The following is a 144,179-nucleotide window of genomic DNA, read 5'->3' as shown; positions in this document are numbered from 1 at the left end:
CCGCTCTCTGTCTTATGCATGGGCAATAAACCTCCCCCCATCTGCGCTGCTCTTCCCTGAGAATCACACTCTGTGCCCGCCCGACACCTCCCTTTCGCCCTATTCACTACCGCACCCTCTGACACTCCTCTTCCTCTGTGTCCGATTGTCCAGGCTATCAGCTAGCCCTGCAGATGTAGTTTATGGCCTCAGCTGTAAAGAATCACCCCTCTTCAAAGGAGTTATAGTAGATCAAGGCCCACACCCGATGAGATCCGTCACACCACACGTGTTCCTACTATCTGAAAACTATCCTGTATTGTGATTGGGGAGGGGATCGAGCCTGAAGCGGAAGATTCCAGGAATGACTCTTTGTACATCAAAGTTTTTACAATTATGTCTCACATAAAAAATATATAGCACTCCAACAAAGTAGTAGGAATATAAAACTTTAATAACATATAAATATATACAACAAAACAAAAACAGTAAAAACATTTAAACAACGAAGAGACCGTGGCAATTTCTTTTGAATTATCCAATAGATTTATTGAAATTGACAGCACCAATAATGAAATATTCTTGTCAGTAGCGGTCTGTTGTGCGAATAGTTCCAAGGCAGCAGAACGCGCTGAAATCTAGATGGCACTAAAGTGATGTCTAGCAAGTTGCCGCCCAGCACATAACGGCGTGGGGCGCCGCGGGGGTGAGTGAGTCCAGTAGGCACCACAGCTATTCTTACCGGCATTGCAGAATTACTGCTGGGGACAATGCCTGTGCTGTAGCAGGGTCACAGCAGAAACAAAAAGGATTCTGTTGAAGATGTTGTTGGTTTTCAATTTGAAAACAGTTCTGGTGTCAACTGCTATGCTAATGTAGTGGTTAATGTTTTGTTTTCTCTAGAAAATGTAAAAGAGGGTGAGGCAGTCCAAAGTTCCGTTAAAAGGGCAAAGGAAAGGATCGGTGGTTTGAACTATCAGTCAAAAAGGGGAGGGGGTGCAACAATTTTTCCTACCGGGTCACACTGTGCTTTTACCAGAAGTGAGGTCTGCAGGATTCTAGTAATTCAAAGTGAGGCTGGCGCCGACGTCCCGCGAATACAGTTTCGTCACTCCACGGGTGATCATGGCAGTCATTCCCCATCGGGGGTCGGAGACTCCCGCGGCTCCTCTAGAATCTTCAAGGTCGTGGAGGACTACGGTGGTGGAGTCAACCAGTGACCGGGCCATTTCTTTATGCTGGGCCCGCTCTTGCCAGGTCGACCGCCATTTTGAGAGTTCGGTAGCTACTGGCGATCGCGGGGTCAAATGAGCGGACGGGCTCCACCCTGCCGGGCGAGACGTTGCAGCATGGCCACAGTGGAAGAACTCTTTTCCGGGCGCCTGGAGCGCTGAGGGTGCAGCTGGGAAGCCTCCACTGGGGAGGCGGGAGAGGCCTGTTCGCACCGTCTCTCCCTCCCAGTGCACCCCACGGCGTCTCGCTTGATATTTGTTATGGCCGGACCAGGCGATGAGGACGAGGGGGGGGGGGGGTCGGAGGCATGTGCAAGACATCCCCCCCCAGGGTTGTTGCAGCAATTATACAAGAAAGAAGAAGTGTCCCGTCCGTCTTCGGGCCGGGCTTCCGGTAGATGTCGGCCGGACGCCCCTGGCTCTGGCCCCATGAACGGGTTTCTTGGTTTATCGGCTGCAGCCGGATCCCGTCGGCCTCGGTCCCCCGACCGTTGGTGGCCGGACCGGAAGAGCATGTGGCGGGACTACCTGTAACTCTCAAGGGCCACCGCGGCCGGACTGGGAGAGAGAGGGGAGGGTCGAGGAGACATTCCCCCCCCCCTGCAACTGTTCAGCGTTGTAAAGGCAATCCCCTGGCCGGGTCCCGCTGGTCTCGGCCTCTCCTCCGGCTACACCCTACGTTAGGATCTTCTGGCCGAGGCGTGGCAGCAGGACCTGCCTTATATGGGCTGCTCCCGGCTGGGCGTAGCCGGAACCCTGCTCCACCTTGGAAGTTTCCAGAGTGGGGGCGGATGTTCTACTGACTTGCATTTTCCCTAGTCTATCGATTTTTTTGGCGTGGCAGGCGGTGGGACAGCGAGGGGTGATTTGGTTTCTCTTACTGTTTTTCTGGTCTCTCACCAATGGCATATTTTAACGTTTTCTTGTTTCTAGGACATTAACAGGTTTTATCATTACGTTATGTTATCGTTTCTTTGTTCGTTGTTTAATAAAAGTTCATGTTCATCAGTGGCCTACTGATTTTCGTTTTCCTATTCTTTTCTTTCCAGGTTGTTTCATGCTAAAGTTTCTGTTAACAGGATACAGTGATCACTTCGTTATTATTGCATATGTCCTTTTCACTAGGGGTGCTCTCTGGTCGGGCCAGATGACGTATGTCTAGTAAATGGTCCGGGTGAAACAGGTGCATCAATCAGTGGGGAGTAGATAGGCATGACAGATTACAACGGGGGAGAAAGGTCCGCATTACGTACCCTTTCACTACTTGCAAAGATTTTCCTACGTTTATTTGCAAACAGGGAATACCTCCAAAAAGAACTAATTCCCAAACAGTCAATGTTCGGACAATCAATCAATCAATGAGGAATGAAATAGGTACGACGTGTTAAAGGCTTGCGTTACCTACCCTTCACTATCTGCAAAGGGAGAGAGAATATTCCTATTCTTCCTCGTTTGCAGGCAGAGAAGATCCTTAAGAGAACCAACTTCGAACAATTCAATGCTCGATTCAAACAATCAACAAGGGGTACTGTGAACACAAATGAACGCCGCTTATGTACATACGCATTGCTATTTTCAACAGGTTGTTCCTAATGTTTCTATTTTAGCGAGGTCAAAAAGAGATCCCATTAGTGGCCTACTGATTTTGCTCGATTCCTTTTGTTTTTTTACACGGTTTTTCGCTATCTGCAAAGACTAAACAGAGTATTGCGACTCTGTGCTTGTTTGTAAATAGAGAATGAACCAAAGAGAACAATCAATCAAATGGAGAGAGAAGCAGGCACGACGGATTACAAAGGGGGCAAAGGGCTGCGTTAACTACCCTTCACTATCTGCAAAGAGAGAGTACTCCTAATAGAAATGAGGGGTGGGGGGCAGCATTCAAAGCAGATCAGTGTGCATAAACACGAAAATGTTTTTACTTACCACGTACTTGACATTCGACAGCTTATGATATTTGCTATTAAAAAACCATTGAAATTCACTGAAAAAACCATAGGTTATAGACCATATATAGTTAGGAATTAGCATTTACAAAACCTTGAAAATTCACTGAATAAACCATAGGTTATAGACCATATATAGTTAGGAATTAGCATTTACAAAACCTTGAAAATTCACTGAAAAAACCATAGGTTAGAGACCATATATAGTTAGCTGGACATTTTATTGACATAAAACCAATTAAATTCCATATATAGTTAGTTGCACTAACTATATATCGCGCACCCGCAATCCACTGCTGATGATGTCACATATTACATCATTCATGACATGGTCAGTGACATCACTGATGACATCACTGATGACATCTCAAATGACATCACTGATGACATCACTGATGACATCTCATTTGACATCAATGACCACATCACTGATGATATCATTCATGTGACAATACAATGCATCTCCTCACATTTTAATATAACCTCTGTTTCACCCAGTGTTAAAAAGAGTATAATTTTTGAAACCATTGACACACCAATACTAGTTACTACATACGCACTCACTGATTGCTACGTCTACACACACCTTCACTCATTCACCCATACAATCATTCATACATACAATCACTCATCTTTACAACACTATCATATGCACTCATACACCTATACAGACACTCACAGTCTGCCACTCATCCATGGAGTTACTTACACACCTAGTCAGTCCTGTAAAGAATCAATGAGACTTCCATTTTCTTGTCTATACAGTTAAACATAGAGCACCTTACATTTTCAAACATGTACTAACACATACTTAGTTTCTTATACAATCATTGATACAAGTACAGATTGATCTGCACAGAGTCACACACCTCCCAGCTAGCCACACACACACTCAGTCTCCCATACAAATACTTGGGCAATCAATCAATAACCCATATAGTTACTCATATAGCTACTGATCAACACATGCAGCAGTTTACAGAACAACAGACATAATGATGCACAAATTAAGACAGTTTAGTCACTAACCCATGCACTCAGTGAGACACATTTAATCACTCACTCATACATTCAGTCATGCACCTACTAAATCCTTCGTCCAGACACTTATACATCCACTAATTCTTCAATATGTAAGACATATTTTAACTTTACAGACTTATACAGTCACTGGATGTAGTCATCAGTGATGTCATTTGAGATGTCATCAGTGATGTCATCAGTGATGTCATTTGAGATGTCATCAGTGATGTCATCAGTGATGTCACTGACCATGTCATGAATGATGTAATATGTGACATCATCAGCAGTGGATTGCGGGTGCGCGATATATAGTTAGTGCTACTAACTATATATGGAATTTCATTGGTTTTATGTCAATAAAATGTCCAGCTAACTATATATGGTCTCTAACCTATGGTTTTTTCAGTGAATATATATATATATATATTTCCAACAAAGCCTCCGAGCAAGGGAACATCACACCCTGCAGGGCGGCCTCTGAACACCGGGCACGGAGCAGCCCGGTCAAATTCCATCTGAGCAAGCACAACAAGAGGCCCAATACCGGGTAAGAGGCATTTATTGACAGGCTCAGCAACGCAATATTTCTCATTTTCTCTTACGCGTTTCGGCGTCAGCCTTGGTCACAGGGGGGAGAGAATCATTTGCAAAGTGCAGTTTGGCGTGCTTTTAAAACTCCTGAAAACACGTGAGAAGCATCACAATACAATACACATGTGGCTACTTACCAAGCCATGCAGCCACTTATACACAAAGTGAAACACTAATACATATATTTAAATATTTAAACATTCCTCACTAATATATGTATTCACTAAGATACACTTAATAAACCAGTTAACCAATCAATTTTTTTTTTAAAACATCCATGTAAACATTTATTTAAACATTTATTCTTCCATCAACTTTTACATATACATATATAACACATATTTATTTTTCAGAAAGACAGACATTCACTGGATGGTGTCATCAGTGATGTCATGAGTGATGTCACTGACCATGTCATGAGTGATGTAATATGTGACATCATCAGCAGTGCATTGCACGCGCAAGTTATAGTGAGTCCAACTAACTATAACGTGGGAATTTCAATGGTTTTATGCGAGTAAAATTTCCAGCTAACTATAACTGGTGTAAAACCTATGGTTTTTTCAGTGAATTTAATAGGTTTTTTAAATGCTAATTCCTAACTATAACTGGTGTGAAACCTATGGTTTTTTCAGTGAATTTGAATGGTTTTCTAATAGCAAATCTTAATAGGTATAGAAAGTGAAACATTTTAAAACAAATTTTATATTGTATAAATATGTTAAAAAAAAATGCATTTTTTTATTTGTAACCCGGGGGCGCGTACCGGGCAGCGTCCCGTTAGCGCTATTCTCGCGAACGAAAACAACATCGTGACGTTTCGCGTAACCGCGTGATGCGTCATATGACGCACAGCGTAATCGCAACCGAAAGCACGCGATCGCATACAATCGCGAAACGTCCTGACGCGCTTACGCTACACACCCATAGCGTAAGCGCGCCGGGTCATGTGACCTGAAAATAACACTTTCTATTGGTGCAGAACAGTTTTGGTTTCCAAATGAGTATAGCCTGGGTCTTGTGACCAGCCTGGGTCTTGTGACCTGAAAATAACACTTTCTAATGGTGCAGAACAGTTTTGGTTTCCAAATGAGTAAAGCCTGGGTCTTGTGACCTGAAAATAACACTTCTGATTGGTTCAGCACAGTTTTTTTTTCCAAATGATAAAGAACCCCACCTTTCTTCCTCACTCTGACTTTGTCTTTTGACTGAGGAAGACCTGTTTCATCTACAGAGACAATTCTTTTGTACTTGAAATGGCTACTGTAGCAGCAGCTGGAGCATCTGCACCACCACCATCACCACAACCACCAAGAGGACCACCACAACAATACATTCCTGGTGGAGAAGAGGAGGAGGAGGAAGAGGAAGAGGAGGAGGGGAGCAGATGGCTGCCGGAAGAAATTACCCCATACAAGCCAAAAGAACACATTGTATGGGAGTTTTTTTCTCTTCCAGAGGGCAAGAAAAAAGTTAATGCGGCCAAGGTAACGTGTCGAATCTGTGGTGCAGAACTCTCAAGGGGCAATCCAGATAAAAAATATTCATTTGGGAATCATACCATGATTCGGCATATGACCCGGAAGCATCCTGCTAACTATTCTCGTGCAGAGATCAGGGAACTGGCCAGTCACCTCCCCCAGTGTTCAAGGACCAGCTCAAAAAGAAAGCAACCCAGTCAATCGGACCCAGAAACAACGTAGACGATGCTTTGCATTCAGCAACAATTTGGTACTTTTAGAATCACTTGTACTGAATGTGGCAAGCTCATCGCCTACGGTGAAAAGAGCGTAAAGCAGATCGTCCTTGCTGGTCAGAATCACATTTGCCCCAAACAAAAGAAGTAATTTTTTTCGTTTTTTGTTTTTTGCTCCAGTTGAGCCATTTTCAATTCCCTTTCTCTTTGTTTCTTCCCATAAAAAATACAAAAAAATATAAAACTGTTTTGAAAAGCCAAAAAAGTACAAAATGTTCAAAAAACATTAAAAAAATATAAAACAACAAAAAGACTAAAAAAAAAAGTTATTTTCAGAACTACCTTTCATTTATAAAATTAAACCTATATTTTTAAAGGATCTCTGTCAATTTTTTGTCCTTAGGGTACGCGTACCGGGGCGCGCCCTGCAAAAAAATAGAAAAAAAAAATTTAATGAAGCAGTTAGCATGAGGGAAGGACACAAAGAGAGTTATGTTAAGAGAAAAAGAGCTACAAGATGACCACAGAGGGATTGTTTATTACATAGTAAAAAATAGAGAAGGTGTAATTGGATGAAAGTGAGAAAAGTAAAATGACTAAAGGAGCGAAAGAAAGGAAGAGAGAGGAAGACCACTAAAGTAGAGATAGTGTGAGACTGTGATTGGCTGTTAAAAGAAAAAGAAAGGACAGTAAAAAGTGGAGAATGAAGGGTAGTGGCGGAACCACGATAAATGAAGAACGATGAGGGAAAGTGAGAAAAGACCAGGTAGTATAAGTAAAGAGGGGTGCCTTGAAGTCTGGCCTATCACGCGTTGCTGCCTGGATGAACGACCATCTGCTCAAGCTCAACAGTGATAAGACCGAGGTTGTTATTTTGGGCAAGAATAAAGATCTGTGGGGCCCTCGACATTGGCCCTGTGATATGGGTCCTCTGCCGAATCCAGCCTCCGTAGCCCGCAACCTCGGTTTTCTTATTGACGATAAGCTCTCAATGAGACAGCAGGTAACAAAGGTCGCTGCAATCTGTTTTTCCACCTTAAGATGGTTGCAGAAGATCCTATGGATGTTACCTTGCTCTACTCGGAAGACGGTCGTCCAGGCTCTTGTGATCTCCCGCATCGACTATGGGAATGTGCTTTATCTTGGGGCCGATAAGGCCACAATAAACAAACTCCAGGTGGTGCAAAATTCGTCAGCTCGCTTATTGTGCAATGTACCCCGGAGATCTTCCGCAGCTAAGGCTCTGCGTGACCTTCACTGGCTTAAGGTCCCGAACCGCGTACAATTTAAAACATTATGTCTTCTTTTTAAAATTCGGCAGGGTTCTGCTCCTAAATACCTGCAGAACCTAGTTCAAGTCTATGAGCCTGGTCGTACTTTAAGATCTTCCACCAGTGGCAATTTCTTGGTCCCTAGAATTAAATTGGCCAAAATGGGTGGCCGCTCGTTTTCTTATCTTGGTCCAAAGATGTGGAAGGCTCTTCCGCCGGCTTTGAAGGCCGAGACTGATCTCCTCTCATTTCGGAAAAAATTGAAGACTTTTTTGTTTAATTGACCCTTCTGCACTGTCTGTTTTCTTTGGGCTTTTGCTTGCTTTCCTTCTCTTGTCTGTCCCTGGCGCCGGGAAACCTATTAAGGGTAGCTGTGCGCAATACAAGTTTAGATAAATAAATAAATAATAAGAGGGAGAAAAATTGAATTAGGATAACACATGGGGAGTGACAAAGAGAGAGGACAAAGAGAGTAAAGGAAACAGTACCTGAATGGGCTTGAGTAAAACAGCAAAAAAAGATAAGTAATGCAGTGTGTGTGACTTATAGGGAGTCAGTGGGTGTAGGTCGCGGTGTGGGTGTGTAAGGTGTGTCTGTGGTTGTGGCTGTGTGGGGTGTTTCGGTGTGGGTGGAGGTGAGGGTGTGTGAAATATGTGTGAGGAGTGTATGAGTGTGGGGTGTATATGTGTACGATGTATGTGTGTGTATGGAATGTGTGTGTGTGTTTGAGGAGTGTGTGTGGGACGATTTTTTATGTGTATGAGGTGTGTGTGTGGGGTGTATGTTACAGGTGTGTGTATGTATTGGGAGGGGGATGAGGTGTATGTGTAGGAGTAAGGTAAATAATTAAGAAAAAGAGAATGAGTGAAGAAGCAAAGGAAGGGAACAGAGGGTAAGTGAAGTAAAGAATAGAGATCAAAAGAAGTTGTATATGAGAGGGTAAATAGGGAAAGAGGAGTAAACATGTAGAATATGAATAAGTTAGCGAAGCAGAGTAAAGACACAGGAGTGAGGTAGATTGAGAAAATCTTAGTGACCTTAAAGCAAAGGGTGATGACAAACTACATTTTTTTAGTCATCCTTACCATATAATAAATGTAACTTTAATTAATTTGTTTTACTACAGTTTGTATCTGTGAAAAAGAGAAGAAAAATAAGTTATAATTAGTAAAATATGTATTTTAAATTAAAAGATACAAATGAAGAGGTTAAAAATCATAACGCTCTATTTACAAATAAAGTTAGAGTGAAGGACACAGAAAGGGAAATAAACTAAGGTAGAAGGACAAAAAGAGAGAAAAAGAAATAGAATGAGAGCAAATTACTAAGAGTAAGGCATATAGATTTACTGACACAGAGGAAGAGAAGAACAGAGAAATGAACTGAAGGGAAGAATGATACTAAAACAATGTGAGTTAGCAAAACTAAATCAGGAAACAGTAGTAAGTAAAAAGATAATGACTGAGACAGAAAACAGTCTAATTAAGGATGCATTTAGAAGAATGAGGATTAGAAGATAACTGAGAGTAAGTGAAGAACAGTCATAGAGTGAAAGGATGAAGGGAGAGAGGATAATATACAACGATTGAGGGAAATGGACTGAGGAAGTTAGTAGGCAGACACACTAAGAGAAAAACTGAGTGAGGTGGAGTACAATGAGTGAGAAAAGGAAATGAGTAAGGGAGCAAAAAAAGGAAAGAGAGGAGAAGACGACTAAAACAGTGGTACTGAGAGAAAATAATTTGGTGATGAAAGTAAAGAGAAGGACATTGAAAGAAAGAAAATCAGGGATAGTAATAGAATCCGAGTAAAAGAAATGGGAGGAAGAACGATGAGAGAAGAGCAGTGAAGTTGTTCTAAAAGAAATGATAGAAGGTAGATAAACACAAGTGAACATAAGACAAGGAGAGTGAGGCACTGAGGACATAGAAGTAGTGAATGAAAAATAGAGAGAAGAGGTCAAAAGTAAGGATTAAACAAAGATAAGCGAGGAAGAGTGGGTGATTTATAGTGATAGAGTGCGACAATACTGCTGAGTGAGTAAAGAGGAATTACTAAAAGAGCAAAGGAGTAAAATACGGAAAAGTGAAGTAAAGCAGAGAGACTGAAAGCTGAAAAGTTATGCAAGGGAGAGAGGGGATGCACACAGTTGAAATGAGAATGAGGGGTTGTCAAAGAAGTGGAATAAAGGAACGGGGGTGACAGACAGTGAGAGAAAGACATTATAAGTGAGTAAAAAGAGCTGAAAGAGGATGGAAAAAGAAAAGTGAGTGTCAGACAATGGGAATACAATTTAATTTACACAATCCAATGTATACAATAACTTGTACAACATGTTACATAGTTTATTTTTTGCTGTTCTCAGAATATATTGAATTTCACTTAAAACAGTGAGTTCAAATTACTCATCATATGACAGCGGGAAAAAAAAACACAATCTAAAAGATTGTGTTTTTTAAAAAAACTTAGATACTGACAAATGACAAATGTACACTAATCTTTGATTTACTTACTTTTCCTTGAGGCCAAATAGTATATCATGGAGGTCCTTTTCTCGTTGCAAAGTACTTTGCTGTTCAGTAAAAAATCAATTTCATCGACTTTCTAGAAGAAAAGCTCCAAGAACATCTGAAATATTTTCAATATTTTCATATACTCCTTTTTTTCAGTCATGACTCTTTACTCATTCCTGCACCTTTCCATTTGGCCAAATAGTGTCAGATGTATGAGTATATATCAGTACTCCTCCCGTCTCCATAGGCCAATTACCTTTACCTCAATTTTGGCTGTAAAAACACTAGGTATGAATTTATAAAGCCAAAAGGCAAACATTGTTTGAAAGTCAAATGAGTGTCGTTACATTGGGTCCAACCTTTAGAAGTTTTTAACTAGCATGTGTAATGCCCTGATGTTGTAGAAGGACCGTCATGAAAAATAATAGCTACAGTTGCAAAGGTTCTTCCTGATATCGATAACTGAGAAGCCACAACATTTTTAATAGAAGTTGTCAAATTAGTTCCATCAGGTCTACATCGTTGGAACATTAAAATAACATAGTGACCATAATTTTGTAGAAATAATGTGGACAGCATTGCTGACTTACATTGGGTACACACCATATTGTGATCCGCTGCTTTAACTAGATTATTAAAAGGCACTGATTTTCAGTCTGGCAAAGTCAAATATATAAATCTATTCTAGTAGTACTTGATGAAGCACAGTTATCACAGTCATGTTGCCATTGATAAGAAAAGTTAAAAAGATGTTTTATATCTACTCCTTCATCTTGCAATACATCAAACATATACATTAAAATTCCTGACAATCCTGCTGAATATTCTGTGAAAATTGATTTTGACCTGAACATATGTCTAGAAGATTTCTAATTTCTGAAACACTTTCTATTTTTGCTCTATCACTACTACATTTCTCTAACACAGAATTCAATAAACAGCACAATGTTTGTTCCCGATTTTCGACAATCTGTTTTTGTAAATTTTGAAGAAAAAAAAACATTAACTACTACATTAGCATAGCAGTTGACACCAGAACTGTTTTCAAACTGAAATCCAACAACATCCTCAACAGAATCCTTTTTCCTTCTCCTTACAATTACAGTTTCATCTACTTTTTGTCTTTTTGCTACTACCTCACTGCAATTACTCTCATTTCTTCTTTTTCGGCCTACCACACGTTTTTCAATCAGAGGATATTGAGGCAAATGTGGAGCATTCTTTCTTCTTAACCTATTGTATTCTTTAACACAATCTAGATCAGCACAAATCTTTGTTTCATCACACTCAATCAAGTACAATCCTGATAACGTTCTGACTCGTGATAAAGCCACATATGCCATACCCTCTTTAAACACAGAACTTCCAATGTTCACCAAAGCACTATCTACACTTAAACCTTGAGATTTATGAATTGTCACCGCATATGCCAAACAAATAGGAAACTGTTTTCGGCGAACATATAAGTCTTTCACGAGCAAAAATCTAGCTGAGCAACGACAAATTTGTTCTATTTCATCAATGCCATCAAATTTAATTTTTAAAATTTCAATTCCATCTCTATTTTTGTAATTCACAAAACCAACAACATGACCCATTGCTCCATTTACCAGACCTCTTTCAACATTTAAATTCCTTCTCAAAATGACACGACAATTCAAACACACATTCAGAGTCTTTTCAAAACCAGCAGTTTTAGAGATACTCTTCTCTAATGAATCCAATTTTGATTTCAAATTTTCAGACAAAACAATTGTTGCTCCCATATGCTCTATTTTATCTGTAGCTTCCAGTTTCACTATCTCTTCATTTTCTAAATTTAACATTTTGTTGCTGAACATGGAACATTCTTTCAGAGTTGGCATCAAACATATGGCAGATTTCCTCTCGTTAATTTTCTTAAAAATATTCTCTGGAAGAATGTTTTCATTTGGGTACACATTTGAAATTGACCGTCCATGTAAAGCTTCTTTCCCTTGCTGACTTACTTTTCCAATCCTTACATCTTCTAAAATATTTTTATAATCTTCATCCTTTGCCTGCTGCATATTTTGAAGCAGTTCTGCATATTTGAAGTTTAACCATATATTAATGTTTCCAATGCTTCCTAAGCACTTCCTGGTATCTTCATGTATGAGCATTTTGAACACAGGTTGTCCTTTCACTGGAGTCAACTGCAGAAGATCTCCAAAAACAATAATATGTTTTCCTCCAAATAAGACATCATAGTCTGTTCTAAGAATTTCTTGCATTCTCAAATGCACAAAAGCAAGCATTATATTTGACACCATGCTTACTTCATCAATGATAAGAAGTTTCATTTTCTTCAGGACTCTCGAAACTTCAGGACACGCATCTCCAGATAGCTTGTGATACTCCAATTTGTTATCATGCTCCACTGGCAGCATCAGTAAACGATGTAAAGTAATCCCTTTAATGTTATGTGCTGCCAGCCCAGTTGGAGCGGTAACAACACAAGACAGCGGTGATTCAGTCCTTTTCTGCAAATAAGTTGCAATTGCTTTAATCAGAAAACTTTTTCCAGTTCCCGCTTCTCCACTCACGTACAGTTGGACAGGCTTAAATGATGTACATGAGCACTCTTTTTTCTCATGACTGAATCCATGTTCAATCTGTTTTGTGACTTCGTCATATATCTGTTTCTGCTCAAAGTTTAGTTGTTTTACCAAATCTTCTAAGTTAACTTCATCATCTTGAGCTTGTTCAATAGCTCTTTCCACCTCATCCATGGCAGGGCAACTTCATTTTGGATAATTGGTCCTCCAAGTGGATCCTGACTCAATGAAGCAGAACTCCGACTGTCTTGGGAACTGTCTCTAGCAATCTCTGCAGTAATTGTGGCTTCTTGCTCTATTTCTTCGTTCAACATTTGCAGATAATTTGGAAAAACAGGACATTCTATGGTATCCTTGGTTGCATTAAAAGAATCTTCGTAACAGAGAAAATCTCCAAGTAGTTCCTCTTCTGTACGCCATGGCTTAAAGAGTTGCAAAAGAGCCAAATAGTAAAATTCCCTTTTCTCTGGATTTTCGCAACTCAATTTTCGATGATTAATCAAATGGCATTTTTTCTGTCTCACTAGACATCCTTCACACCCAATGATAGCATATATTCCATTGTTAATATCTTCTCTGATGGTTCTCTTATAAATATAGTTTTGCAGAACTTCATACAAACAAACGTTCTCAAGATGACTACTTCTATTTGGATAGTATGTATCCAACATGTTGGTCTTCAAAATATCTGTACTTTCTTGTTCTTTCTCCGCCAAATACTCTATTTCTTGTACAGATGTCAAAACTCTATTTCGTGTTGCAGCAAGACCTAGACTCACCCAAATGATGGTTCTAGATTTGGCATAGAGACTTGCTGATGACAATCGATCAGAACATTCATATGCTCCAATTTCTCGATGCGACAACATCTTCAGACTGTAACTGTATAATTTCTTGCTTAGACTCTTTTCATGTGAAATGTCCTCCCACATTTCCTTCAGTTCTGTCTTTTCTCTTTTTTGTGATGTAAGACGTCACATATCGAGCCACAGCAATAGAGTTGTCAGCAACAAATTGAATATCCATGTTAGCATTCCACATGGACAAAATCACTGGGTTGTAGTCGTTGATGTACTTGGACTCTTCGTTCCTTTTTAAATTGTATGTATTTTTTGGTGATTTCCTCATAACACTATATCACAGAGAAGACATCAAATTATTTACTCTTCCATTAGAAATCACTGGTCGTGGAAAGGCGAAACGACATTTTGTGTAGAACTTGTCTTTGTTTCAGAATTTTCGACGACAGTACTTTCCACAACGATGGGATTGAAAGCGTAAAACTTGTTGCCTTAAACTATTTTCTTCGGTAGTTTTCAGAACAGCACATGTTGAATACTCTCCAATGAAGCTCATCACTGTTTCATCCGAATCTGTTCCAAATTTGGGTGCATCTTTAATCCACAACAACATATGTATATGAGGAGCACCTCTCGCTTGATACTCCTTTCTCCAAAAGAAATCCAAAACCTCTCCAAGGGGAGGATTTTTTTTGTTGGTAATAAAAGACATCATAGCTTCAAATCTATGATTGAAATATCTGCATACATTCACTGGATCCAAAGAACACAGTTCTCCAGGTGTTTTGAATTCTATATTTTGTATATTTGCATTTGCCTCTCGTAGAAATTGGAGTAAGTCATCCCATGCATACTCGGCACAGCTAAGAGTGAGGAACCATGTAGGAGTTCCTAAGCTTCTTAGCATACATTTCAATTCCCCATGACGACGGTACCAATACTCGTTTGTACCACGCTGACATGCATGAGATTGATTAGATGAGATTCCAAAATATTATCTTGCAGATTCACTTTCTCCATAAAGTCCCTCGCCGAAACATTTTGCAGATGTGCTCCACTTTTCAGTATATGGTTTACTGCATAAGAAAGCCCAGATAAGTCACTTTCATACAGTAGATGAAACAAATAGGGAATGCATTGACAAAACCTTGGATCTTCAGCATATAATCTTACAGTTCGATATTCAGATGCAGGAATTTGAAGTGGTCGATCGTCATATCGTCCACCTCGACCTGTTGGAAATAGCTGTGGAAAACAACGAGCTTCCAAACTTTCTTCCCATACACTAACGGGACTTCCTTTTGCTGCTTTCATTTGAAACAATGCAATTGCATTCCCCATTACTTCTTTGGAATACAAAGGATGAACAGTATAATGTTCATATATTTCTTCACTTCTAGAGACATCAACTTTTTCAATTTGGCCACCTGAACAATCACTGTCTTCATCTGCAGCTGTTTCCTCTGCTGCAACATAAACATGTTTGTAATACTCATTGTTTTTGACTAAATACAACGTTGCCTTTTTGACTTTCCTAACATCCACTAAATCTTGCCAGATTTTTTTACTCTTTGTCGGAACCCCATTAACTAGAATAACTAAAGTTTCCTCTTCTACTTTTTCTATACCAATTGTATCAATATTTTTTTTGAAATCTAGAGGCAAATAAACAACTCTTCCCTTTAATCCTCTCTGCAAATCTGTAGGAGGCAATTTCCCTATCTTAGGCTCCATACGAACAATTGCCTGAAAAGGGTGGACACATTGAATCAAAATAGACTCATATGTATTTAAATCCATCAATTCAGGGGGAATGTCTACCAACTCCAGATTATTATGAACAGCTCTAGCAGGCATTCTGTTTTGATTTAATTTATCATAACAATATTTACAAATACGCTGATCAGAACTCAAATCAAAACAATTCTCCACCCACAAATAAGTTGCAAATTCTTTCCACTCATAATTATTCACCTTTTCACTTTTTACGTATAAATCAACTAATCTAGTTTGATGCTTATAATGACTTTGTCGACAACACACACAAGTAAAATTTGCCCTTTCACTTGATTTCACCTTAAACCTGGTAATTTCCTGCTCAAACTTTTCTGTACTTGAAATCTGTACATTGTCTTCCACATTACCTTGAATTGCTGTGTCAATTTCTACACTATCCTCTTTTTTATCAAAATAACAAATCTCAATTTCTTCACAAATCTTCTTCACATCTAATTCAGTTCCATGCAAAAGAGCACTGTTTAATTTTTTAAGCTTAAGTGCTGGACTTTTTGCATAATACAACATTCTCACTAATTTCCTCATTTTGGTATGATGCACTGCTAACATCCTAAAATGATGAAAAACACTCTGACAGACTTTTCTAGAAAGACAAGCCAGTGAATGGCCTTGCAAACCTGTCTTTTCTCTCACTCTGCAAGGATCTAAGTCTTGCAACAACTTCATTTTCTGCTTTAGACTTTTCTTACTATATGTACGTAAGAAATTACAAAACAAATCAATTGATTCCTGTCGCACACTACAAATACGACTACACTTCCAAGTGTACACTGGACCCTTAGTACGTCTCCCTAAAACTCCATCAGATAACACCTCTTCTGGTTCTCTAGGCACAAGTTTCGCTTTTTCAATCGGACAACCGTCTTTCACTTCATACGCTCGACCACTTGTGTCAACTGCATGCACTAAATCATTCTCCTGGAAGTAACTCTCCTCATTAAAAAATGGCTCACAACTTGAACTGTGCATCCATTCTCCAGAAAAAACTTTACAAAAATTAGTCCGATTAATTACTCTTTTCCATCTACTGTTTGATTTGAAAACATCTATTGTCTTGTTAAGTGTCCTAATTCTATTGATTATTAAAATAAATAATTTTTTCTTAACTTCAAAAGCCTGATCAACAATCTTCTCTACACTTTTCTTTTTCTTATAAAAAGCAGCTCTCTGTTTACCTTTCCTAATGTTTTTTAACAAATTTAAAACCACTCTATTGCGAAACATTCGTCTACGAATGTCTCTAAACTGATTCTGCCTTCTATTCCTATACATATTATTCTCTCCTGCTCCAGTTTTAAGATTCTTTGAAGTTCTCTCCTTCCTTTTCAATTTTACTCTCTCATTTTCTTTTTCTACATGCTGTCCATCATTTTTTGGGGATGTGCATATGTTACGTAAAAAAGACTTAGTTGTCTTACCAGGAGCTTGGTTCCTGTTTTTTGAAGTATTTAATGTGGAAGAGTGCTGTAATTCCGTTGCTGTTTTTGATTTTTCCCGGTTACGTTGTTTTCTTGTCCTTTCCCTTGTGGGCATCTTTGCTTACTCTTGAAATAACAATTTCAATCTGTGTTAAAGAAAAAAGTAGCACATTTTAGACCACTATTACCAAACAACAAAGCAATGACAAAAAGCAAACGATCTATTCAGGGTTACAGATCAGGTGAGGATTCTCCAGGGGTGCACAAAACGTGAGGCCTGTATTGAAGATTATAGTGGAAGACAGCTCTGTCCACAAGTACAAAGAAGATGAGACCTGTGTATAAGTCCACTGCACTCTTATACACACGCTTCACCACCTATGCTTCCCAAGAAAGGCCTCTCTCCCAATACAGTCTTGATCATAAACCTCACCTCCTCTGTCCCTCTGGACATGTCTCACCTCATCTGCACAATCTACTTCCTAATCTCAGGTAACACAGATGACATAATTGATCCTCATTTATAAAGCCATGCGTCAGTTTTGCGCTACTGAAGCGTCACTTTTTGTGACGCATTGGCGTCATAAAACATGTGCCTTGTTGCACCATATTTAAAAAGTGACGCATGTAGGTAGATGCGCCATTTTTAAAACCTTTTGCACCACATTATACCTCTGTCAAGTGTAATGTACAGAGAGGGGTCATTTCTAAAAAAAAGCCTCGTAATAATGACGCAGTAAAATCTATGAGATTTCACTGCGTTACTTTTAGGACACTGTTACATCAACATCTTGCACCTGCCTCACAACAGGGATAAGACTGAGGCAAAAGCTTTCACATGGAGCTTCACAATTTTACAAAATGCAATTCCTCTATGCAAACAAACTTAATATGCTTCCTACACTGAGTTAACACAGGTAACATCATTGTAAAGAGTCAAATTGACACCTGTGTCTATGAGTGCAGACAGGGATAGGCATCATGGAGCCTAGTCCACTGCACTCTTAGATACAAGCCTCACATCCTACGCTCCCCAGGAAAGCCCAAACATGTACCTTTTTGCACCATATTTAAAAAGTGACGCATGTAGTTAGATGCGTCACTTTTTAAACCTCTGCGCCACAATATACTCAAAGATGTAAAAACCATTCATTTTCCCCAAAATAGCACAGATCCTATGTACAAACATCTGCCTCACAGCAAGGATAAGACTAAGGCAAAAGCGTTCACAATTTTTCAAAATACAATTCCTCTATGCAAACAAACTCAATATCCTTCCTACACTGTGTTAACACAGGTAACATCATTGTAAAGAGTCAAATTGACACCTGTGTCTAAGAGTGCAGTCGGGGATAGGCTTCATGAAGCCTAGTCCACTGCACTCTTAGACACAAGCATCACCACCTACGCTCCCCAGGAAAGCCCAAACATGTACCTTTTTGCACCATATTTAAAAAGTGACACATGTAGTTAGATGCGTCACTTTTTAAACCTCTGCGCCACATTATACTCAAAAATGTAAAAACCAGGTATAATACTGAGGCAAAAACTTTCACATAGAGCTTCACAATTTTACAAAATACAATTCCTCTATGCAACAAAACTCAATATGCTTCCTACACTAAGTTAACACAGGTAACATCATTGTAAAGAGTCAAATTGACACCTGTGTCTATGAGTGCAGACAAGGATAGGCTTCATGGAGCCTAGTCCACTGCACTCTTAGATACAAGCCTCACATCCTACGCTCCCCAGGAAAGCCCAAACATGTACCTTTTTGCCACATATTTAAAAAGTGACGCATGTAGTTAGATGCGTCACTTTTTAAACCTCTGCGCCACAATATACTCAAAGATGTAAAAACCATTCATTTTCCCCAAAATAGCACAGATCCTATGTACAAGCATCTGCCTCACAGCAGGGATAAGACTGAGGCAAACGCTTTCACATGGAGCTTCACAATTTTACAAAATACAATTCCTCTATGCAAACAAACTCAATATGCTTCCTACACTCAGTTAACACAGGTAACATCATTGTAAAGAGTCAAATTGACACCTGTGTCTAAGAGTGCAGTCGGGGATAGGATTCATGAAGCCTGGTCCACTGCACTCTTAGACACAAGCCTCACCACCTACGCTCCCCAGGAAAGCCCAAACATGTACCTTTTTGCACCATATTTAAAAAGTGACACATGTAGTTAGATGCGTCACTTTTTAAACCCCTGCGCCACATTATACTCAAAAATGTAAAAACCATTCATTTTCCCCAAAATAGCACAGATCCTATGTACAAACATCTGCCTCACAGCAGGGATAAGACTAAGGCAAAAGCTTTCACATAGAGCTTCACAATTTTACAAAATGCAATTCCTCTATTGCAAACAAACTCAATATGCTTCCTACACTGAGTTAACACAGGTAACATCATTGTAAAGAGTCAAATTGAAACCTGTGTCTAAAAATGCAGACAGGGATAGGCTTCATGTAGTCTAGTCCACTGCACTCTTAGATACAAGCTTCACCACCTACGCTCCCCAGGAAAGCCCAAACATGTACCTTTTTGCACCATATTTAAAAATTGACGCATGTAGTTAGATGCGTCTCTTTTTAAACCTCTGCACCACAATATACTCAAAAATTTAAAAACCATTCATTTTCCCCAAAATAGCACAGATCCTATGTACAAACATCTGCCTCACAGCAGGGATAAGACTAAGGGAAAATGCTTTCACATGGAGCTTCACAATTTTCCAAAATACAATTCCTCTATGCAAACAAACTCAATATGCTTCCTACACTGAGTTAACACAGGTAACATCATTGTAAAGAGTGAAATTGACACCTGTGTCTAAAAGTGCAGTCGGGGATAGGCTTCATGAAGCCTAGTCCACTGCACTCTTAGACACAAGCCTCACCACCTACGCTCCCCAGGAAAGCCCAAACATGTACCTTTTTGCACCATATTTAAAAAGTGACATATGTATTTAGATGCGTCACTTTTTAAACCTCTGCGCCACATTATACTAAAAAATGTAAAAACCAGGGATAAGACTGAGGCAAAATCTTTCACATAGAGCTTCACAATTTTACAAAATACAATTCCTCAATGCAAACAAACTCAATATGCTTCCTACACTCAGTTAACACAGGTTACCAAATGTGAAGATTAAATGGATTGGCCAGAGAGGATTGAAATGTCACCAATAGATACCATTGGTGAAAACCTTTTTGCATTTGCCACACCCTGACCTTTTAATTGTGCACTGTGGAGGAAATGACTTGGGCACTTTGACTGGGGTAGGTCTGGAAATGCTTTTTTAAAGGACACCTTTGACCAATTGATGGCATTTTTTCCTCAAACTGCCTTGGTATATTCCAATATATATGCCAAAGGAAGAAATGGAAGTGGTCCAATCAATGTTGTCCACAATTTGAGAAAGCACGGAAACATGTGAATAAATCTGTTTCTGCTTACATGAGAGACTATGGAATGGGTTCAATATACAATAATAACTTGCGTTACAACATGCAAGATATCTACAGAGCAGATGGTGTGCACTTTTCAGATGAGGGGAATAGAATATTCCTCCTGAATTTAAGACTGTGCATTGGTACCTACTTGTAGGTACCTAAATCAGCCACAGAACCCAAAAGCCCTTTTCAGGGCTACCCTATCTCTGATCACTCCAAATGATTATCTTTTTCTAACTTTTTTTCACTATTTTTCACCAAAGTACGCTCCCCGGTACGCTTCCCGGTGCGCGTACCGGGCGCTCCCCCCGCGAAAATTTGAAAATAATGTTTTTTGTTTTTTGGTCTATATGGGCCTCCTAACACCCCCTCAGAAAACCTAGGGGGTCAGAGAGTGCCTACCGTGCCCCCTTATACCCATTCCCAATGTTGTTTGTCCTCCATTTTCTGTCTCAAATCTACCGAAACACAAAATGGAGGACTCCCGTAGCTCTGCCGGTACGCGTACCGGGGCGCGCCCCGGGAAGCGCTCCCAAAAATGTTAAAAGTTAATTTACATAAAAACCACTGGAGACACTTTCACCAAATATAGAATAGGTCATACTACATACCAGTCCCGACCATTTTCCCAAATTTGTTGGAATTCCATTGAGCCATTTGAGCTGTAGCACTGTCTAAATATCCTGAGGTAAATTACATGACTAAAACACATATGAAAGTGTTAGAATTTGCAACCAATGAAAATGTTACTTTCATTTTGTATTTTTATGTGCTGACATTTCATTGGTTATGAACATGAATATATATGAAAAATGAGAGTTAAACACGGCCATTTTGAGTACTACTACCTGAGGTACATTTATAAAGGATTTCCTCTGAAAACATCAACTCCTTTCTGAAAGGTAATTTGTTAATTTTTAAGGGGAACTATGTTCTGCACTTTAAGTTAAATTGTAAAAACGTTTTATGATAGTTTTTTACTGTCCCTCTGTTATAGTTATGGATTGATTTAGGCTTCTCTAGTATATTTATGAATTTACTTAAGCTTCTTCACAAGCACTTTTTTATATTGCTACTTCCTGCCTGATACCATACACTGCCCAAAGATAACTTGACTGTTAAAAACTCAAAAGTACCTCTCTGAACTTAAACCCACCAGTGCCCTATCTCTACTGATATACTTATTTTTTATGCAATTTACAGCAACATAATGGAAGGAGATCAAAATAAATGTAATATTGCATTCGAACTTGATCTTCAGGACAACCCAGAGGAAGAGAATAACGATTCAGATTTTTTGGATCAGTCTCTTGATGAAGAGTTTCTCAAATATGTGGAAGAAATGGAATTATGTAATCCAAATGAGGACATTCCCGACGACATAATGTTGGAAGTCTTATTAAATTTTGAAAAATCAGAGCAATAAATTTATATTTAATAAATAAAAATTGTTCCAGACATTATTCTTTTATATATGTAATCAATGAAATAGTACCAAAATGAATATAATATAATGTGAGACTTATAGTATACTGTACAATTTTTTTTGTGATACATAGTAAGTTTGCTCATAGTTACTTCCTTTCTCCCACTATATTATCTCCAAAGCGTATTTGACATCTGTTTTTCATCTCCTGCCTCCTTTCTCTCACAGTCTGTCTCTAATGCACGATATCACCGCCAATTTTCTATACATTTAGAAGAGATTAAATGTAATACTGGAAAACATCATAAGGGAGCAGGATAGACTACCTCTGATCCCCTAGACCTTCTCAGGGTGTGCTTAAAGGATCTGTTTCTACTTTCCTGACAGACTATGCTATGGATTCCATATACCACAATAACTTCTGTAACAACATACAAATTATCTACAAAGGAGACGGTGTACATTGAATTTAAAACTCTACATTGGTACCTACATGTTGGTACTTAAATCCCCACACAACACAACAACCCTATTCAGAGCTACCCTACCTCTAAGCACTTTAAATTATCATTTTACTGTTTCACTGAGTTTTCCCCATGTGTGGGGGGGAGGTGTGTGTGGGGGATGGTGGGGTGTGTCTGTGAGGTGTGTGTGTGTATGTGTCTGGGGGGGTGAGGTGTATAGGTGTATGTAGGTGTATGGGGTATGTGGGTGTTGGTGGGGGTGTGGGTGTGTAAGGTGTGTGTGTGGGTGTGGGTGTGTGGGGTGTTTGAGTGTAGGTGGAGGTGTGGGTGTGTGAGGTGTGTGTGGGAGGTGTGTGGGTATGGGGGGTATGTGTGTAGGATATGTGTGTATGTGTGTATGTGTGGGATGTGTGGGTGTGTCTGTGAGGTGTGTGTGTGTGTGTGGGGGGGAGGTGTGTGGGTGGGATGTGTGGGGTGTGTCTGTGAGGTATCTGTGTGTGCGTGTGTGTGTTGGGGGGGTGAGGTGTGTGTGTGAGTGTAGGTGTGTGGGATGTGTGGGTGTGGGTGTGGATGTGTAAGGTGTCGGTGTTGGGGTGTGGGGTGTTTGGGTGTGGGTGGAGGTGTGCGTGTGTGAGGTGTGTGTGGGGAGTGTGTGGGTGTGGGGGTGTGGGGTTGTATGCATTGTGGGTGTGTGTGGGACGTACTTGTAGGTACCTAAATCAGCCACAGAACCCAAAAGCTTCTTTCAGAGCTACCCTACCTCTAATCACTCAAAATTATTATTTTACACTACTATTTTCACTATTTTTCACCAAAGTACGCTCCCTGGTACGCACCCCGGTGCGCGTACCGGGCGCTCACCCCGCGAAAATCAAAAAAAAAGTAACTTTTTTTTTTACCCGAGGGACCCTTTATGGCCCCTTTTGGTCATTTCCCCCTTTGTTTTTCGCCACCTCTTGTGTCACGATCCTACTGAGACACAAGATGGCGGCCGCTGCGGACTGTTTCGAATGTTTACAGACACCCGAGAGCCAATCAGCTTTCCGTGCGCAAGTCGCGTGGCGCACCCGGAGTGCTCCCCGGTGCGCGTACCGGGGCGCGCTTACAGATATATACATTTTTTTGAACCTAAATTACTAAAAAACCTCTGGGTCACATATCTTGTGACCTAGCAAAGGCACATCAGGCTACCAGTCCCTACAATTTTGCCAAGCTTGGTAAAAATCCATTCAGCCATTCGAGCTAAAAGTGCGACAGACCGCCCTATGGAAATTAACATGGGGAAAACACGTTTTGGGACCCCCCTTTTATCTCGGCCCCCGCTTGACGAATCCCCCCAACCTTTCAGGGAAGGACCGGAGCGTCGCGAGACAAAGTTTCTGAAAAATTCAGGCCGTTCCTCAACCGGCGCCAAAGTTATTCCAAATAGAATGTTGCGATTTCCCTATGGAAATCAATCCTAACTATAACTACCTACTGGCGACTGCCAGTAGGTAATATATATATATATATATATATATATATATATATATATATATATATATATATTCACTGAAAGAAACATAGGTTTCACACACGTTATAGTTAGGAATTAGCATTTGAAAAACCTTTCAAATTCATTACTCATACTGATACTCAAAAAACTAACTAATAACCGATATAGACACTCATGTAGCTACTCACCAGCCCATGCAGCCACTTATAGACAAAGTGAGACACTGATACAGATATATACATATCTAAACATTACTCGCTAATACATGTATTGACTAAGATACACTTAATAAGTCAGTTACGCAAACATTTTTACAAAAAAATCCATTCAGATGCTTATTTACCCATTTATTCTTCCATCGACCTTTAGATATACATATATAAATAATTTCTTTTTCATAAAGACACACATTCACTGGATGATGTCATCAGTGATGTAATCAGTGATGTCATTTGAGATGTCATCAGTGATGTCATGAGTTATTTCACTGACCATGTCATGAGTGATGTAATATGTGACTTCATCAGCAGTGCATTGCGGGCGCGCGAGTTATAGTTAGCTGAACTAACTATAACGGGGGAATTTGAAAGGTTTTTATGAGTGAAATGTCCAGCTAACTATAACGTGTGTGAAACCTATCAGTGAATTTTAAAGGTTTTGTAAATGATAATTGTTAAATGTAATAATTATTATATGTCTTTCTTTTTATACTAATGTTCTACATTTTTATTATAAATTATTATTTTTTTTAATTTATATTTCATATGTTAATGTGAAAAAATAACAAAACGAAATGCAATTTTTTTTTTATAATTATTTTTTTTTCAATAGATTAAAATTAAATTCTATATAATTTCTTTTTCATTGTTTTTTTCTGATAATCGTACCGTACGCGCACGGTGATCGCACCATACTTTGTACGGCAATTCGTACTCTGCGCGTACCCACGCATGCATTACGAATACGCTTTGACGTTACGCGTCGCATCAACGCTTCCGTGTGACGTCATGTACGGCAACCCGTACGCGCACGCCGCGAAAGTTTCTAATTGTACAAAAACATATATGTATTTAATATACATATTAAGGGAAGACATTATCTGGGGTAATCATAAAAATTGTTTTTTTAAACTTTTAATAACCGTATATTACTTTAAAAAGCAATTACGGAAATCGCGGCAGTATGTCGTACGTACTCGCAGCGTAAGAGCTCCGTAAGCACACCGTGAGCGTACGCTAAGCAATGTGACTTTAAAAGAAGTGATTCCATTGGTTCATAACACTTCCTATTCCAACTGTTGAAAAACCCCTCCCATTTTGATCATTCTACTTGGACTTTCTCAGGAGCAGCATCTATTCTGGGGAGCTGTAGTCCTTTAGAACCAAACTCTGCAATGGCTGGTCTTCCTCTGACTCCATCAGAACATTCCTCTGAGGAAGAATTTGTTGATGAACCCCCTCAGAAAAAGAGGAAAGAAGCTTTCATTTGGAAGTTTTGTACTTATCCTGAGGGAGAGAAGAAGGTGAACGCACCGAAAGTAAAATGCAAGATCAGTGACGTTACTCTTTCCAGGGGTGACCCCTCTAAAAAGTGCTCTTTCAGTACAGCCGGCATGGATCGCCATGTGAAACAATTGCATCTAAACAACTATGCAAGGATGGCAACACAAAGCTTGCAGGAGAATCCTCAACCTGCAGTTGCTAGCACCTACACTGCACCACCACCTCCTCCGAGCAGTCCTATATATGTGCCACAGTTTGCGGAACTCACATTTCATTGTAAATATTGCAAATAATTTCTTTGTTACAGTGAGCAGTCTGTTGACCTCATTGTGAAGAGGCAAGAAGAGCACCGTTGTCCAAGACATACATTAAAGAAAAAATGTGTTCCTGTTACACAGTTTTTTTCCAGTTCCATTTTTTTTGTTTAAAAAAACAAACAAAAAAACCAAAAAAAAATAGAAAACTAAAAAGAAAAAAAAAAAGTTCTTTTCAGAACTACCTTCACTGGTTAAAGAAAGAACTATATTTCTATGTTAGTGTGTAAAAGTTTGTCAGAATGAATGTGTAGTTCATAAATGAATGAATTAATACATTAGTAGTGTATGGTGAATGTGAAAGTGCAGAACTATAAGGAAGTGTCACAGCATAAATCTATAAGGTGTTTACCTATAGTATACTGTAGTACCTCCGAAGCACTTGAATGTAACATATGCACATAAATATGTTACAAGTCTATGCTTCAATTCGCACTGCTGGTGAAACTTCCTGGATTCTTTTGTATGTGACGCAGCGGTGGTGCAAAAGATGTGCCATTGTGTGTGGTATTTACAATGTGACGCATTTGGAAGGTGCATCACATTGTAAAGCCCTGCGCCAGAAGGAGGCTTTCCTGAGGGGGGGGGTGTTCTGGCGCAGGAATGCCTCCTAAAAGTGACTAAGTGAAATCTATAAGATTTCATTCAGTCACTTTTGGGCTTATGCTGCTTCAAAACCCTGCACCTGCTTGAAGCAGGTGTAAGGATTGACACAGCATTATGAGCATAGGGCCCCAAGAGCATTGCTGGAGCTGCATTGCGCTTCCAATGCAAGTCAAGCAATGCGCCATCTTCACAGCACAGATACATCACATATCTGTGTCGCTTTTGCCCCATAGTGCACCACATTGTAAATATGGTGCATCCATGGTGGTGATGTCACAGTGCACAATAACTGGCATATCTCAGGGGATGTACCACTTATTGTACACCTACTGATTACTGTTTTAATGTAGTGACTACCTTACTACACACTGATCAATGAGTCACTACAAAACTATACCAAGAGTGACAGAGTGTTTGGTGAAAATGTAAGGATAGAGACTGGGGAATTCAACATATAAAAGGCAAATTTGCAGGTGCATAGAACAGTGTATGCAAAGTCTATAGGGGTTTGAAGCACTCCATGCCTTAAGGCCCATTTTGCACCATGATTACTTGGCTACTGACTGAATGATTACAATTCTGCAAGGAGAGTGTCTGGCTGAATGTATAGCAGCTTTACTTTTAGAACAATGTATAGATAAGCACATACTGCTGTATGATTCACTACAATACTGAAACAGTAGTGTGAGACTGTTTGCCGAAAGTGTAACAATACAGACTGGGGAATTGAAGGTATAAAAGGCAAGTTTGCCGGAGTATAGAACAGTGGATGCATAGTCTATAGGGATTTGAAGCAGGCCATGCCCTAAGGCCTACTTTGGTGTATGACTACTTGGGAACCGACTGAATGCTTACACTTCTACAAGGAGATTGTCTAGCTGAATATATAGCACCTTCACTTTTAGAACAGTGCATACATACTGCTGTATGACTCACTACAATACTAAAATAGCAGAAGCAGAATGTTTGCAGGAAGTGTCAGGATACAAACTGTTCAATTCAAAGTTTAAAAGCCAAGTTTCCAGATGTTTAGAAAAGTGCATTTATTATCTATAGTTTTTTGAAGCAGTTGATGCCCTTAGGCCTACTGCTGCATGACTACTTGGATAGTGTCAGAATGATTACACTTCTCCAAGGAGAGTGTAGAGTTGAATGTATAACAGCTACACTTTTTGTACAGTGTATAGACAAGAATATATTGCTATATGGCTCAGTACAATACTGAAACAGTAGTGGCAAAGTGTTTGGACAGAGTATAAGGATATAGACTGGGTAATTAAAATTATAAAAGACACGTTTTCAGGTGCATAGAAGAGTACATGCATAGTAAACCGGAGTTTGAAGCAGTCCATATACTATATACCATATACTACTTTAAGAACAGTGTACAGATAAGTACAGCAATGTCAGAGTGTTTACTGTAATTATAATGATATAGAGTGGGGAATTGAAGTTATAAAAGACAAGTGTGCAGGTGCATAGAAGACTGCATGCATAGTCTATAGGGGTTTAAAGCACTCCATGGCCTAAGGCCTAGTTTGCTCTATAATTACTTGGGTACTGACTGTATAATTACACTTCTGCAAAGAGACTGCATGACTGAATTTATAACAGCTTCATTTTTAGCACAGTGCATACATAAGGACATTCTGATGAATACCTCAGTACAATACTGAATCAGCAATGACAGAGTGTTTGCTGGAAGTATAAGGATAGAGAAGGGGGGATTGAATGTATAAAACACAAGTTTGCTGGTACATAGAACAGTGCGTGAATAGTCAAAAGGGGTTTGAAACAGTCCATGCCCTAAGGCCCACTTTACCTCATCAGTACTTGGGTACTGGCTGAATGATTAGAATTCTGCAAGGAAACTGTCTGGTTGAATGTATAGCCGCTTCACTTGTAGAATAGTTTATAGATAAGTACATAGTGCTGTATGGCTCAATTTAATACTGAAACAGTAGTGTGATAGTGTGTGCTGGAAGTGTAAGTATACAAACTGGGAAATTGAAGGTATGAAAGACAAGATTACCAGTGCATAAAAGACTGCATGTAAAGTCTATAGGAGTTTGAAGCAGTCTATGACCTAAGCCCTATTTTAATGCATGAGTACTTAGATGCTGAATGGAAGATTACTGTTCTGCAAAGATAATTCCTCACTCAATTTATAACAGCTTCAGTTTTACCACAGTACATACATAATTAAATACTGCTGAATGGCTCACTACAATATTGAAACAGTAGAGTGAGAGTGAGTGCTGAAAGTCTAATGATACAGACTGGGGTATTCAATGTATAAAGGACTAGTTTGCAGGTACATAGAAGACTGCATGCATAGTCTATACAGGTTTAAAGCAGTCCATGGCCTTAGGCCTACTTTGCTCGTTGATTACTTTGGTACTGACTGGATAATTACAGTTCTGCAAAGAGAGTGCCTGACTGAATTTAAAATAGGTTCATTTTTAACACAGTGCATAGATAAGGACTTTCTGCTGAATAGCTCAGTACAATACGGAATCCACAATCACAGAGACTTTGCTGGAAGTGAAAGGATATAGACTGGGAAATAAAAAATATAAAAGACAAGTTTTCTGGTGCATAGAAGAGTGCATACATAATATATAGGGGTTTGAAGCAGTCCATGCCCTAAGGCCCACTTTGCACCATGAGTACTTGGATACTAGCTGAATGATTACAATTCTGCAAGAAGAGTCTCTCAAACCATTTTTATTTTTTAATCATTAATTTATTCTTGTAACGTTTCATAATTTAATAGAGGTTCTAAAATAATTTCATCAGGTATTTTATTTTCTTGATTATCAATTTCAAATGTCCTCTAATGCTTGCACAAAATCAGCATCCAATGTTTCATCTAAAAAATCACAGCTGATATCTGCAGCACTAATATTTTCATCTGCATTCTCGCTACCCATGAAAGGTATATTTAGCTCTTCTATGAGAGTGTTACTAATTTCGAAACTGTCTTCCATATTGTTCTGTACTTCTTCCATAGTGATGTTTTTATGCTGTAGATCCTTGTAGAAAAGCATAAACCCTTCACTTTATCATTTTTCCTAATACATAATACAAAACTAGCTTTATCAACTATTTTGTCCTTTAAAAAATATTATGCAAATACCATTTTCAAATACTTTATAAGATTATATCAATACAATTACTTATATGAAATTTTAGTTATAACATTTTCTTATCACTATAGGAAAAAACTAAGGCTATTATAATAAAATGCAGTACTAAAAAAAGTACAATATATCTATTCACCTTACCAGTTCCAAAGAAGTAGATGTGTTGTAGTAAAATGCAAAGAATACAGGTACACTCAGTATATATATTTTTAAATTTCTTCAAATGTGTTTAAAAGATACAAACCATCTTTACACACTTATGTACTCCTTCCACGTTCTGTTACTTCAGCTCTGTAGAAGTAAATATCCCATGGATCATTTTTAACAGTTACTTATACTTACCTTCAAAATAATAGATTAAAAAATATATATATTATAAAATTAGCATCTGTAGAAGACAAAATAATACAGTTACAATATATCTTTTACAACACAAAATAATTTGTTAAGCATTTTATTTGCCTTTTTTGCTGTTCTCAGAATATATTGAATTTCACTAGAAACAGTGAGTTAAATAGTACTCATCACATAACAGCGGGCAAAAAAAAGACAATCAAGAAGATTATCTTAAAAAAACATTCAACATTCTCAATAACAATCTAAACAATAGAAATAAAAAACAGAGGTTAAATGTTTTTTTTCTGAGACCAATTTCTTATATAACTATGAGGTATGTCAAACAATCTTAAAATAAAGAAGAACAATCATTAATTGTCATACACTGTTACTTACAAATATATGCTGACAAAATATACAACAAAAAGTCCTTAATGGTTTCACATACTTTTCCCCATAGCCAAATAGGTATGTGTGAAATTCTTAGTTTAAAAGTTGTTCAATAGTAACCCTGAGCCTGCCAGCCTTCTGATCCAAAACCACTGACATCATTTGCACCCGCCCCCAGTGCTCATCCTTCAGCCCGACGCTATTCAACATCTCCATGGCCACCCTCACACAAGTGGCCCGCCATCACAACCTCAACATCATCTCCTATGCTGATGACACCCAGCTCATCCTCTTCCTCACCAAGGAGCCACATACCACAAAAACATCACCAACTGCATAAGGAGCAGCTCTCTAAACCTGAACTCGTACAACATGGATGTACTCATCCTCAGACCCACCCCCTCAGCTTCGGATGAATCCTGCTGGCCAACTACACTGTGAACAGTAGCAACACCTGCCGACCATGTACACAACCTACGATTCATCCTCAACTCCTTCCTCTGCATGTGTAAGCAAGTCTATAGCATCTCCTCATACTGCTATAACACCCTCCACATGCTCCACAACATTTACAAGTGGATCCTAACCAAAAGAAGAAGAACAGTAACACAGGCCCTCATCAGCAGCAGACTACACTGTGGCAACACACTCTACACAGGAATTCCAGCCAAATACCTACAACGACTACAACAAATCCAAAACACCTCCACCTGACTGATCTTCAATGTCCCCTGCCGCAGCCACATCACCCAGGACCTGATTCACCTACACTGCTTCAACATCAACAAGAGGATCACCTTCTAGCTCCTCTCCCTCACTTACAAAATACTATACAACACCAGACTAATCTACCTTAACAGCAGTAATCATGAAATGCCAAATTTTGTTCTTAAAATTTTGGCTTTAAAAATATTAGGTAAGAATTTGGTAACTCTTTAGGCAAACGTTGCTTAAAAACTAATTGACTATCATTACAATGTATCCAACTTTACAGACATTTTAAATAAACAGTGTAATGTCCAGATTTTGTAGAAGGTGCATCATGAAAAATAATTGCATCAGCTACAAAAGTTCTTCCTGAAATTGATAGTTGAGTAGCTACATCATTTTTAATTAAAGTTTCCAATTTTCTTCCATCAGCTCTACAACATTGCAGCATTAATATTACATACTGTCCATACCTTTGTATAAATAATGTTGATGACATTTCTGATTTACATTGGCTACACTCCATGTTTTGACTTGCTCCTATAACTAGGTTGTTAAAAGACACTGACTCACAGTCTGGTAAAGTCAAATATATGAATCTTTCAGTGTCTATGGTAGTGCTACATGTAAACAAACAATTTTCACAATCATGTTGCCATTTATAAGAAAGGCCAAAAAGATATTCAATATATATACCTTCATCTTCCAATAAACAAACCATAACCTTTAAAAATTCTTTACAATCTTGCTGAATATTCTGCGTAAATTGAGTAGAACCAGAACAAATGTCCAAAACATTTTGAATATCAAAAACACTTTGTATTTTACTTTTATCACTACTACATTTCTCATAAACAGAATACAACAATGAACAGAATCGTTCGTCCCGATTTTCAACAATTTGCTGTTGCAAACTTTCAAGAAAAAAAACAACATTAACAACTACATTAGCATAGCAGTTGACACCACAACTATTTTCAAACCGATAACCAACATTCTCTTCAACACTGTCCTTTTTCTTTTTGCTTGCAGGCGCAACTTCATCTTGTATTTTTTCTTTCTCTACAGTTTCACTACAGATATTCTCAAATCTTCTTTTTCTACCTACCACATGCTTGTCAAATACTAGATATTGACTTAAATTGGGTGCATATTCTCTTCTTAACCTATTATACTCTTTCACACAATTTGCATCTGCACTAACCTTTGTCTCCTCAAAATCAATCAAGTACAATCCAGATAAAGTTCTCACTCGAGACAAAGCAACATATGCCATACCCTCTTTAAACACGGTACTTCCAATATTCACTAAATCACTATCTACACTTAAACCTTGAGATTTATGAATGGTCACCACATTTGCCAAACAAATAGGAAACTGTTTTCTGCGTACATACAAATCTTTTACAAGCAAAAACCGAGCTGAACAACGTCGTAAAATTACCCTACAGTTTACACATGCATACAAATTCTTTTCTAAACCAGCAGTTTTACTTATCGATTTCTCTAAAGAATCCAATTTCCTCTTCAACTTTTCAGTCAAAATAATAGTGATTCCTTCATGTTCTATTTTATCAATATCTTCCAATTTCATAATTTCTTCATTTTCCAACTTTAACATTTCTTCATTGAATATAGAACATTCACACAATGTTGGCATTAAGCAGATTACAGATTTGTTTTCTGCAATTCTCATATATATTTTCTCAGGAACAATATTTTCATTTGGAAACAAATTGGGAAGTAATCGTCTCGTTAAAGCTTGTTTGCCATGTTCTATCACTTTTCCAATTCTTATACCTTGAAGAATATTTCCATAATCTGCATGATTTGCCTGATGCATATTTGTAATAAGTTCCTTATATGACCAAATGTTAACATTTCCAATACTTCCCAAAGACTTTCTGGTATATTCATGTGCCAGTGTTTTAAACATTTGTTGTCCTTTTACAGGAGTAAGTTGTAGTAGATCTCCAAAAACTATGACGTGTTTTTCTCCAAATAATACGTCATACTCTGTTTTAAGAATTTGCTGTATTCTTAAATGCACAAAGGCAAGCATTAAGTTTAATACCATGCTTACCTCATCAATAATGAAAAGCTTCATTTTCTTCAAGACTCTTGAAACTTCACAACAAGCTTCTCCAGATAGCTTGTGGTATTCCAATTTGTTTTCATGCTCTACTGGTAGCATTAATAAACAATGTAAAGTAATTCTTTTAATATTGTGTGCCGCCAACCCAGTTGGAGCAGTGACAACACAAGACACATGTGACTCAGTTGTTTTGTGTAGATCAGTTGAAATTACTTTAATTAAAAAACTTTTTCCTGTTCCAGCTTGTCCACTCACGTACATTCAGATAGGTTGAAACGATGAGCATGAGCACTCTTTCTTTTCATGAAGTAATCCATGGTTAATCTGTTCTCTCACTTGCTTATATATTTCTTTCTGCTCAACATTTAGTTGTTCTTCCAAGTTTCCTAAGTTTGTTACATCTTCTTGAGCTTGATCCATTGCTCTTTCCACCTCTTCCATAGCAGTTGCTGCTTAATTTTGAATAATTGGTTCTCCTAATGGATCCTTACTTAACGGAGCAGAAGTTTGACTGTCTTGAGAACTGTCTCTAGCAATCTCAGCTGCAAATGTAGCTTCTTGCTCAATTTCGTCATTCAACATTTTCACATAATTAGCAAAAACAGGACATTTTATAGTATCTTTACTTGAGTTGAAGGACTCTTCATAGCTCTCAAAATCTCCAGGTAATTGCAATTCTGAACGCCATGGCTTGAAAAGTTGCAAAAGAGCTAAATAGTAAAATTCCCTTTTGTCAGGTGTTTTGCAACTCAGTTTACGGTGATTAATCTAATGTCCTTTTCTTTGTTTCACCAAACATCCTTCAGAACCAATCACACCATATATACCATTATTGATGTTTGCTGTAATATTCCGTTTAAAAATATAGTTTTGCAGTACTTCATAGAGACAAATGTTCTCAAGATGATGACTTCTATTTGGATAATATGTGTCCAACATATTTATTTCACAATATCTGTACTTTCTGACTCTTTTTCAGCTGAATATTCAAATTCTTGTACAGATTTAAGTACTCGGCTTTGTGTTTCAGCAAGACCTAGACTCACCCAAATGATTCTTCTAGATTTGGAGTATAGACTTGAGGATGATAAGCGATCCGAGCATTCATGTGCTCCAATTTCTCGATGAGATAACATTTTCAAACTGTAAGTATATAATTTCTTACTTAGACTCTTTCTTGTGGGAAATCTCTTCCCACATTTCCTTCAATTCCATCCTTTCTGATTTTGTTATGTACGATGTTACATATCGAGCAACAGCAATGGAATTGTCCGCAACATATTGAATATCCATATTAGCATTCCACATGGACAAAATGACTGGGTTATAGTCATTTATGTATTTTGAATCTTCATTTCTTCTTAAGTTGTAGGTATTTTTGGGAGACTTTCTTGTGATAGTATGCCGCAAAGATGACATAAAACTGTTCACTCTTCCTTTCGATATTACAGGACGTGGAAATCTAAAACGGCATTTGGTGTCGAATTTGTCCTTAGATTTGTACTTTCGACAACAGTATTTCCCACAACGATGGCCTTGGAATCGTAAGACTTGTTGTCTTAAGTCCTTATCTTGTGTACTTTTGGGTATATCACATGTAGCATATTCTTCAATAAAAGACAACACAGTATCATCTGAATCTGTTCCAAATGTGGCAGCATCTTTGATCCATATTAGCATATGTATGTTAGGAGCACCTCTTGCTTGATTCTCCTTTCCCCCAAAAAAGTCCAGAACCTCTCCAAGAGGAGGATTTTATTTATTGGTGATAAAAGACATTATCTATGATTGAAATACCTGCATACATTAACTGGATCCAAAAAGCACCATTCTACAGGTGTCTTGTATTCAAGATTTAGTATATTTGGATTTGCCTCTCGAAGAAATTGAAGTAAATCATCCCAAGCATATTCAGCACAGCTTAGAGTAAGGAACTATGTAGGAGTTCCTAAGTTCCTTAGCATACATTTAAGTTCTCCATGACAATGGTACCAGTATTCATTAGTACCACGCTGACATGAGATTAATTAGATGAGATTCCAAAATATTATCATTCAGGTGTACTTTATCCATAAATTCCTTTGCCGAAACTTTTTGAAGATGTACACCTGTTTTCAATATATGGTTTACTGCATAAGAAAGTCCAGACAAATCACTCTCAAACAAAAGATGAAACATATATGGAATACATTGTCGAAATCTTGGATCTTCTGCATACAATCTTAATGTCCGGTATTCAGATACAGGAATCTGCACAGGTCGGTCATCATATCGTCCTCCTTTTCCTGTGGGAAACAAATGAGGGAAACAACAAGCTTCCAAGCTTTTTTCCCATACACTAATGGGACTTCGCTTTGCTTCTTTCATTTGGAATAACTCAATAGTATTCCCGATCACTTCTTTAGAATGAAGTGGATGAACACTGTGATGTTTGTAGATTTCTTCAGTTCTGGACACATCCACTTTTTCAGTTTGTCCAGATGGCAAGTCACTGTCTTCTTCTACTGATACTTCTTTATCTCTCACAAACACATTTTTATAATATTGATTATTTTTTATCAGATACAACGTTGCCTTTTTCACTTTCCTAACATCCACTAATTCCTGCCAGATTTTCTTACTCTTAGTAGGAACGCCATTAACAAGAATAACTAAAGGTTCATCTTCTACATTTTCTACACCAATTGTTTCAAAATTTTTCTTTAAATCTAGTGGCAAATATACAGCTCCTCCCTTTAATCCTCTCTGTAAATCTGAAGGAGGCAATTTCCCTGTCTTAGGCTCCATACAAACAATAGCCTAAACAGGATTCACACATTGAATAAGAATAGACTCATAAATACAACAGTTCAGAAGGAATATTTACCAACTCAACAGTATTATGCGCAGCTCTAGCAGGAATTTTATTCTTGTCTAATTTGTTATAACAATATTTACAAATACGTTGATCAGAACCCAAATCAAAACAATTCTCTACCAACAAATAAGTTGCAAATTCCATCCACTCAATATTATTTTCCTTTTCACATTTTAAATACAGATCAACAGTCCTGGTCTGATTTTTATAATAAGTACGTCGACAACAAATACAAGAATAATTTGGTGTTTCACCTGAAATCACCTTGAACTTTGCAATTTCTTGCTCAAATGTTTCTGTCCTACAATGTTGTACATTCTCTTCTACATTTCCTTCTACTAACGTATCAATTTCTGCACTGTCTTCTTCAGGACCAAAGTAACTAACCTGAATTTCATCACAAACGTTCATTACATCTGATACAGATCCACGCAAAAGAGCACTGTTCAACTTTTTTAACATTAGTGCTGGACTTTTTGCATAATACAATCTTCTGACTAATTTCCTCATTTTAGTATGATGTACTGCTAACATCCTGAAATGATGAAAAACACTACGACATACTTTTTCAGAAAGACAAGCCAGAGAATGACCTTGCAAACCAGTTTTTTCTCCCACCCTGCAAGGGTCTAGTCCTTGCAATATCTTAATCTTTTATTTAACACTTTTCTTTTTCATAGTTACGTAAGATAGATTCCTGCCGTACACTACAAATACTACTGCAATTCCAAGTGTACACTGGAGCTTTAGGACATCTCCCTAAAACTTCATCAGCTAACAACTCTTCTGCATTTCTAGGAACAATTTTCTCTTTCTCAATAGGACAACCATTTCTAACCTCATAAGCACGACCACTGGTGTCAACTGCATGCAACAAATCATTATTCTGAAGATAACTATCTTCATTGAAAAAAGGCTCAGAACTTGAACTATGTTTCCATTCACCCAAAAAAACTTGAGAAAAATTACTCCTCTCCACTTACTTTTAGCCTTCATTAAATGGATTGGCTTATCCAGAGATCGAATTCTATTGATTACTAAAACAAACAGGTTTTTTTTCAATTCAAAAGCTTTCTCGACTACATTTTCAATACATTTCCTCTTCTTATAAAATGCAGTTTTTTTACGATTCTTTACTAACTTAGACAAATTTGACAGAACTTTATTATAGAACATCTTCTTACTTATTTCCTTATATTGGTTTTTCCTCATTTTACTATACACATTTTTTTCAGAAGATGATTTTCCATGGTTCTTCTCTTTTGTCTTAGTTGCAGATACACTAATACTATTTTTTACTTTGCGTACACTACTCTTAGTGCTTAACAATCTATGCAGAAAAGTCTTAGTTTTCTTATCAGGACTTTTTTTCTTTTTTTAACACATTGTTCTTCAGGTAAATCTTGTAGATGATTTCTCTTTAAATAAACCGCTTTCTTTCGTTCTTTCCTCTTTTCAGTTTTTGAAGACATGATGATTTTTTTTCTGTGTTGATCAAAAGAATCTATTATAAAAAATATATATCACTTTAGAAAAATAAATATATGAAATACATTATTATATTACTTATGAGAAGAGAGGGGAGATTATGACCACACACATGGGAGTATGAAAATAGAAGGAGTTACAACAAGAGAATGAGGACTATGAGACAACGGAAAATATAAATAGACAGACACTGCAGTATAAGGGGATAAAGAGAGTGGGAAAGACTAGAAAGTATGAAGAGATAAGCAGGAGTATGAGGAGACAGGGGCATTATAAGAAGATTACCAGAAGAAAGCAGGGATAATGTGAAGAAAAGTGGAGCATAAGAAGAAAAGGGATGCACAAGAACAGAGGATACACTATGAGGAGAAAGGAAAGAGTATAAACAGATGGTAGATTATGAAGAGTGAAAAAAATATGACGAAAGAGGGAAGATTATGACTAGAGAAACACATATTAAGAGAGAGGTCAGTATGAAAAGACAGGGCGTATGAGGAAAGTGCTGCATAGTATACACAGGGAGTCAAGGAGGAGTAAAAGAAGAGAACAGGCAATATGAACAGAAACAGAAAGTATAAAGAAAGACAAGACAACATTAAAATAGAAAAAGAATATGAAGAGAGACAGGAGAAGACAAACACAAATAGGAGAAGTATAGGACAAAAGGGAATATAAGAGAAAGGGAATAGTATGAGGAGACAAGCAGAAGCAAGAAAAAAGAGAGGAGAAAATGAAAACAGGGGGGCTATAAGGAAGGGGGGGAATGATGAGAGGAATACGACAATAAGAAAAGAGGAATATTAGGACATAGTAGGGAGTATAAGAAAAGAGAGGAGAAGTGTGAGCAGTGGGAGGAGAGTATGAGAGGAGAAAGAAAAATAAGAGAAAAGAATAGGAAGTATGTGCAAAGAAGAGCGATAATAATAAGAAAGGGAGAATATAAGGAGAGAAGAGTATGTATGAGAAAAGAAGAAGAAATATAAAGAGAGAGAGAGAACAAAATGTTGAGAAAAGAGAATTATAAGAGAAGACTGAGTGTATAAGGAGAGAGAGTACCATGAGGAGACAGTAAAAACTATAACAACAGGGGTGAATATAAAAACAGGAGAGATTATGAAGAGTAGGGGAACTATGCAAAAAGAAAGGCAAGTATGAAAAGAAAAAAGAAGTATAAGGAGAGAGAATATAAGAAAAAGGAGGTAGTATAATCAGAAAGGAAGGAGTAAGAGGATAGAAGAGGGAGTATGACAAAAGAGTGTAGAAAATATTAAAAAAGAGGCAAATATAATTCCTTAATCAACACAGAGATACAGTGTGATATTAGACAAATAAATATGACAACATGCATTTTACCAAAACACATTTACAACTGTAAAAAGTTCAAGTGACTATACAAATTCCAGGTAAATAACTACTACATTTCAGTGTACAACCCTGACTCATTTTGCAAATACATTTCCAATTTTCTGTATTATTTTTTGCCAACATTACACCTAAATATGTGACACAATAGAAAAACAAAGAGGCGCAAGGGGCTTGTAAATCTGCCCAAGAGTCTATGCAACAGTGTATGTATACTGACTACAAAATTTTAGATTTAAAACACTAGTCTAATTCCAAGCAAGCAACACTATTAACTACTCTACAACTAAAAAAGTGACTGCACACATTCTACATTTTTTAGTACTGCACTTTATTGCACAAAGGTGACTCACTAAACACATTAACTTACCAAATGATTTTATCACAATAGTTATCCAATTGCAGACAAACTCAAAAAATGATTCTACAAACTTTACAAGGATAAACACATTACTCTTACTAAAAATAAAATGCACCACATACATTCCCTTACAAGTTATCAACTCACCTCTCAAACTGATTGGTAGATTAAGAAGAATGCCACTCACACAGCAGATAGTCTTAAACTCAAGTTACACATATATACACGTTAATAACAAATCAAATTCCTTCTCACAATAATTCAAAACCAAAAATGCATTTCTATTGGTTCAACATTTCAAACCTTTACAACAGACATACATTTCCACCCTACCCCCAACACATCATGCAAAAGTCAACTGTCAAAAGAGGTCAAAAGTTCAGCACTCTACAAGCACTACTCCTCAACAAGATTAGACTATGCATAAGTACTTACTTATAAGTACCAATAAAGAGAAAAGGTCTCATTAGAACCAACCAACACATAAACACATAAACGTGATAGGTATCTGAAAAATATATTTTTTAATTGATTTTTTTCTTCATTAGGTACGCTTACGGGACGACGTACATACTTTGCACGGTACGTCATACGTACATGCATGGTATGCGCATGGTAAATCTATTGTAAAACAAATAGCCTCTATTACTAATTTTTTATAATCCCTGGGGACCCCATTGAAATTGCCCCCGGGGGCTAATTAGGAATAAAGCGGACTTTGTTTTGTCCTTTTTCACCATACGCGTACCCAACGATTTGAAAAATAATAATTTGGGGGCCTTAGGGGTCCTTGGATGAGTGCATGAGTAGTGCCTGATTGAATGGTTGAGTGCAAGAGTAGTGCCTGAGTGATTGTATCAGTGCATGGGCAATACCTGGGTTATTGCATGAGTGCAGGGGAACTGCCTGGGCAATTGCATGAGTGCAGGGATTCTACCTGGGTGATTACATGAGTGCATGGGTAGTGCTTGAGTGAATGGATGAGTGCAAGGGTAGTGGATGGGTGATTAGATAAGTGCATGGGTAGTGCCTGAGTAATTAGATGAGTGCATGGGTACTGCCTGGGTGACTGAATGAGTACAAGAGTAGCGCCTGGGTCAGTTGATGAGTGCATGTGTACTGCCTGAGTGAATAGATGATCGTATGCATATTGTCTACCTGAATGGATAAGTTCAAAAGTAGTGACTGGGTGATTGGATGTGTGCATGAGTAGTGTCTCAGTGAATGGATGAGTGCATGGGGAGTGCCTGATTGAAAGGATGAGTACAAGGATAATATCTGGGGCATTGGATGAGTGAATGGGTAGTGCCTGAGAGAATGGATGAGTGCTTTGGTAGTGCCTGAATGAATAGTTGAGTGCAATAATAGTGCCTGAGTGATTGCATGGGTGCATGGGTAGTACCTGGGTGTTTGCATGAGTGCAATGGTACTGCCTGGGTGGTTGGTAGATGTATGGGTAGTGCCTGAGTGAATGTATGAGTGCACAGGTAATGCCTGAGTCATTGGATGAGTGCCTGGCTAGTGCCTGAGAGAATGGATGAGGGCATTGTTAGCACCTGAGTGAATGCATAAGTACGTGGGTTATGCCTGGGTGATTGCATGAGTGCAGGAGTAGTGCCTGGGTGATTGTATGAGTGCAGGGGTAGTGCCTGCGTGAAAGGATGAATGCAAGGGAAATGCCTGGGTCATTGGATAAGTGCATGGGGGGTGCCTGGGTGATTGCATGAGTGCGGGGGTAGCAGTTGGGTGATTGTATGAGTGCATGGGAAGTACCTGAGTGAAAGTATGCGTGCAAGGCTAATGCCTGGGTCATGGATGAATGCCTGGGTAGTGCTTGAGGGAATGGATGAGTGCATCAGTAGTGCCTGAGTGAATGGATTAGTGCAACTGTAGTGCTTGGGTCATTGGATGAGTGCATGGGTAGTGCCTGAATGAATGGATGAGTCCATGGGTAATGCCTGTGTGAATGGATGAGTGCATGGGTAGTGCCTGAATGAATGGTTGAATGCAAGAGTAGTACCTGAGTGATTGCATGAGTGTAAGGGTACTGCCTGGGTAGTGGGATGAGTGCAAGGGTAGTGCCTAGGTGAGTGGATGAGTGCATGGGTAGTGCCTGGTGACTGAATGAGTACAAAAGGAGCACCTGGGTCATTGGATGAGTATATGGGTACGGCCTCAATGAATGGATGACCGTATACAAAGTGCCTGGCTGAATGGATGAGTGTAAAGGTAGTGACTGGGAGGTTGGATTTGGGCATGGGTTGTGCCTCAGTGATTGCATGAGTGCATGGGTAGTGCCTGGGTGATTGCATGACTCTAGGGGTGCTGCCAGGATGATTGGAATATTGCATGGGTAATACCTGAGTAAATTCATGAGTGCAAGGGTAATGCCTGGGTGCTTAGATCAGTGCATGGGTAGCGTGTGAGTGAAAGGATGAGTGCAAGGGTAATGCCTGGGTCATTGGATGAGTGTATAGAGCATTAGAATGGATGCGGAGAGATACCCCTTCGGGGGTCGATTCTAGCCCTATATAAGCATATAAATAAAATAAATAAATAAATGGATGTTTGTATGGGTAGTACCCGAGTGAATGGTTGAGTGCAAGAATATTACCTGAGTGATTGCGTAATTGGATGGTAGTGCCTGGGTGATTGCATGAGGGCAGTGGTAGTACCTGCGTGATTGGATGAATGCATGGGTAGTGGCCGAGTAAAAGGATGAGTGTAAGGATAGTGCCTGGGTCATTGGATCAGAGCCTGGTTAGGGCTTAAGAGAATGGATGAGTGCAACGGTAGTGCCTGAGTGAGTGGTTGAGTGCAAGAATAGTGCCTGTGTGCTTGCATAAGTACATTGGTAGTGCCTGGGTCATTTCATGAGTGAATGGGACGTACCTGAGTTAAAGTATGAGTGCAAGACTAATGCCTGGGTCAGTGGATAGATGCTTGGGTAGTGCTTGAGGGAATGGATGAGTGCATGGGTAGTGCCTGATTAAATGGATTAGATCACCTGTAGTGTCAGGGTCATTGGATGAGTGCATGGGTAGTTCCTGAAAGAATGGACAAGTCAATGGGTACTGCCTGAGTGAATGGATGAGTGCAAAGTTATTGAATGGGTGACTGCATGAGTGCATGGGTAGTGCCTAAGTGAATGGATCAGTGCAACTGTGGTGCATGGTCATTGGATGAGTAAATGAGTAGTACCTGAGAGAATGGATGAGTGCATGGGTTTTGCCTAAGTGAATGGTTGAGGGTAAGAGAAGTGCCTGAGTGATTGCATGAGTGCATGGTTAGTGCCTGGGTGATTGCATGTGTGCAGGGGTACCACATTGGTGATTGCCTGAGTGGAAGGAAGAGTGCAAGTATAAGGTCTGGGTCATTGGATGAGTGCAAGGGAGGTGCCTGATTGAGTAGTTGAGTGCAAGAGTAGTACCTGAGTGATTGCTGGGTGCTTGGGTAGAGCCTGGGTGATTGGATAAGTGCATGGTTACTGCCTGGATAATTGGATGAGTGCATGGGTTTCGCTTGTGTGAAAGGATGAATGCAAGGGTAATGCTTGGGTTATCCTATTAGTAGAAGAGTTGTGCTAGAGAGAATGGATGACAGCATGGGTAGTGTCTACATGAAAGGATGAGTGCCTGGCTGATTACATGAGTAACATGATGATAGGTTTCAAATAGTGTAAAGGATCAACATTATTTACATTAGAAACAAATATCATATAAGTAAAAGTTAAACGTTTTATTCACATTATCATGCATATTATATTATATATTCTTACCTTTCAAGTAATTTAGATATATAACTCAGTAGAAGTATTTTAGAGCAGTATTGTTCTAAAAAGCATTCAAACTCTTTTCAAATTTCAACGGTAGCTACTATGAAGAAAAAAAAGACAAACTGTCATTTAATGATAATATATTAAAGAAATTATAATATTATATTTTTAAGAACACAAAATAAAATTAATATTGCATTAGATTTTCAGTTTCCCTTTTTTGCTCTTCTCAGATTCCACTTAACTTCACCATACATAGTGAGTTCAATGTAGTATCAGCATTAAACAGCGGGGAAAAACAATCAACTTGATTGTAGGAAAAAAATCAGTGTAGAGCATCATTTTCAATATGTGTAGCTATGTGTTTTTCTAGCTACACTTTGGGGCATATTCTCAAGAACGTGAGACAACCATTGCAAAAGTAACCTAGCGCAACTCCCAACATCGCATTCTATACCGTGTTAATGAAGCATTCTCAACAAGGTGGCACTATGCGATATTCCCCAGATAACATGTCAACTGACAGTGGTAAGATCCATGCCATGCCGCAAAAATGCGAAACGTGAACGCAAAAGAAGCTGCAATGAGGCAAACTGCGATACAAAAGTCTGAGAAAACCAGCTACAGGCCTGCAAGTCACAAGCATCAGGCTGGAAAAATCACCATAAAAGTAGAAAATATCCTCACAAACAAATGCCAAACGACAGCGAAGCACAATGGATGTTGCCGGAGCAAGTACGGAAGAGAACCAGAACCCCACAAGCACCCCGGAGGACCTGCCTGGGACCTCGGGGTCAGGGAAGGCCAAGGAGAAGAAGAGCAGGAAGTAGCGCTTCAGTCCGCCGAAAAGCAGGACTGATAACGGAGACAGTGAACACCATCAACAACTGTTCATCACCTCCACTGTGTCATTGGCAACAAAAAATGGACTATAGCAGTCCATCGTGGACAAGGTGAATGTAATTGGAGTGCTGAAGAGGACAATGGAAGAGGTCAAGGGGCTCTGGAATGACGTCAAGCGCAAAACCAAGCTGAAACTCACCAACAACCGGAAGGCAGCAATGCAGACTCGAGGTGGGAGTCCTGCGCCACAAGAGGAGCTGGACGACATGGATGAAATGGTGTCCACAGTCATCAGTGGGGAGACGGTGACTGGAGTCAGGAGACAGGACACTGCTCAACATGACCGGACACAACAGCACCAGGGTGTGTAACAACAAGGGATTGGGGGGGCATGGGAGATGGGCACAATGGCACACATGCACAATTGAGCTGAGCACATCTGCTGACTAACCCTGGGCGTAGTTCGTGAAGTAGAGCTACGCATAGCTACGTGTAGTGCACTTCGTACTACGTGAGCAACGCATAGCACTACGTGAACTAAGTAGTATCCTGTTCGCACTGTGCAAGATGCCGTTTTCAATGATTGCACAGTGCGGCCAAGCATCAGGTACTGTGCAATCATTGAAAAAGGCATCTTGCACAGTGCGCACTGTAGTTTTCTGCCTCTCGAGTAGATTTTTACTCGAGCGGCGCCTTTCTCAAAGCGGACTGGTAGTTTCTCATCGCGAGAGGTCGCGAGCATATGCGACCACTCGCAATGAGAAACTTGACCTCCCCACGTTGAGAATCTCCCCGGGAGGTGTATTTTCCCCGCTCGCAATCATCAACTTGATGTTGCTGATTGCGAACGAGGAAAAAGTCTTGCCGGGATGTAATTTTGCTTGCTTGCGGTCGGCAACTTGACGCTGAGGACCACGAGCAAAGAAAAAAGGACCGCTGCACTACTCTAAGCTACGCGTGTTTGCACTGTGCTACGTGCAATAGGTGTAGTGCGAAGTAGCAGAAACTTTGCAAACTACGCGTAGCGTAGTGCTTTGCCCAGGGTTAAACATGACCCAGACCCCACTCCCACCAAGAGACCTATGTACCCAAGTATGCAACATCTCAGCACTGTATAAGCACAGAAGTCAAAGTCACATCCAAGAATAGGGATAAGAGGCAGCAAAACAGAGCAGCGGGCACACACCACCAAAATGCAGCACACACATGACATGCAGAGCACATCAATACTGACAACACAGAACACAACTGGTGCCAAGTGGGTGTAGACACTGGCCAATCACAAGCGGCATTGCAGGGAAATGTGAGATTATAATTTACAAGTACAAAGAAACACAGGTCTGTTGACGAAATGTCCACTGTCCCCCATCAAATAGGCAGCTCCTCCCAAACAGCCACGATGTACACAGTCATGCTATCTGTATGTAAACATGTATAATGTGACAACAAACATGTAAACACATTGCTAAACTGCATCTCCCCTTCACATTGCAGAGTGACAATCAACACTTTCTGCAGAGCAGCCCGAACCTCTCATCTCTGATGACGAAGAGGACCACCACAGCTTCGATACCGACGCCCTCCAGGAGTTCATTGACAGTGTCCGCAGCCCACCTCCAGGAGCAGGGCAGCCCAGCTGCAACGAGGAGACCCCACCCCCTGCACAGACCAGGCAGCAGGCAGCACCCACCATCACGGCTGCCTCCCAGGTCCCCCACCAAGAACACATGGCCTTCCAACGCCGTGTGTTGGGATGCCAGGAGCAGCTGGCCGAACAGGTGTGGGTGGGCTTTGACCACATAGCAGACAAACTAGATGCCATACGTGGGTGTCTAAGTCCCATCAGGGACCACTCACAGTCCCTAATGGATACCCACAGTCCACTCCATGCTCTCCAACAAACCATGGCTGACATTGCCAGAGTCCTGACTCAGAGACAAGAATGACTGACTAGTCATAGTGGCTCATGCGAGCTCGCCCGGGAGGTGGGAAACATGCGGAGGCTGCTACATCCACATCCACATCTCCACCCCCTGAAGTGTCAGTGCCACACAGTGTGGCACACATTCCAATTCCGGCCCCTGAGGTGTCACTGCCACACAGTGCTGTGGAAAGGCCAGCACAACCCACACGTGAAGCACATGGAACAGCAGAGGATGAAGAGGTGGATGAAAGCACCATCCTGGTAAGAAGGACGCAGTAGCATCCATCTCCGCCATATGGCTGGTTTCAGCTTGGTGCTATCCTCTGCATCATCACCTTCCACTGTCCCTTGATACACTCTGTGACACTCACCTTGGACCTCGCAATGGACTGCCATATTCTGTTTGATCGCCAATGACACAGCAAACAGACTGCGGACTGAACTCTTCCTCTTCCTTTGGACTTGTCATTCCCTGAAGGACTCTGGCTGGCCCTCCACGGGCCAACAATCCACGGGCGATCATTGTAAAGTGGGGTTTGCATGGCCCTGTACTGCTCCAGATGCAACACCCCACTTAATGGTGCATTAAAAATTCCGAATCACACAGATGTGTCGTGTCTATGGTCTTGCAAGTGTGGTAGTATGAATGCAGGGTCAGTGAATTCCTCCTTCGTCCATGTGGCTCATGTCATTGGACTTGGGTCACAGGGTGGCACATTGCTGAATATTGTGCAGTGACCCACACATTTGTTACTTCCTTGTCCAGCCCCGTACGGAACAAGGCCCAGAGCCCCAGGGTCATTGTTTAAACCCTTACGCTGGACTGGCATACGACAGGCCAGCCCACCAAGCTTACGCTCAGGGGAGGACAACAACGCTACATGTGCCAGGACTTCCCTGTAGTGATCTGCTGCTCACAGGTCTAGTTAGTTGTCAGCATGCCACAGCCACTCCCTCATGGCTGGGTTACAACCACACCACACCCATCCAGCACACACCGCACAGCACATGTGACCCTGGCAATAAAAAGGGCAAGGTTCACATGCTCAACGCCATTTCCAACCTCTCTTGGGGTGTATCCGTGTGGTGTGCATATAGACATGGGTGCCCTGGTGACTGCAACATCGCATTCCGCAGGCCCAGAGGTGACATGATGGCATCGGCACCATGATACCCAATCATAGAGGGTCCATGACTAGCGGGGCACAGACTTGGTGGCACTGGATACACTGTGACAGCGAGCGTGCAGTCTGCGAGCTGGACTGCAGTGTAGGCCTGAGCCAGTGGACAGGGGGGGCCTATCGCGACATGGCGTTGCCTCTTGGGTCGCAGAGTTAGTGGCACCTCAAGGGCTGGGCGGGTTTGTAGCCTGCAATCATGCCCTGTGCACTGATATGTCCTCTGTCATGGCAAAATCAAGACCCAGCATCAAAATTGCTGGTGGCCTGCGGAGTGGAGCTGCATGATGTAGAGGGGGCATGTCTGTGGGCCCGGGGTTTGTGGCTTGCAGCAGCACATGGTGGGCCATCTTTTCTACACGCTGGTGGTGGAAGATGAGCAGTGAGGCCTGGGTGCGCAGGGGCGGGTATGCACCACAGGGCAGTGGGAGGGGCTGGGGTGCAGCTGCCTGGTGGCGCAGGGGTAGGCATGCACCGCAGGTTGGCGGGAGGGGCTAGGGTGCAACTGCCTGGCTGCACAGTGGTGGGCATGCACCACGGGGTGGCGGGAGTGGCTGGGGTGCACCTGCCTGGGTGGCAGGGGTGGACAGGCAATGATTTTGTGTGCAATTGTATGTACTTTGCCATTCAGGTATCTGGACTCTGTTTCAGATGACAGATCTGTCTCAAATGTGGGACCTGGTGAACTGTACTACATACCGGAACGTGGTTGGAGACACACCGGTCGCAGCAGGTGAGCAGTGTGGCCTGGGTGCACAGTGTCGGTACTCTCTCTCCCTGTCCCTCTCTTCTTTTCCCTATCTCTCTCTCCCCCACTCTGTTCGTCTATTTCTCTCTCTCCCACTCTGTCTGCCCATCTCTCTCTCCCCCTCTCTGTCCACTTATCTCTCTCTCTCCCCCACTCTCTCCCTCTATCTCTCTCTCCCCCACTCTGTCGTCTATCTCTCGCTCCCCCTCTCTGTTCATCTATCTCTTTCTCCCCCTCTGTGTCCACCTATCTCTCTCTCTCTCCCCCACTCTCTAGATCTATCTCTCTCTCCCCCACTCTGTCGTCTATCTCTCGCTCCCCCTCTCTGTTCATCTACCTCTCTCTCCCCCTATTTGTCCATCTATCTCTCTATCTCTCTCTCCCTCTCTTTCAGTCTCTCTCCTTCACTCTCTCTCTCTGTCCCTTGATGTGTGCAGGGCACACTTTCTCATCATGATTTTTGTCTTGCAGGCAGTGACCTATGGATTGTCCCGAGGGGTGCCGCCATGTGTTTTCATTTCTGTTTTGTGTTTGTTTTAATACATTTTCATTTGATGCTTCGAAGGGGAATGTGTGATGCTCATTTTTGTGTTGACAGATTCATGTAACCAGATGTGATTGTGCGACATCATGCGTATTATTTGGTTCATGATTCCGTGTAGTTGATGTGGCATGTCTTTGTCTGGGGGGGAGGGCCCGGGAAGGGGGGTCCTGGGGCTGGTGGCGGTGGGTGTTCTGGCCCTCTTGGGTGTCCAGGCTGCATGGTCAGTGGCTCAATGGCATCTGTTGTTCTTCAAGTGTGGCTCTGGCCTGGGCTCCCTTTGGTGGTGCTGGCTGTCGTCCGACTTTACACCAGGTCAGAGCAGGTGTTAGTTTCCTGCTGTTAACATGCCTTATCTCATGTCTTGTGATCTTATCGCCGATCTGGCTGGTCGTTGAGAATGTTGGGGAGTGCTGTTGTTGCGGCTTTTTTCTCGGGAACGTCTACTCTACATCTCATTACCGATAGTTGCAGGGGTCATCTGTGGTGATGTTTTTTGAGGCTTCTATCGCAGGTAAACTGGTGCTATGGGCTGTTAGCACCAGCTTGTGAATGAGGTGATACATTTATAGCGACTATGGCTGCCGTAAAGTGCAGTTAACTCGGCAATAGCTCCTTGAGAATATGCCCCTTTGTTAATTACTTCCTTCATCTACATTAACTCTAATATTTATCTCAAATACATTTGCCAAATTGCAGACTCTCATTTACCTCTGGGACAATAAAGATAGCAAATATAGAAACTATTTGCTTTTAAACACAATTTTCCAATTGTACTATCATATCTTCCCAATAGGCAGAATAATGTGTTAAAAACGTTGGCATTGAAAATATCAAGTATGGATTTGGTAATTCGTAAGGCAATCTAGGTTTGAATTCCAAGTGGGCATCATTACAATGTGTTCATCCTTTCTTACACTTTAAATACATATTAGAGTGGTGAGATGTTGCAGTAGGTCTATCATGGAAAATAATAGCCACTGCTATAAAAGTTCTTCCTGAAACAGCTATTTGACTTGCATCAAAACAATGTTGCTTTCCAATTATCTTTCATTTGCTCTGTAACATTGTAGCATTAAAATCTGATATTTTCCAAATCTTTCTATATGTAAAGTAGACAACATCTCTGATCTACAATTCGAACATATCACGTCCTGATTGGCTGTTTTTATCAATTTGGTAAAAGGTACTGATTTGCAGTCTGGTATCGTCAAGTATATGAATTCGTCTGTTTGTATTTCAGTGGTAGAAGTAAATGAACACTCTTCCCATTTACGATCCTATCTGTAACTTAGTCCAAATAAGTTTTTAATCTTTATTCCTTCATGTTCTTATACTCCAAGTGTAAGCATTAAAAATGATTGTGCATCTTGTTGTATACTGAGAGTAAATGTCAAAGAACCAGTACATATATCCAATAGATGCCCATTTCCAGAAGCAGTATCGATTTTACTTCTGACAGTTACTAACTGTTAAATACATGATGTGGTAAAGAACAAAATCTTTTTTCTTTATTTCTCATGATTTCATGATGAAGATCTTATAGAAAAAACACATCATTCAGAATCACATTAGCATAACATTTGATACATGAACTATTTTGCAACTGATATCCTTTGATGTTATTAACAGTTTCCATTTTCTTTTTCTTTACGCCTTGAAGTTTCTCTTCACCTGTTTTCTTTTTTTGAACCTCAATTGTATCTTTGACATACTTCCATTTTGGACACACTACACTTTTCTCATGTATGGGATATTCACCTAAATCAGGAGTATAAAGTCTTCTTAAACAATTGTGCTCTCTTACACAATTTGCGTCAGCACTAACCTTTTTCTCATCAAAATCTATCAAAGAAAAACGAGACAATGTTCTTGCTCAAGACAATGCAAAGTATACCATTCCCACTTTGAACACTTTACTTCCAATATTTTCAAAACCAGTGTCTATACTTAAACCTTGAGATTTATGAATCGTTACTGCATTTGCTAAAGAGAGAGGAAACTGTTGTCTGCAAACATACACATCTTTTATAAGCAAATAATAAAATGTACAACACAATGCCCAATATGTCTTGCCTCTTTGATCTGATCAAATTTTATATTATAAAATGCTATTCCATCTGTATTCTGAAATGCTACAAAATCAACATCTTTTTCCTGTTGTTCCATTTACCAATCCTTCTTCTACATTCAAATTAAGTCATAAAATTACCCGACAGTTTACATATAGATGTAACCACTTTTCTAATCCTGCAATTTTAGGGACAGACTTGTCTAAAGTATGCAATTTAGCCTGTACTTTCTCTGTATGGATAATAGTCACTTCCTGGGGTTCAGTTATATCAATAGCTTTAATTTCCACTAATTGTTGTTTTTCCAGTTTCAAAAGTTGTTGATTAAACGTAGAACACTCTTGCAATGTTGGCATTAGGCAAATTATAGACTGCTTTTCTCCACTTATATTGTACATTACTTGAGCTGCTATATTTCCACTTGTAAACAAGTTCCTTAGTAGCCAACTTTCTAAAGCTTGTTTGCCATGTTTCGTCAAAATACCAATTCTTATGTCTTGAAGAATATTTGCGTAATCTTCATCACTTACTTGCTGCATATTCTTAACAAGTTATTTATATTCAAAATGTGACCAAATATTCACATTTCCAATACTGCCAAAGATTTCCTAGTGTCTTCATGGACAAGTGTTATAAAAGCAGGATGTCCTTTTACAGGAGTAAGTTGTAGTAGATCTCCGAATACAATTAAATGTTTTTCACCAAGCAGAACATCATAATCTGTTGCATTCTTAACAGCACAAAGGCAAGCATTACGTTTGAGACCATGCTCACCTTGAGAACTTTCTCTAGCTATTTCAGCTTCTATATTACTTTCTTCTTCAATCTCATCATTTAACATTTGTAGATATGTGGGGACAATTGTGAACTGAATACTATCTATACTTACATTAAAAGAATCTTCATAGCAGTCGAAATCACCAAGAAATTCTGTTTCACTATGTCAAGGCTTGAACAGTTGCAGAAGTGCTAAATAGAAATATTCCCTCTCATCTGGACTTTCACAACTGAGATATCTGTGGTTATTAAGATTTCCTTTGGCATGTTTTACCAAATATCCGTCACATCCAAATATTGCATATTTTTCTTCTTTTATATTTACTGTAAATTTTCTTTTGAAGCTGTAATGTTGAGGTATTTCTTACAGACATAGATTTTGAGATATGGACTACATTTGGGATAGTCCATATCTCAAATATATCCAACATATTAGTTTTAATATCTGTACTTTCTGGTTCATTCTGTGCTAAGTATTTAATTTCTTATAGAGATTGCAATACTCTATTTCATGTGGTAGCAAGACCTAGACTTACCCAAATGATTCCTCTTGACTTTGAATATAAACTGGCTGAGCTCAAGCGATCCGAATATTCCTAGGATCCAATCTCTCGATGGGAAAGCATTTTCAAGCTGAAGCTGTCCAATTTCTTGCTAAGGCTTTTTTCTTGTGAAATTTTTTCCCATATTTCTTTCACCTCTGTCTTTTCAGATTTAGTTATACAGGATGTAACACAGCGAGCAACAGCAATTAAATCATCTGCAACATACTGGATATCAATGTTTGCATTCCACATTTTCTAAATAACTTCATTGTAGTAAATAATGTAATTTGAAGCTTTGGTTCTTTTTAAGTTGTATGTATTCTTGGGAGATTTCCGAATTATTGTCTTACTGCTGACAAAAAACAATTTACTCTGCCTTTAGAAATTATAGGACATGTGAATCCAAAACAACATTTTGTATAACATTTTCCTTTACACTTGTATTTTCGTTGCCGGTATTTCCCACATCAATGACTTTGAAACCATAAAACTTGTTGTTTCAAGCTCTTTTCTCCTCTTTCTGTTGAAATGGCACATGTAACATACTGCTCAATGAAAGACAAAACAGTTTAATCAGTATCACTTCCAAATTTTGGAGCATTCTTTATCCATATTAGCATGTGTATATGAGGAGCACCTCTGGCTTAGTACTCCTTCCTCCCCAAAACATCTGTTACTTCTCCAAAAGGTAGATTATTTTAATTTCAGATAAATTACATCATAGCTTGAAAAATATGATTACATATCTGCACAAATGTACAGGATCCAAGAAACACAGTTCTCCAGCTGTCTTCAATTCAGTGTTTTTAACATTTGAATTTGCTTCTCATAGAAATTCAAGTAAATCGTCCCAAGCATTTTGAGCACAGCTACGTGTTACATACAAACCATGTAGGATTACCTAAGTTTCTTAACATGTATTTAAGTTCTCCATAACGACGATCCCAATACTCATTGGTACCACGTTGACAGGCCATCAAATTAATTAACTGAGATTCTACATTTTCATCTCTTTGTTCAACTTTGTCCATGAATTCCTTTGCAGAAACATGTGGAAAATGAACTCCTGTTTTTAATATGTAGTTCAGTGCCTAAGAAAGTGCAGACAAATCACTTTCAAATAGAAGATAAAATATGTATGGAATACACTGTCGTGACCTTGGATCTTCAGTGTACAATCTTGTTGAGCGGTATTCTGAAACTGGAATCCATTTTGTTGTTTTCTAATTTGTTGCAACAGTATTTGTAAATAACTTGATCAGTAGCCAACTCAAACCGACCTTCTACCAACAAATAGGAACCAAATTGCTGCCACTTATCATTGTTTTCCTTTTCAACATTCCTAGTGGGACTTCTATTGTGAGCACGTCGAAAGCAAATGCAAATATAGTTTGGCTTTTCAAATGAAACTGTCTTAAACTTTGTAATTTCTTTTGCAAACTCATCAATACTAATCTCTTTTACCTGTTCTTCAACACCTACACTTATCAAGCTCTCACATTTTCCACACTCCTCTTGTGAACAAAAAAAGCAAAACTGTATACCATCACAAACCTTTTGTACATCTTATAGCAAACCATGCAAAAGAGCTGTGTTCATTTAACTTAAACATAATGCAGGAGTTTTTACAATCCGCATTGCAGAGTTGGCAGGGTATGCCCAGACATGGGTCCCGTGCTCCCTAAGCCACTGTAGTCAAGCTATCCTGGCTGAAGACGGCTAATAGCCAGAAACCGGTCCTAGGATGCTTGATTATGGTCCAGGGAAGACATGGCTTGGCAGTTCGGGCTGGACTGTTCCCATGAGGCACAGGGTCCAGACTGATATGCATATGGCCATGTCTGCACTAGGGTGGCTTGGTGAGCAAAATAACGATGGATTAAACCCAGATCTGTGACTGGGGGTTAATGTTTTGCCATTGTGCAACATTACGTCCATCAGCTTGTGTGTTTTTCTGTTCACTCTATGTGGGAAGGGTATGCCATGACGTGGGTCCCGTGCTCCCTAAGCCACCCAGTCAAGCTATCCTGGCTAAAGACGGCTGATAGCCAGAAACCGGTCCTAGGATGCTTGATTTTGGTCCAGGGAAGACATGGCTTGGCAGTTCGGGCTGGACTGCTCCCATGAGGCACAGGGTCAGACTGATTTGCATATAGCCATGTCTGAACTGGGGTGGCTGAGTGAACTAAAGAATGGTGATGGATTAAACCCAGATCAGTTGACTAGGGGTGAGTGTTTGATTTGTTCAAACGCTCCGTCCATCATCCCCTTTTGTACTACTTTCTAAAAGTGTCATTTTACAACACAGAATGATTTGCGTATGGCCATGTCTGAACTGGGGTGGCTTGGTGAGCAAAATAACAATGGATTAAACCCAGATCTTTTGACTGGGTGTGAGTGCTTGATTGATTCAGATGCTCCGTCCATCACCACCCCCTTTTGTACCGCTTTTGGCCGCCATAAGTGTAGCAGGGTATGCTCAGATGTGAGTCCCTTGCTCACTTTGCCACTGGATTCAAGCAAGCCGGGCTGAAGACGGCTGGAATGCCAGAAACCGGTCCTCGGAAGCTTGTTTCCGGTCCAGGGAAGGCATGGCTTGGCAGTTCGGGCTGGACTGTTCCCATGAGGCACAGGGTCAGACTGATTTGCATATAGCCATGTCTGAACTGGGGTGGCAGAGTGGGCTAAAGAACGGTGATGGATTAAACCCAGATCTTTTGACTGGGTGTGAGTGTTTGATTGATTCAGATGCTCCGTCCATCACCACCCCCTTTTGTACAGCTTTTGGCCGCCATAAGTGTGGCAGGGTATGCTCAGACGTGAGTCCCTTGCTCACTTTGCCACTGGATTCAAGCAAGCCGGGCTGAAGACGGCTGGAATGCCAGAAACCGGTCCTCGGAAGCTTGTTTCCGGTCCAGGGAAGGCATGGCTTGGCAGTTCGGGCTGGACTGTTCCCATGAGGCACAGGGTCAGACTGATTTGCATATAGCCATGTCTGAACTGGGGTGGCAGAGTGGGCTAAAGAACGGTGATGGATTAAACCCAGATCTTTTGACTGGGTGTGAGTGTTTGATTGATTCAGATGCTCCGTCCATCACCACCCCCTTTTGTACCGCTTTTGGCCGCCATAAGTGTGGCAGGGTATGCTCAGACGTGAGTCCCTTGCTCACTTTGCCACTGGATTCAAGCAAGCCGGGCTGAAGACGGCTGGAATGCCAGAAACCGGTCCTCGGAAGCTTGTTTCCGGTCCAGGGAAGGCATGGCTTGGCAGTTCGGGCTGGACTGTTCCCATGAGGCACAGGGTCAGACTGATTTGCATATAGCCATGTCTGAACTGGGGTGGCAGAATGGGCTAAAGAACGGTGATGGATTAAACCCAGATCTTTTGACTGGGTGTGAGTGTTTGATTGATTCAGATGCTCCGTCCATCACCACCCCCTTTTGTACCCCCTTTTCTATTGAGTCAGTATTGATTGTAAGTGAATTTCCAAACACACCAGTTTATTTAAACATTCAATGCGATATGTAGTGACAGGTATATGTGAAAAGAATGCTGTCACTAAGCATCTAAGATAGTGGTGAAAATATGACACAAGGCGTTTGGTAAACATGGAACACAGTGTCACTTGGAATGCTGCTGAAAAAAGTTCCTACCAAGTTTAGTAAAGATTGGAGTGATATTGTTTGTATTTGTAGTAATTAAGCTACGTATATAAAAAAGGTGTATGATGGCCTGTCAAAATCCATACCTGAGCTGAAGTGCTTCCCTGTAAGAGATCATTGCCACTTGCTAGATAGTGTGATCAAAGCATCTTTACAATCTTCAGAGTTAATGAAGAATGCTATTGAGATTGTAATTCATTCTGGGGAAGTACAAATGCAGTTGGTCCTCATATACCCTGTGCACACGTATACACATGCACTATCAGTGCAAAAGGACATCACACCAGTTTAATAATAATATCCAATATCAATATCAGTGCAAAACAAGATCAAAGATGATAAAAAAATCCACCATACAGTTCTTTAGAAATACCAATAACAAAAATCAGACTTACAATATAGTTCCTTAAGGTCGATAGCTCCATCCGGTGCTATCACTGGGTCATGAACAACAAATTAGAATAGTTCTGGCTGACTGTGACATCACAAGCTAGCTACCGTGTCAGGAAGACCCAGAAAACAGTACCTTTAGGAAACCTGGGCGTCGGTGACTTGCGATGAGCTCCGAAGAGCCGGCGTCGGCTGGTGCCGGTTCTGAAGGTCAGTATAGGAGTTGTCGTGCCCTTGAAGTCACACACATCGCAGATCTAACTCAGTGTGGTTGAGGTCAGGAGTGCTGGTGTCGGCAGGCATTGGAGGTGTGGTGTGAAGTTCAGTGGTGCGGTGCCCTCAGGACATGGTTCAGACAGCGGCTCGGTGACGGTCGTCCAACAGCATCAGTGAGACAAGGGCAACTATGCGAAGTGGTGTGAAGCTCATTTTGGTGCTGGCATGTCACGGTACAAGCAGCAGTTTTGGAGTTGCTAAAGCTCCGTTGTCGGCTAATGAACAGGAGTCAAAACGTAGGCATCAGTAGCCCAAAGTTGTGGTGTGGGACCAGGGAGTGCATTGTGTAACTTATGAGCGGTCCCCTAAAATCACAGTGAAACCAGCAGCATCGATGTTAGAATGGAGCAGCCGCACGAGGGATACCAAGGCAGCGGTGTGAAGCAAGACAATGCAAAGTGCAATGCCCACAAGCCATGGTGTTAGCAGCAGCTTGGTGGCAGGCAGCAGTGTGACCAGGGTTGTGATGTGAAATGCGGCAGTGCCCTCTGCGGTGTCTTTAGGACACTGAGCTGGCAGTGGCATCATTGACAGCGTCTGGTTTCTTTTTCTTCTGTTGCAGCAAAGAACATACACTACCCTGTGCTGGTAGCAGATGAACTTGAAGTCTTTGATGTTCTTAAGACTTCTTGAACAGGGGGCAAGCTCTACCTCAAGCCCTCGGAGAAACTCAAACAGAGAAGTCGCAAAAAGTTCAGTACAGTCGTTTCTCTGCCCAGGACAGAAGGAACCACTGCAATCCAACACAGCAAAGCACACAGCAAAATGGTAGTTCATCCTCACAGTTTCTCCAGCTCTTCTTCTTGGCAAATTTCTTGATACAAAAAAGTTCTAAAGTCTTCCTGGGGTCAGAGCCCCAACATTTATATCACATTTTCTCTTTGTTCTCTTTGCGGTAGAGGTCTCCGAGCCCAGTCCAAACCAGTTTCGCCCTCTCTGGCTCAGCTTCACTAGAACAGGTGGAGAAAGCATTGCGCAGAGGAGACACTGCCTATTCAGGTGCTAGTGAAAGCTTCTCCCACCACTCTAAATGCGAGAAGTGCTGGGACTGCCGGCATTGAGAAAACTTGCCAGGAGGAGGACTAGTGTGTTATTTTTTTACATGAGCGCTCACTAACTTAATGTTGGGTAGCCGTTCACGAGAAAAATCTCTGCCCCACATCACTTTTGCAGTTTTTCGGAACTACTTGCTCCATGCGAGTGGGCAAAACTCAGCAAACTCTGCCAGCGGAGTAGAATTCTTTGCCCACCCCTATTTGAAGTGCAGGAGTTTGCCTACTACTGTGTCACATCATCAAACATACAATAATCTCCAATTGCATAATGACTCAGGACTCCACTCTCTGAACAATTTCACAGACTTTGTCCTAGCAGATATAAACCTACATCTGAATGATGCTGATGACACACCATGACAAACACTAGATTCTCTTCTGCAATTGAAAGGTTTTTTTCAACACTTTAAAAAGCAGACCTACAAAAAATGTTTTAGCCTTGACGCTAGCATTTCCAACCACATTGGCGTCTCCCTCCACTCCATCCTTGTCATTGATTAGTCTGACCATACCCTAATCCTCTTCGACCTCAATATCAAACAATTTAAGCTCCACAACCAAACTCACCTGCTGAAGCACTGGACTAAAAATATGCACTAAATCCCGCATTCAGAGTTAGAATCCCTAATTAGCTCCCACATTACTCCTCCAAACAAACTGACCACCACCGACAAAACTCGCCTCCCACTACAACACAAAAAGAACTAAACTTCTTAACACAATCGCCCCCTTAAAACTCAAAAAATCAAGAAGTTCCCCAGCCAGATCATGGCTCAACACAGATCTTAACAATGAGAGGCAACAACTCAGACTGGCGGAATGAAAATGGAAAAGCAACACTCTCTAGACCCTCTCTGTCCCCTTCAAACAGAAAACGTCAAATGTAAAAAACACATCTTCTGAGAAAAATCTGTCTTTTTCAGAACTCAACTGGACCAGTCCAGAAACCATCCAAAAGACCTCTTCAAAATCCTTAAAAACCAAACCTCCTCCATTCCTCACCAACTTCCCTCTTCTCCTCCCACAAAAGACCCCACCTCTAATGATGGACCCCCCACGTACCCAGCACCAATAGATGAAGTCATCTACAGCTCCACCCTCTGAGAATACCAGAACTCCATCATTAATCACCTTCATCCAAAAGACATCACAATTTGGTCCGAATCTGAATATATATCTGAAAAGGAGGTCTGCGAAATACTCTCACCCAGAAAGCCGACCTCCCACCTCTCTGACCCTCTCCCCTACTCTCTTGTTAAAAAGCTCAACTATATCTTTGCTCCATCCTGGACCAATATTGTCAACTCCTCTGTATTTAGTGGCTCCATGCTGGCCTCTCTCAAACTTGGACCTATTATCAAGAAGCCCAATGCTGACCCCAACTACCTCAATTACGGACCCAGTACCAGACTCAACCTACTTATGAAAAATTTCCAGAAATGTGTCCTCTCTCAATTAAACAATCATATAGAGAAATTCAACTTGCACAACACATTCCAATCCTGATTCAGGAAAGGCGGTAGTACCAAGACTGTTTATTGTTTATTGTTATTAGTTAATAAAAAATGTTACAATATTTTACAATTGATACAAGATAAAGGGTATTTGAAATAAAATAAATTGCCTTTCTAATTGATCTTAGTTTGTAATTAATACTGAATAATGGAACATGTTTAAAATAAAATACTTTGCTTTTAAAATTAATCAGTTTTCTAAAATGCACTAGTTGATATTACAAATATACAAGAAAATAAAACGTTCTGCATCTCAGCATGTTATTATTACGGTTCCTTCTATTGTAGCCAATCACACTCAACTAGATTGTTGTTAAGTTGTTATTAAGCATGGGCGAATTTTGCAAATTCGCGAAATTGCGTTTTTACGGATTCGCAATCCGCAAAATTCGCGAACTCTCGCAAATTTGCGTTTTTTTTGTTGGTGTTCACAAGGGTTTATGCCAGTTCGCGAGGGTTTTTTACCAGTTCGCAAACGCGAACTTACTTGTCGGGTCGCAACGGTCGCGACCATGTTGTTTCTACGTCTGGTTCATCACAGCACCCTCTGTTTCACCACTGCCACCCTATGTTTCACCACTGCCACCCTCTGTTTCACCCATGCCACCTCTGGTTCATCACTGCCACCCTCTGGTTCATCACTGTAGATTATGGTGGGAAAAGCACACCTGCCCTGCCTCAACTGAGATGAATGAATTAGGGGCTGATTAATGTGTCACCGAATTTGAACTTCCAGTCTGGCACCTGCTTCCTTATCTGTAATTGCTTTCTGTTGCAGTGTAATTTTTTTTAACAGGACCTTTGTGGCATACTTGTAGCTATTCTCTGAACCTGCTGTGAGGGTCAGAGCAGGGTCATAGAATAGTTGCAAGTAGGCAACTGAACTCTGGAGGGGCCCCTCAGGAAGCACTGCAGGGAATGGTTACTAATGATGAGCTTGAACTTTTGCACCTGCTGAGTGCTTTCAGTTTTGCAAAAAGTAATCCTTCCAGGTCAAGATCCAAATCATAGTGACCAGGACATGAACAAAGCACTGGGAGGAGCCTGCTGGACAGGAACAGGAAGTTGGAGACAGTGGGGCACTTCCTTCCTCCCCCCCCCCCCAAAATGGACTCCTTGCAAAAAAAAGTGCAGGCAAATGTCAACCTGAGGAGTTATTCTGATAAAATTCATCTTTTTCAGAAGGTTTATGCTGCCTGCTGGTGGATTTATTGTGCAGGATTGCAAATTTTGCAATTTTGCAAACGCGAGATTGTCGCTGCCCGCCGCATCTACTTGTTCGCAAGTGTTTACTCCCGCGATGCGTGATCACGGGCCTTTATGACGTACTCGCGTTGACAAACTCTCGCTGTGCAAGGTGGCAAGCCGCGATGACGTAATCCCGGTCGACAAACTCCCGTGGGATCCCGCAGCAAGATCCAAAATGGCGCAGCACACGCAAACATGAAGAAAAACAACTCTTCAAACGCTGAATGACGGTAAGTGAACTCCGCGCGCCGCAATATTGTATTTGTCACCCCAAGCAAAAAAATCTGCTTCACGAGAGTTCGCGGATTGCGAATTTGCCAAAAATCTGCGAATTCCGCGAACGGAACGGATTTTACGCCCATGCTTAGTTGTTATGTTCCATATAGGTACCCTAATATAGGCCCGGGTAATATCTTACACCTTCACCTACATTACCTCCCCTACACTACACAGTAACAAGCCTTTTAGGATTGAACATTTACCTAGTTCTAGTCCTGGGCGCAGAAGGAGGGTTTTCCCTGAACAATAGCGTTCTATAACTTCATCAATAGACTCACAAAGTATGAATGAATATTTATACGGGTTCTTGTAAACCAGGCAGGGGCTAAACCACCTGCATAATATCTACGTACAAGGTTCATCCCATACGTCATCCTCAGATATAACAATGGCTAATACAAAAAACAAAGGACAAAGGAGTCCTAGATACTTTCTGTATAAATACAGCACATCTTGCTAGTGTTAGCCAGAGGGAACAGAGACTTCCAGGCCAACACACTGACCAGAGACACTGAGTCTCCTGCATGCAGACGCTCCAGCTGATAGTGGTCTAACATATCCCTTGTGGGGTGTCCAACACGAGACCAGGACGGGGTCCCATACTCTCTCACTTCAGGTAATGGGCTTAGATTTAATCCTAGAGGGATTCTTGGCTTCATGCCTACTCAAATGCTAGGTACAATTAGGTACATCTAGACAGGCATTGTAGGAGTACGCGCTTTCGATTTTCTCATGCATGTTATATTCCTGTATGTATTCATGATTATTGCAAAATGGTAGAACTTTGCTATCCTTTTATAGTCACTGAACTGCTAATCATATATATTTACTACTGTCTAACGGTTGTTGCAGCACATCTATTTTACATCTATTTTACACTAGAAGAACAACTGTGCAATAAATTATTGTTGTAACACGCCCAACTGTTTCTTCTGTGTATCTCTCTGAGACCTAATAAGTGAGCATGAGTGACTGAGCGAAAGGTAGTACATTGTTTCCATCATTCTGAGGAATCAGGGTTCTCATGTTCTGTGGCTTCCAGAAACTATTCTCTCCCCAATAGGAGGAGATTCTAGCGGCACTGTGAGATAGCTAATGCAAACAGGTTAACATTCTCGCTGGAGTACATGGAATCAATCTGCCACCAAACCCACAGTTTATGTTATCCAAATGCACAGATTCTGTGTAGGAATATACAGGAACCACACAACATGGCACCACCAACGTTGGTTGGGTACCTATTTAACAGTAGAATCTGAGTAGTTCAGTTGTACTAATTCCCAGAGGCCCGCTACTCACAAAACGCTGAGTAGGCTAAAATATTCTATTTATTAGCTATGGTTAATCAAGCTGAAGGACACAGTGTTCCTAAAAGTGTGTAATAAAACGTTATCTTAGTTCCCTTGAACAAACTTATTCTTTACAAAAATGACGGAAACAAGAGATAACCCAGTAGTGGATCTGCACCTTTCATCTGGAGACGATACAAACGCAATTTAAATTGCACCTAAATTCAGACACACAAACTCCTTGAAGCTATTAGATAATGATTTACAAGCTAGGGATGCCTTAGTAGCCTTGGTAGCTTTTGTGATTGAGGAACACAAATCAAACAAAACAGAGGTATTTTATTTGTGGGTTACATTCCCAGCAGCAGATCCAAGAACACAGACATTTGACTTATGCACAGAGGTAGTTTCACCATTGGAATTGGCCCGTTTGAGGACATAGAGATTCCACTCACATACCAGGAAACACTTATAGTGTTTAAATGCGCCCTACCCCAAAGAAGAGGAATAGGAAGATTAGGCCCACTCGAAGGAGATTGGGCAAAATGGCCAACATTAGCAGCCTACACACCACATCGTGACATTGAAACAATGCCACATGGAGACTTACTCATACAACACAAAGATGTAATTAAAATTTACAGAAACCTGAGGCAGTTCGTAATGACAGTCCAACCAGCAACAGTTGCAACAAATGGAACTCAACCTCAGGGTACAGCAACTAAAATCATACCACAAAAATGACATGCAGTAATGGGCAAAATGCCCATGAAACGCGAACAAATGCCATTCTGGGTAGCTCGGAAAATAACACAGTCAGAGGCAGTATTCCCTAATACCACCCTATTTGAAAAACACAGAATGCTAACAATCTGCTGGCCCATGGGGATAACACCACAAATAGAGGATTGTACCACTTGGGTTACAGTCTTTGCAGCCATTTATACCAGGACTCGGAGTATTCCTTCATTAGCGGTGATATCGGATGTCTTAAGACAAATACAGAGCAAGTACGGAGTAGAGCCTACTCTGAACTTAGGAATGAAGTTATTAGGTAATTATGACCAGGTATAAGCCATAATACTAGCTAATATTAAAGGAGAAGCAGCTTCAATGGCAACCCGCCAACGCCTAAAGGAGTTCAGTCCTTTGCCCAATATAATTGAAACTGCGTATGCGGAATTAGGAAGAGACAGTTTGGGTGGGAAAACATTAAACCTTAACTGAGGGGCAGTCCTGAAAAGGACACTTCTAAGCAGATACCTGCTTCTTCTAAAAAGAAGTGGGATAATAAAACACAACAAAACTTTAAAGAAAACAGATCTCAATCCTGAGGTAGATCTCCTCCACAGGAGCACTCTGAAAAGAGGTACAACCTTAGGAATAGGGATGATATTAGGAAACCTGACAGGTATCGGGATACTGATACATGTTCCTCTTTTTCCTTTCAGGGTTCATCAAAAAACTCAGAGAGAGAAGGACGGTCGGAACACAAAGAAGAGAGTACAAAGTCCAGAGACATGCAGCACGCTCAAGACTATACTTCCAAACATGAAGAAAAGCCAAAAATCAAAACCTCAGTTTGAAAAGAAGAAAGTTGCAGGCCTGAAGATCAAACGTGTCCAGAATTCTGAGGACCCAACTTCTGAATGGGGAATGGGCTCAGGCCATGCTAGACAGTGTGGCAAAGTAACAATAGCTCCCTAGAACCTGATGGAATTTCAGATGACGGCGCAGTTGAATGATTTGATTATATCAGGGTGGAAACACCAGATAAAAGGGTGAGCATCCCATAAAGGTTACATGAAATAACACTCCAAATGGAGGGGGAGAAGCCCAGGAAAGTTAAAGGTCTCTTTTGGGAGAACCTGTCATCTGGTTATGACATTCTATTAGCTGAACAAGATTGGCCGCCAGAATTCTTTATGGATTATTATATTTTCGCCCTAGGGGAGAAAATATAATTTTTTTCCAGCATTCACCAACCTCGTTTCCATTCATAATAAACACACATATGCACAGGAGTGGGCAGTTACCCTTGCTATAGCATTATACAAAAATATTGCCGGATGGGATGAGGATAAAACCCACCACGTGATCCCGTTAAAAGTCCCACCAAATGCACAGAGGAAATGTCCAATAAAGCAAGAAGCTAAAAAACAGGCCAGGGAGATCTTAGATCAACTTGAGTATCAAGGGGTCATTGAAACATGCACTTCACCGATGAACAATCCTTTGTTTCCCGTATCAAAAGTAGACAACTCATATAGTCTAAATTACAGAGATTTAAACACATTAACACATTTGCTGTCCAAAATGCACTCAGTGGCGCATTAATGAATAACATTGTACAGAAAAAATACAAAACTACACTTGATATCTCAAATGGATTTTTCTGCCAAAATGTAGTGCCTGAAAGCAGGTATTTGACTGCATTCTCAGCGATGGGGTCCCAGCAACAATTTTGTCGTCTCCATCAGGGGTATAAGAACACATTTGCGAGTATTTTCAGCAAGAGTAACTGAGTTACTCCAAACTTTTGATTTGGAAGCGATTTCCTATGTTGATTATATTTATCTGACGGACGATGGTTTAGAAAGGCACTTGACCGGGGTGAACACCATAAATATGGGATTCAACTCTGAGGGCTACAAATTTTATTTAAAAAAAATCAAAAATCGCCCACCCCAATGTCCTGTGTTTTGGATATGAGCAAAGGGAAAAGTACGGCAGCTAACTTTTTAGAAAAGAGTGCGCTCTCCAACTTCCAAAATCATAATAGAAAAAATCTACAATCAATACTGGGATTCCTTCATTTCAGCAGAATTTACATTTTGGATTACGCAGAAAGAGTAAAACCTTTATACAACTTAATGAAACCTGACTTTTCAGTTAGACAATCGGCAGAGGAACACACAAACATCCAACATTCTCACTACAAGAAGGCATGATAGCTTCAAAACACTTACAGATGCGAGTAAACATACGCAAATTAGTGGTCTGTGTAATAGCGGGTCAATGCGGGTACACTTACTTGACCTTCAATGAAGGCGAAAACAGTACCAATCACTTACAAATCACACCTGTACACAAACGCAGAAATGCATTTCACTTCAACGGAGAAAATACTGACAGCAGTTCAGACCGCTGTAGCGAGTGAAAGAGCACCGGTTCAGGGAAAATGCATAATTGTCGTAACACTGGTACCAGCTTTAGAAGCTGTTACAAAGATTAGCATTACAAATGCAAAAACCTTACATCCAAAGATGGATACAATGGGGCTAATTCTCTTACTGTAACAGATGTTGAATACAGATTTGATCCTAGTCTCAAAACACAAGCATTCATGCAATATGAACAAGAATACCCTCTACCGAATGAAATCTTGCCTATAGACCAGTATGAATATATCATTTACACTGATGGATCTGCTCAACCAGCCAAAGGGAGTAGATGACAATACAGTGCAGCATGTGCTATCGTTAAAGGTTGCATGCGAGATGGAAAGGTCCATCCAAGTTACACCAAAACGCAATCCTTACGAGACAGCAATGCACAGTTGGTAGAGCTAAAAGCATTGATACTAGCACTGGTGAATACGGATCATGAATTCCCCACACTGATAGTGTGTGATTATTTTTACTGTGTGCAATCATACAATGAATATTTACATCATTGGGACCAAAATGGGTGCAAAGACGCAAAAGGTGGCACAATTAAGCATAAAATGTTCTGGGAGCAGGTAGTTGAGTTGAAAAACAAACTACCACTGGCTCACGTGATTCATACACTGAGTCATCAATGTGATGGCATTCACATTGAAGGGAATTAATTAGCTGATTAAGCTGTGAAGGGGGCTGTACTCACAGCTTTTGTAGTTGCAATCACTCATCAAAAATTAGGATAGACTGTGATATTATGGTTGCTGTCATTGCTTCATGCAAAGGCAGCTCAGCAGTACCAAAGACAACATTCCATATGCTTAGATTCCTAGAGTGGGGTTTAGAGTATTATCAAATATGGATCGTAGACAGGGTTCGATTGTTGCAGCACATGAGGGTTTGGGCTCTGCGCACACAGGTGTTACAGTAACTATTTAGTTATTGAAACAGAGCTATTGGTGGCCAGGTCTAACAAAGCAAACTAAACACTATGTCTTAAATGTGACATCTACCAGCAGATGAAAGGCTTCACCATAACATGCCCGGCACGGACGCCATTATTAAAATCAGACAATTCTCTAGCTTCTGTGTATCTGGTCAGTGCGGCCCCTTACAATCCGATGGGGCTTACAAGTATATCTTGGTGGCAGTGAATTCATGCTCAAGTTTCGTATGGGTTTGGCCTCAGTGTTTGGCTGACGCTCAAACTGTTATCAAAGTTTTGCAAGTACCAAACAACATGAAAAGGGGAGTCCCCAATTATAAAAAGGACAAGAAAGTTCCAAATATAAGTCAAATCACCCACAGAACAGCTGAATATTTTTCAAATTGTTATTTTTATTTTTATTCACATAAAGATATATCACATTGAATAAGTAAATCACAATCCAAAATTCATTTAGTCATCTTATATATAAAATTTCATTTTGTCTGGTTAACATACATAAAGAAACAGAACATCAGCCAAGGGACACAAAAAACACTAAAAAATCGCCCACAATTCACTCATTCATTCAATCAATTAATGACAGTTTCGAAAAATTGGGCAATTTCCTTGTAAATGAACCTTTCTTCGAAGGCACCCATAAAGGCATTCGCCACATTCGGAGCGCAAGCTGCACCCATACTGATGCCCAGCACTTGCTGGTAGATAACTTTATTGAACTCAAAGTAGTTTTCTTTGAACACAATGGCTAGGCATTCTAAAATAAATTGTTTCTCAGTTGGGCAGTCTGAACCATCAAGCATCTTCTTAACAGACTCTAGTGCGCCTTCCTGAGGGATATTTGTATATAATGCCTCAATATCCATTGAGACAAGTATATCCGTGTGAATGTTGAAATCCAGGCCCTCAATCTTGGTGATAAGGTGTCCTGTATCTCGAACATAGGCAGGGAGGCGACAAATGACAGGTGAGAGGCAGGTGTCCACAAATTTGGACAAGGGTTCCGTTAGTGATCCAATAGTGGACACAATTGGTCTGTATGGAGGAGCCGTGAGACTTTTGTGCATTTTAGGCAGTCCATATAGAACCGTAATTTTGAAAAAAGTTTTATTGAAGAAATCGAATTCTTGGTCACAAATGGATCCTCGATGTAGGGCACTACGAGTGACATTAAAAATCTCAGTCATAATTCTTCTCGAGGGGTATGACACAACTTTCCGGTAATGTTCAGGACAGTTAAGCATAGAAAGAATTTGTTCCTTATAGTCTGAACTATCAAGATCTGCAATCCCGCCCCCCCTATCACTTGGTTTCACAGTGAGTGTATGGTCAGCAGACAACTTTTTAAGTGCTTGATATTCATCATAACTCAAGTTGTAGGCTGGTTTCGGGACAAATTTCATCATGCTTTGAATTTTAGCACAGACACTCCGTTCGAAAATACCTACTTCCGGACCAACCTGTTCAAGGGTCGGCGTAAAGACCGAAGGGGGTCGAAAGCCAGATATATTGTTAGTCGGTGCCATTTCTAATCCAGAAAAAAAATTCCTACGCCTAATCTTACGAAAAAAAGCCTGTACATCTTTATTTAATTCGAAGGCATTAAAAGGGGTACTGGGGACAAATGAACGTCCACGGGATAAGAGCTCAATGGTTGTTTTCTCAAGGTTTTTTTCCACAGGTTGAAAATGGGAATAAGGGAGGAGTCAGATGTTTTTTTTCCCTCCAATATTGATTCCGCCTTGTCTCCAGAAAACAAGGCAGGTTCTCTGTCTGTTGGTAACCAGTCTGTTGATACCGACCCTTTTCCTGAGGTCTGAATCTGACCCGAGTGGTGCCCTGACGATTCCCTAAAAAAACAAAAAAACGATTCGACCGTTGAGGGCCGTCATATTGGGCACGTCTGCTGGGAAAGTTATCCGTGGAAACGGATCACCCCTCATTGTCTGATTCTGAGGTCTCAGAAAAGGTGAGGATTTTCCTATTGGACCAGTACTGTTGGTCCCCTTGTTGATTGGCATCTCTCGCAGAATAGTATTGAGCATTCAGGTATGGATATACCCTTTCTTCTGAAAAATATTGAATGTCTTTTTTCAATTTGTTGGTCGTTCTTCTAATAATGTAATCACTGAAGGAATCGAGCTCAAGATTAACTTCCTCTAATTTACGTTTGGCATCTTCAATCGCATCATTTTAAAGGAAGCATTCCTCGATTTCAGCAATTTCCTTCAGGAGACCTAGAGCCACCTCTCTTGCGGTCTCAATAATAAGTAACATTAGGTCCCTTGAGCATCGATTAGCGATGAGGGACCATCTCTCAAGAAAACGTTGAATCTCTATAAATAGTCCCGGAATGTTTCTAATATGGAGACCATTAGGTATAACTTCTGCCTTTAGATATTGGATCATGAATTCCGCATGTGACTCAGTCCTTCTAGCTTTCTTTTTAAGATTGAGGAGTTTGAGCCATTCATCGTTAGATCCTTTATTAAGTGAAAAGGGGCGCTCGGCGGAGGTGGAAGACCCCAATAACCGATTAAAGTTCTCTTCACTGAACCCAAAAGTTTTAATAGCATCCATATTGGAAAACAAGTATGGTGATAACAGAGCACAACAGAAGGACAGCTAGAACTACAAGTCTTTCAGTAGATAGAGTACATAAAAATATTATCACAAAATACACCACATCAACTCAGGGCGCCACAGGGCCCTACTAACATACAATTTCTGCCTTGCTCCAAGGACCAAAAACGGACAACTACATGAACCATCACGGCAAAGTGCCGGGTAACTATACAAAAAACAGAGAGGGACCCTGAAACCTAAACAGGATAAAGGGAAGGGGAACAACCCACCAGGGCAAAGTAAGTACCAAACAACATGAAAAGGGGAGTCACCAATTATAAAAAGGACAAGAAAGTTCCAAATAAAAGTCAAACCGCCCACAGAACAGCTGAATATTTTTCACATTTTTATTTTTATTTTTTATTCACATAAAGATAGATCACATTTAATAAGTAAATCACAATCCAAAATCCATTTAGTCATCTTATAGATAAAATTTCATTTTGTCTGGCTAACATACATAAAGAAACAGAACATCAGCCAAGGGACACAAAAAACACTAAAAAATCGTGCACAATTCACTCATTCATTCAATCAACCACTGACTCATTCCCCAACAGTGCAAACATTCAAACTCGAACAACACAACATTTTGTCAGGCGTGCAAGAGAAGCACCGACGCGCATTTCGGAACAAAGGCAATTGAGAATTCCTTCATCAGGGCGCATAAATAGGATTACATTATCAGCACGATCTTTAATGATCCAAAGTAGATGAAGACCCAATTTAAAATGTGTCCTAATCCTAGTCAGGGCTGGCGAAGCATATCTGTGGACGAAAAGAATAATATAACCATGATAGTACACTGATATTTTCAGAGGTAAGATACATAGGTCACAAATGTGAGCAAGGCAGTGTGCAAACACGTATTCTTAGAGACATGCACTCACACCCTTCGTGATAGGAAAAAATAGAGTAGAATATTAATCAATACCTTATAGAAAATAGAATAGTAGCAGTATCGCTGTGTCCGAAACCATCACCAAACTAAATGAAAAATCAAAAGAATCCATAAAAAAAAAGTAATCAAGAACATAAAGAGAAATAGAAGGTAGAGAAATATTTAAGGATAAAAACATACCAATGAGTACGTAAAAGGGGGGGACTCCCTATAAGACTTGAAGGAGAGTATACAAGCAAGGAGAACTGCGGGGCACCGAGGTATAAAAAGTAGGGATGCCGAACATCAGATTCCGCAACTAGAAAATAAAAAAAAATAATAAAAAATAAAAAAAAATACACAGGAGATGAAAAAAGGGAACAAATTCTCATCACAGGAGAAAACCGACTATTGAACAAGATAGAGGCAACAGATCTTTAAGGCACTCTCAAAAAATGTAGCCAACTGTGGCTCAACCTACTAACACACAAAGGACAGATGTATGAGATACTCAACCCCTTTGTAATTCAGATCAGAGGAAGGAGGAATAAGCTCACCTGATGCTGTAATAATGGGTGGGAAACATGGTATAAGTCCAACCTATCCCGCATTCCAAAAGTCGTAGGGCAAGGAGGAGAACCCAGGGCCTCAGTCAGGTAACAAAATGTCTAAATGTAAAGCACAGTACAATGAGACTGTATCAGGGCAGGCACAAAAGGTCCATGCGCGAAGATGTTAAAATACAGGAAATACGGAATAATACACGATTCCTATTACCCGTAGGGGGCCTGACTCCGAAGAGTTAATACTACCAAGTTCCCAAAAAAGGAACAAGGGATAAAAATATAACAACATGCAGGCTCGCATCTAGTGCCTTTTCCATAGTACCCCCTTTACCAATGAGTGACAGCAGAGAGGTAACAAAAGCAATCGTAAATATAAGTACCTGGCGACATCACGAGGAGCAGATGACTCGCTTGAGTACATCAAAAGGATAGAAGTATATGGCCAGAATAAAAGTGTTTTCTGGTCTGTCACGTCCTGTTAAATAAAACATATGACTTAGACAATGGGACAAGGGCATGTAGAAAGCCTGCATACCATAGAGATATATCACGTCTGCTTACCTGATAATGAGACTAGCACGTATCCAAAGTTTTGCAAGTCTTTATAGAGACATACCCAGTTGACACTTTACATTCTGAACAAACAAACCAACAATTGGAAGAGGGTCTCAGGGAATGTTTAAAGACCTAGCATGGCTATAATAACCATATTCAACAAATACTACACAAACATATCCACAGGTCTAAATCAGTTCTAACATTTCCCTCATTGATAAATCAAACCTTATCTATTTTCTAAGTGTAAAGGGGGACCTCATTAGAAGTGTGAATATCCATCAGTAACCAACAGGTGCCATTCTTAATCATCATCTGGGTCTCCTCCTGATATCTCTATAGTGACTCGTTGATGGTGAAATTCGGACCTGTTTATAGTGTCCCAAACCAACTCACGAGTCACTAGATGACCTGCAGATGTGAAATGATTATCACGTGTGATGGGAACAATTATTTGCAGTGCGAAACTAATTTACAAAAAGTGAATTAAAATTGGGCAAGGAGAGAATTTTTTTTTCATAGGTATCGCTTAGTGCTCAAGACTAAAAACAGTGCAAAAAAGGACAATTTTCAAGAAATAACTGTCATTGTTGTTATTGGGATCAACATGTTTCAGAAAATGAATACAAAATGTCCTCTGTCTTCCTCAGGACCTCTATATACTTGCTACTGCAAAGGGAACAAATAATAATGATAATCGAATTAAGTGAATAAAAATGATACAACAATGTCACCTGGGATCCTAGGTGTACAACAAATCCTCTACAAGTGGCATTATGCGATTGACAACTGTACCATTAACAAATCAAATTACTATACTCTATTGCCTTTATCTGTGAGGTAGATATTAACAGATGTTCGCAATTATCAACATCCTATAATGACTTAGTGTCCATTTATTGTAGTGCAAGCGAATCTCACCATAATGTGCATCATTAAACAGTAATGAACCATTGCTCCATGCTTACCTATTCAGCAGGAGTATTAGACTTCACCTCACCTGGCTGCGGCTCAGGGAGAGGAAGCACCGCTCTATAAAAAACAGAAACAAACAGGACTTCTGTAAACAGTGCCCTGCTTACTCTGTAATGCCCAGACTTGTTTGCTACAACATCACATCAGCTGTGCATTCAAATCGCCCAATCTCTATACTTCTTTGTTGGAGCAAACTCTTTACTGTCATCTTCTCTGTCCCCCATATTCATGCTTACAAATCTAACCCTACATACAATGTAGGTCATCATGTTTAATCTTGTCTGAATAGGTAAGCATGGAGCAATGGAAAAAGGAGAAAAGATGTGCCACAATCAACTTAATCAAACGATACTATGTGGCAGATACTAAGCAGTAGACCTCATGGACTCCACAGTAGCAGACGCTCTCCTCTAGAAGTTCAAACAGAGAGACTCATCACGTTTGAAGAGCCTCCTGTACGAATGAAGGACTATGCAACAATGTTCGAGAGACCTTTGATCTTAAAATTGCAAGGACCTCGACTGAGATACAGGCACTTATACGTACAAACTGCCTCTTTCATTTTGTAGAAAAGGTGGGTCATATCTCTAATATGTCTGATATGAGTGGTATTGTACACCTATATAAGACCATAGGGTCAGGATTTCTAAGCTCTTTTCGGACAGTCCTCGGAGTTATTCCAAATTTTATAAACTCAGTATTTGGAAGCATTTTTGGAGGTCTCCCGCTGATCTTGCTCTCAATAGCAGGAATCCTGATTGTTATTTTTCTACTATGCAATGGACGGCCCAATCACCAACGAGATGGCAAAAGCTCTCCTGGGGCGCAAATACCGTGAGCGCATGGTACAACATCTGGGCACACCTCGCCTACGGGAACTGAGAGCCTCTTGGTTCCTATCATTTAGACCAGTCTGGATGGATTGCATCTTACCTGTTCTTTGATGGCTGTTTTGCGGAGAAGAATGCGTGTTGGATCTCTGTCTGACACTTGCATCAGACACGCCTACGGACTTGAATGCCAGGCTGGTACCTGTGAGGACCCATGCTCGGCAATGTCCCCAGCGTATTCCTCTTCTGATGGCTGCATTCCTCGAGAACCCGCAGGTGCCTTTTGCAACAACTGGGTTGAGCAGCAGCTCTTCCACTAGCACTCAGGTACTGACTATAGCATCAGCTGCCTCTGCACCAACTATTGGCAGTTCTGAATATCATCAGTGCTCCATCGAGGTACTCTGCGAGGTGTTACAGGGTCTGTCCTCTGAAGAGGCAAGCAACAACGATGTTGCGTCTCCCAGCCAGGACACTTAATCTAGAATTCGCTCATCGTGTGCTGGGAAAGAATTCAGATTTTTCATTTTGGTTGCAAAACTCAACTAAATTTGGAACAATTCCTAAAATTGACACTTTTGCTGGAAAAGTATGGCCTTCTGATGCTTGTAGTGGTTCGACAAATATAAACGAACTCAACTAGGACTTTGGCTTAAGTGGCAATTCCAATACAGACTTTCAAAAAAATGTTTTATCCCCTCTTAAATTACTTTTAAAATGGTTTTAAAGACAACATTATTTACAAGGCTCACTGATAGTTTTATGCGCTGCTACCTAGTAAAGTAGTTTACTAGCATTTTATTATTGTTGACGATTCAGAAGAGGAGTAGGTGTTATGTTCCATATAGGTACCCTAATATTGGCCCGGGTAATATCATACACCTTCACCTACATTACCTCCCCTACGCTACAAAGTAATGAGCCTTTTAGGATTGAACCTTTACCTAGTTCTAGTCCTGGGCGCAGAAGCAGGGTTTTCCCTGAACAATAGCGTTCTATAACTTTACTAATAGACTCACACAGTATGAAGGAATATTTATAAGGGCTACACCACCTGCATAATATGTGCGAACTTGGTTCATCCCATACGTCATCATCATATTCAACAATGGCATATACAAGAAGCAAGGGACAAAGGAGCCCTAGATACTTTCTGTATAAATACAACACATCTTGCTAGTGTTGTCCAGAGAGAACCAGGACTTCCAGGCCGACACACTGACCTGAGACACTGAGGCTCCTGCATGCAGACACTCCAGCTGACAGTGGTCTAACACATCCCTCGTGGGGTGTCCAACTCAAGACCTGGACGAGGTCCCACACTCTCTCACCTCAGGTACTGCGGTTAGACTAAATCCTAGAGGTATTCTTGGCTTCACACCTCCTCACTTGCTAGGTTCACTTGGGTACAACTAGACAGGCATCGTAGAATTACGCGCTTTCTTTTTATCATGCATTTTATCTTCATGTATGTATTCATGATTATTGCAAGATGGTAGAATTGTACTCTCCTTTTATATTCATGCTACTTCCAATCATATATATCTGCTACTGTCCAACGGTTGTTGCAGCACATCTATTCTACACTAGAAGAACAACTGTGCAATAAATTCTGATTGTAGCACGCACAATTGTTTCTTCTGTGTAACTCTCTAAGGCCAAATAAGTGAGCACGAGTGACTGAGTGAAAGGTAGTATATTGTTTCCACGATTCTGAGGGATCAGGGTTGTCATGTTCTGAGGTTGACAGGAACTATTCTCTCCCCGATAAGAGGAGATTCTAGTGGCACTGTGAGCTAGCTAATGCAAACAGGTTAACATTCTCGGTGGGGATGCTCGGAACGAGTCTACCACCAAACCCACAGTTTACGTTATCCAAACGCGCAGATTCTGTATAGGATATATAGGAACTACACGAAAAAGTGGCAAATGCTTCAGTATGAAAATTAGATACTAGTTTTAATTTATGGAAGGTATCAGAGCCCATACTTATATGGTCGTATTGTTGTCTTTTAGTCACAATCAACTATTTGTTTAGACAAAGTTTCTCATACTGGGGTTAAACCCTCAAAATTCTGTTAGATTAATTTGTCCTGCAATTGTAAAAACTTCAAAAGTTTACAATTTAACTCAGAGTCTGTGGAGTTCAAGATCCTCATGATAGCTGTTCTGCAGGTAGGAATCCCCCTCTTGTTAAATAAGCTTCTTAGGAATATGAGGTGTGTATTATTTAGTATGGTACATATGCAAACCAAAACAAAAAATCCTCTTTAGGGGTGCCGTTTAACCTGCACGTGTTTGGGCCTTGTATCTCCATGGGGGTTTATCTGCTAAGGATGGCAGTTCTCCCAAGTGTATAGTAACTAACTTTTTCTTGAGATACGTCGGATACGTTAGAAAAAGGTATGCTGCCAGTTTCAAGATGACGTATGTTTGAATTTTCATCCAGGTATGTGATTGCCACAAAAATTAATTTTTATCCTTGACTAGCGAATGATGTTTTCCTGCTTTGTTGATTGCGTGATAGAATGTGGAATGCGTCAAATTTAGATTCCATAAGTCAGCTGTATTTGTTTATTCTAATGAAGATAGCAAGTATTTATTGTAGCTTGAGTTTGTATCATTAATCAGTGACTGCCATAAAGCAGTGATTAGAGGGCTAGACTGGTTGTTTCATATTTTTGGACAGGATTTAGTAGAGTGGTTTCTTCTTGCTATATTTTGATGGATCAATCCAAATTCCAAGCGGATTTGAGCAGGTGAAGCTTTACAAGGAAGACCAAAAACACATTTATACATTTTTATTTGTAATCTGTCCAGCATTTTAGAATCTTTACCGTGCATCACCATACTTGTGTACATTAACATGGGAAGCAATGTTTCTTTGGTTGAAAGGTGGGCCTGTCCAGTTTTTTATAAGTGCACAAAAGCATGTATTAAGGTGTTTTTTCTAACCATATACTGCTGGTGTGTCTGAAAGTTAAAGTTCTTGTCGAAGTAGAAACCAAGATATTTGCAAGTGCTGACTTCTTCTATGGTTGCGTCACCCAGTTTGATTTTCAGTGAAGCATTGGGTTTATTTCCTATTGACATGATTTTTTTTCTTGGTGATATTAATTTCCAGTTTGTTTAGTTTTGTGTAAACCACAGTTTCTTTAATGAATCTTTGAAGTACTACTTCCGAGTGTCTCAGCAACACAATATCATCGGCGTATGACAGGTGAGATTTGTTAGTGGACCTAGTCTCAGAGCGTGTGAGTTTACTTGATCCAGGTTGGTGTATAAATCAGCAGTAAAGAGATTAAACAGGTATGGTGCAGGCACGCACCCTTGCTTAAGACCCTTTGCAGATTTTCTGGATATTCTTGTACCATCTCACACCTTGATTTAAATCCATGTGTCTGTATATAACATTTCAATCGCTCTCAAGGTTTATTCTTGAATGCCTCATCGTCCTAATTTTGCCCATAAGAGGGCTCAGAATACCCGATAGAAAGATGCTTTCAGATTGATAAAGCAGAGATGCAGTTTTTTCTTTAGACGTTTTCACTTCTGCAAAATGGTTACAACTATTAACATACTAACTGTGGTTCCGTACCCTTTCCGAAAACCTGTCTGTTGGGCTGGAATCAGATTCTTGGTATTTGACAATTCGATAAACCTTCGAGTATTAGTGAAGCATAGTATTTAGCTTCTGAGTCGACAAGTACCATTATCGGTTATTCACTTGCTTTGTTTTGTCTGGGACAGTGCCCATATTTTTCATCTCCTTAAACAGCACCGTTTATGGGTTAGCCCAATATTTTGGATCCCATTTGTATATTGCTTGCGGAATACCATTTGGGCCTGGGGCACTGTCACTTCTGCCTACTTTAATCACTTTTTACACACTTGATTGAGTACAAGGTACATGACCTGGGAAGGTTAAGTACTCAAGACAAGACAATGTTTCGGTGGTATTTATTATATGTGGCACAATTACTTTGTTTGTTTTGTTAAATTGTAGTTGCTCTTCATTAGAAAAGACTTTAGTTAGATAAGCTGCCCAATCATTTCTGTGATATTTGATGAGGTTGTTACTTTAACTTCCTTGTCTATGCCATTTATTCTTTTCCAAAAGGCTTTGGTGTTTGATCCTTTAAAGTTGTGGAGTAGCTCAATCTAAAATTCTTCTGTTGTTTTTTTCTTTTTCTGCCAGACAAGTTTCTTGTATTCCTTCTTCAATTGTTTTAGTTTTTCCCATGTAGTTATTTGTATTCCAAGTTTTTTTACCTTCCTCATCTCTCTCCTCAAGTCTCTCCTTAATTGCCTGATTTTCTGTGATAATGGATGAGCAGAGTTTATGAACCTCTTGATGTTAGATTAGGAGTTTGTTTTGCCAATTAAGTCACAAATTCAATCCATGTTTTTAGTGCTATTGGGGATAACGCTATACTAGCCTCAATGATCTTTTTTGCTTTATCTGTGAGTTTTGGAATTAGGAGAGATGACCAGTTCAGCCGTTTTTCAAATGTTTCTTCGCTTCCCTAACTGACTATTGGAGGAAACTGAAGTCTTTCCAGGTTTATGTTTATAGCTATTGGCAGGATCGAGGGATCGCTGTCTGTGGCACCTTTATTTTTAAAAATACTTAGTTGTTGTAGTAATGGTAGGGAAAGAATAGTGTAGTCAATTATTGACCCAGACATTGGTCCAGTGTTCTTCCACTGATTACTCTCAAACCAAAATATTCTAGGGTGGTGACAAGTTCTTTGCCCACTTTAATTGCTTTACTCCAAGGATGGTGTACTTGATCCTTTACTGACCACATTTCATTTTCTGCTCCTAGCTGGTTGTTGTCATCTGGTGTATAAATAGGATGTGTATTAAAGTAGCCTGTTATCAATATTTCCCAGGCCGGGTTGTTGTATCTTATTTCTGCTATCTTGTATATTCGTTTTTTTAATGTTACTGATATGCCTTGGGCGTTTGGATGAGTGTAGATATTGAACAAGATTATCAACCTTGTCCAATGATCTCTGCCAAAATTAAGTTTAATTATCTGTATGGTTGAGGTAGTCGCTGACAGCTGTTCGAATTCAACCTTGAGGATGTTAAATATGTAGACCGATAACCCGCCTTTAGGCCTTCCAAATCGGCTCGTTTGTTCGGCATCCACCTCATGTAGTGTATATTCAAGCAGTTGGAATGGACCTGACAGCCTGGTTTCTTGTAGTGCTATGATGTCATATGTAGCCCAGGTTTCTAATATTGTACTATCTGTGAGTTTAGTTTTTGCACCTGCAATATTCCAGGAATATATGTTTAGCTTAGTGGCTTTCAATGCACAGGTTGTTTCAATGATTGGTCATTGGATTTTTGAATTTTTTTACGCTGATGCTAACCAGTGCCTTTGGCTTCTTTCTGTTAGTGGAACTGTCTACTTAGTATCTGTGCCCTTTGGTCCTTGGTCACTCTGCAAAATTGAGTATACATGGGTGTAAGTACTCTGCCTATTTTCCCAGTGGGACAGGGATGCAGGTAACGCTGTGGTGTGGGTTTCATTATCAATATACCCCATAATTCAAATTGCTCTTTAACACAAAATATTTGATTGATTATTTCCTCTGACTTCCATGATGTTACGGTTATCTCAGAGTTGTTGTTGTATTCATTAGGCAGAAACTTCACTGATAGTATGTCTGTCAATTTAATATAACATAATGGTCGTATTTCGGCTAACAGCCTCAAGATGTTTCCTCTACTTAGAATATCCTGCTTGCCTCTTCAGTTGTTTTAGGGTATTATTGAGATTTGCCACAGTTCGCTATCCTTAGCTGAAGAAGGTGAGGAGCATTTGTGCAATGTTTCACTTAGATAGTCCTGCATTTCCCTTTTCTTTTTTATTCTACCTGCATTATTCGTACTATTACTTCTTAATTCTTTGTCATCAATGGGAGCCGGAGCAATGCCACTTTCGCGGTGTTGCTTGTTCACTGTATTGTTTTCTGAAAAGGGGCATGTAATCAGAATCGTCCTGCCTGCCCTCGATGTTATTATGCGTTCATGTATTTTTGTGTTGTTATGATTCGGTGTAACTATTGTTGCCGTTAAAACCGCTGTTGAGTTGTTACAGACGGGTATGACCCTTTCCAAATTGTTCCATTCTGGATGGTTCCTAGATGATGTATTTGGATTATTGAGTTGTGTAAGTCGATCTCAGTCTTTTGTATTCTTTGGTGGTGTTTCTTTTTCAGAATCTTGATCTTCAGATGTTGATATCTCCCATTGTAAGTTATCTGTCAGATCACATGTGATCAATTCTTTTGGATCTACTTTTTTTGGGACATGCAGCTTATTTGGATATCATTTGTTTGCTTTCATCTTTCTGGCTTATCTTCATCTTTTTGAGGTGTCTTCGCTTATCGTCATGTTGGGTAGTGCCTGTAGTACTCTGTTCAATAGCAAAAAAGTTTTTTGCATCTTAGGGCCTTGTTTCTGGAAAAGTTGCCTTTTTTGTGTGGCATTTAAAAATATTGAGTAAAGTTGTTTGCCATATTCTTCCTTTTTCACTGAACAGTTGATATTCCTTCTACCCTTCCTGGCATGTTTTTTTGTCATTTTGTTAATGGTTGACTGTTCAAGCTATATGTGTCTGACAGCGATGTTTGAGGGCCATGTCATATTAGATTATTCTGGGGTGCCCCCTTTTGGATTCCATTTATACTGTCACAATTAATTTTTTTGACACATTTTGTTGATCTCCCAGTTACTTCTGGGTTTCTGATTCCATTATGTTTGCTATTAAATGTGCTTGTTGTGTGTCTGTTCCTCTGGAATATGTGTTTTAGAAGATTTAAGATCCTCCTGATTTCTCATTTATTTTTACCGAGATTGCAATTCTAAGCATCACTGACAATCTCCATAGATTCCTTGACGAGGGAAATACCTGTCTCCTAATCCTCATGGACCTCTCAGTGGCCTTTGATACCATCAACCACAGCATTCTTCTCAACATCCTCTCCCAACGGGCTGGCATCAGTGGTACCATCCTACAAAGGTTCTCATCATACCTGTACAAAAGATCTAACCTAATCAAACTAAACAATTCCACATTGACAGCAACAAAAGTCAATGGAGTCCCCCAAGGTTCTATCCTATCACCTACCCTCTTCCACCTCTAAATGGAACCCATCACACTGGTATTGCAAAAAGCCTGGGTTGCCTAGGATATTGATGCAGAACATACCCAAACCTATGTCAAAATTGCTTCACTTAAAGACATCCATCACCTCAACAATACTATCTCCTTGATACACACCTGGCTCAACAACAACCACCTTCAACTAAACCCCCCACAACCAAACTCCCCATCCAGCCTAAAAGAAATACCCACCCCATCCACAACTGCCTTGAGAGTTTGACTTGTCTAAACTGTAAACTACACATATCCAACTCTGTCAAATCTCTCAGGATCACTCTTGAACATGAAAAGTACATATCAACGCCCCAGCAAAAAGGGCCTTCTAAACACTAAAACAATAAAAAAATCAAACCATTCATCCCCTCTGAAGACCGCAATCCAACTGTAATCCAACCGTAATCCAATCCCTTGTCCTGTCCAAGCTAGACGACAACAACAAAGCGATCACTGGCACCCCAATGAAGTCCACAATCAACACCACAGCTAGATTGCTCTCTGGTGGGAGATGTTTCAACTACATCACTCCTACTCTCAAGAAGCTTAACTGGCTACCAATTGAAGCAAGAAGTATATTTAAAACTGCTTGCATAACACACAGCCCTCTACTCCGGAAAATCAACCTACCTCACAAACAAACTCACTAAGGTGGGCCACAAAATACATCTACCAAGCTCAAACGCTCTTCTCCTCATCCCTCCCATATTCAAGACAAACAAAACCCTCAGCAATCCTTCTCGGGGAACGACCCCAAAACTTGGGCTGACCCTTCCTAAGAAACTTTGTGACAACCAATCCTACCTTAACCCCAGGAATATTTTTTAAACTATCTCTTCTCAACAAATTCCTAAACTCACCCATTCAAATGACTGATCTACCAAATACCTTGTCCAAAAAAATATCCACTCACTCTGACCTCTATTCCCACCTCGTCTATATAGTACACCTCTACCATAAACTGTTCAAACTGTTCAAACATATACCTCCCACCTGTATCTATCTCCTATAAATGCCCTCCATTACCTCCTACTTGCCTTATAATGGATTCCTTTTCCCTCCCATTCCATGACATTTCCTATGAATAATGTATATGTAATCTCTATAAAGGCTTATATTGTATGACTCTTTCCCTCCCACTATTATTATATCTCCTATAAATAATGTATATCTAATCCTTGTATAGCCTTATTTTGTATGACTCTTTCCTTACCATTTTTGTTATACTCCTTGTCAACAATGTTTATATAAAACATGTAAAGTACTCTGTTGCCCTCGGGTGAAGTTTGCACTACATAAAACTCAAAATAAATAAATGAGTCACCTATAAATATGGTCCTTCTACCAGAGAAAGCTTTGCAAAAAGAGGCACTTGATTTTACAGGTCCATTTGAGTTATTGCCTGTTAACAAAACGTACATGATGGTTTTAACTGATTATTTTTCAAAATGGGTGTATTTTGGTTGTACCTCTGTTCCTCACACTGATGCTATAATCACATTTATAAAAATGTTGATGTAGAAGGTGCACCCAAAGAGATTGTTACAGACAATGGCACCCACTTCATATCAACGCTCATGAAGGACTTCATTGAGGGTTTTTACATTACTCATCTCAGAGCTGTGCTTTGTTCCCCTACTTCCAAAGGTTTGGTTGAATGCATGAATACGTTCTTAAAAGAGGGTTTGCAAACAGCTGTGACCATAGGTCTTGAGGTTGAAAATTTGCTCAATGAGAATGTTTGGTGATATCTTGCAACTCAACACAGTACAACAGGTATGTCTCTATTTAGTATGTATGGAAAAGATTTCAAAGGGCTTCTGTTTGACCTGACTGGGTGGGAGAGTTGAGGAAAAAAAGCACACCTGACTAGCAGAATATTGCAACCAGAGTTGAAGCAATCCAAAGTTAGGTTAAAGAACATTTTGACAAAACAGAAATCACACGTAGATCAAGAAGGCTTATCGAAAGTTTCAAAACCAGTATGTGTTGAAAGAATGTCTAAAGGCTCAGTACTTATAAAGGACAAAGGCTGGTGCAATAATAGAGATCTCTTCAAGATTACCCAGACACAGGCAGTCACAATTCAAGCTGTGAAAGGCCATGATGGCAACAATTCCTTTCTTTGAGGCACTTGGTGGCAAACATCTCAAGAGCATTAAACTGACAGTGAAAGGTCATCTCAGATTGATAATGCAAATGATTTGTTACTTACACAAAAGCAACCTGGTACATACATTGTTCCTGAACAATCTAACAATTATATTATGCCCTATAACACCAGAGCTGTAAGCAATACTACTATGCCTTCTAAATTTAAGGATTACTATATGTCTTACAAAAAAATACAGACGTAGAGTTGTAAATATTCTCTTTTTTATGCTTATTTTAGATATTTTTATTTTCTATTACGAATTATTTAGCTTTGTTTTCTCAAATACGGGAAGGTGTTGAACCATAAGACACTGCAGTAATGAATGGAGTGTGTGGCGCCTTTAAGAACTTGTTATGAGTGAGCAAAGTCCTGCTTTGTGAAGCAAGCTCACTTGTCAAAAGTAAATGCATTTCAGTTGCTATACTTACTTCTAAGTTATTGGTTTATGGCCAGCGTTGCCATCCCCCATACATTGCTCACTCTTCATTGGGAGTCTGATGCATGTGGACAGGCTGTATGTGGGCTTCTTATTTATTACCTTGTACTTCACAAAATAAACGCTGCACTTATTTCCGCCATACTAAGTGAGCTATGAGGACTACTCATGGATGGCATTTAGTATTTGAAAGTTGGGTTCTTAACTGTCAGGAAGAGATGTTGACAGGTTTGCCTGCAGATTTAAAAGCTCAAGGCTCAGGATTCAAGGTCGGCCTTGAGCCTTGTTTCTTTTGTGAGCCTAGTGGATGGTACAACATATGGTGCACTCCACTGTGACTTTTAACTGCACCATGTACTAAAGAATCACTGGGTAGCTAAAAATGGCAATTAAGTGTTAGCCAATTTGACCATGTTTTAGAGAACAGAGCACATACACTGACGATAGTGCACCTGTGTATAGATTGAACCCAGCAGCAACAGTCAAAGAAAAATGGGAGTGACCCCATAAAAAGAGTCACTTTCTCACAATGGTGACAATACTCATTACATCCCAAATGACATTTAACTTCGTAGGTGTTTTTTATAAATCATCTACAATAGAACTACAGGATATGTAAATAGACCAATTGGGAGAAACCAACTTTAGCAGACGGATTGTATGGCCAGAGCACATGTACCATAGACCTTAATAGCAGAGTAACAATACATAGAGCCATAATGCCAGCACAAAAAAACCAAATGTATTACACTATGTGCTGGGTTTGTGTCACTTTTGTATCACAAACTCAGAGCAAATTGCTGTAGTGGGTTTTACATTCTTATCCAACGTAGCGTTATTTGTTGTCTTGTGCTACTTTGCTTCAAGGGCCAGTTTCTTCTGTGGTAATGGGTGTTCCCATGCAACCAGCCATGGAGCAAGCTTTAAACTCTTACATATTTTTTCAACTTTGCCTGTGTGCTGCATTGTACAGCACACATACACAGGGTAGGACTGGGACAGAAAATAGGCACAGGCCCCAAAATAAAAGTAACCCCCATTAGTGAATCACGCAGCTAAAAAAGTGACCCACATGTGCAAATAGGGCTGGTTTAAACTTGTAAAGACCCACTATGGTGGTAGGTTCAAGGTAAGAGGGACTGAAACTATTTGTACTTGCTGCAGTGAATGTTTGCAGTAATCTCAGAGACATCAACAGAAAACAAAACTGTCGGCAGAACATACAACATAACAGGCTCACAAACAGCCAAAAATACAGCCCACGCATTGACTTGTCAGACTAGTCTGGCACTGCCTGAACGCCAGTCTGACTCTGAACATATAAAGTAGGAAAAGTATTAAAAACATATTTTTGTAGCAGACGGGTACCCTTCCAGAAGAAAACGTATGCTTCACAGAATGCACACAACTTTGCACTATGGTGCAAAGATGTGTGCCTTGGCATATAGCAGTTTATAGTGCCCCAGCACAGGGAGAGAGGAAAATAAGAACCATATCTCAGTAGATTTGGAGCTGTTTAGCTCTCTACGTTTCACGCAGTGCATCAAAGCAACTATGGTTGTTACGCTGGATGAAAAGTTAGTACCTCTGCCTCCCAGGGTCCAGAAAAAGGCAAAAAGTCTGACTTCACTATGAAGACTATTTTACTACACCAATTTACTGTGAGAATGGCATGCGACTAAACCTTTGAGTAGCAGTGTTTCACAGAGCATTATTCTGAGAGAATTGTTTCATTGCTCAATACTTCTGCGAATTATTATTTAAATTGGGTAAAAAATGCAGGGGTATTTTTTCGGTGTGATATGCCTTTGGTTGTATCAGAAGAGCGGAATGTTCCTGATGCCCGTTAATGTTCCTACCACCGCCTTTATGATGAACATTACCTACACTGTCGCTGGTTGTTGTTTCCAGTGGACCAAATTTCACTTGTGTCCAAAAACATTGTTTTGAAGTGCGTTCAAACTTAAAAATGCAAAGAAAAGGCTTCTTGATTGGATTTAAGGTTGATGGATGTTCAAAGGGAATAATGCGTTCAAGTCCTCTGGAAAGCTGTTGGCACCTTCACGGGAGCCCTATCAATGGTTTTTTAAAACATTGCATATTTTGTAAAGTAAGTATACCTTGATATCCCTAACTAAGATTTCCAGACGTTGTGCATTTACCATGATGCCTTTTTGACGGAGAATCTGTTCAGTAAAAGTAACCGTAAAATATTAGTTACAAGCATTGCACATTTTGTCCATCTATTTAGAAATATTTGCTCAAAATGCACTACGGGAAGATATTTTTTCAAATGTATCTATTGGGTCCTCCTTTCATAAACACACTTTTTTTGTCACACGGCATCAACTATTAATACATTCGCTCATTAAGTAACATTGGAATTATTTGAAATTCCAATTTTTTAAAACCCTTATCATTCCATAAAACTGAAATCAATGGCAGGTGCTTCCACTCTGAAAACTGTTCTAGTACAACCGCGTGGATTGTTTGTAATATCAAACACTAACTACTGTAAAGGAAAATCAAATAAAGGGATATGTCCATCAGAAAAAGACACCGGAGATGTCTGTTGTCGAGAAGCTAATTTGGATTGCGTGAGGTTCCAAAACAGCAGGACTCTTCACAGCCTGTGCTTAATGATGACATTGATCAAAATGTTAATTTATGTAGATTTCTCAAGACATGATGATTATAGTGATAAGGCTTCATGATTGGAATTTCAGCAGCAAATGTACGGAAATGATAAATGCATATTGCAGGCCGCAGAAATGTTTTTGGTGCTGCAGTTAATGTTTCATACAGCACAACTTCATTAAGCACAACACTGCTAATGACATCATGAATTTGTTTCATCTTATAAAATTGCATTAATTAGTAAAATGTGCTGAAGGTTGATTGTGGAGTAACATACTTTATCCTGGAATAACTAGCAAAATGGTAATTGGATTAATGCCTCTCTTTTCTTCATTAACTTGGAATGTGAAACGGCTTTCTCAACTTTATTGACTAAAGATACGTTGGTTCTAGTGGGCCTCACACTGATTCCAATATGCAGTTTTCAAGAGGAAACTCCCAGTGGGTATATGCTATTATGTTTCTGCATGCAATCATACTGAATACCACCTGTCCTGGGAAATGATTATTGAATGGTAACAGCCCTAGATTGACATTTCTCTTTTTAATGTTAGGAGTGCAATCAAGTTAGTCTTTCCCATGGTCCCCTGAATTATCCACATTAAACCATTGTATCAAACAAAGAAAGCTCAGGGAAATATTGTGCTGCCCTGTGAGCTACGTTTGCAGTAATGGCGCTCTGCAGGATACAGTGCACATGATTCATTGAGCTAGCTGTAAGCTCCTTAAAGCTCTGTTGCACTGTACCTAATTATGTGAAATGATTATCTAAACACTTGAAAACCATATAATCTGCATATAATTACAACCATTGCGTTGACTGCGCAGGGCTAAGTAGCAATAGGGGTACCATAAATAAAGTTCACACGGGAACATGTACTGTAATTGTTCCTAATTTAGACAGTGTCAGTCTCCGAGAAATAACTGCAAGGGGAGACAATTTAATATCTAGATTAAGGACATGAAAGATCTTCGCTACGTAGTATTATTGCATACCATAATAGAATTTCGATTCAAACTCCCTTGCAGCAAATGTTGTCACGCAAGCTGATGTGAGTAACACAAATGTGCATCTATGTATAATTCATTTATACAAAGGAAACTATTCTTGTTTACGAAAGTGATCCCACGAATCGAAACTAAACATAACTCATCTTATTATGGAAATGTACCTATTTAAATCGCATTGTCATCCTTTGTCTCTGTATCCTGTTAATAGTAATATATCACAAATACAAATAAAGGTAAAACTTAAATTATAGTCAAGAAAACTTTATGTTTGGTATGCAAACCAAAATTAAACTCCACAAACATTAGAAATTCAAAATCTATGGTTGTTTCTTTATTTTATGATTTCTCCACCACATACATACTAATGTCTATCATATATGTGCCAAATACACCTTGAACTACACAACAAAAACATCGTTTACGCACCCCTTTCACATTTCTATAAGTAGTACTTATAACTCACATTTACTCTTACACAATACCTTTAAATTATTATCACTTGCGCACATCCACACAGTCATGCCACCTCACTCGCCACACTACATTAACTATAACTTGCCACTGTATCATGCACTGTCTTCTGGAAAATAATACAATTTCTGATGTCATAAGTGTTTTAATTACTTCATTGATTTCACATGCTATATCATAAGTAATATGCAAAGGCATAGCTAGTGCATGGAGAAGGTGTGAGATATAGTTAATGCAGTGTGGCGAGCGAGGTGACGACTGTGTGCATGAGTGATGCTAATTGGGTGAGTGAATGGGTGTGTTAGTGGCTAGATGGATAAGTTAGTGGCTGTTTGAATGGATGTATGTGTAATTGAGTGTGTCAATGGCTGTTTTGCACAGTAAGTGTCTGTGTGAGTGGGTGTGCGACTGCTTGCATGGATGTGTGCATGGGCATCTGTATTGACCCAATTTTTGCCAACAACAGGTCATGCAGACACACCCCCCTTAGGATCCAAAAATACAACACTTTGCAATACTTACCCAAGGCAGGAATAAAACCTAATTACACAATCTTCGCTTGCCAGGAGAACAATAACAATTTCTCTGAAGACAAGTGCTGCGCAGGAGGCAATTACCCGATCCTCTCTATCACAGAATACTCGCACAGAGAAAACACAACATACATACATACAATCTCCCGCCACAAGGAAGAGACAAGTTTGTAGATTTTGGGGTGGATTTATTAGTCATATATGATACACGGTAGGCCAATCTGTGCAATTTCTAGCCAATAACCAACTAAGAATTAGGCGATTACTAAACGCAATCAGCAAAACATATGTAGAAATATATGTATATAAATGTATGGAACCTCAAAATAAAGTTCTAGTAAGCAAGAACAGTAGGAAAATTAGAGATTAGTGGAACACCTCAACAATTGTCTGTCTATCCCGCTCCACTTCGCCAACGGGGAGTCCAGTTCTTCGGCCGAGCTAGGAGAGAGTAGTGACACTAAACGCCCCACCGCCACAGCTGCACGTCTGCCCTGTGATAAACTTCCACCGAACAGACACCTCCTTTAGTACCAGTGGAAATGCAAGATGAAGCTCCTGTGAGCCTCGCCCCCTTTTCCCATCAGAGGCCGTACCACTCCACACCAAGGCCACTGCTTCAGCTGGCCAGTCGTCTCAATTGAATATTGGAGGTTGGCTTTCATTTTCTAGAAAACATACTTTTTTCCCCCTTAGAATCCACCTCTTCAATCCTGTGAGTCACAACGCCAAAATGTTATGACCCGTTTTTTGCCAACGAGAGGTCATGCAGACACATCGCCCTTGGGATCCAAAAATACAACTCTCTACAATACTTACCCAAGGCAGGAATAAAACCTAATTACACAATCTTCACTTGCCAGGAGAACAACAACAATTTCTCTGACAACACGCGCTGCGCAGGAGGCAATTAACCGATCCTCTCTATCACTGAATACTCGCCCAGAGAAAACACCACATACATACATACAATCTCCCGACACAAGGAAGAGACAAGTTTGTAGATTTTGGGGTGGATTTATTAGTCATATATGATACACGGTAGGCCAACCTGTACCATTTCTAGCCAATAACCAACTAACAATTAGGCGATTACTAAACGCAATCAGGAAAACATATGTAGAAATATATGTATATAAATGTATGGAACCTGAAAATAAAGTTATAGTAAGCAAGAACAGTAGGAAAATTAGAGATTAGTGGAACACCTCACCAACTGTCTGTTCATCCCGCTGCACTTTGCCAAAGGGGAGTCTGGTTCTGTGGCCGAGCTAGGAGACAGTAGTGACACTATACGCCCCACCGCTGCACGTCTGCCCTGTGATGTACTTCCACCAAACAGAAATCAGACACCTCCTTTAGTACCAGTGGAAGTGTAAGATGAGGCTCCTGTGAGCATCGCCCCCTTTTCCCATCAGAGACCATACCACTCCACTCCAAGGCCACAGCTTCAGCTGGCCAGGCGTCTGTTATGGCTTCAGAGCACAGCGAGCACATTCCTCTGACAAGAACCAGTTCCCTCTAGTCAGTAAAGTGTGAAAAACAAGTGAAAAGCAAAACATGCTTTTCTCAACTAGTAAAGCTCAGAAAATGGCGACAGCTCAGAAAATGGAGTCACTTATGCATAAGCCTCGGTACACGCAAAAGAGCAACATTAGTTTGCAAGATGACATTAGATCATGCCAAAGCCAATAGCAAGCACTGCTGTTAAGCAAGAAAAAGTCAGAAACAGAAAAGGGACATAATCAAGCCCTACTTCGTAGCTTATTCGTACTAGGCAGGCCTACACATCATTATATTATGCTCAAATATGCTAAATAAGAATAAGATGGTGATGGGCGACGGTCATCATCAAGCTATTTATCCACATAAATAGCACATTCATTACAGTATGTAACTGGTTAACTGGATTAGTGAATGGATGTGTAAGCAGCTGTATGGGTAATTGAGTGGCTCTATGAGTATCTGTATGGGTGAGTGAAAGCCAGTGTGGGTGGGTGATTTGACTGTGTTAGTGGCTGTATGAGTGAGTGGGTGTGTGTGAGTCATTGAAAAGATTTGGGAATGGGTATGTGAGTGGTGTTCCTGGTATATGAGTCGACATAGCAGAGGTTGTATAGGGGTGTGAATGTGTGCGTGAGTGGTACTGTGGATGATGACATCAATGATGTCATCAGTGTTGTCATTCGAAATGCCATCAGAGTTGTCACTGACCATGTCATGAGTGATGTAATATGTGTTGTTGTAAGCAGTGTATTGTGGGGTGTATATTATAATTAGCTCAGGTAACTATAACTTCTGAATTTCAGTGGTTTGGTATGAGTGAAACCTGAGCCTATCTATAACGTTCTTGTAACCTTTGTTTTTTCCAGTGAGTTTCTACGGTTTTTAATTCTATTTTCTAACTATAATATCTCTGTAATCTTTATTTTTGTACAGTGATTTTCTACTGTTGTTAACTTTTTAATCCTAATTGTAACATGTCACCTTCAAGAATGGAGGTGTGAGTGTCTGTGTGGGTCTGTGAGAGAGCGTGTGAGGGCCTTTGTATGTCTGTGAGTGGATATGTGAGTAGTGGTATAGGTTTTGGGCATTTACAAACTTTTGCCATTAGACTGGGAAAACAATGGACTCTGCACTCACCAGGAGATAACAGCAAAGAAACCACTCATCACAGTTACTTTGTGCTCCCATAGATCAATGATGTATTCACCTTCTTCAAGGATTTCATATTGTTTTACAATGTGGAATATGAGAGGAAACACATTTGCTTTGCCTTCAAGCAGGCCAAGAAGTTAGGATCAATTGTGCTTTACTGAAGTGGAGCTTCAACTGGGGCACCTGCTCTGTTTATACTTGTGAGTGCTTCCCATTGAGGTTTAATTTCAGTAAAAGTGCCAGGACTATAATCAAACTTAATTTTTTCCAAGAAATATCTCCAGTTTGCTGAAAACATCTACCAAACTGGTGTACTTTCAAATCGTTAATTAGTAAGTGCTACCTCATTTGGTAAATGTCTCATGCATATTCTACACTACAGTTGCGTAAAGGACCACAAGGTGTGCATGTAATGTTGTCAATTCGATTGATCCTTGAGCATCTTCATCCACAAATCTGTGATAAAGTGAATCCCCATCAAGAGAAGACGACAATACTACAAAGAGGTGAATCTACACCAAACACGAGCACTTCTTCTAAACTAAATGAAGTAAATGTACCTTTGTTTAATGGAAATGTCCTCATATTCCTCTGCATTAAAGATGCATCACTAACATTGTCAGGAACTGCATTATATGGCCTTCTCTTAAGCTGTCCAACAATGCAGTAAAGGGCATGCCCAATAGGCAGGTCTTGCAGATGATTGTGGGTATTTTCATACTCAGGCTTATTAAAAGGGAGAATCAAGGAGTCTGATGTCACCAGGAGATGAAGAGAGAGAAATCACTCATCACAGTCCCCCGGATCAGCTTGCTCACCAATTGATTATCGATGCAGTCAGCACCATAAGAATTTCAGAAATCAGCCCGGTTAACCCTATCCCCCAGGGCCGGATTATAATTCAATGGGGGAGGAGGGCCGTGCAGCCTCCCTTCACTGCTAATATAAAACCTCAGGAGGTGCTGATCCCTGGGGCTCATAAGAGCCTTAGGAGGGGCCCCATGTGCCCCCTACTTCTTTTGTTTTACTAATGCATACCCCGGGGACATGGCCCACCCGGGGCTAAAGTGATAATAAGCATGGGAGACCATGCTTGGTTTTTTTTTTAAGTCTGCTTATTAGCAAATACCTTGTGATTTTGCAGCAAAAATGAAACAAAAAAAAGCTTGTTTGTCCTGTTGGAGTCACTGGCAGACCTCAGCACTAAAGGTAGAGTTAGGGTCTTCCTACCCTGCCCCCCTTTCTATATCTTTTCAGGTTTTTTAAGTCATCTGTGATGTAATTTGAGTTGTTGTGAGTAATGTCATCAGTGAGGTCACTGACCATATCATGAATGATGTAATCTGTAAGGTCATAAGCAGTGCATTGCAGCAACATAAGTTATAGTTAGCTCAAGTAAGTTTAACAGGCAAATTTCACTGGTTTTGCACAAGTGAAATCTGAGTCTAACTATAACGTCCCTTTTATTTTTTTCAGTGAATTTTGAAGGTTTTCCAAAATCTATTTCCTAACTATTTCATCCTTGTAACATTGGGTTTTAAAGTGAAATATTAGTTTTTTTTAACTAGTAGTTGAGTTTGCAGAGTGGTGGAGAAAGGGGTGGAGCTCTGGTCAGGTCTCAGGAATCCTGCTGTTACGGACTTACTAGAGCTAACAGGAGGGCTTCTGGGCCCCCGAGAACCCTCAGCTTCCAAGAGGACTTCAGCCCTCAACCAGCAGTGTGCCAGGGGGTGCATTTGCAGAGTGGTAGATAAATGGGGCATGGACACCAAAGACCTCTCTGCAATTCCGCTGTGTGGCACTTACTAGAGGTAAGAGGAGTGCTTGTTGGCCCTTAAGGACACTCTAGAGGAAAGGGGATTTCAAACCCTATCCAGCAGTGCACCAGCAGGTGTGTTTGCACAATGGTGGCGAAAGAGTGCGGGGCCTGTGAAGGCCTTTCAGCAATCATGCTCTGTGGAACTTACTGGTGGTAATAGGAGGTTTTGATGGCCCCCAGGGACCCTCATCATCCAAGAAGACTTCATCACTCAACCAGTAGTGCACAGGAGTCAGGTTTTCAGAGTGGTAAAGAAAGGGGCCAATTTTAGCCCCATGGACCCCATCTCCCGGGGCTCAGCCTCATTTGTGGGAGCCTTGGTCCCACAAATGGCACCCACTCTGTTGATGACCACTGGGGGAGCCACAAGACACTCCATCTACTGCTAACACACAGCTCCCTCTCTGTCAAAGCAATTGTGCTTGCTTTCAGCAACTGAGAGCATCAATGCTCTTGCTTACCGAAAGTGAGCACAGTTTGCTATGGCTTGGCAGGAGTGGTAATGCTCCCCCCAAGCCATTGTAAACAGCTAGACCCCAGGGCCATCTATGGAGCCAGCAGGTATGCTGTGTGACCCCCCTCCATTGGACTACACCCCCCCTCTTTAATTAATAAGAGTTGCCCTAGGAGGTGGCAGTCTGTGGAGCTGCTGGGGTGCCCCAAAGGACCCCGCCTTAACTTCGTTTTAGTCCCGGAGAGTTGGTGGTCCCCAGGGTTGCAGGGGAATGTACAGTCTCCCCCATTTTTCCCATGGGGGAGGCGGCAGTGACCAGGGCTGAGAGGACCATGAAGGCCTCTACATAAACTTCACTCACATAATGTGTTGGGGTGGTGTTGGTCCCCAGGGCACAGGGTTGCCAAACAGGCAACCCCAGTATTTTTATAATAAAAAAAGCACTAGAGATGGTGGTCCCCAGGGTATAATAAGCCCAAGCGGGGGTGCTCGAATGCCCCGCTCCTTTATCTATGCAATGCCCCCGAGTCTTGGCTGATCTGGGGGCTGACTCAAAAAAAAGCGCAGGAGCCATCACTTTGTTTTTGTAAAAATATTTGAAGGGAGTCACAGCTTGTTTGTCCCTGCAAGGTCCCTGTGGGACCCCCTCAGATGCGTTATAGATCAGGGTATCTATCCTGTCACCTTTTCTGTTATTTTACATTTTTTTCTGTGATTCAGTTCAACCGAGTCACAAGATGGCTGCCAACATTTCCTAGTTTGAAGTGTTGCCAGCCAATCTGATCTGAGCACAAGATCTCGGGAGGGGCCATGGATTCTCCACATCTCCAGTTATATATCTGAAAAACCTTTAAATAACTCTGTAACTATAGAACAGATTTGTACCATTTAACAATAAGGCACTTCCTTGAAACCAACATCTATCTTCCTGCCAAATTTGTTGTAAATCCATACAGCAGTTAGGGCTATAGTGGTGTCTAAAGTTTCAATGGGAAATTTACATGAGGAAAAGTTGTTTTGGGACCCCCTTTTTCTCGTCCTCCGCTTGACGTGTGAACTAGAAATGTTCAAATGTTCAAAATGTTAAAATGCTCTACCTATAGAAGCTAGGTCCAAACTATGACTACTTACTGCAATGCATATATATGATTGGAGTGTGCAGGGCGTTTGGTGACCGATGCTAAGTCCATGGCAAAGATTTCATCAGACCTAAAAACAGACAGTACCTCTTTTTGGCAGAAACACCAGCGCTCATTGTGAATCCATTTAAGCCCCATAGGAGATACTTACCCAGTGTTGTTGTCTGCTGGGAACTGTAGCTCATCATCCAGGACTGCAGGAATGCTCAATCAAAAAACTTGGGCCACCTGACCTCAACATATTTAAAAAGAGGGAGGAGGCAGACTTTGGTATCTATGGCATTTGAGAAAGGCAAACCTCGCTGAAACGTGTCATGCCACATCTATTGTCAATAAATGGGCTTTGCTAATGTCCCCGCGGTGTCCTCCGGTTTCTTTCTAGTAAAGTGATCTTTTTTGGATGTGTTACGTGCTTGCCACTTGCACATTAGGAGGACCCTCCCTACAAGTTGTTAGAGGCCTCATTGCCATGTAAGGAGCAGACCCATGGGAGTGGATAGACTCATTACCACCGCAACCAAGGCATGCATGGTACTGCTGCGATGTGCAGTCTGTGACTTCACGGAGAATCGCGATGACTGTATCAGTGTTTCACAGCTAGGTCCAAACTATAACTACTTACTGCAATGCATATAGATGATTGGAGTGTGGCAGTGCATTTGGGGACACAGGCTAAGTCTGTGGCAAAGAATTCATCGGGACCTACAAACAGACACTAATTCCTTTTGGCAGAAATACCAGTGCTCATTGTGAATCCATTCAAGCCCCATAGGAGACACTTACCCAGTGTTGTTGCCTGCTGGGAACTGTAGTCCATCATCCAGGGCTGCTGGAATGCTCAATTGAAAAACTGGAGTCAGCGGGACTCTCACTAATGGGAGTACTTCAACACATTCAAAAAGATGGAGGAGGCAAACTTCCGGTATCTATGGCATTTGAGAAAGGCAAACCTCGCTGAAACGCGTCATGCCACATCTATTGTCAATAAATAGACTTTGCTAATGTCCCCGCTGTGTCCCCGGTTACTTTTTGGTGAAGTAATCTTTTTGGGATCTACAGATATATTAACCCTGTGCAGTGAAATAGGCTACTCTCATGGAGTTTGCATATTTTCGTCAACTTTGCGGTTCGCGTAGACCGCGAATTTACCGAATACTATACAATCTGCAATGTAGCGTAGTTGTTTTTCTTCTTTGAACACTCAATATGTGTTCTCTCGCGCGCTGTAATGACTTACCGGCATTCTTCGTTCGCCAACGAGATTTCCTATCCGTTCGCGTGCGCCACAAGATTTGTTATCTGGCCGCACTATCCCGCGAGAGTGTTTGAACGCAAACCCCTCATTCGGACGCGCCATCTGATTTCCAGCAGCAGTGTTGGAAATATCGCGATCCCGAGCACGCAGAAATTGGTGAAGAATATCTCTCGAGCATCATAAAACCTTCTAGAAAATTATCATTTTGCTCAGAAAAACTCCTCAGATTGTGATTTGGCTGTAGTTTGTTGAGCAAGGAGTTATTTTTTTTTCTTTACATTTTTTTTTCAAGAAGTAAAAAGTGCCCCTGAGTCTCCAACTTCCTGTTCCTGTCCATCAGGCTCCTCCTAGTGCTTTGTCCATATGCTGTTCACTTTCATTTGGATTGGAGCTGGAAGGATCACTTTTTGTGTCTGTCTGCTGCATCATTTTATTGGATTGGATTTGAGGACTTATGGATTTGAGATTTACAAGTAAATTGGAGAATTGGTGTACTTGTTTGTTTGATTGGGGCATTGTTTGTACCTACATTTGTTGGGGATTTTCATTGTTTTTAAAAGTTATTGTTGTGGGTGGCGTGTAGTTTCAGTAGGGGCCTAGTTGTTTTTCTTTGATTGTAATTTCAGGCAGTAGGCCCAGAGGTGCTCATTCCGGCATGTTCCTGTGATGTCTGTTGTATTTAAACATTATTTAGGGCATGGATGACATTGGATTACATTGCTAAATGTAAGTTGGGGTGTATTTACCTTTTTGGGTGTGTGTTAATAAATAAATACCTTTGTTGGATGTGTGTGTGTGTGCTTGTTGTATAACTTTCCAACCTTTCTTAGCCCTGTGGATTTTCGTTTTTGCATTTTATTTATTAAAGCTGTGTTGTTTAGCATAGCAGGCCTCCTGTGTCTGGCCATATACAGGCCTGCTTGAGTTCATTGTTTTCTATGGCCTGTGTGACTGTGAGAGACCATGTGGCTTGGGGCCATTTTGTGGTCGTAGTTTAGTAGTGTGCTGCTTTTTCCATATAGGCCTGCTTATGCTTCTTGTTGTTGTGGCCTGGCCCTGTGGGTGGTGGCCATTTTGTCAAGGCATGCAGTATGCTTTTGCCATAGGCTTGCTTTGTTCGTCTTCCATTTCTTTTTGTTGTGGGTGGCTAGCGGCCATTTTGTGGAGCCATCCAGGCAGTGTGAATTTGCCATAGGCCTGCATTGTCTGTCTTCAGTTTCTTGTTATTGTGGGTGGCATAGCCATGTGGTGGCTGACATTTTGTGGGACCAGCCACTGTGCTTCTGCCATAGGCCTCCAAGCTTGTGACCTAGTCTGCCAGTAGGCCCAGAGGTACTCATCATGGGTGCATGACACAACTGTTTCTATGTAGTCTGTTGAATTTAAACATCATTGAGGGCATGGCTGGGATTGTATTGAATTGCAAAATGTGGTTTTTGGGGTGGTATTTCAGTTTTTGGTGTGTTAAATAAATAGGCCTTTTCAGGCAGTAGGCAACACTGGGGTTTCAGCTCGCGGACTTCTGGCAACTCTGCAATGCGCAACAACGCAGACTTACACTTTTTTTATTTTTCGCGAGTTCAATATGCGTTGTCACACGCACGGTAATGACTTTTAGTAACGATTGAGATGCGGAACACGAAGAATTTGCAATCTGGCAAAGAATATTTCTTGAGCAGCATAAAACCTTCTCGAAAATGATGATTTTGGTCATTTTGCTCAAAAAACTCCTCAGGTTGTCATTTGGATTAGTTTTTGGAGCAAGGAGTTTTTCATTTTTTACATTTTTTTTTAAAGAGGAAGGAAGTTTCCCAGAGTCTCCAATTCCTGTTCCTGTCCTTTGTCTTCCCTTTCTTATTATTGTGGCTGGCCTGGCCATGTGGGTGGCGGCCATTTTGTTAAGCCAGGCATTGTGCTTTTACCATGGGCCTGCATTGCCTGTCTTTTCTTCCTTTTCTTGTTGTTGCGGGTGGCCTGGCCATGTGGTGGTGGCCATTTTGTGGGACCAGACACTGTGCTTTTGCTATAGGCCTCCAAGATTTTGGCCTAGTCTGCCAGTAGGCCCAGAGGTACTCATCATGGGTGCATGAAACAACTGTTTCTTTGTTGTCAGTTGAATTTAAAGATAATTTATAGAATGGACGCAATTGGATTGAATTGCAAAATGTTTTTTTGGGGGGTTCACTTTTTTGGTGTGTGTTAGGCCTTTTTAGTCAGTAGGCCTAGAGGCACTCCTGGGTGCATGAAACAACTGTTCTGTGGTGTCTGTTTAATGTAAACATCATTTATGGCATTGGATTGAATTGCAAAATGTGGTTTTTGGGGTGTAGTTCACTTTTTGGGTGTGTGTTAAATAAATGCCTTTACTGCATGTGTATGTGTTGCTGTTGTGTAACTTTCCAACCTGTTTAGCCATGTGGATTTTTGTTTTTGCATTAAAGCTGTGTTGTTTAACAGGCATCCTTTGTCTGGCCATATAGGCCTGCTTGAGTGCATTGTTTTCCGGGCCTTGTGTCTGTGATGAGTGACCATGTGGCTGGGAGCCATTTTGTGGTGGTAGTTAGTAGTGTGCTGTTTTTGCCACATAGGCCTGTGTGTCTTTCCATTGTTCCTCTTGACTTACTGCTTCCATCCCCATTGCCAGCTGCAGGTCCCTAATGCTGCATCCATTCCACATGATGCACAAATTAAGGTCAAACAGGTTCCACTACATTTGTATTTTTATTTTTGTTCTTTGCTGTTCTTATTCACTTGTAGTAATTTAAGCACAATAAATTCCACAGTTGACTAATGTTCTTCTGGCTTTTTTGCTTTTAGGTGCACAAAAGACTGAGGAGGAGGTGTCTGTCATCATCGCCTGTTGTACTGCCAGATAGAAGTCCTGCTATTGTACACGAAGTGACGTGTGACCTGACCAGACCTCTCTGTAACTTGTGCAACTGAGTGCTGCTGACATTTGAAGAAGATGGGCCCAAAGAAAGCAGGTACCAGGTCCTCCAAGACCAAGAAAGTTGCTGAGAAGAAGGAACAGAAGAAGGAAGTGACACTTAAGTCTGGTGTTCTGCCCCAAACCTTTTTTGGGAAAACAAAAATTACGCCTGAAGCAGGAGTGTCTGGGGGACAGGCTGGGGGAGCCAGCACCTCCGCATCAGTGGGCCCAACCCACCAACCCAGGCTCAAGCACATGAGTGTGAAAGAGGTAGCCTGCCTAGTGGTGCAAACCAGTGATGCTGAGCCTGAGTCTGAGATAAACATATCACTATCTCAAAGTAGTACACAATCAATGCAGGAGGAAATACAGCAGATAAGGGTCACCAACAGCTGCAACCACCGCCCACAATAGTAGTTGTTCTTCCCGAAGTAGGGGTAGTTCAGGAAATCAAGCCTCATGCAGAGGAAGAAGAAGAGGGAGCCACTCATTCAGAAGATCCATTGTCTTCCACATCCCCAGCAAGGAAAAGAAGGGTTAGTCCATCGAGTTCTTCACCAAGCATCCCTTCTGATGATCTAGAGGCCACTTGGGAGCCACAACCTGAGCCTTTGAGGGAGACACATCCCAAGACCAGGCTAGGGAAAAGGAAGGTTCTAGAAAGCCTTACACTTTTGGGGGTCGATATACAACAGCAGGATGATGATGTGCCAGTCATCATGGACATTACTCCTGCCCCAGTGCAGACCAACATTAGCACTTCCCAAATTGCTGTGAGGGATTTGGCACGGATAACACCAACACAGGTAACACCAACACCACCAACAGCTTCCATATTTGCATTAACAAAGGCCAGCAGCAACCTACATCCAGCACACCACCACCTCAGATGAAGTAGATAGTGGTAATTGTACTGCACAGAGTCAAATTCAACGCACACTCTTCAGTTCATCCAGCGGCATTGGAAGTAGAACCTCCAGCAGGAGACAAAAGCTAATCTCGACAGTTTAGGACTTCTTTACGGTTAGCAAAAAGGAGGAGAACATTGCTATATGCTCTATTTGTAATACCTCTGTTAGTGAGGGTAAACTTTGTACAAACTATGGTACAGGAGGCCATATAACCCATCTGAAAAAACACCACTTGATCAACTTGGAGGACCACTTTCACAGCATAACAACTGCAACCATTACTCTTGGTGGGGATAAAAGAGTAGAAGATCCAATCATGGTAATAAAAGGAAGATGAGGGAGACATTCTCTCTGATAGTGGTACACAATGTAACCCTGTCCCCAGCAGTGCAGTGGAACTGTCCACATCCTCCTCAGCAACTTCCCAGTGGCACAAGAGTAAGAGTCAGCCTGAGACCCCAAAGAGTAGCAGAATGAAAGAAAAGTGTGTTGTTGAGCCTACCAGAAAGGAAAACCATGCCGCCTACCATTATCAGCATGTTTACTGGGGCGGAGGGGCAGTACAATTGCAACCACCCACTAGCACATTTGTACAATGCGACGCTGGCTCGGATTTTAGCACTGAACCTTCTCCCTTTTTCTTTTGTTGAAGGGGTGGGTTTTCTTGAATTTGTGACAGCCATCTGCCCAAAATGGCAGGATCCCAGCCGCTACTATTATGCCAGAGTTGCTGTTACAGTACTACATCACGACATGCTGGAATTGCTTGGAAAAGTCTTGAAGCAGAGTGCTGTTCAGAGTATCCACCTGACAACAGACATGTGGACCAGTGCCAAGCCACTGATTACATGTGCATCACTGCACACTGGATCTCTTTGGTGGGGATTAGAGAACAGATATCTGCTGGTGTTGACGCTGCTGAGATTTTTCATGCCACTCGCAAGCATGCAACTGTAGCCATGTTTGCCATGAAGAAAGCTCATACTGCTGCAAATATTTTGGATGAGTTTAACATGCACACATTTCAGCCAATCTTCTAAAGCCGGGAAGCAGCTGAGGATCATTCAACGTGACCATAAAATGCCAGTCAAACTACTCATCCAGGAGGTGCCAGCACCTTGGAACTCAACTTATTACATGCTTGATCGCCTGTTTGAGCAGTACATACCACTCAATGCTTATGTCATGCAAAGATTAGGGGATCCTACTGTAAGAGGCATGACTGTTGAGATCGGCCAATGGGACCTCGTTAATTGCCTGACAGAGATGCTACTTCCTTTTGAGTTCTTCACATGTGAAGTCAGCAGGGAGAACAGTAATATGGGCCAAGCTATCCCATTGTTGCACATGCTAGAGCAATAGCTGAAGGAGGTGTCTGAAACATACGCAGGAGTGGATGACAAACAAGACATATATTTTTTGGTGGACTACTTAGCCATTCGCTTATGTACAAATACAACAATTCAAAATAACATTGTGTCACATCCACATTACATTACTGTCACAATGTTGGATCCACGGTAAAAAGTATTTCTGAACAATAAGGCAGTAATTCCTTTTTCAGAAGTGAATTTTGCGAAGTTCAAAACTTTGATAGCTGAGCAAGCCACTGACTTTGAAAATGAACGTCTGGTGATTAAAGGCCCCCCCACCCCAGGCCTGAACAAGTACTACAGGGCATCTAGAGTCAATTTCTACTTCAGAGCCTGCGGGCAGCGCGTTTGCCTCCCAGCAGTCACCAACACTGCCAATAACATCAACAACAGAAAGAACAGGATCATCAGTCACAGTAAAATCGGCAACAGATTGGTTTCTACAGCAGGGGTATGGCAAGTCCAGTGCTGATGCAAAGGCAAAAGAGTCCGAGCACATTGGAGCAACCCTAAGCATTGAGCGGACGGTTCAGGCCTATTTGATGACCCTAAAGAGGACTTCATGGATCGAAACCCATTGGTGTATTGGTATGGGAAAAGAAGCCAATGGACAGTGCTCAACAGGATGGCGATAAAGTATTTGGCATCCCCTTTTGCAAGTGTCTCTTCTGAGCATGTTTTCAGTGCTGCTCGTGTCATCGTAACTTTGAAAAGGACCAGTCTCTCGCCCAAGAGAGTGGAGAGGTTAACCATGATCAAAATGAATCAGAACTTTATACCACAGGAGTACAAAATACCTGAATCACTGCAGGAAGAGGAGAGCAACTTCGATGATGGAATTAGTGTGTTAGATGACCTACTTCAGTTCGAACTTCCAGGGTTTGAGGATGAGCTCTTCTTCCCTGACAAATAGGCTTTCAAACTGTTACTTTCTTTCTTCCTTTATTTGTGTGTGTATCTATCTTTCTGGTTCAAATCAAATCACTGTAAACAAACAGGGGGAGAGGAGGATATTAGAGACTAGGTCGTCCTCCTAAGAGTCAATAAGAAACAAAAGCGGGTCCCAGTCCTGGGACCCTGAGACCTAGCTCAGTTCAGGTGTATGGTTATGTTAAATCATAATACCTTAAAGAAAGAAAAATGTCTTTCTAGTGTCCCCTCACTCACCGGGGTTTCCCCACGGTGACATGCTTCATCATTGGGGCCCTCCCAGTTCTCTACGAAAAGGGGCGTGCTGCGACTCACGGACTACGTAGGAGCACTTTAGTGTGAAATGACTATGTGTGGTGCAAAAAAGAATAATAAGTGGAGTGGGTGTGTGTGAGTATTAAAAATACCATACTTAGTGGGCCTAACTGTTTTATTGAGCTCCTATGTAGGTATATTAAAAGTGGGGTTAATGTCACTGTAGGGCAACCTATAATGTGGTTGACTCAGTGATCAATATGGTCGACATGTTTCATGCTACCCCCTAGCATTTCTTCAGGACCATGCAGGGACCAGCCCTGCATATGCCACTCCTAAATCCCAATAGTGGGGATAGTGAATAAATCAAAAAGATAAAGCAATATTATTTGCATGCATTTCTAGTAAAATACATACTTTTGTTCCTCTCAATTGGTAGGTGTTTTTAAAGTGAGAAATGACACTTCCTGGTCACTCTGGGGGGTCGATTTCACTTATGGGATACACTGATCCTGTATGGTGAAATCGCGTATTTCTACCTACTCAGTACACCTCCCCGTAGATGCGGTCCCGGGGAGGTGTACTGAGTACGTAGAAATACGCGATTTCACCATACAGGATCAGTGTATCCCATAAGTGAAATCGACCCCCCAGAGTGACCAGGAAGTGTCATTTCTCACTTTAAAAACACCTACCAATTGAGAGGAACAAAAGTATGTATTTTACTAGAAATGCATGCAAATAATATTGCTTTATCTTTTTGATTTATTCACTATCCCCACTATTGGGATTTAGGAGTGGCATATGCAGGGCTGGTCCCTGCATGGTCCTGAAGAAATGCTAGGGGGTAGCATGAAACATGTCGACCATATTGATCACTGAGTCAACCACATTATAGGTTGCCCTACAGTGACATTAACCCCACTTTTAATATACCTACATAGGAGCTCAATAAAACAGTTAGGCCCACTAAGTATGGTATTTTTAATACTCACACACATCCACTCCACTTAGTATTCTTTTTTGCACCACACATAGTCATTTCACACTAAAGTGCTCCTACGTAGTCCGTGAGTCGCAGCACGCCCCTTTTCGTAGAGAACTGGGAGGGCCCCAATGATGAAGCATGTCACCGTGGGGAAACCCCGGTGAGTGAGGGGACACTAGAAAGAAATTTTTCTTTCTTTAAGGTATTATGATTTAACATAACCATACACCTGAACTGAGCTAGGTCTCAGGGTCCAAGGACTGGGACCCGCTTTTGTTTCAAATCAAATCACAACAAATCCATCACCACTGTCTTTTCTCTTCATATCCACATTGGAGTTGCACCTCTATGCATTTAACTGCCCACTCCTCAGAGTCCTGCTCCATCTTCCTGACTCGCCCTGAATAAATTTCCATCAAACAAGACATTGTATGGAGAATAGTACAAGAAATGTTGCCTCTAACAGTCCCTCCAGAAGAAGTGAAACATGACTATAGCTATCCTCCTTATGTTTACGTTACGTTCGGGGAGGCTCGTTTCCAATAAGCTGCTGAGAGAGACATCTTAAGTAAGCAGCAAGACGCAGCACTCAAGAAACCGGCTTTTTGCAAGTAGAGCCATTGATGAAGGGAAAGACTCCCAAAACCGGTCTGGCAAGGAAGCTACTTGAATGCCTGTGATCCTGCGCTCCTCTGTATGCAGCAGCTTTTGAATAAAGTGGAACACTTATAACTTACCTCGTGGCTGATTCCTCAAGGGCAACCTTTGTGAATTTATGTTAAGCGGCCATGCTCGGTCGCGGAAGAAGCCCGCTGCACTGCGGCCCTGTAGTGACACCACTCCGGTGCCGTTACGTTCGGGGAGGCTCGTTTCCAATAAGCTGCTGAGAGAGACATCAGAAGTAAGCAGCAAGACGCAGCACTCAATCCACTGGGATGTGAATAATTATTTTAATTCTTGCAAATGGTGACAGACTTATAGAAGTAAGACTTTTAGCACTACAAGGTCCAGTAGGCTGTGCATACAGCCACGCCCACTGGGGCAGACCCTGAAAATGAAATAAAACGTGCATGATTAAGAAACCGGCTTTTTGCAAGTAGAGCCATTGATGAAGGGAAAGACTCCCGAAACCGGTCTGGCAAGGAAGCTACTTGAATGCCTGTGATCCTGCGCTCCTCTGTATGCAGCAGCTTTTGAATAAAGTGGAACACTTATAACTTACCTCGTGGCTGATTCCTCAAGGGCAACCTTTGTGAATTTATGTTAAGCGGCCATGCTCGGTCGCGGAAGAAGCCCGCTGCACTGCGGCCCTGTAGTGACACCACTCCGGTGCCGTTACGTTCGGGGAGGCTCGTTTCCAATAAGCTGCTGAGAGAGACATCAGAAGTAAGCAGCAAGACGCAGCACTCAATCCACTGGGATGTGAATAAATATTTTAATTCTTGCAAATGGTGACAGACTTATAGAAGTAAGACTTTTAGCACTACAAGGTCCAGGAGGCTGTGCATACAGCCACGCCCACTGGGGCAGACCCTGAAAATGAAATAAAACGTGCATGATTAAGAAACCAGCTTTTTGCAAGTAGAGCCATTGATGAAGGGAAAGACTCCCGAAACCGGTCTGGCAAGGAAGCTACTTGAATGCCTGTGATCCTGCGCTCCTCTGTATGCAGCAGCTTTTGAATAAAGTGGAACACTTATAACTTACCTCGTGGCTGATTCCTCAAGGGCAACCTTTGTGAATTTATGTTAAGCGGCCATGCTCGGTCGCGGAAGAAGCCCGCTGCACTGCGGCCCTGTAATGACACCACTCCGGTGCCGTTACGTTCGGGGAGGCTTGTTTCCAATAAGATGCTGAGAGAGACATCAGAAGTAAGCAGCAAGACGCAGCACTCAATCCACTGGGATGTGAATAATTATTTTAATTCTTGCAAATGGTGACAGACTTATAGAAGTAAGACTTTTAGCACTACAAGGTCCAGGAGGCTGTGCATACAGCCACGCCCACTGGGGCAGACCCTGAAAATGAAATAAAACGTGCATGATTAAGAAACCGGCTTTTTGCAAGTAGAGCCATTGATGAAGGGAAAGACTCCCGAAACCGGTCTGGCAAGGAAGCTACTTGAATGCCTGTGATCCTGCGCTCCTCTGTATGCAGCAGCTCTTGAATAAAGTGGAACACTTATAACTTACCTCGTGGCTGATTCCTCAAGGGCAACCTTTGTGAATTTATGTTAAGCGGCCATGCTCGGTCGCGGAAGAAGCCCGCTGCACTGCGGCCCTGTAGTGACACCACTCCGGTGCCGTTACGTTCGGGGAGGCTCGTTTCCAATAAGCTGCTGAGAGAGACATCAGAAGTAAGCAGCAAGACGCAGCACTCAATCCACTGGGATGTGAATAATTATTTTAATTCTTGCAAATGGTGACAGACTTATAGAAGTAAGACTTTTAGCACTACAAGGTCCAGGAGGCTGTGCATACAGCCACGCCCACTGGGGCAGACCCTGAAAATGAAATAAAACGTGCATGATTAAGAAACCGGCTTTTTGCAAGTAGAGCCATTGATGAAGGGAAAGACTCCCGAAACCGGTCTGGCAAGGAAGCTACTTGAATGCCTGTGATCCTGCGCTCCTCTGTATGCAGCAGCTTTTGAATAAAGTGGAACACTTATAACTTACCTCGTGGCTGATTCCTCAAGGGCAACCTTTGTGAATTTATGTTAAGCGGCCATGCTCGGTCGCGGAAGAAGCCCGCTGCACTGCGGCCCTGTAGTGACACCACTCCGGTGCCGTTACGTTCGGGGAGGCTCGTTTCCAATAAGCTGCTGAGAGAGACATCAGAAGTAAGCAGCAAGACGCAGCACTCAATCCACTGGGATGTGAATAATTATTTTAATTCTTGCAAATGGTGACAGACTTATAGAAGTAAGACTTTTAGCACTACAAGGTCCAGGAGGCTGTGCATACAGCCACGCCCACTGGGGCAGACCCTGAAAATGAAATAAAACGTGCATGATTAAGAAACCGGCTTTTTGCAAGTAGAGCCATTGATGAAGGGAAAGACTCCCGAAACCGGTCTGGCAAGGAAGCTACTTGAATGCCTGTGATCCTGCGCTCCTCTGTATGCAGCAGCTTTTGAATAAAGTGGAACACTTATAACTTACCTCGTGGCTGATTCCTCAAGGGCAACCTTTGTGAATTTATGTTAAGCGGCCATGCTCGGTCGCGGAAGAAGCCCGCTGCACTGCGGCCCTGTAGTGACACCACTCCGGTGCCGTTACGTTCGGGGAGGCTCGTTTCCAATAAGCTGCTGAGAGAGACATCAGAAGTAAGCAGCAAGACGCAGCACTCAATCCACTGGGATGTGAATAATTATTTTAATTCTTGCAAATGGTGACAGACTTATAGAAGTAAGACTTTTAGCACTACAAGGTCCAGGAGGCTGTGCATACAGCCACGCCCACTGGGGCAGACCCTGAAAATGAAATAAAACGTGCATGATTAAGAAACCGGCTTTTTGCAAGTAGAGCCATTGATGAAGGGAAAGACTCCCGAAACCGGTCTGGCAAGGAAGCTACTTGAATGCCTGTGATCCTGCGCTCCTCTGTATGCAGCAGCTTTTGAATAAAGTGGAACACTTATAACTTACCTCGTGGCTGATTCCTCAAGGGCAACCTTTGTGAATTTATGTTAAGCGGCCATGCTCGGTCGCGGAAGAAGCCCGCTGCACTGCGGCCCTGTAGTGACACCACTCCGGTGCCGTTACGTTCGGGGAGGCTCGTTTCCAATAAGCTGCTGAGAGAGACATCAGAAGTAAGCAGCAAGACGCAGCACTCAATCCACTGGGATGTGAATAATTATTTTAATTCTTGCAAATGGTGACAGACTTATAGAAGTAAGACTTTTAGCACTACAAGGTCCAGGAGGCTGTGCATACAGCCACGCCCACTGGGGCAGACCCTGAAAATGAAATAAAACGTGCATGATTAAGAAACCGGCTTTTTGCAAGTAGAGCCATTGATGAAGGGAAAGACTCCCGAAACCGGTCTGGCAAGGAAGCTACTTGAATGCCTGTGATCCTGCGCTCCTCTGTATGCAGCAGCTTTTGAATAAAGTGGAACACTTATAACTTACCTCGTGGCTGATTCCTCAAGGGCAACCTTTGTGAATTTATGTTAAGCGGCCATGCTCGGTCGCGGAAGAAGCCCGCTGCACTGCGGCCCTGTAGTGACACCACTCCGGTGCCGTTACGTTCGGGGAGGCTCGTTTCCAATAAGCTGCTGAGAGAGACATCAGAAGTAAGCAGCAAAACGCAGCACTCAATCCACTGGGATGTGAATAATTATTTTAATTCTTGCAAATGGTGACAGACTTATAGAAGTAAGACTTTTAGCACTACAAGGTCCAGGAGGCTGTGCATACAGCCACGCCCACTGGGGCAGACCTTGAAAATGAAATAAAACGTGCATGATTAAGAAACCGGCTTTTTGCAAGTAGAGCCATTGATGAAGGGAAAGACTCCCGAACCCGGTCTGGCAAGGAAGCTACTTGAATGCCTGTGATCCTGCGCTCCTCTGTATGCAGCAGCTTTTGAATAAAGTGGAACACTTATAACTTACCTCGTGGCTGATTCCTCAAGGGCAACCTTTGTGAATTTATATATATATATATATATATATATATATATATATATATATCGTCAAAACAAAACCCTTTCAGGCATAGAGTGACGCATAAATTATGCAAAAACGAAGGAGAGAACTCTGGGTAGGTCTCAGTTTAGGTGGAAAGCAGCTCCTGTTAGAGCACTCTCAACACCAGCGACACTCTAGATCTGCTCACCTCAAATGTCTGTTTTTCTATCAAAGTTTTTGAGCATAGGATTAGACAGTGCTATCCATGCCGAGATAGAAAATGACAAAGTCTTTCGCCATTTAAACAGCAAAGTCTTTAAGCATAGGACTAGTACAGTACAGTTCTTGCCGAGCTGTCAAATAACAAAAGTCATTTATCACTCCAGGCACAATATTACATCTTTGAATTGGTAAAATACCAACTCAAGCCAACCTGAAATGAATAAAAGCAACCCCTGACACAGTGTTTCGCTCTAATTAGAGCTCTTCAGAGAGGTATAGCTTTGTCCAGACACAAGGGAGCACCCAGTATTAAGTCAAAACAAAACCCTTTCAGGCATAGAGTGACGCATAAATTATGCAAAAACGAAGGAGAGAACTCTGGGTAGGTCTCAGTTTAGGTGGAAAGCAGCTCCTGTTAGAGCACTCTCAACACCAGCGACACTCTAGATCTGCTCACCTCAAATGTCTGTTTTTCTATCAAAGTTTTTAAGCATAGGATTAGACAGTGCTATCCATGCCGAGATAGAAAATGACAAAGTCTTTCGCCATTTAAACAGCAAAGTCCTTAAGCATAGGACTAGTACAGTGCAGTCCTTGCCGAGCTGTCAAATAACAAAAGCCATTTATCACTCCAGGCACAATATTACAGCTTTGAATTGGTAAAATACCAACTCAAGCCAACCTGAAATGAATAAAAGCAACCCCTGACACAGTGTTTCGCTCTAATTAGAGCTCTTCAGAGAGGTATAGCTTTGTCCAGACACAAGGGTGCACCCAGTATTAAGTCAAAACAAAACCCTTTCAGGCATAGAGTGACGCATAAATTATGCAAAAACGAAGGAGAGAACTCTGGGTAGGTCTCAGTTTAGGTGGAAAGCAGCTCCTGTTAGAGCACTCTCAACACCAGCGACACTCTAGATCTGCTCACCTCAAATGTCTGTTTTTCTATCAAAGTTTTTAAGCATAGGATTAGACAGTGCTATCCATGCCGAGATAGAAAATGACAAAGTCTTTCGCCATTTAAACAGCAAAGTCTTTAAGCATAGGACTAGTACAGTGCAGTCCTTGCCGAGCTGTCAAATAACAAAAGCCATTTATCACTCCAGGCACAATATTACAGCTTTGAATTGGTAAAATACCAACTCAAGCCAACCTGAAATGAATAAAAGCAACCCCTGACACAGTGTTTCGCTCTAATTAGAGCTCTTCAGAGAGGTATAGCTTTGTCCAGACACAAGGGAGCACCCAGTATTAAGTCAAAACAAAACCCTTTCAGGCATAGAGTGACGCATAAATTATGCAAAAACGAAGGATCGAACTCTGGGTAGGTCTCAGTTTCCACCTAAACTGAGACCTACCCAGAGTTCTCTCCTTCGTTTTGGCATATATATATATATATATGATGTGCTTGCAAACTACTGTGAGTCAAGGGAGTATTCTGAAAATACAACTTATATTCCCCTCGGCTTTGCTACTCTGGCGCCGTTTCTTTTACATTCTCTTCAAACTAAGACTCTGCATCCAGTGACAGTCTCCAACTATGCTATTTATGATGAATACATCCAGGTTTCCATCCATTCAAAGTAAATGTCTATCATTCTTCTTAATCTCTCAATTAACCTTTTTTTGTTTCACCAACAACCACCCATGCGTCCTTCCTTGCTTGCCTTTGGCCTTGAGTTTGACCCAAACACCGCTGATGATTCTTTGCTATCCAGTATCCACCCATATGGTGTCGCCCACCCAGGCAGGCATGTTTTCTTTCACCTTCCACCCATCCTTCAAAACCCATGCATCTGATTCCTATCAGCCACCTATGCATGCTTCCAACGTATCCTTCTCTGCCAGTCATATTAGATCTCGCTCGTCCTTCCTCGTTCTACCCTTCTTTCCTTTTTTGTTCACCACATCCATCAAGGTCATCTGATCTGATCTGACCTTTAGTCTTCTCCATAAAACTTTCACAGCTTAGTTGGCGTCAGATAGAAGAGGCCATTGGTTATTCAACTCACATGGCTAATGCTATTGCTAATGCTAAGTAAAGGGTGTCTTCTTCAACCATTGTATAATGTTCACTACAACTTCATACTTACTAAATCTCAACAGTTCAGTGAGTCAGGTGAACACCCTTCCAGCTAGTGTAATGTCTATAAGTAAGGAATATAACTTACCACTGCTCGCTACTGCTGCCGGCTCACCCCCTTTAGCTCCCGCATCCCCTGCCCATTCTGGAATGGCCGCATCGCCATCGCCGCTGGCCCCGGCACTGGTGGTCGGTAGTACGCCTAGAAAAAACATTACACAATTTTTAGATGCATGTACACCTCCCCCTACTTATTCTTTTTCACTAGCAAGATTGAAAAAATACTAAGTTAAAACATACATATACAACATACATCCCCAGTCTAAATTGGGTACTACTAGAGTAGAGTCACTAGACCCTAGTAGTGTTATGGTCCCTAGGGTGATTATAGTCTACTCTACTCTTTGCAAAGTTAGCCTGAGCCATGCAACCATTTTAGCTTCATGTCTTTTGCGCACGTTATCTCACAGCTTGTTGTGTAAGACGCCTTTGAGCCCCCCTGAGCTCATACAAGCTACTTTGTTATGGAGTTCTGGTTAGTCCGTTTTGCTTAGCCATAACATGTTACACTTTTTGGCATGACTGCGAAATGCTTGCATTATACTATCTAATGCGCACCATTTTTCTTATAACAGGCAGAAGATTCCCTCCTACGAAGCAAAGATTTACAGAGCTTATGATGCATATAGCCAGTACTTCTACGTTCTAAGGCGAGGGGTCTCCCAGAATTCGCACAGATCTTTTGTCTTCTAAGCACTTGTAACAATGTTTATTGTTTTAATCCTAAGCATTTTGCTGTTGGAGCTGGCTGTAGTATACTGAATTATAGAACAATGTACTGAGCTTGTTAGTTGAAATAAATAAACCTTTTGAACTTACACATAGACTCTGTGGTATTTGGCGTGGTGGTGGACTTACACGAGTGTGTGAGCGAAAGGGTTTTATGTTCTGGCTTGTGTAATCATTTGGTATCTTCGAGTGGGATTCAGGGGACCTAATCAGACACTATAGCTAGTCGGTCAGGGGATTGTGGCCGGGTTCTGACTGAAGTGTGAGGAAAGTCCAACCTCCCATCACCAGCATCCTATTTCTTGTGCATGGTTCTGTATGTGGCTGTGCAGAATCCCCACAACTGTAGTAGTATGTACTATATCCTATCAAAAATAGTTAAATATCTGGTTGGGCATTTTGTTGGTGGGAGTTGTCAAAACCTCAAGATTTAGAAGACTAGAAGAGGACAACTCAAAGGACTGGACTCAGTGACTAGAGCTATTGGTCAATCTGAGTTTAAAACCTTTTAAATAAAGTGTGGCCAACTGGGCAAGCTTAGCTACAGACAGACTAATAGTAGTAGTACAGAAAGTCATAGCAGAGGCAGTTAGAACTTAGAGGCAGGGATAACAAGAATTTAGAAACAGATAGTCAAAATCAAAGAACATTTTGTAAAAAATAGAATTAGGAAGTGGAACCAGAATTAATAGTTCGGAAAAAATGAGGTGCAGTAAAAGTTAGTGTAATATAATCATTAATATTAACCACTGGAGGACTTACTGGGGCCAACAGCAGAGCCCTCAGTAGAGGAGTGGTCCTTGGTTGTCCCGCCGACTGGGACCCTGTCTTCTTGCCCCTGGGTGCTGCTGATCATGTAAGATATAATAAAGAAAGAGACAAACATTAATGATTGTTGTGAAACAAATAAAATATTTTGTTTTAAATGCTTAAAAAACAATTTAGGAAACAACAATTGCAAAAAAATTGACCTATCTAATCAGATCGACTAGTAGTATTATTGTGGGATTCACTGCCAATCTCCTTATTTATGAACACTAATCCAGTGTTCCATTTTGATTCCAGAATACTAACAAAGCCTAAGTACCACTTGACCTAGCCCACCTATTCCAGATGGGCCAATTGTTCACTAAGTCTGTATTTACATTTATTTTAGCCCTCAAAAATGCATAGATGAGATGGAGTCTATTTGACAGGAGGACAAAGGAAGGACAGAGTCTCTCTAGCAATAGCATTACCTAACTTCAGTTCTCTAAAGTAAACTCTTACATAATCAGCCCAAGCAAGCGCAAAGTTGCAAACAAGTAAGAGTAGTGCCAAGCACCTGTGTCCTACAATCTCAGAAGATTTTGAAATGTACTTTACCTGCAACGTAAGCAGCAGTATTCTTGCTATTCGGAAAAAATTTATACACAATACTACTTATACTACTAGTATACATTAGCTACGCACCAAGTCCCACAACCTCGACACATAGCAGGTCCAACAGGTCCTGCTGCCGGTCCAAGATGTCTGTCCACCGGGCCAGCTGGTTATGGGTACGCCGGACCCCTGAGCAGCAAAACACTGCCCGGCGCACCTTCGCCCACCGGCAGTGACGCTCCTGGGTAGGGTACCCGGAGCCTGGCCTGCCGCCTGCTGCCAAGGTCAAGGGGTGGTGGCACTGCAAAAAAAAAAAAGGGCAGCTACCTACGCTTCACAAAAAAGCTGCCGGGCCTGTACCTCTGCAGGGCGCAGTCTGCCACAAGGCAGGCGGCTCTTGGGCGCAGGCGCCTTGCCCTTGGAGCCGGTAGTGCTACCCTTAGCCAGGGGTGTGTTGAAGGCGGAGAAGGAAATTTAGAAGGAAACAATGAAGTTAGGTGAAGAAGTAGGAGTTTAAAGAAGGAAGTAATATAAAACAGTGAAAAAGTGAAAAAAACGCAGTAAAAGTAGAAATAAAATGCAAAATATAGACTTAGGGACAGAGAGGGTTAGATAATAAATAAAAAAGATCAGAAAAACAGTGAAAAAAACTAAGGATTGCAAAGATTGAGGAAGGATAGAAAAGCGGGCCCAGAACCATAGCATAGAGTGAAAACAAGATGGCCGCACCCATCATGACTGCATGGGTAATTTCGCACAATATTTTCCCCCGAGCACGCAAAAAGCATCGCGAACAAGTAAAACGCGTTCCCGAACATGAAATGTGCATTACGAACACGCTATAAGTGACCCGGATAACAAAATAAGGCATCGCGAATGGGCGGGACAATTAAAAAACAGGATGGCCGTGCACATAGGGCAAGTTCGCGAGTCCCCGAGCATGCAAACAGTGTCCCAAACACACAAAACGCTTTCCAAGAAAAATGCATTGTGAAGGGGCGCGACAAGCAACTACGCTTGCTCACGTAGCTACGCCTATCGCTTTTACATCTTCGCGTAGCACGCCTACCCAAACTACGCCCAGGGTTAACATATATACATATACATATGTAACCAACAAAGTTCCCTGAAGCATTGAGAAAGCACACGACAATGCTCAGCCCTCCAGGCTAATCATGCAGCCTACTTGCATTCTCCGTCATCCAGTTACCACTGCCAACGCGTTTCAGGGCTCTCAGCCCCTTCTTCCTGGGCAAGAACACGACACCTGAGACCTCCATTGGTCATTTCCAGCTTTATTGAACACCATTCCCGCCTCCCGTGGCCAAGTGATCATTGCAATGACCCTTTTTACATTCTGGGGGATGGAGTTTTACATGCAGGTGAACAATCCTTTAAGTAAGTTTAAGCGTGCGTTCCCAATTTTAATTATATTATTTCCTCTTAGTGAGTCACAGAGAGTGATGGGCAGGCTTAATATGCATATTGAGCATTGTGCTGAAAGGTCCCGAAAGGTTCCGAACCACATCCTCACCCAGCTGGTAGCTGGCGTCTTCTCCAGCTGCTGATGGTGCTCTCCCCACGGCCGGGCCACCGTGCGCAGATATGTAACCAACAAAGTGCCCTGAAGCATTGAGAAAGCACACGACAATGCTCAGCCCTCCAGCCTAATCATGCAGCCTGCTTGCATTCTCCGTCATCCGGTTACCACTGCCAACACGTTTCAGGGCTCTCAGCCCCTTCTTCCTATGTAAGAACACAACACCTGAGACCTGCATTGGTCGTTTCCATCTTTATTGAACACCATCCCACCTCCCGTGGCCATGTGATCATTGCAATGTCCCTCGGTGTATTCTGGGGGATGGAATTTTGCATGTAGGTGAATAATCTCCTTTAGGTAAGTTCAAGCGTGCTTTCCCAATTTTAATTATATTATTTCCTCTTAGTGAGTCACAGAGAGTGATGGGCAGGTTTAATATGCATATTAAACCTGGGAATTTATTGAACACCATCCCCGCCTCCATGGGAGGCGGGGATGGTGTTCAATAAAGCTGGAAAATCCTAACTTTAAGACATTAGGTATTCACAGAAGGCATTTAGGAGTCCTAAAGGTAGGACTCCTAACTTCTGTGAATACCGAAATGAGTAAGTGCCTTCTGTGAATACTAAAATGGTAGTAAGTATAGGATTTTGTCTTAAGTTTGTTCTGTGAATCGGGCCCTAGAGGTTTATTATTGTACACTTCAAACTCATGTATTTCTGGTATATTTCTACAACAACCATCTCTAAAACCTATTTTCCGTTTTTGCAGAGACTTCGGAGATCGTGATGACGATGCTCATCGCGATCCCCACTGTTGCGTTGCGAAAGCGAAAAGCAATAGATGGATTTCTATAGCCACCACCACATAGAAAATGTACACACACATTTTCAACCCTAGGAACCGTTCCTGACATATAAAATGGCAGACACAACTTTCTACTCAGTCGCAACCAGTCAATCAGAGCGTTCCCCTGGGTGCATGCATTTGTGATTCATCAGGATACCTCCACAAAATATCTGCGGCCAAAGATGTCATTATCAATTTGGGATTAAATTTCTCAACAACTACTGTGCAGATTTACACCAAATAAGCAAAACACACTTTCTTGAACTGACATCTACCTTCCTGCTAAATTTGGTGTATATCCGTTTAGCGTCTCGGGCTGTCGAGGTGGCTAAAGGTTCTTATGGGAATTACCATTAAAAACACAATTTTATTTCGTACCCAAATTGTCGGTCCCCACTGCACGGATTACCCCCAAACTTCCCAATCAATTGGACCCTCAGTGAGACATTTTTGGGCACCATTTTTTGGAGATTAGTCAAACGTCTCCAAAGTTATAGCAAAGTCAAAAACTGCTTTTCCAATTGAAACTTGGTCCCTTATGTTTTCGGGTGAAATTAGTGTGAATTATTTTATTTTCGATATTTCTGTACCTATCCTTATAGGTATAGGGACACTATATTTTAAGAAACAATATTTTTAATACAATATTTGTGTCAAACAATATTTTTTACCTTGATATTGAGTCAGTGATCCTCGTATTATTGGCACGTGTTTGGTAAGCTCACAAAATGCAGCATAATAATGGTTGGATAGTATACAATTACTGGAGTGAGCTAGGCTTAATCATGAGTACATGTGATTCAGCTGTGGTATTGCGGTAAATGTGATATCCGCAAAATGCGTTATATATTTCGTCAAATCATTTCTTATTCTGCCCTTCTTTATACTTAACACTGAATCATTTTTCAGTGTTTAACTTCAATCATTTTTCATTTCCCATTAATGTGACATTTGCACCTTGACATGTTCTCTGAAGTGCTACAGCAATGCTTTATTTTGGAATGCAATGTAGCATGTAGCCATCTGTGGAAGGACTGCAATCTGAACTGGAGAGAATTGAATAACTTAAATCACGAAAGAGCATCTTATTTAGACTGATGTATGCAACTCATTTGTAAAGCCATTATCATTAAAAAGCATTTATACCTCAGAGACCTAATTCTGGAAAGGATTTTATCATATGCTAGATAATTCTCAGAACAGTTGTTAATATTAATGGTTTGTCCTGTCATAAAAAACGTGGCCCCTATTTTCGAAGCATGGAAACATGCCATTTTGTTTGGGACTACTAGATATTTAAACACAGTTGACATTTCACAAAAAATGTTAATCGTTTCATACTGGTGATTATCGAAATAGGGACTCTAGTAATCAGGAAGCAAAAGAGAGCTTGTATTTTTGTTTACAAGATTTCAAAGTTAAATGTTTAAACACAATTTTTTCTTTCATGTACAGGTGATTTTGAAATAAATGCTCATAATCTAAAATCTACCTTGATGCTGTCTTAAACCCTGGAGTATTTATTCTTACAACTGAAGCTCAGTTCTGAAGAAATATTATTAGATAACTATTTGTTCATATGTGAATGTTGTATTTGCATAGCACAAATTGAGTCAGAAGGCAGTGGAGTAATGCACAAGGTCAAAGACACAATCATCAAGTACACTGAAGTATTTTGTATCTGGTAGGGGAAGAGTACTGTCACTGCATCAGGATAGTGTTCTTTAAAGAGGTGTGTCTTCAACTCTTTTCTAAATTGCAGCAGAGTTTGGACAGTATCAATGGATGTGGGTATGTTGTCGAAGATCTTTTGTACATAGATGGAGAGGACCTGTTGCCTTGTATATACTACTTTGGAAGTCTTTGAATAGAGTCTTATGGTGTCCTGACAATATAAGACGTAGAGATGCACCACAACAATAACCAAAAGAACAAGGTTGTCATTCTTGTCTTTATTTTCTTTTGTTTCTCTTTAGTTTGTATATTTTCACACATGTGTAGTGGATACAGCCACAGTCAACACGTTTTGTCGGTAGAATGGATTTCTTTAGGGCTGCAAGTACAACAGATGTATACAGTACATAAAACACAGACTTTGTTAACAGAATAACAGAAAAGGGAAAGAACAAAAAAATATAACATCAAACGTGATATGTGACAAAATGCTTAAACATGATGTAGAAATAGTGCTTATGGTGAAGGTTATAGGTTATGTTTGAGACATGTAAAAATATAATATCTCTAACTAAAGTCAGAAACGGTTCTTATTGGGCATAAAAGCTGCCCAATGAAAATATGATCACAGCATTGTTACAAGGATAAACAGTGTTACATCACAACCATAGCTGAATGTTGACAACTACCAGGGTAATGAAATGGAAGAAAATCAGCAAAAATCAAATATACACAAATATATTTTCCAGAAAGACTTGTGTCAAAAAAACAGAATATCAAATGTATATCAAAACTATATTTGATAACAATGTCCGATACAATACAAGTTAAGATATCATAGCTCTCTGCCATAAGGACTTAATCGATCCTGACACTGTCTTGATGGGTATAGGTGATGTGTATGTCAGAAGAAAAAGGGCAAGAAAAAAAAAATGATGAGAATAATAAAAGAAGGAAAGAAATTAGAAAAATAGAGGTACACTAAGAATCAGCAATATGTATAGAAACCGTCAGAAATAGTAATGACAGGCAAAAATTATACCATGATTCAAAGCACAATGCAAGCAATATATTTGAGAGCCTAAATGAGCACACAAGTATCCCATGTTCAGAACAAGTAAGCACAAAAATTGGACCTTATGGGACACTAACGAATCACATGTCCCAAAGATTAAAAAAGAAAGAGAAAATGAGCAGTGTGGAAAACATGCCATTCCAGTAGCTATAGTAGAGAGTGAAAACGAATGCATGATATGGATTGAAAACCCTTCTCCTGCATTAACGTGAATAGTGTCCAATTAAACCACATACAGAACACTTCTGATCCCTTGCTCTAATTGTTTACTGTTCACTAGATGTTTTTGACCACCACACCTGTAACAACTCAACAGTCTTTGTCCCTATGTCCTGAACTCCACTTTTGCAAGAGCCAAACATTTCCTTTGTTTCCTCAAATCTGGTGCTTTACTACTCACCATAGTTTTTTAAGTGATATACTATTTTTCCAATCATTGATCATGCAAACTTTTTCTCGTTCTTTACTGTCTTCCAAAGCAGTCTTCGCACACCTCAAAGATACAACAGCCACAACTTTGCTTAATGTGCCTTCCCCCATGGTGAGGAAAATTGAATTTTGCCTTGTCATGTGTGCCTACGTGTTCCCCATCCTATGTTATATGTGCATGATCGATATGCATATATCCCCCTATGATCGATTAAAGACGCAATTATAGTTGTGTCCAACTTTAGTATGCCAGTTTCCAGTTCTCGTGAAAGCAACGAGTATTATGCCTATGTTGCCCACGTTTTACATTATGCACGTTAATTTATCGAATTGTCCCCGTTTCTAGGCCTCAAAGGGCCTGAACACCAGATTCAAGCTCCAGCCTCCGGAACCCACTCCGAGGAGCGAAGCAGCCCCTCCCGTATCCCTGACCCTTCACTTACTTCCTGCCGCGCAGCGCGGTGCCCGGCCTGGCTCTGCCTGCCTGTCTGCCAAGAATATGTTATGCCTCTAGTTATCAGTTCAGCTCTCCGTCTTCACATTCCTAAGCTACTGAACCGCATAAACAGCTCCAGCTCTAGTCTAGTCTTTCTGTCTCCGTGCAAGAGAATTACTGAATTAATATCCATAGAAGATTCATAGCACACACAATACATGTAGAATATATGCATGCACCAGCCTTAGTGTCAAGTAGCCTTTGCCCTGATAACTTTTAGATTCTATCAACATGTACTCCAAACACCAGATACCAGATATGCTATAGGTACATGTCGTCCTGACATCGCAGACTTTCGTCTCCTCTTCTAGTGCAGAAGTCAGAGCCCCAGTTCTCCCAGACACACGTCATAGCCCGTTTGCGCGCACCACTAGGTTAAAGGTTCCAGCTGCTCAGGTAGCCCCCTCCATGTTTCCACCCACTTTATGACACTTCTGTGACGTTCTCATCACATGTCTACGTGCACGCCCTGTGCACGCCTTCTTTTCACGCCCATGTGTTCTTATCTTACGCTTGTCACTAGTTACGCCTACTGTATGTAATGTAATTGTGATGTTTTACTATATATATCATGTAATGTTGATGAAACATCGCAGCTGCCTTCCTTGCCATTCTAATTCAGGCTGTCCCGATCCTGTCCCTTCCTTTTTGCCTGAATAAAGCCCGTTCGACTCAGATTCCTCAGATCCTGCCTCTTATTTATTGAGCTATCTGTTTTCTTTAATGTATTCAAAAATAGTACCGGTAATTAATTATTTATTTACCACATAAATGGCGCCCGAATAGGGACGAGCCCCTTCCCCACGCGCCGGCGATGTAACGCAGGCCCCCTGACCCTTCTACAGCCGTGACGGAACTCTACCGTGCACGTGCAGATATTTCTGCTTCAAGTCTCCCTCAGGCCCACGGAGGAGACGGAGACTGCGGTCCGGCATCCAGACGAGGCGGTGTGGAATGCGGTTCGTCCCGACCAGAGCCCAAGCCGAGAGAGCAAGGTCCGAGGTATCCGGAGGCCCACCTGTAACCTGTGTCCGAAGTTCGTAGTCCGACGTCGTAGCAGTCCAGTCCAGTCCGAGGCCTTCAGTTTCTGCTTCCCGGTGAGTACCGTTGCGGGGGAAGTATCTAGACAGGTTCATTAGTTTGTTCCTGGTCCGATGGGTTTGGGTACACAGATCCAGTCCGAAGTATTCACCTAGGTGGATACGGTATGACGTGTCTCTTTATGAGACCGGTATGTTCTGTACTGTTTTAGCAGTGCATCCAGTAATTCTAGTAAGTCCGTTCTCGAGAAATTCAAGTGTTATGTTTTCAGTGTATCAGGTAGTATTCTTTTCGAACTGTTATTAATGTATTTCTATGTCGTGGTATGAGTGATTTGTTTGCCATTTCATTACTGTGATTATTGTGTATTGTGTTTAGTTCAAGTAAGATCCGATTATGCCTCTGTTTTCGAAATTACGTCAGATCAAAACCAGAAAAGGGTTACTCGAAGAATCAGTTCCTGTCCCTCCTAGGGACAGTCCTGGACATTTTATGTATCACAAGCATGGCTTAGATGCCATATTATATCTAGACTTATGGGTGGATTACACAAAGGATCTTGAAGAGAAATATAGATGGCCTGTATCAGGCACATGGGATGCCGAGTGCATCATGCGAGTAGAAGAAGCATTATGGAAAAAGAAAGCCAGACAGTCCCAGAAAGATGCCATCGAGTTATGGCGCAAAGAATCTCATAAAAGAACAGAAAAAGAATTCAGGAAAACAGAATTAAGTAGGAAATCCGCAGAAAAAGCCCAAGAAAGGGAATTAATCGAAGAAGGTGAACGAGTTAGAGCAGAACAGTCAGACAGACAGAGAAATGCCCTTATTAAAGGTATGTATCCTCTTCTTGCCGAGGGCTTGCCGAAGGCAACCCCGGAAGCACCCTGTAATTTACCGCCACCATTGGTCCCGATTAAGCTACGTCATAAACCGACTGCAGCTGAAATTTTTCTTTCGTCCTACTTGGACGATACAGTCCCAGCATATGCAAATCCTATTCCGCCTGCTCACCCTCAGCACCCTGTTAATAATGTAATTCCTGTTCCTCCAGCCACTGGTCCCGGGAGCCAGGTTAATGTGCCAGTACCCCCGGACCAGCCCACAGTAAATGTACCCGCTTTGCCAGTCACTTTACCAGCACGTACAGTATTAACTGACGATTCTAGTACAGGAGCAGTGGGGGGAAGTGCTCCTATTACCCCGCCTCAAGTTAGACGACTGACGCCGCGAGACGCAGCGTTACAGCGTACGCCAAAACTAGCTACATACGCAGACCTCAAGCGACTTCTTACGGAATGTATATATGATCCAGTCCCCGGCGATGATCACATGGTATTATATTCAGTACGTTTAAGACGGGTTGCCAACTTTTTGGTCACCCTGCCCGATATGAAGGAACATCTAGACAGAATATATCGTTTTGTCCGTACAGGAGAGAATCCAGGAAGTATTCACGAAGCCATGACACACAGAAAAGTCGAGACTCAACATATGATTTTACAGTTCTTGATTAACTGTTTAATAAGAGAACAAGATTATCCTGATAAAGACCAAGACGAGATGAAAGCCCTGACTAAGTGGAGTGACAATATAGCCGAGGGAAAACACAAGACACAAGGTAGTGTAGAAAGTATGTACAGGAAAATTCGTAAGGAAATTATAAGTATACACCAGAAAGAGGAAGCAAAAAGAGCAACCGAGAAAGAGAATGACTCTTCAAGTGAAGAGGTAGACAGCGAGAATATCACCAGAATAGCGTATGTAGGTAGAACTAGATTTCCCGACAGACATTCACGCCTAGATTACAAGAAAGTTTTTCCTCCTCCAGTACCAGAACAGTGTTTTCTAGAACAAGTATTCCAGGCTACCGATAAAATTCTGAAATCACGAATAGGGTATAGTGAGCTTAGTACCATGCATGAACAAGAACTAGCCCGATCAGCAGTCCGATGGACTAGTGATTCTACCACGTTTCCAGATGAAATAGTGGCCCAAACGTTTCTGAAACTGCCCCCAGCCGAGCAACGTCTGGTGGGTATGTACATGATCCAGCACCTCATTACACTGTATGAGGATCAGCATTCTGATCCAGGTCCTTTACATGATGTATTGAACGAGTTACACTTATACAGATGGAAAGGTCTAGGTACCGATTTAATTAGTGTCATACTAGAACAGCGCCACAAATACAGAACGTTCCTGAATCCGCATTTCGTTCCTGTTCCACCCCCAAAAAGCAAATCATTCTACATAGACAGACAGAATCCGTTACGAGAAGTACATCCAGTTAAGGGAGAGGGGGGTGCGCTCGAACGAGTATTTGTTTACACCCCTATCACGAAAATAGAACTTCTCGAAATGAAAAAGTTAATACCCTGTCACGATAAAGATCCAGCAGGGTTCCACCGTGAATTAAAGGACATGCTCCGTATGGGAGAATACACGTATCCTGATATCATTAAAATGTTAAAGGTCCTGTTGCCTGCGGGCATATATGAAAAACTCAAAGAAAAAGAATGGGAGGTGGGAGAGAAAAAGATAGATTGGACCGCATTAGAGACTGAAGATAATACACGAGTTCCAGGTACCGGTCTTGGGGATAAAGCTAAAGCATTGCCCGAGTTATTGATACAAGTCTTGCCAAGATTACTAGCCACGAAAAAGGAAGATTGGGATGCCATCTCAGCTTGTAAACAGAAACAAGATGAAGATACTAGTGATTTTTATTCTAGATTTGAGAAATGTTTCATTATTAATAGTGGTCTGAAAACAAGTAGTGAATCGTATCCACATCTTTTTGTTACCAAACTAGTTGAGAATTCTTTACCGCAAGTTAAAAATAGAGTATTGAAAGTCGAAAGTACCTGGCAAGCAAATACTCCGTCGCAGATGCTCCAGATGCTACAATACCACCAGAACAGAATCAGGGAAGAGCAAGAACACGAAAGGAGACGTATGAAAGACACGAAAATGAAAGTACTAGTTGCGCGGTCTGTTCCGCAAGACAGTCAGAAGAGGGGTACGAAACAAGTCAGTCATCCTACAGCTCCCGTTAAAGGGACCTGCAATTACTGTAAACAGCCAGGTCATTATATAAACGAATGTGCAGTTCTGAAACACAACATAGCTACTGGTAAAACTAAAGAAAGACCACGTCCGCCTAGACAAGAACATGTTCCGCAGAATACACAGTCACCGCAGAACGCACAACAGACAGTTACAGTACCGCAGCCTATAGCTGCCACACAACACGTTACACAGCAGATGTACCAGTATGCACAGTCAGAGTATCCAGATTATCAGCCGTATTCATGAAACAGCCTAGAGAGGGAGGTTGGCTTGCCTCTCATCGAGATTCCTGTAGATCAAGAGGGTCCCTATGTACACAGTCAAGTATTAGGGAAAGACAGAAAGTTTCTGATTGATACAGGGGCAAGTAGGACTACCATCAGTCATGACGAGGTTCCAGGGGCTCCACTCTCAGGCTCTAGAAATGTTTCCCTTGGATTTTCAGGAAAGCCTATTGTTAATGAAATATCGAAACCAGTTTCCCTAGAGGTTGGTCCATTGTCCCAAACTACAGACTTTTTACTTACGAAATCATGTCCAGAGAATTTACTAGGCATTAAGACCCTGAAGGAATTAGGAGCAGTCATATGCTGTTCCCCTGAAGGGGTGCGATTGTTTTTGAGAGATTTTAAAGGTCATTATGTATTACGTGATTTTGATCCGAGATTATTGAATGTACCACAGCATTTATGGGCGCAAGGTCCAACTGATGTAGGTTGTATGCACATCACACCCCATCGTGTCACCCTGAAGAAAGGTGTTGTATTACCACGAATCCGACAGTACAAATTGCCACCTGAGGCTGTAGCAGCCTTATCCAAAATTATTGACGAGCTTATTGCTCAAGGAGTAGTTGTAGAAACTGACTCCAATGTATGTAATTCTCCTATCATTCCGATTCTGAAACGTACTGATCCCAATGCACCTCCAGTTTATCGATTAGTGATTGACCTTCGAGAACTTAATAAATGTATCATACCCCAGTACCCAGTGGTTCCAGATATTTCTTCCCTATTGACAGCCATTGATTCCGAAGCTACGTTCTTTACTGTTATCGATCTCAAGAACGCATTCTTTAGTGTCCCCATTCATCTAGACAGCCAGTTTCTTTTCGGATTCTGTTTAAATGGAAGGAGCTATAAATTCACACGAGCTCCTCAAGGTTTCACAGAAAGTCCTAGTATTTACAGTCAAGCACTTAAAAGACAACTAGACAATATTCACATGCCAACTGACACTGCCCTGCTCCAGTATGTCGATGATCTATTGATCACAGCCCGTTCTGAACGTGACTGCGAACGTGCGTCACTTACAGTCCTGTATTTCCTGGCCGAGATGGGGCACAAGGTGTCCCCTTCTAAATTGCAATTCTGTGTCCAGCAAGTGGTGTACCTTGGACACTTACTGTCCAAGAGGGGTAGGCAGTTGACACCTGACCGTATCCAGTTAATAGCACATCTTCCACAGCCCAGGACTCAAAAGGAGGTACGAGCTTTTATCGGCCTCACTTCTTATTGCAGACAATGGATTCCTCAGTACGCATATCTAGCCAAGCCACTGATACAGTTAACGACACAGGAGGCAGCCGTATCGACTGTCCTCCCTTGGATCCAAGAACATACACTGGTTTTCAATGAGTTAAAGAAAGCTTTATGTCAAGCACCTGTTCTAGCGACACCGAACTATAGTAAGCCTTTTACACTTTTTGTTACTGAACGTGATGGTACTGCATTATCTGTTCTCACACAAGATCAAGCAGGACAATACCTTGTGCTTATTTTTCTAGCACGTTAGATCCAGTAGCCCAGGCGCTGCCTGCGTGCCTCAAGTCAGTTGCAGCCACAGCTCTAGCTATCCGACAAAGTGATTCCATAGTGTTAGGACACTCCCTGACAGTACAAGTTCCACACTCCGTGGAAGTTCTTTTAAACCGAACACAGACCCAGCACTTGACTATTGCACGTTTAACAGGATATGAACTGACATTGTTTCAGCCACACATAGAAATCAGACGCTGCAACATTTTAAATCCCGCTACACTGTTACCCTCAGTTACTTCAAATCCTGCCACACATGACTGTGTGGAAGTCGTTAAAACCATGACAAAGCCAAGACAAGACCTGACAGACATTGCATTACCTGACCCAGACCTGACACTTTATGTGGATGGTTCATGTATGAGAACAAGTACAGGAGAACTAGTAGCCGCGTATGCAGTGACTACTGAAACTGAAGTTATAGAAACACATCGTATTGACACCCTGTCTGCTCAAGCAGCAGAGCTCGTCGCTCTGACCCAAGCCTGCATACGAGCCAAGAACCTGAAAGTAAACATATACACGGATTCACGTTATGCATTCGGAGTCGTACACGACTTTGGAGTGCTCTGGCAAGAAAGAGGTTTTATGACTTCTCATGGAACCAAGATTCAGCATGGCCCCCTCATTCAAGCTTTGTTAGATGCAATACATTTACCGACAGCTATCGCTATCATGAAGTGCAAGGCACATACGAAAGTCACTGATATCATTTCCCAGGGTAACGATCTAGCAGATCGAACAGCCAAGCTTACAGCTCAGACTCCAGACATTCCAGTTAACACGACACAGACAGACATTCCAGTTCAGACGACTTGTATGACAGTTAAGGACCCTACACAAGATGTAATAGATATACAGTTACATGCTACTCCCGATGAAATCAAGAAATGGTCCGAACAAGGAGGGATCCAGACAGATCAAGGATGGTTGACCAAGGGAAAAGCCACATGGTTTCTCCCCGACTCTATGGTTCAAGTCATTATTAACACCGCACATAGTCCAGCACATTTAGGAGAGAAAGCCATGTTAGACAGTATCCAGAACCTCTGGTTTAACAAGCATTTACGAGCAGCAGCCAAGCAGAAAGTGCGTACCTGCATGATATGTTGTCAGTTCAATCCAGGTAAAGGTGTTCCGGTGGAACAAGGTGGATTCCATCCTCCTGACCACCCTTTTGAAGTCCTCCAGATGGATTATATTCAGATGGATCGATGTCGAGGTTTCAAGTATGTCCTCGTAGTTGTATGCGCTTTGTCCAGGTGGACAGAAGCCTATCCAGTCCCAGATTACACTGCTGCGACCACTGCCAGGCAGTTGGTTCGTGAGTTCTTCCCACGCTATGGTTTACCAAGGGTCGTGTATTCAGATAACGGCCAGCCATTCTCATCCGAACTTATGAAACAAGTATCCCTTCTGTTAGGGTACCAGTGGAAGTTCCACTGTGTACGACATCCCGAAGCAGCTGGTCTCGTAGAGAGACATAATCAGACCCTGAAAATCCGCATTGCCAAAGTATGCGCAGAGAAAGGCGTAAATTGGTTGGTAGCACTGCCAGTCGCCCTTTTTTATATGAGAATGGTTGCACACTCCCGTTCAGGTCTGTCCCCTTTCAAAGTAGTGTTCGGTCGTCCCCCAAACATGTGGGGTACACCTAGACCACGTAAAATAACTGATGTTGACAGTAACATGCTGACAGATTACCTGGCTTCCTTGATGTCTGCACTACAATCTTGTCGTTCACAGGTTGCCGCTGCTTTTCCAGACAACACCGAAGTGAAACCGCATGAGGTCATACCAGGCGACCTGGTCCTCGTGAGGAATTTTGATCGTTCAAGTCCGCTGGAGCCCCGCTGGAAGGAGCCCAAACTTGGATTGCTAACAACAAGGACGGCCGTCAAGGTGGAAGGCAGGAAGGGGTGGTTGCACTCCAGTCATGTAAAGCGATTCCATGGACTTCGACCAAAAACTTTTTTCAAAGACTGCCCTCTTCTCAAGGACTGCCCAGACACTGATTCTAAGCTTCCCCTGTTAGAGAAAACTCCGCAGCAGGAGTATAAAGATAAGCTTCGGTCTAGTAAGTCAGCCAGTTTAATTGTCTAAGTCCCTCTCGGGTGAAACGGTTAGACAGGTTCCTGACATGTATGAGATAGACCCACACAGTGAGAGAGTTAGTCAAAACTCTAAGAGAATACGATACTGTAAGAATCTTCGAAGTAGATGCATTGTTACCCTATTTTTCATGTTATTTCTGAGTCTTATGGTTACCTGCATAAGTTATGCTTTACATTTATGTTTTCCTATTAATTCACATGTACATTTGTCTTCTAATGCTACAGTAGAGCACATTTTTAGTGACCTGCCTCCTCACGAGTTATCTTATCGTCTTGCCATGCGCAATAATACGTTTATCCGAATGTTACACTATTCACACCAGACCAGCAATGCCACTAATTGTTGGGTGTGTGGTCGACTCCCCCCTTTCCAGACACCGAAGGGAGTTCTGCCACTCTTTCCTTATCCATTTTCACATAATGGTTCGTGTGGAGCATGGTCCACGTTAACGTCATCTTCAAATGATATGTCCCTTCTGAATAGAACATGTTTCCCAGACAAGGAAGGTCTTTCCCATAGAACAGGGTTAGATCTAGAAAATGAAGTATATGATCTAGGTAATTATTCCTCGAATTTCATGGTTTTGAATGTTCAGTCCGAAACTACTCCAGATTTGCCTGCTATTTCAGTTCTACCAGTTAAAGGCGAATTATGTGTCCGAAAGAATGGTTCAGTACATGTAGGACACAGTGATTGTACTATGGTCGAGTATAGTGACAGTGGGAAATCTATTTTCAAAGCCTCACGTCATTCTTATTTTGTATGTGGCCAGACTGCATATGTACGTCTGCCCCTAGATTGGGATGGAACATGTTACATTGCCTTCCTACTGCCACCAGTTTTCCTAGCCCCATCTGATTATCATAGAAACACACATCTAGTACACGTTAGACATAGAAGGGAGATCGAGTCCCCAATTGTCGATCAGACTGAAACTGCCTTAGAACAATATCAAGACTTCAATAAAGGTTTCTTTTTCTTCATAGGTCCTGTCCAGAATAGTAAGCTAATACGTAGGCTAACCAGAACCCTTGAAGCAGTAGTGAATGAGACTACTTCTGCTCTAGGTAACTTAACTGAAGAGCAATCTGCTATGAGATTTGTCGTGCTCCAAAATCGTCTCGTCCTTGACGTCATACTGGCCGATAGGGGAGGAGCTTGTAGAGTCATCGGATCTAGTTGCTGCATTTTCATTCCTAATAACGCACCGTCTGTTTATTCAGCTATAACCAGACTTCATGAAATTGCCCATCAGTTACACCAGAATCCAGGCACCTGGACATGGTCCGGTTGGCTCTGGAGTATAATATCTGCCTGGGGATGGAAAGTATTGTCATTCCTGGGTATAGTAGTGATGATCATATTCAGTTGTTGCTTATGTTTACAATGTGGCCCTGCGATTTGCGGCTTGTGTGCTACATCTTGTATTCATAGTCCTAAGTCCCGTTCCAAGAAAATTCGAGACGAGCAAATGATGCTATATGAACAGATAGATGGTATCATGAATATTGATGTTTCCTGATGGAAACGTAGGGCACAAGGAGGGAATGAGGAAAATTGAATTTTGCCTTGTCATGTGTGCCTACGTGTTCCCCATCCTATGATATATGTGCATGATCGATATGCATATATCCCCCTATGATCGATTAAAGACGCAATTATAGTTGTGTCCAACTTTAGTATGCCAGTTTCCAGTTCTCGTGAAAGCAACGAGTATTAGGCCTATGTTGCCCACGTTTTACATTATGCACGTTAATTTATCGAATTGTCCCCGTTTCTAGGCCTCAAAGGGCCTGAACACCAGATTCAAGCTCCAGCCTCCTGAACCCACTCCGAGGAGCGAAGCAGCCCCTCCCGTATCCCTGACCCTTCACTTACTTCCTGCCGCGCAGCGCGGTGCCCGGCCTGGCTCTGCCTGCCTGTCTGCCAAGAATATGTTATGCCTCTAGTTATCAGTTCAGCTCGCCGTCTTCACATTCCTAAGCTACTGAACCGCATAAACAGCTCCAGCTCTAGTCTAGTCTTTCTGTCTCCGTGCAAGAGAATTACTGAATTAATATCCATAGAAGATTCATAGCACACGCAATACATGTAGAATATATGCATGCACCAGCCTTAGTGTCAAGTAGCCTTTGCCCTGATAACTTTTAGATTCTATCAACATGTACTCCAAACACCAGATACCAGATATGCTATAGGTACATGTCGTCCTGACATCGCAGACTTTCGTCTCCTCTTCTAGTGCAGAAGTCAGAGCCCCAGTTCTCCCAGACACACGTCATAGCCCGTTTGCGCGCACCACTAGGTTAAAGGTTCCAGCTGCTCAGGTAGCCCCCTCCATGTTTCCACCCACTTTATGACACTTCTGTGACGTTCTCATCACATGTCTACGTGCACGCCCTGTGCACGCCTTCTTTTCACGCCCATGTGTTCTTATCTTACGCTTGTCACTAGTTACGCCTACTGTATGTAATGTAATTGTGATGTTTTACTATATATATCATGTAATGTTGATGAAACATCGCAGCTGCCTTCCTTGCCATTCTAATTCAGGCTGTCCCGATCCTGTCCCTTCCTTTTTGCCTGAATAAAGCCAGTTCGACTCAGATTCCTCGGATCCTGCCTCTTATTTATTGAGCTATCTGTTTTCTTTAATGTATTCAAAAATAGTACCGGTAATTAATTATTTATTTACCACAATGGACCATAACCTCTCTTGTACTCTATTGTTATTAATCAGCATAATAAGCTGATCTCTTATTAATACCTCCTGTAATGTCCCAAATCTACAAGTTACTGCCATTTATTGAAGTAGAGCCAAATACTCATCAATATTTTCACTTTGTTCTTACTTCCTACAGAAAAACCTACATCTATCTTTTCACTTCATGCTACAGAAAAACCTACATCTATCTATTCACTACATGCGTTGCTACCCAGGACCTGGCAAAAAAGGAATTGGAGGAGTCAACGTAAAGGTTTGTGGAGCACACATCCCTGCAACTAGTTATATCCTCTTGACTTAAAACTCTTGTTTTCTTTTTTTTTTTGCAATTCAAAATCCTCCTTTTTCAATAATATAAGTACACCTCAAATCCCCACAACAGTTAAAAACAAAAACATGAATAAATGAATTAGCTCACTAATAACACATTCCTTATCTAAATCACCTCTTGCTAACTCCAGATTCAAAATACCAATGTCATACAAGATATGTGCATCACTGTTGCACTACTTTTCCCCTAACTGCACTAGCAAGTTTTCAAATCCTCCTTAAAAGTACACAAAATTCAGTTTATATAACAGGTGTGCGCATCACCTCTGCACAAATCTTTGTTTTAAAACAATACTTACTTGTGTGCGCATCACCAAATGTGAACGCACTCCGGTGCTCCAAGGTGTGCGTATTACAGCAAAACTGCTTTACCGCTAATTAAGCACTGTACAATGCCATCTCAAACCAAGATGGCGGATCCTCACGCTTTACGAATAACGTGAACGGTGACTACGCCTCTCCTCATGGAACCTCCTATGCAACTTCTCCTCTTCCATGTGACGTCGCGTCTCTTCATGAGACCTCTCTCGCGTGACTCTCTAGTAGCTGATGTGATCCCACCTCTCTTCAGGAGACCTCTTGCACCTCACCATGGACCGAAGATACGGTACACTGCTCTTCATTCACAAAATACCTTTTCCTCACTGCCGTGCCTTTTCCCAGGGTCTGCAGCTGCACATCACCATCCACAACTCCTGCAGGTAATCCTTCTTCTTGTTAAACTTCTTTGTGACGCATTCCTTCATCAATTTTCAAACCTCTTTAAATTCAGGTCATGCACACGTAGGTTCTTGAAGAGTTGAGCCCGTAGACAACATGTAAGGTTCACATCATGTAGTCAAATGCATTTCTTTATTCTCAACTTTGCTTCATGAAAGACAGCAAGTACAGCCTTCAAATCCCAGCTTCAATCCCCAACTGACTCCACCCAGAATCCCACAAACCTAAATTCCAACATATAATTTAGCAACAAAAAGCAAGCGTGAGTGTTGACCTAGAGTATGGCGAGCAGTGTTGTGACCTAAGGCCAAACGTAGGTTGAAGGTACAACAAAGTACTTATTAAGATTGGTGTTTGTATGACCGTGTCTGTCTGATTCACCTATCTGTTGTGTAGAAAATCTGTAAACAACCAGCGATCCAGAGTGAGCACATATATAAGTGTTGTCCAAAATCAGTACACCTGTGGGTGAGTGGGAAGGCATGAATAATACATGAATCACATGAATAATTCATGTGATGCATGAATAATACGCGCCATGTTGTAGCGTGTTAGAGATATGGATGTGCCTTCAAAAACTGTATGAATACCAGGAACCTAATAAAAAAAGAAGACAATGATGGGCCCTTGTTTACGGGCAGAAGATAGAGCTGAGCGGAAAGCCTGGAAATACAGCAAGTGAAAGGAAAGAAAATATTTTTTTAGATATTTTTTGAAAGATAATGATAGTATGTGACAAATTATGCTAAAAAAGAGAGGCCAGAGTGATAGAAGTATACATAATTACGGTCCAGATTGAACATGATAATCCTTGAAATTGCAAGCATGTGGAGAGAGACCACAGGCTTGTATTTAATAACATAGATATGATTCTGTGATCTCAATGCGCATCAACCAAAGTAATACCTAGATATTAAAAGTCCAGCAGGGGCAGAATAAGCACAATATCCAGAGGCAAATACTGAAAAAAACAGGCCTGGAGGACTCTGTTGGAAACAGTATGCTGGTGAAAAAATATACTGGGAAAATCCACAGCAGGATAGTGAAAGTCAAAGAGCTACGAAACTGTAAATCATAATGAAAGCCATCAATGGCAATATTGAGCAACACAAAGTCAACAACCAATTAAATGTGGAAACTGAAATACTGGCAAAGAAGAAGAGAACGCATGGTTGATATTGAATTACCATCAAAATACGTGTTTTTAGGAGTGGTTCATGTAATATACATGAAATAATCTGTTCATATAATGCAGTCAGAGGTGTGTATATACACCACAGAAAATTGAGCAATTTGTCATCAATAATGTGGCCCAGTTCTACAGTGCAGAGAGGGCATATCTATGCCACCTTTCTCCGTCATAAGAACAATTTCCAATTTCCGCCCCCTGGAGTCGGGAGGTACATGATCAATGCCATAGAACCAGATTTAACTGTGGTCCATATGGTGCTCCAACATATAAAATGTCAGTGGGTAGTGCATGTCCATGTTGCATATGGCCCTGACATGGTCATAGATTCAACATTTACGTGTTATTATGGTGCTGCCCACATAAATTGTTTTGCAGCTGCAGTCAATAATGTGAACCGCAAACGTAGATTTGCAGTTAATAAAATGTCAGATCTCTAAAGTTTTGGGGATGTTGTGGCAGAGTTCCTTACTCTTATTTCTGCCAAATGTGCAGAAATTTCAGTCCTGGTGTGTGTAAAACCCTTGAATTGAAGATTTGAGCCCATTGCTACGTGAAGGGGTTACATAGCTCAGGCAGAATAGATGTCTCAAAGTTTTGCCCCTATGAAAAATAACTTTGGGTTTTGTGGGCATACAGTCCCTGAGTCTAAGGATTTCAATCAATAAACCCCAGTGGTTTCTTAGGATTTTGTAAATTATATTGCTGGACATAGTGTATTGGGTGATGAGGCCTAAGGTGTGTCTTTTTTGTTATTGTGAACCCATTTGCACTCCATAAGTGCAATTCTCTTCTCAGCAATATTATGGATAGTGTCATCATATCCTCTGTTTCTAAAGCGTTGTTTAGTGTTAGCGATGTGTGAAGTGAAGGTGTCAGCTAAACTGTCAGACAAACATCAATTCCATCATATGTGAACTATTTCTCCAAATGAGATGTTGCTAATAACAGAACACGGGTGGGCACTGGGGGCATGTAGGGTGCTGTTGCAGGCAACGGTCTTGTTATACCTTGTGCTCTGCATAGAGTCATTTTCTACATAGAACAATATATCCAACAATTCCATCCTTTCCTCTCTGTAATTAAGTGACAATGCCACATTGTAGGGGTTGTCATTGAGGAACGCATGGTACTCGAGTATTTGGTCCAATGGTTCTTTCCATGGCATAATGATGTTGTCTATATACCTCCCCCCGAAAACAATAAAATTGGACCAGTGGGAGGCATAGCTGCCCCAGGCATGCTCTCTCTCATACCAGCCCATAAAGTGGCTGGCATAAGAGGGAGCAAACCTGGAACCCATCGCCATGCCATGCAACTGATGGTACCATTACCCATCATGTAAAAAATAGCTCTTAGAGAACATGATGTCTATCATCTCTATGACCATGTCATTGTGTTCTAGGTGGTCAGCAGTTATGTTGTGGAGAAATGACTCAATTACCCTCATTTCGAAGGGTTTCTGAATACAGGTGTATAGGTTAACAATGTGTATGGCCACAAGCATGAGGTCTTGTGACTAGGTGACATTCTCAAATGTATTGAATGTCATCCTATCCTATATAAAAGCAGGCAAATTGGTGACAAAGATTTGTAAGAACTTATCCACATATTTTGATAGTCCTTCAGTGGGTGTGAGAAATCCAGAAATGATCAGTCTCCCCGGTGGGAAACCACCCCCCTTGTGTATTTTGGAAAGTATGTATATGAAAGGAAACCATGGATCTGATGATGTCCTGGTTTCCAGTGTGCAAGGAGCCACCCCAAAATGTGAGATTGTCAGCCAAAGCAGCGGGACATTGCCTGTGATAACTTTCTAAATGATGAAGTTGGTTTTGAAGGTTTTACAGAGCTGAAAGAAAAGCCTGTGTAGCTTCATCGTAATGGAGATGTCATCACATTTCCTCACTTTATGGAAGAGAAGTGCTGCAGTTTGTAGGAAGTCCTTAAAGTCGGCCAGTGTGTGCTTTTAGAGGCAAAGGAGCAAGGTGTTGAGACCATCCAAATCCAAGAGTTGCAGGGCTTGAACAACAGTTCAGAAGTGATTTTCGCTGTTAAACACTTTCACTTTCTTTAGCCAGGAGAGCAGGTACCAGACCTTTTGTTTCTTGGCAATATGCTCCTTTAGGATGACATTGGTGTTGAGGGTGAATCCCTTTGCAACGGGTAAAAGGTGGGGTTCAAAAACTGCATACATTTTTGCAGCTTGCCAAGAAGGAAAAATACACAGGTAAAATTGTATGCTAGAGGAATCATTCAAGGTGCTAACAGGATAATAATGATAGAAACTCGGTACACACTTTTGAGCATCAAACACATGTGCCCAAATGGAGTTAAATGGAAAATTAATTACTATAGCTGTCCTACACAATTGCTGTTTAGACACATTATTTTGGTATATAAGTGCTGAGGTCACTACACTATTTTGGGAGATTCTAATTATCATCTGGGGTCATCTTTCGATCCAGATACTTTCCAGCTGCTTGACTTGATGGAAGGTGAAAACCTAGAGCAACTAGTGAGGGAAGCTACTCACATAGCCGGCCATACTTTAGATGGGATCTTTTCAAATAATTTGTTACTGGCAACTCTCAATGTCCTTCATTTGGCATGGTCAGACCACTCGGCAGTAATATATGAGATTACTTTGCCCGACCGCGTGGCCCCAAAACCTCTGAAAAAAAACTCAGTAACCGGAGCATGGAATAAGATAGACACAAGGGAATTACATCAACTACTTACATCAACCATGCCATCGGTGCCAAGAAATTTAGATGTGGCCACCAGTTCTTACACTAATTGGCTAGCAGATGCAGAAAAGGAATTAGCACCTATAAAATATCTCCATCGTACCAGACAACAACTCTCTGCCCCAGGGTACTCTCCTGATCTCAGGGATCATAAACTTGCTTGTAAGCAGTTGGAAAGAAAGTGGAGGGCGGGCTACAAGGACAGACTGGACTATTAAACAAGTCTTGCAGTGTATAAACAGTTGCTCCATAAAGCAAGACAAGAATATTTCTCTGACAGAATCATTCAAGCTAAAAACTCTTCTAAAGAGATTTTTAAAATAGTAAAAACACTAGCTCTACCATGCTCCCCGACTTTCTTAGCCAGCCAAGAGCTGTGTAATAAAATTGCTAAATGCTTTTTTGAGAAGGTGAATAACATCTTTGTCACCTTCTCTAACTCTACTGACGAAACAACACAGAGTTTAGCGACAGTTCATGCAGAAACTAATAAGGACAGCCCGCTTTTAATCAACTTTACCCCTTTAACAGAACTAGACACTATCAACTTACTACTGAAGGTAAAGTCAGGCTCCACAACTGACCCATGCCCTAGTTCAGTAGTTATTTCAGCTGCAGAGCCAGTCTCAAGAATACTGACTTCTATCTTCAATACTATGTATTTAGAAGGGTATTTTCCAAAAGACTGGAAGCATGCTTCAATTCTGCCACTACTGAAAAAATCCAATCTGGATGTCAATGACCCCAATTATTTCAGATCAATTTCCAGAATTCCTCTTCCGGCGAAGGTCATTGAAAGGGACAATAATGCTCAACTCAACACATTTTTGCAAGACACACATGTCCTAGACCCAACCCAGTTCGGGTTTAGAGGAGGCCACAGTACTGAAGCGACACTCTTAAAATCCACAGAGGAGATCAGAATGATTTTGGATCAAGGAGGGAATGCCGCACTGATCATGTTGGATCTCTCGGCGGCATTCAACACGGTCCACCATATGGTTTTGATGGACCGCTTGCAGGAGATAGGAGTGAAGGGCTCGGCCTGGAAACTTCTCAAATCATTCTTAACTGATAGAGTACAAAACGTAGCCCTAGAAGAATTCAAAGTTAAATCATTCTCTCTGCCTTGTGGTGTTCCGCAGGGTTCATCTTTGAGCCTGACCCTTTTTAGTGTTTATGTCTCCTCGCTGGCAACCCTTATTGAATCATTTGGGTTCACAGTAACCTCATATGCTGATGATACCCAAATAGTGGTGAACCTTCCTCCAGGCGGCACACAGACTACTTCTTTGAGGTTGCAAAATTGTATGAGTGCCGTGGGGGATTGGATGGCCCAAAATTGTTTTAAGCTCAACTCCAGCAAAACAGAGGTGGTTTTGTTTGGAAACAACCCAAATCTCTGGACACCAGATTGCAGGCCAGTAGACCTCGGCTAGCTTCCCACGCCAGTTGGGAAAGTGAAAAACATGGGTTTCTGGATTGATGAGAAATTGAGCTGCAGGGACCAGGTTAATAAAGTGGTCTCCTCTACCACATATATTCCAAAATCTTGCAAAAATCTTTTGCCATTACTCACCAAAGCGGTTAAAAAAACAGTTGTCACTGCTCTGATTATGCCGAGACTGGATTATTGCAACAGTCTTTATTTGAAGATACATGACGGATTCCTAAATAAACTGCAGGTGTTACTGAACGCAGCTGCTAGATTACTTACTCGCACACCTAGGTACGAATCCATCTCTGCCCAAAACAAAGCCTTGCACTGGCTGCCAGTGAGGAAACCCACCCAATTCAAGGCCTTGTGCTTGGTTTTCAGAGCCCTTCATGGAACAGGGCCTGAATTCCTTAAGCGACTCACCAATTGGTACACCCCGACTAGAACATTCTGATCTTCTGACGCCAAAATGGTTACAGTACCTAGGGTGAAGAAGGCCAACTGGGGGGGCAGAAGTTTCACAGTTAAAGCAGCAAGGGCCTGGAATGTGCTCCCTCCATCTTTAAGAAGCATGACCAACCTCCTTGCTTTTAGGAAGACACTAAAAACTTGGCTTTTCACAAATTGATCCAAATTGATGTGCATCTCTCTCTGTCTGGCGTGATTCCTCTATAGGCCTTCTCCCAGCGCCAGGACACCTTTTTGTAACAGTTGCGCTTTACAAATAGTAATAACATAACATACCATAACTAATACAAAGATGATCAATAGCATATAACGAAAATAATTAATGTGAACTGTGTATGTATTGATCTTTGTAAGCATTTCAATCTAAAATAATAATAGTAGACCACAAATCTTAACCGACAGTACACAAAATCAAAGTACTAGGAGGGAGCATCGACAAATATAACATTACAGAAGTGTCTGTCACAAGAACATAATAACAGTATAAGGGTCTTGATGTTGCCTATTTTAGCTTTTGTGTTTCAGGTTCAGATTCTTGCAAGATGATTGGGTTATTTGGGATCATTTACTGTCTGAGAAATTTTTTGGCGTCCTTGTTATGATAAAAAAATATATATATATGTCCTGTAATAAGAAACCACAGATGTAGGAAACTGGTTTCTGTTGTAGTACCCCCACCACCTTTTGCCTGGCTTTTGATGCAACTTTCACTGTAGAGTGCTGGGTCCCTTCTAACCAGGTTTTCAGTACCAGTCAGTGTTCTTTCCCCTAAACACGGTACCATGATTTGCATCACTTCAGCTGCCCCTGTAAGTCCTTAGTAAATGGTATTACTGGCACTTAGAACATGGGTACTGAACAGGGTTTTCTGGGGCTTCTTTACAGGTTTTGCCAACCCGGAGACCTCTCACAAAGACTATGCACTCTGTCATTGCAGGCTGTGTTTTTCAGTGTAAAGAAATCCAAAGATTTGGCATGTCACATAGCCCTGTTTGCCATACCACACATCCAATGCATAAGGTATTGGTAAGTCATTCCTACTGCAGGCCTTTAGACCTAAGGCAGGGTGCACTATATCCTATGTGAGGGCACATCAGCAGTCGCAGATATGCCCCTACAAGGTCCAGTCTGTTCTGAGGTATTGAAAGTGCGCGTGAAGCCATGAAAAGTACATGGGCTAAAGACTCCCCAGGACAAGTTTAAACGGCAGAGGATGGCTTCACTGATTCCTAAGGTGTTTGGTACCAAACATCCTGTCTTAATAAATCCTCAGTGGTGCCAGTCATGACTTTATTAATACATTCGTACAGGACACCCTTTTAGAGGGTCCCTTGAAAAACTACCAAGCACGGGTGTGGTTCCTGACCTGTTTTGCCAGCCTGCACACCAGACATGTTTCTGACCTCATGGTGCTCTCAAAGGACAGAAAAAAATCATGGTCTAGGCAGAGGTGTTTCACACCTCCTCAAGGACTGGATTGCCTTCCTGGGTGGGTAAATTCAAAGGAGATGCCGCCTTTGAAATTCAAGCCAGGAACCTACAGAATTGGGGAAGCCCAGCCCCCTTTTCTGCTCCACTTTTGGTGGGAGGAAAGGTGGGAAAATTAATTAGATTAGGAGGAGGGTCCCCACTTAGCCTACACCACACCTAGGGTGGAGAAGGTGCCGTGAACCCCTCTCCTGAAGTTCCGCCATCTAGGGTTGGTGGAAAAACATCCTATGGAGACTAGGGTAGTACTTTTTTCCACACTTGAGGGTGTAGACACCCTAAAGGTAGGTAGCCCATTTGCTACTACCTGTTTCCCCCTGTAATGCCCCTAGGTTTAGTATTTGGATGGCACCCCAAAACTTGAACATTAGATTTGATGAAGAAGAGAAGACCAGGACTAAGAATAACCTCTGCATGAGAACTACTTGTAAATGCCCTTTGTGAATACCGAAAGTCAAACTTTACGACTTTCAGTATTCTCAAAGGGCATTCACTATTTGTAAATGCCCTTTGTGAATACCAAAAGTCAAACTTTACGGCTTTTGGAATTCACAAATGACATTTCCGAGTAATCAGAATGGATGGTTTAATGGAACATAATTAAGGATGGGGTGTGGGAACAATACAAAATACTGGGAAGAGCTGGTGATTATAGGTACATGTCTAGGTTTCAATTCAATATTCAATATGCTGATCAGAGATAATCAACAGATTAGATAGAGAGAGAAAAGAGAATCATGATGCGTGGTACCTTAATTCTGGGCCACAATGAACCTCATGTATACAGCTGGACTTTCATTCTGGTCCTGGCATATATATTTACCACTAACAAGGCTACAAATAACGTTTTGACTGGTAGAGAGGAATGGCATTAGACCTTGAACGTCCTCCCAAGGTGAATTGCAATTTATACTGACATAATGGCCTGTTTATCTAAGGAAATCAACGTGTCTTATAATGCAAACTAATATTTTAAATGCTGTAAAGAAGGTTTGTGCATACCAGTTTGTTATTTTAAATGTCACTCTTTAGAAATTAAAGTAGCTTTAACACTGTGATAAACACAATATTTTAGAATTTAAATTATTATATACTTGAAATAGAAAGCACATTTAAGCTGTAATGAAGATTATGCATGATTACTCTTTAAGATACTATACAGTTAGCTATGCTTCCAAGATCCAATAACTTTCATATAGTAAATGAAAATTTCAAGCTTCTTCAAGTTTTCAATGTGTTTCTTATAGATTCATAGTTCATATATATTTTAACAAATGTATAATATACAACTGGGTGATGCATATTGGGTGTTGGAGAAAGTTTGATTCTGGACCTCTAAGTTAAGATGGAAATATGTATATTTTATCTGACAAAATTAAATTATTTTCAGAAAAATATTTACTGGCCCTGTCTGATGTTAAAATCTTCAACTCAATATAATCTGACACTGAAGAATTTTTCGGATACAATAATCATATCTTATTGTGACTTTTGGAGAAGAACTGTCATGCCCTGCTCGCACCAACCAGGCCCGTGCTTCCCCCCACCTGTAGTACTGCCCATCTTTTGTCTGCTGATAAAGGGGAAAACACAGCAGGTCAGCACAGAGAACACTGCATGGGGGTCACATGCATTTCAGAGCAATACTAAACAGTTCTAGCTGGAACGCCAGTGAGAGCTGACAAATCTTGGAATACATCTTTGAGCATTGACTTGTACAAAGACAATGCCCAAAAAAATCCTACCACCAGTTTACTGTACCCTTTCACTGGCCACATCGTGTTTATGTTCCAGAGACCAAAGGTATCGCAACACTGCCTTGACTGAGTGTTAGTGACAATTTGCATGTGTTTACCTGAGTGGATCCCTGATTACCCAGCCCTTGGCTATCATTCTTGAAAATCTCAACTCCAAATTTCCTACATTCTCAGGTACCGGTGAAATAAATAAAAGAGAGAATGTTTTAAAGAAAGACCCAAATTTCAGGTAGAGAAAAATTACAATAATAATATGATGAAAAGTAAAGAATTGTAATCTGATCCTAGTCACCGGTGCATTGGGTACACCTAAGGTCTTCTAGTGGCATTCAAGGTACCCGGAATCTGGAAGGCAAAATAAGAATTCTAGTTAGTCAAGTTCAAAGTATCACTGTGTAAAAACAGCATTATAAAAAACTCAAATATTAACAGTGTGTACAATTTAAAGACATTTTAGATTGAAATAGTTAATTGAGTAGAATAGTTCTCACCTCTTGAGTAATTCAGGCAAAAGACCACATATCACTTCATCTAAAGGAAAACAATGCATATAATGTAAATATGTGGTCAGGTGGATTGCATAAATATTTAGGGCCTGATTACAAATTTGGCAGTCCTACAGCAGACGGTGCAAACTGTTAAGATGTGGCAATTGGGAAGTTGTAGTTGTGAATAATTTAAAACTAATGTCGTTAAGTAGAAACAGGGCCTAAACATACCACTTGGAGCCAGGGGTAATTACATGTAGAAAATGTTTCCATGTGGTGGTCATAATAAACAAATTGGGACACAGCTAATGCATATACAAAAATAATTTATGCAATTGGTAACAAATGAGAAGAAAACATACTCTGCAAATATGAACTATGTGCTGTTGTGCGTATAAAATAAAGCAGCAAAGGGTCCACAAGAATTGATAGATATTGCTACTGCATATACAATATTAACAATCAGTAGATGGATTTTAGATAAGTTCCATTTGCTGTGCATCAACGCCCTTTCGACTCTAATCACCTAATAGACCATCAACAGGACTTCTATAATTGTATGGAAGTGGCAAGCAATATACTGTCAAAAAATGATGAATGATATTCTTGTAAGATTGTAGCAAAAAAAGAAAATTAGTTTAAAAAGTGTTAAGTGCTGCAAAGGGCTACTCACTGTAGGAAGTAAATGTCAACCAATCTGAAAAATAAAAATGCAAAATGAAACAATACTGGTAAAAAAATATTCAATGATGAGGCATAATAAGAGTTCATCATCAACACTCTGTTTTGGGTACCCACTTGTGAATGGTTTGATGGTGAGGAAATATATCCGAAAAATAAATGATTGCCATTTTGTTTTACCTACTTTCTCATTTCGTGCAGGTGCTAGGCCTTATTTTACTATTGTACTTAAATTTGTACATTCGTCCCCCTAACCCACTCGGTCACTCCTCATTTTCCTTTATTTTATTAGTTTATGTATTTTATGTTGTTGTCTTACTTTTCTTTTTCTGTGTCATTTTTGTACTTTTTTGGGTTTTCCCTTTACTTTCCTAGTTCTTCCATTCTACATCTATTAATTCCTTCCTTTTCCTATTTTATCCCGGAGCAGGGAGCGGCAGTGCAGGTGCAGTTGCTACCCACCTAGCGTGAGTTCGCCGGTGCCACCTCTCTGTGCTGGCAACAGACAGCAGGTCTGGGAGCTGGTACGCCAAGCGGGAGCATCAGCTGTTTGGGGGAGGGTGCTCCGGAGTGTCTGTCAGAACACTGGGATCCAGCTCACTGAACAGCAGTTGATGCTCCAGAGGGGCAATATCCTCAAAGGGGAGCAGGACCTGCCTGACCTACTGGGCATCAAGGTTGCAGCGCTTGGGGAGTCATTATTTATTTGTTGTTCTCTCCAATGCTAATATCTTTTTTAAATAGCATACTGCTCACACTCAAGGTAATTTAAGTTTACATTCAGAATGTTATGCCATCCAGCATGAGCTAGCCAGGTGATTGCGGCACCTGATCATAATCCTCCGAGCTCCCTTGAACTGATTATTTAAGATGTTTTGCAGACTCTTATGACCTGTCACTAAGATAGTGATCAGAGTAATATCAGTGAGTTAGCATGCTCTGTGCCTTTATTAATGTAGCTCATACAGTCCCAAGCAATCTCCTTGTGATGTATAGTATGCATCCATGCATTGAAAATAGGATGAGATGAGATGAGATGAGAAGCAAGAGCATTTATTGCAATGAATTAGTAATTGCAAATGTAGTTTAAGTAATTTGGTATAGGGCTTAGGGTTAGGAACTTAGGAATAGATCAACTCAATACTAGTACTATCAGTGATCTGATCTGATTTAGAAAAGTACAATGTTACTACACTTGCCTGTCAAAATATTTTTGGGAAGATAAACTGTAGCACTAATCTATTTTTTAAAATCTTTTTTATTTCTTACATGAGCACCGGCGCTCGAGAAAAAAGCTTCACAGGCGGGTCAGGGACCAAAAGCACAGTGGCTGATGCATCTGCTGACTGCAGTAAGTCCTCCTGTTAATATTATTATTATTTCCCCACCTTTTACCTCTCCCTATTTACAATAATGTTTTCCTTTTTATTTTTACTGTGCCTATATCTTTGTTTCCTACTCCTCTTCGTTCTACTTAAAGTTTTAAGAATTCCAGTTACCCCTGCATTATCCTAGTGTTTACTATATTTTATGTTCCTGTAGATGATGCTCTCTTGACAGTAAGTAAGTTAGGGGCATATTAGCAAGAATCTCATTAAAATTATCGCCATTTTAGCGGCAGGAAACTGCCTCTAAAACGGCGATAATGGGCTTGCTAATATGTGTTATAGAATTCCAATTGAAACCCAGGTTAGATGTCCTGCACATATAACCTGGGCTTCTATTGGAATTCTATAACGCATATTAGCAAGCCCAATATCGCCGTTTTAGCGGCAGTTTCCAGCCGGTAAAACAGCGATAATTTTAACGAGGTTCTTGGTAATATGCCCCTTAGTAAGTAAGGATGTTTAAAGCGCACAAATGCCGAGGCGTCTTGGCGCTGGAGGAAGCAAAAGAGAGCAGAGGGCCAAGTCAGGGAAAATGTTTGAAACTACAGGGAGAGAAAAAGCCAGGTTTTGTCCAGTTTCCTGAACTGGGACCTAGATGTAATTAATCGGATGTTGATGGGAAGTTCGTTCCAGAGTCTGGGTGCCATGAAAGTGATGCATCTGCATCTCCATCTGGTTTTGTTCACTCTGGGAACAAATGCCAGAGCTTTATTGGCTGATCTTAAACTTCGACGGGGTGTGTGCCATTGAAATAGCTTTTGGTAATCCGTAGGCCCACCCACGTAATGGGCTTTGTGGACCAGGCAGAGTGCCTTGAACTCTGTTTGACGGGGAGCCAATGTAGTGTTCTAATGGCACCAGGTATATGACCAAATTTAGGAATATTTAACAGAGCACGCACCACTGCATTCTGTAAGGATTGAAGTTTTGACAGCTGGCATTTCTCAATGCCTGGTTACATGGTGTTACAATAGTCTATGCGGGAGAGACCAAGGGCCACAACAACTGTTTTCCTCAGGTCCGTAGGTGAGAATGGCAGGATTTTACGCAGCACATTTAAAAGAAAATAGCAAGCAGATGTAAACAGGTTAATCTGAGCTGAAAAATTAACCTTGGTGTCATACAGGAAACCAAGGTTTCTCACTTTGGAGGATTGGATCAGACAGGGTCCCACCCATGCTGGTCAGCAAGATGGGGACCAGATAGGGGAGGCCCTTTCCAAATTCCCTGACCTCGGTTTTGTTGGTATTCAATTTGAGGAAATTCTTATGCATCCATTTCATGATGTGGCTTAGACAGCTATGGAATTTGTCTGCTACCAAGTTGGTCATTGTTGAAATGGAGATAATAATTTGGGTATTGTCCACGTACGATGCAAGTGAGAAGCCATTGCTAGTCTGTAGCTTTCTGCTGTTTTTTTAACAATCTTTACCTCTCCCCTTATATATCTTGTTGAACTAAATGAACAGAATTTAGGACAGGTACTCTAGTGTGGAGATTTTATGCCCAAGTAAGCTTATCTACTCATGTTTGTTGAGAAGACTTTCCTTTTCTTACTCATGATCAAACACTAAAAAGAGAGAGTGGCCACGGTCATTGTGGACCCCGCCATGTTGTGTTGTATGTATTATCATTCCTTTATACAGTAATATAGCAGCAGTTCGATAACAGTGCAGCATGGCTGGGAAGTACTTTGAGTACAGTCCATTGAATGTGTCAACCAAGACTATATAATTGACCAATTATTCCACCCCTTCATTGTGCTTCAATGACTCAGAGTCATCAATGCTCTGCCCTTCCATTACTAAAAGGATTTGGTTGGCTTGACTACCTGGCTTTTCTAACATTATCACCCAACAAATTGCCCGAAGTGATATTTTTGATAGAAGGTACTGCTAACCATTGCTGTTGTATTAACAAAAACAAAAAAAATAATAATAATAATAATAAAGGGAGATGTTTCTGGAATCTAAAATGTATAAAGGTTTTCTAGCCCCACAGACCAAAAGTACCAGGGCCAGTGACAGTGCCAGTGCAGCAGACGCAGCAGCAGTTAGTGGGGGAGTCAACGAGGAGGCAGGGCTGGGCAGTAGGAAGTTACATTGCTTGTTGATTGACACTTACTATTATACTGAAGGGCGTTGTGAAACACCCACTTAGCAGCTACAGTGGGGCTGATTTCATAATGAGCTCTTCTATCTGCAAATCAGCAAACAAAAGCTCATAATAAATGCTAAAAATGATATGTTGATGGAAAAGGGAAAGAAGGATTGAAGGTTAAAAGAAAGGATGGGTGAAATCGTATAGGAGTGAAAGGATGCATGGGTGAGTGAAAGAATGTATAGGTGGGTGATTAACGCAAGGGTGGGTGGGAAAATCCACTCCGCTCTCGGAGTTCACAGAGTTTTGCAACTCCCTGCTCCAGTTTGCATGCAGAGTTCAGCAAAAACTACACCAACCGCGGGCGGAGTAGAGTTTACCGACGAGCATCCTCTCTCAGCACTATAGTTATTACTTATTACAGTTTAACAGGCAGCTTCAGTCCCATCACAAGGTGAGGAGCCTTTGAGCATGAGTCACACACCTCTATGCTTGCAACCAATCATACCAGAGAAAGTAGATTCTATCAGTGGTGGGAGATCGAGATGAACATGATTGGTGGGACGGTCTCTTAATCTTAGCATGGGATTGGCTATAGGAATTCTCCATCTCTATTGGTTTTTTTGGGCCATCTTGACCACCACAATAGTTTTCCATTGGCTAGGAAAAGACTTTTTTTAATTGGTTGCGGTGTCCTAGCGAGTGCAACTGAGTCTTGTGCTTGTTGCTCTGGATTTCTGTCAAGTGCAAATTTTGCATTTGCTCTTTGCTTAAACAGTGGAGTGGAGACAAAGGTACACAACAACTTACTTTGGCACATTCATTGCCTTTTTATCATGGAATGGATATTTTTATTTCATTGTGTCCCCCATGCTGCATTATGGGTTGGCATTCTACCATGTGTACAGCACCGTAGTTATTTTAAGCTTCTGGGCACCCTGTCTAGATTGTTTCTAAATGATACCTTCTAGACTACCTGTGCTGACTGCATGACAAGGCACTAGAAATGATGTCTGGCTTCCAAATGAATGGCGTGATTTGTACACATGTTGTGGTAGCCCTGGGATGCCAGCACACCACCTCCGTTTCCTTGTGCAACACACTCTTTCACAACAGAATTGTAATTTCTGGGAATGTTAGGCGAACAAGTCAATGCCTTGACACCCCCCCTTTTCCTCACAATGATGACCCGGTATTCCAGAGAAAAAAGGACAATTGAGTACCCTTTGATTAGGTAATAGTAATGTTTGCAGCGCTTAGACACGCCAGAAGAGTGGCATGTGGCACTGTTTGAAAACATTACTTTTGAGTTTATAAGTGCCCGTGATCCTGCAGTCTGGTGTTGCCTTTACCCTGCAATGCTAATGGCAGTTTGGAAACTTGAGGGTGCTTGCAGGTAGGTAGGGCCTGTGCTTGCAGTGTGTGCTGGGGTTCAGGACATTTTCACAAGATCACTGTGTGAATCCAGTGCTTAAAGCAGGGGTTTTGCAATTTGTGTTTTCAGAGGTTAGGGAGGTAATTTCTTGCTTACATGGCTTCGATCTGTTTCTTAGGGGTATTAATTTATTCAGAGGAGGGATGCACCTGCAAAAAGATTTTCGCTGAGTGTTGCAAAATACTGCCCAAGGGCAGTGATGTTGTGACTCTTTTCTCCTGGATACCCAGGCATCATTTAGAAGTCAATATTTGAACCCAGAAGTGTTTTAAACAGCTTGGCTCCTTGCTCTAGTGTGAACCAATGACCCCTTTTAGCCTGTGTCATCATTGTTTGTGGAAATGGTGTATCTTTTTGGGATGGGCAGTACTCCGCAGAATCGAATGAAAGTATGACTGAAAGGGTAGATGGGTGAAAGGATGCCTGGTGGGTGCAAGGGTGGATGGGTGAAAGGATGCTCACGTGGGTTAAAGATGGGTAAACAGGTGGTTGGTTGAAAGGAACCAGGGGAGGGTAAATGGATGTAATGGGTTAAAGGATGATTGAAAGGTATTTCTTCCCAGTACCTCCTAGTACTTCACTCCTTTATTCTTACCTAAGTGCTGTTCATATATTTCATGTCTTCCATCATGGATATACAACTACTCAAATGTTTTCCTTTCGACATTTGTTAACAACAATGACTGACTAAGCCAAAACCTCTACCTACCAGTCCTACTCTTTCTAACTTACCCTGTCGTAGTGTAAGTTCAGTTACCTTTCCTTACTGCCAAGCAAATGTATTTGTTGGCAGTAAAGTAGAACTAACTGCCTGATTTTGAGCTTTTCAGATGGGATGCTCTGTGACAAACATGCCAAATGCAATATAGATATTCCATTCCTTTCCCTGTACTACAGTGCATCATTTTCCCCACCATCTAATTATGGCAGGCAGGATATCTGCATTTTATAAGTGATCTGTGTGACGTACTGTGATTATTATTCAGCTGCCTCTATGGAATGTGGGTAGAATAGAAAGGCATTTGGAGAAGAGAAGGGCCTTTGAAATTGAAGTAAGATAATTGTCGATTACAGCTGCCCCAGCTGCAGCCTGAAGAGAATAGCAAAGTACCTGATGCACTAGCATGCCTCCATTAATTTACCACAACAAGAATATTTGTACTTCATAGTGCATAATGACTTATTCATTACATTAATGACAGGTGATTTATATTATTTTACCAGGAAATCCTTTCTATCTGATCTGCAGTTATTCTGTCTCAATTTCTTTCAGGCAGTCATTGCTTTAATGTATGGCATGTGTGGGTAAAAAATGACTTGGTGACTCGCAATCCCATCACATTCCAAGGGTCTAAAGGAACCAGCAATGTGCTGC

This window comes from Lissotriton helveticus, chromosome 6 (genome assembly GCF_964261635.1).
Source record: "Lissotriton helveticus chromosome 6, aLisHel1.1, whole genome shotgun sequence".
Taxonomy (NCBI): Eukaryota; Metazoa; Chordata; class Amphibia; order Caudata; family Salamandridae; genus Lissotriton; species Lissotriton helveticus.
The sequence above is the reverse complement of the archived record's forward strand: the minus strand, read 5'-3'. Positions refer to the sequence as shown.